This window comes from Phoxinus phoxinus (assembly GCF_949152265.1).
Source record: "Phoxinus phoxinus genome assembly, chromosome: 23".
NCBI lineage: Eukaryota > Metazoa > Chordata > Actinopteri > Cypriniformes > Leuciscidae > Phoxinus > Phoxinus phoxinus.
This window is the reverse complement of record NC_136898.1, coordinates 5,864,596-5,984,843: the sequence shown is the minus strand read 5'-3', so window position 1 is coordinate 5,984,843 and position 120,248 is coordinate 5,864,596. Positions and strand designations below refer to the sequence as shown.

The following is a 120,248-nucleotide window of genomic DNA, read 5'->3' as shown; positions in this document are numbered from 1 at the left end:
TTTTATAAATCAAATAGTTTGCCTGCTGAGGTAAGTTTGTATTTTTCACAGAATGATAAAAATCAATGAAAACAATCATTCAAGTTTGGTGAACACACGTTTATGACTCCACAAGCTCCACTTATAGCTAGTGAATGTGAAGCCTATGCAGTGAACTGAAACTTTATCTTTCTACTGTAAGGTATTATTTGAAATCCTGCGAAGTGCCCTTTGTGTATGACTGGGGAAATTCTCCCAAGGAAAAGGCTTTGAGTGATCAAGTTCAGTAAGAAGCGAGGGGAAATACATACATGATGATACTGACCACAGATATCCAGGATAACTCATGTCAAACTACAATTTGTTTCTATGCAGAAATAATTTGCAGTGCACAATCGTAGGCTACTTGACAAATTACAGTGAATAGAATCACATTTAAGGCCCGTTTCCAAGGACGATAATAAATATAACCTTTTAATAATCGCTTTAAAAGTATGAGAATATAGGGAATTCCACACCACAGCTAACTGTTATAACCAGTGTTGGGGGAACAAGTGTAGTCTAGAACTACAATAACCAACACACAGCGCGCACAAAATGCCTCTCGATTTCTCTCAACGAGGACAGGAGTGCTTTCAGTCAATAAATTGGAATTGTGTTATTTGCAAAAAATAACTCATATTTTGTTGTAAATTTAAAAGTAATGTGTTACGTTACTTGAAAAAAGTAATTGAATATGTAACTCACGTTACTTGTAATGTGTTACTCCCAACACTGGCTATAACCATGGCAACAGGGAAACTATATTATTGGGATCACTTTTAGAGCGATTTTTTCTAGCTGATAAACAACAAAAAGATTGACAGCCAATCAGAATCCATCAAAATGTAAATCGCTTGGGCAGTTGTTTTTGCCACAGTATTATGTGTCATGAATAGTCCAAGACCAGAACTTTTAATGCTGCCGTTCTGCTATAAGCAAAATGCTAAATATTTAAAAATTAAAAGGAGTAAAAGAATATTTAAAACATTAAAAATGGCAAGAGAGGACACTCCATTGGAGAGGAGCTTGGCGTCTTTGGAAGCGTACACGGACCGTCCGTAGGTTGGGTGGATGTGTCTGTAGTTGTCATGCAGGAGAACCTGGTCAACAGCTTCTTCCGCCGTGGAATATATCCCGTTTACAAACTGCTCAAACTGACAAAAGAAAGAAAATGTTAGAAATATCTTGAACTTTGTATGCAATTGCGTATTGGGTAATGCAAGGTTTCCCAAACAGGGTTCACAAGTTGATGAAAAGTGATTCATTAAATCATTAAAATAAATTGCAACATTGATGTATTATTCATTTAGCTTAGCTATGAACATCTTGACAGTGTAACGTAAGTTTAACTTTTAAGGGATAGTTCACCCAAAAATGAACATTCTGTCAGTAATTACTCGCCCTCATGTCGTTCCAAACCCGTAAGACCTTCGTTCATCTTCAGGACACAAAGGTAGATATTTTTGATGGAATCACTGAGCTTTCTGACCCCACATACTGCAACGTTATTACCACTTTCAAGGCCCAGAGAGATAGTAAAGACATTCTTAAAATAGTCCACGTGACAACAGTGGTTCAACCTTAAAGGAACACTCCACTTTTTTTGGAAATCGGCTAATTTTCCAACTCCCCTACAGTTAAATTCAGATTCAATGATCTATGCTAAGCTATGCTAAAAGTGCTACCGCCAGACCCAGAGATCGACTGAATGGATTAAAAAAACGGTAAAACTCTGTTTAACTCTAGGGGAGTTGGAAAATGAGGCTATTTCCTAAAAAAGTGGAGTGTTCCTTTAATGTTATGAAGCGATGAGAATACTTTTTGTGTGCAAAACCCCCCAAAAACAACTTTATTCAACAATTTATTCTCTTCTCTGACGCTATTCACGTGAGCACCATGACACATGCGTGTGACGCTGACGCAGGAGTCGGACAATACTGAGCCAGCGTTCTGACAGAACCAAGAAGCACTGCACTGTGTTTACAACGTGAACAGCATCAGAGACGTAACCGAAAATTTGGACTAAACCGCTCAATTCATATGGATTAGTTTTACAATCTCTTTATGACATTTTTTAAAGCGTCAAAGTGTCAGTTGCTCTGAAGATGAACGAAAGTCTTACGGGTTTGGTACGACATGAGGGTGAGTAATTAATGACAGAATTTTCATTTTTGGGTGAACAATCACTTTAACTTAAAATTCAGTTTTCTGTTCTGCGTTGTGGCAAGACTGAAAATGCAAGCGTTGCATTATGAAGTGTAAAAAACAGAAGCATTTTTGTTTACATATTTGCGTAGATTATATTTCAGACTTTAGTAATGTCTTACCTGAGCCCATGAGATATAGACAGGCACTTCATACACGGTCCACAACACCACCTGTGAACAGGGCGGCGTTGTGAGACTGCCATGATAACGGTAATACTGCGTTAGGTTGTTCTGAGGTAACAGATTTACCAAAGGAAATGGTCTTATCGATTTTGTTTGCCCTAGAAAGAAAATTAAAATATTTAGTTTGAACTTCTGCAAATAGCCTACACAAAGTTTTTTTTTTTTTTTTACTTTGAAAAAGTTTATAGTCTCAACTAACCTTTGTAGGCAACAAAAGGAAGTGCACTTGAGATGGACTGGAAGTTTTCATTGTGCAAATATGTCACCTGTCGTAGTATTAGACAAAACACAGACCAGTGGTGATAATGTTTATTATGCATTGGTGAAATGTTACTTCAGATAAAACTACATCTTACATCAACAAAGATGCCAAGCACGGCAAGTCCAGTTGGGTCTTCAAGTGCAGAAGTCAAGTTCGGATGTGAGGATTTGATGTTGACTATGTGCATCTGCGCAGAAACCATACAGTCAAACGTTACAAAAAAAACGTAAATTGAACATAATTGCTTAGTTTTCAAGTAAAGACAACAAAAGGCCCAAACCTCCATAGGAAACCTCAGGTGGTCCAGAGTGTGTTCTGATCCATTTGAAGAGACACTTCCCCAATGGAAATGCAGCTGAATTGTGCGGTAAGTCCCAGGAAGCCCTCCGCCACTCACCTGCATGCCGTCACCCACCTCCAGCACAACTACACACAAAGACTACAACTTTCATTCACAGGGAAACCTCCAAAAAATACGTAGCTACACCTTGAAGATTCCTGGGATAAACGCATCCAAACTATCTTTCTAAAGGTCAATAGACTGCAACTTTCAGTTTCCAGAGGTAAAAACTGCTTTAAATTTCTCCATAGAAACTATTTTGAACTTAACTTACAGGTCTAATCCTTTAAAGTCTTTACTGTGAGTTACCGAGGTTGTTAATCAATGGTATATGCGTTTGTTTAAGCCATTTAGCCATTATTAAAATAATCATGATTAGCATCTGAATTTGTGAAAACTACATTACCCATAATGCTCTACAAAAAGTAGATTAATCAGCGAGTTGTTGAGAGCCAATTGCGGCAAAAGAAATTGCAGGGAACACCCAAAGCACAGCATGACCTAATCGAGTTGGTTCTGCTATGTTGTCAATTAGGGCTGTAATGATTAATCGCGATTAATCGAAATCCAAAATAAAAGTTTGTGTTTACATAATAAATGTGTGTGTATTGTGTACAATTATTTTGTATATATAAATACACACACATGCATGTATATATATAATCAAAATGTGTTATTTATATATAAAATAGTTCTATTTATATATAATATAAATCATATAAAAATATATATGCAGTATATAAATGCAAATATTTCTCAAATATATACATGCATGTGTATGTATTTATATATACAAAATAATTATACACAATACACACACATATATTATGTAAACACAAACTTTTATTTTGAATTTTGATTAATCGCGATTAATCGTTACAGCCCTAATGTCAATACAGTTTGACAAGGTTTGGCAGGTGGCAACTGTTCTTCTAACCCTAAATGATGGAGTGAGTATTTCTTAAACAAACATGTAGGAAGAAACATCATACCCATATTCCAGGATGACAATGTCAAGATTCATCAGGCAGATTGTGAAAGAATGGCACCTCTGAGTCCAGAGCTTAAATTCATTGAAAGTCTTTGGGATGTGCTGGAGGAGACTTTACAGAGTGCTGGACTCTTGCATTGTCAATACAATATCTTGACCAAAAATTGATGCACGTCTTGATGGAAGTAAATGTTATGATGTTATTTCAAGAGGTGCATACATTTTTGGCCAAGAATACTTCCCAAAACCAGCTGAAAGAGAGGACGGGCACTGTATAGAATCACTTACCAGAGTGACCCTGGTTTGTCAGCCACCATTGGCCTTTATGAGTCAAATTAAAACCCTCCAGATGCAGCGAGTCCAAAGAATCGTTCTTCATCAGCTGATGGTCCAGGTTGATCGGAGAGTGATGGCTCTCCAGAAGAGGATGGCAAGAGGGGTAGTTGTCTCCCCATGCGTATGGATCTACCAAGAACAATTCAATCTTGTTTCATGTCATGACAATATTAGTATTGACAAAATGAGTACTTTTTGTCCTTCTTAAAACACATACTGCTAAAAAAAAACTCACCACAGTGCTCTTCGTCATAACAGAAGTCTGAGGGAAAAACAGTTCAAATCTGTATCAAAGTTTAGCAAATCACTTTTATTTCAGTCAAAGGCATTCAACTAAATCCCTTAAAAGTAAAATGGCAATAAAGCAACGTAGGAAAAGTTTTGCCAACAACAGCACCAGAAAGGAAATGTATCATTGAATCTCCTGTCACTCACCGTCATCACTGTGTGCCAATAAAACCACAGACAACATCAGCATCAGAAGTAACATCATGCGCTTAAAATGAATAAATATGCTCCCACCGGTCTTGCACCCCAAAAAATAATAGAAAAGGCACAGAAAACGGGGGTTTAAATAGTGATCTTCTTGGATGGAGGTAGGATGTCAGGGTTTTTTTCTGAGCGTGTTCATTTGAGCGTGTCGCTGCCACTGCGCTCGTCCACAGTCTCAAACAAATAACACTTGTTGAACGAGGAACCAGACAAGTGAACACTGACCGTATGCATTGAACAAAGCAGTGAAGTTTGAAATAACGCAAATATAAAGTTTTACCAAGGTTTTACTGTGGCCCCAAAAACTATTTGAACATTTTAAGTCACACACTTTTTTTTTTTTTAAAGAAACTGATACTTTTATTCAGCATGGACACATTAATTTGATCAAAAGTGACAGTAAAGACATGTAATGTTACCAAAAGAATCTGTTTAAAATAAATGCTGTTTCCAAGAATCCTGGAAAAAACATGTTGGTTTCCACAAAAATATTAAGCAGCACAACTGTTTGAAACATCACAATGGCAATTGATACTGAAGACCGGAGTAATGGCTGCTAAAAAAAAAAATCAGCTTCACAGGTATAATATTTCACTTAACTTAAAATATAATATATTATAATATAATATACAAGACATTTTAATATATATTCTAAGTTGTATTCAGTTACAACTTAAAATGTATTAGAATTACTTAATTTAGCAATTTGATATTATTTATCGAATGTAATGACATTTAGACATCTTGAGTCTAAATACTTTTGGGGGCCACTGTATATACAACAATATAGTTCTTATGTGACATCACAGTAAATCCTTTATTTGGGAATGTCACAAGTATGTCACTGATGTCTAATCTCTGGAGGAGGAGAATTCCCAGGAAGCTTGTGGACCAGCTTTTACATCAGGGAACTGAGTATTTCCTTACATTTGGGATCCCCCCGTTGGCTCACGTGACATTTAAGAGCGATCGATTTCCAGGACGGACAGGGAGATCTCAGAGAAGGCTTTAAAGTGTTCAGGGGACTCATTCTGGATTAAAGTAATCACACAAAAGAATCAAATAACACACGTTATGAGATCTTAAAGGGGTTATTATATAGAATTCAGAAATTGTGCTTACACAACATGATTCAAGGACCCCATCCCCGATACTCACGTCGAAGTGGTTTTCCGTTCTTAGCTCAGAAGTAAAAAGGAGCTGAAAATACAGTTGCAGTGATAAACTGTTAATGAACATCCCGACGCCAGCAATGTTACGATGAATGTGTCAATATGTTGCGCACTTTCCTCTTAATTACAAAATAAACAGAATAATGACAGCGGTGAGAGAAAACAGAAGCTAAGAAAGATAATTTCAATTTCCCTTTTCTCTGCATGACACATTGACATTACAATACAGAATAGTTCTTTCCGCATTATCCTGAACATTGTATAAGTATTTATTTCACGCGTCATTGAGCGGAAGAGAGGCTCTAGGGAGCGTGCATCAAGGTCACATCCTTTTGATTTTCCCGGCAAAAACGTCCCGATTCCTTCACATAAAAATCAGTCTACAGGGTTTCAGAGACAACCTAAATTGGGGAAGGTCTCGTTTTTTAAAGTTTCGTTACAAGCCGTTCACACATTGGCAATAAAAAATGATTAAAGGTATGGTAGGCAATTGTGGAGAGGCTAGCAATAGCGAGCTAGCTTTGAAAGCATGAGATCCCACCCTCCGTTCAGAGCGTATCCAAAGACACGACTCCTTCAAAAACACATGAGCGCGTACAGCAGTCTTCAAACCCGCCACGAAACGAGACAGCGTTAAACTACCTCATGTCTCAAAGCACATAACATTAAAATACTAATGAACGTAATCAACTTCCAGAGCTCTAGTTGTACCACCTGACAGCTGCAGGTTCATTTCAGCATTGATGGTATTGAAGTAGAAATGCATAATCCTGTCTGAGGACCGAATTTAATGATTGGACGTACATTTTTTGGTCCTGCCCTCCACAGAAGATGTACATGTTTTAATATTTAGATCACTTCTATTATAGACTGCTATCAGGATGTGAAGAGAGCTTCAACCAGTATAACCTAAAGGGTTTATAAAACAAATAGCCTAACCTACTTTTAATAATTGAAAGTTTGTACATAAAGCCTCTTTAAACTCCCAATTATGCAGAAAGAAAATTGTCGTTATTTAACAAAAGGAACCCAAACACAGCTGTCCTTTCATGGTACAATTTATTTGGCATTTGATTAGATGTACATCTACTTCAGAGAAAAAAAGCCCTCTGACAAAAGAAAAAGAAAAAAGAGAAGCAGTACATGACATAAAAAAGAAAAAAACTAATTCAAGAATCGACAAATTTACCAACTGTTGCATTCTACATAAAATATTTCATGATACTTTTTTCCCTTGTTGCACCACAAAGTCTATCTAAAAGAAATTCTCTACTTTTTTTTATTTAAAAAAAGTTTGCAAATGGTATGTGGGAAAATAGTAATGTGTCTCGAACCTCAGTTTGCAGACGAGCGTCTGTAAGCATAGCAGAAATGAAGAGTACAACAGCAGAAGAGACGTCCTCTCTGCATGCGCAAAAGAGTAAAACATGCAACCGTAGGTCTGTAAAACATTCATGCCAACTTTTACATTACACACGACCAATCCACACGCTTATACATACATTTAACAAGCACACACAAAATAAAAAGCAAACTAATGTTCACAGGATTGTCTGTGCCGATGAAACCCTGAAATTAAAAGCAAAACAAAGACCATACAGTGAAAGAACATTTACCTGGATGATAGAAACGTCTTCATGATGTCACATACTCCGTTATTTTGGTGCTGGTGATGGATCTTGAAGAAAAAGGGATCTGTGTGCCACATTAATTTGTCTTTGTATTTCATTCCGCCCAACACAGTAGGGCCGTGTGCTTCTGATGTGCAAAAACATCTTTGTATGAAATGCCTGATTATCATTTAGTTTGGGCTTTTTGTTGCATTTCAAGTCCGAAAAAAAGTATGTTCCCATTTACAAAATCCAGGAATCAGAATAAAAACTTTGTGAAAGCAGTGTTCATTTCAGTCAGCAACAATGCAGACCAAATCTAAATCTATCCTTCACGGTCATAACTTACGCACTTCATTAAATACATATTTCATTCACTGGAAATGTCCAACTGGCAATTAAGTAGTCCGTTATTGTTAAATGACCAAAAGTTTTGCTGTTACATACATGTACATTAATGCGCTCATGTGTGCAAATATACGCTCACATTTACTTTGTGTCAAGTAGCAAACGGTTTACTTGTTTGTGATTTACATCGAAACAACATTGAGATGAGAGCACTTAGCTTACAGATGCTGAAAATGAAAAATACAGCCATACACACACACACACACGCACACAAACAAACAGACCGACCATGAAAACAAAACTCAAATTCATAGTAGGCAAGTCTAAACGTGTAAATCCAAACTCAGGATCTCAATAAGAAATATCTATTTCAAAAACCATGATTTGTTTCAGCACACTTTAAGATCAGCTTGAGAGGCAAAAATGAGTGAGAATATTTATTACTTGGGTAAATGGTCAGCTTTTTTTTTTTTAAATGTTACATTCTAAATTCAAAATGTAAATGAGCACCAAACTTTTTGGATCTAAAGTTGTTTAAAAAAAAAAATCCCCCAAATATATTACCACAATGAAAATAATAATACAAATTCTTTACTATTGAAATGCAAAAAAAATAAAAATCTAATTTAGCTAAAATAAAAATTACCACAAATACCACCATGACCTACATATATAGTACTACATATATAATTTCCAGCATTACAGTAATGGAAATAAGATTTCTTAAAAAATTGTGGCCCACTGAAAAATAAATGGTTCAATAGGTTTCTATGCAAAATATATTTTCTTATTTTCTTATCGGTTTTGGGTAAAAACTGGTCATTTTTAACAGCTTTTGTGAGATTCAGATCATAAAAAAAGTTGCATTTTGCAAAAAAAAAAAAACCCATCACAGCAGGATCCTTAAAAGTGGCTGAAACAAACTCGTACCGTGATCTAAAAGAATCAAACTTTTTTTTCTTCATTTTGAGTTTGTGCTACTGATCCGACAAACAGAAACGTAAAAAAAACAGACATCACAGAAATCCAGATAAGAACATGGTATTGCTCACATCCAAACGGATCCTTCCCGTGGACAAGCACAGGTGTCAGGAACGCCGACGGCTGACCACACAAGAAAGCTTTCTTCAGGGTCAGTTTGGACAGAGCAGTAATGAATCAAGAAAAAAAAATAGCTTCTTTGTGCCAGGAAAGAGTCAGTGTGCAGGACATGATTCCAGTGAGAGAACGTCAGGTTGACTGAATTACACCGCTAAGGCCTAAAGTGTCTTTTCATCAACCGGTTGATTCACTCAAAGTGTGGTGATCGACACATGCCAGTGTAAACCTCAGAGAGAGGTGTTCTATCGGCCCTCCCCAACATCAAGCCACTCAACCGATGGCCGACGGAAGTATTTACATGTGACTCGAGCTGAAAAAACGCAGAATAAAAACCCGAAACAGGCGTCTTTTCTGTCCCGTCTGAAGTCTCTGCTCTGAACAGTCCTACAGCCTCCTTGATTTAGTAGAGCGATCAGTCTGGACACGTACCCTATGACCTACACCATGGTGCTCAGCGAGGGGCCGCTGCTGCAGTCTGCGCTGGAGCTCTGCGTGATGCTGGCCTCTGATTCGCTGGGGGTGTCTGGAGACACCAGTAAGGTGCTGCTGTCGATGGAGTCCTCGCGCTCCTCCAGGGGCGGCGGCGGGGCGGGGAGCGCCGGCTCAGGGAAGTCCCTCTGGAGAGGGTTGGCTGCGCCGCTCATATGCCCAGTCGCTAGCGGGACCACGGTCCGCCCTGTGGAGAGAACAGGGAGTGAACGAAAGCTCACCCTAGGGAGCTACACTGCTGTCTAGTGTTGCTATTGTTAACTACGGGTGTGTTCACACTTGGCATGTTTGGTTCGATTAAAGCGAATCCTGGTGCGATTGCTCTGTTAGTGCGGTTCATTTGAATAAGTGTGAACGCTACCGTCCGAAAAGATGGGTCTCGATCCGCTTCCAAACGAACTCTGGGGTGATTTGAATTAGATATGAACGCAACACGGATCAAAGTCAATTGAAACAGGACATGATGTCACAAGATGTGACCCTAAAAAGGACAGAATGCTCAAGCATACCTGTTTTTTCTCGTCATTGTCGTGATGTTGCTCATCACAGTTGTCCGAACCGCTTCTCGCAACAGCAGATCTTCGTTTGTGTGTGACGGAGGGATTCCTGCCGCTGTTTTAACTCCTTTACACATTTTATAAGCTCTTCACGAGTTCACGAGTGGATGTTCGATAAGTTGCGTCGCGAAAAAAGCCGACCAATCAGGTTGTGAACATATCCCTATGCCTTTAGGTTTGGAATCTGGTTTGGAATTAGGTTCGGTGTTAAAAATGCCAATGTGAATGCTAAGCGGACCAGGACTAAACTACTAGAATTTGGACAAAATTAGGTATCTTACAATATACAATAATAATAATAATAATGCATATGACACCTAAAAAAAAGATAGCTAAGAAACTCACTAGGTTTTGGATGAGAGCTCACAGTGTGATTCATAAAGACTTTAAATAAATGATAAATGAATAATACTATATAAAGAATGAAAAATGCAGTGTCACTGATGTAAAGACATACCGAGGTCCACGTAGAGGATGCTGTCTGGGTTGATGGAGGCCTCATATGGAGGAGGAGGGTCATCGGGGTGGTGGATATCTGGGTATTTGTAGGCAGCATAAGGGGGCGGGGGCTCCTGGAAGTGGAACGCTCCACCGTCACCATCATCGGAGAGGTGCAAAGGCGTCAGGCCCGTTCCGAAGACATCCGGCCCGTAGTCAAAGCCAGGGACTCTCCGACCCAGATTAAAATGATGCACTGTGAAAAAAAGAAGAAGATGATGATTCAGAAAAACAGCGCTTTAAGATGTGCGTACACTCAGCTGATCAAACAGGGCCTTACGGTTTCCTCCAATGAGGGTTTCGATGCGTTCTCGCCGCCGCTGCCTCAGTCTGTGCACCATGAAGAGCAACAGAGAGAGGATGAGGAAGGACGAGATGCAGCTCACAATGAGCCGCATGCCACTGGCCATAGAGTCGAACAGACTGCTGCCGTCTACAAACACACAAACAACACAACTGAGATTCACTTCTACAAGGACACAACCTGAGACTATCTCTGAGAGATATGTGTGAAACACACTACTAGTATACTGCATACTGACAGTATATACTGCCTAGAATTCATTTTAAAAGCAAAACGCTGAAGATATAAAGATAAAGATAGATATAAATCTGCTGATATTTGATGAAATTGTCAATAGATAATGAACTATATATATATATATATATATATGTGTCCACTTGTGTCAGCAAGTGCCATTGCAGAAATAATCGAAGAAATCTAAGAAACACATTATGTCCTAAAGGTTTTGTAAAAATTTCCTAATTTTAGCTGTCTAATGAAATAATGGTAGTTTGCCATTCCAAACACACCATGCGTGTGTATATATAATAAGAAGGCAGAGTAGCTCCACCTAGTGGTCAGACTAGGGAACTTCACGTCACAAAAATGGCTGACAATTTACACATGGAGCACATTTACAGATCTATCTTCATCTTAATACATGTCTGCCCAATAATCTTTAAATTAAAGCACATACAACTGACATACAGTTCACAATGGGATTGGATGAGACCAGAGGTGGACAGTAACAAAGTACATTTACTTCAGTACACTTTTTGAGTATCTGTACTTTACTTGAGTATTATTTTTTCTGGAAACTTTTACTTTAACTTCACTACATTTGAAAGACAAATATCGTACTTTTTACTCCACTACATTTCTGTCAAGGTCCTTGAGTAGAAAGTAACGTCAGGGATGATTTTGGTTGCATTTTGGTTGGAAATGAAAGTCTGGTTGACGTCAGAACTCGACTGATGTTGGTTTCTGACATCAACCAATTTTCAACCACAATACAACGTCTGTCCAACGTTGGAGATTAACGTCAATCTGACATTGGATTCTGACATCAACATGATTTTCATTTTCAACGTTGGGTTTGGTCTTCTAAATGCGAATTTTGCCATTGTTTTGGAGCACACTAGCTTATAGATAACACGGCTAACATATTCATACTAAAAGCCAAAAAACTGGGAACAGCCATTTGGGCGTCCGAAACCATTGTGGACGTTATTGAGTGACTTATTCAATCCCACGACTGGAACTGTGTTCTAGAAAAATGTGATATTGATATGAGGGTAGGCAGGCAGAGATTCAGAGGCATAAGGTAGTGTAAATGGGCTATTACATGCAACATTAATAAAAAAATGCATTGACATTTACTTTCATACTTAAGTACTTTTAAAAATGAGAACTTCTGTACTTTTGCTTAAGTAAAAATCGGTCTTTATAACTTTTACTTGTAACGGAGTAATATTTGACCAGTAGTATATGTACTTTTACTCAAGTAAGGAAGTTGTGTACTTTGTCCACCTCTGGATGAGACTGTGAAAGTACCGGGATCCAAGCAGGTGAACTTGCAACACTCTTTCGGGTCCTTGCGGAAATGCTGGCAGCCCTGCGGGCGCTCACACAGGGCGGCCACACACATCTCCGGCTCGCCGTCGTGACACGTGCAGCTCAGACACGGGTCGTCCCCTTTAGGCGTGAAGTAATAGCCCTCATTCACCACATTGTCTTTGATATCCACACAAGTTTGTCCTGTTGAAGAAACTGGTGTATTATATATTAGTACTAGCATGAGGGAAAAAGCACCAGAATGCCTTCATTTAAGTTCATCATCAAACAGGGCTCATCGGTCTATACGGCGCTGGACGTACTTCTCTTGCAGAGGAAGGGGAATTTTTTGTAGCAGTTCTCCGCGTGCCAGCTGTGCAAGCCCCGCTCGTTCATGCTCTTGATCTGAAAGCGCTGCAGCTGGGCGCAAAACACGTTATCCTGCGTAGGGTTCGCCTCGCCGAAGTTAGCCAGACCCTCCGGAGGCAGAAACACCTGCATGGACCCTGTGAGGAACAGACACACACTCAGTTCAATTCAAATTTAGCGCTTTTCACAATACATATCGTTTCAAAGCAGTCCACATTACAAATTAAAGAGGTCTGTTATCAGAGGTAACTGTCTAAGTTATGCATTTCCGAAATGTACAAATACTAATCCCAGTTAGCTAAAAATGTATTACACAATTCAATCATTTAGGCAAAAAATGCATTTAAACAATGTAATAAATTAAGGCAGTAACAATGAGCTCATTGAAGTAATAAATACTTGTTTGTTAACAAATTATTATGACAGAAAATTGTAGCATTGGTGCATATTTAAAAAATCTGTCATTATTTACTCACCCTCACGTCATTCAAAACCAGTGTTGTTATTGTTAACTTAAATTAGGCCGAAAACTATTAAAAAATGTAAAATAATAACATTTATATCAAATATAAATACTTGATAAAAAACTTAAAATGACAAAACGTGATCAGACATTGGAAATGTTGCCTTGCAACTAACTGCCGTAAAATAAAAGATTACTGAAACTAAAATAAATAAAGCAAAATATACATAAAAAAAAAAAATACAAATGAAAAAAGAACATAAAATGAAAAAGTAAACTGCAAAAATAAAAATAAAAGCCAATTCAAGTGGTCAATAAATAATATAATAAATTATATTATTATAATAAAAAAATAATACTAAAATAACCAGAAATTAAGTAATTATTCGCTGAAATCACGAGTTTTGATCATTTGAGTCAGATCTTTTCAATGAATCAATTGATTCAGTTCACAAAACCAGTCTGAATGATTCATTCAACAAATCAAACTGAAGTTCAATTCAGTCACACAATCAACAGTGACCGTTTTCAGTGAATAACAACAAACATTTCAGTCTGTTCTTCTCACAAAGTTATCATAAAACTTCAGAAGAGTGCACTAGTGATTATGGTGTTTTTTGTTAATTCTGTAGCTTGACAGCTTCGGTCCTCATTCACTTTCATGGCCAAGATATTCATAAAAAAATAGTTTTGTGCTCCACAGAGGAAAGAGGTTTTCTTCTTTTCTGGTGGATTATTCTTCAATAAATGAGATAAAAAACCAACCTTTATATGCCACTTCCCACCGGCCCTCCAGCGAATGATTCTGGTTAGTAATCACATACTGATATCCCACCCAGAACCTGCGACGACAAAACACATCCACAGCGTTGTGTACTCAGACCTGCTCAACGCCTCACCTCTTCCTCAGAAAACAGCTTCTTCACACTCACTTGCACTGGTCCTTTCGCTCGCACACCTTCTCGTCGAAGTCCACCTCTATCTTGAGGATGAACTGCAGCTCTTCGTTGGTGCTGAACGTTGCGAGGGAGCCGTTGACTTTCTGACACGTTTCCACCGCCTGCCAGTAGTTCTCACTCCTCAGGTAGACTTTATAACAGCTAGCTGTTTTTTCGTAATGGTGCCAGCCACTCGGACACTTCTCTGTGTTTAGAGGAAGAATTATATTAAGATCATCATAATATGAACATCTCTTTGAATTCTTCCTCTCAGAGATATGACTTGATAGATTCTGAAAGGGATTTTTTTCCACATAAGCCTATTGTTGTGTTCTATTATATTTGTATGCACTGCCCGGCCAATCCAATTTTTGGATTTAAATAGGCAAATGCACTTAATATTGATGCACCTCTTGATGGAATTAATGTTGTGATGTGATGATATTTCCATCAAGAGGTGCATACATTTTTGGTCAAGATCTTGTATTGACAATGCAAGAGTCCAGCACTGTGTAAAGTCTCCTCCAGCACATCCCATAGACTCTCAATGAATTTAAGGACTGGACTCAGAGGAGACGATTTATGTGTGAAAATGATTCTTCATGATCCTCTGAGCCTGATGAATCTTGACATTGTCATCCTGGAATATGACCTAGATGGTTGTTTAAAGGGATAGTTCACTTTGAAATTAAGTTTTGGCATGTTTTAGCTTAACTCAAGGGCATCCAAGATGTAGGTGTCTTTTTTTTCGCAGTAGTTTCAATTTTGATATTTTTAAGTCAAACCGTTTTTGTCTGACAGTCATATCATGCAGGTCCACGGTCACTGTCTCAAAGAGCATGCACAGAGTCCAAATTAAAACAATTCCCCATCGTCCAAATTCAACAATCCCCCATCGTAAGTACACATTGATGGCCTAAGACAGGAAACGAGCGGTTTGTGTGAGAAAACTAACGGTATTTATATCGTTTTTACCTCTTGTAACACAGCCACGACCAAGTGATCTGAGGGCGCGAGCGCTTCCTTCTGTGTGACGTGTGCGCAGACTGGTGCATAGATGTATACACTAGATGTCGCCTTGGCTACGGCAGTTCATTGGAACGAATGTCTTTAATGCGACATCTATATATATCTATGCACCAGTCTGCGTACACGTCACACAGAAGGAAGCGCCCGCGCCCTCAGATCACTTGGTCGTGGCTGTGTTACAAGAGGTAAAAACGATATAAATACCGTTAGTTTTCTCACACAAACCGCTCGTTTCGTGTCTTAGGCCATCAATGTGTACTTACGATGGGGAATTGTTGAATTTGGACGATGGGGAATAGTTTTAATTTGGACTCTGTGCATGCTCTTTGAGACAGTGACCGTGGACCTGCATGATATGACTGTCAGACAAAAACGGTTTGACCTAAAAATATCAAAATTGAAACTACTGCGGAAAAAAAGACACCTACATCTTGGATGCTCTTGAGGTAAGCTAAAACATACCAAAATTTAATTTCAAAGTGAACTATCCCTTTAAGAAATTAAAAGCTACAAACCCCATCAATTAGGGTTAGAGGAACTGTTGCTACACATACAACATGCTAGAAACATAATAATCACTGCAATAATAATCCAGTCATAGACTCTTAAGCATTTGCATATTTAAATAGGTGTATGTACCCACACTACTGTTACAATTTTTTGGGGTTGCTAAGATTATTTCGAGAGAAATGTGCATTTATTTGATCAAAAATACATAAGTAAAATTGTTAAAGGCACACTATGCAAGATATGTACCTATAACAGCTTCAAAGTCATTTCGATGGTAAACGAAGAGGGTAGACGAAGAGGAGATCAAGAGGAGAGTGGTATTTACGACAGTAACGTCAAATACAAGTACTCCACAGCGACTCTAGGGGTCGCTGTTTGACAAAAACGGAAACTGCATAGTATGCCTTTAAATATTATTACAATTTAAAATAACTTTTCTATTTGAATACATTTTAAAATGCAATTTATTCCTGATCAAAGCTGAATTTTAAGCATCATTACTTCAGTCTTCCTGTCGATTTTAATGTTATAGTGTTTTATGTGATTGAATGGAAATGTTTGACTTAGTACTGCCTTCCCAGCATATAATGAGCGTTTCAAAAGTGAATTGACGAGTGTTTTAAAGTGACCAGGAAGGATCTTACTGTTGAAGCGCACTGGCTGAGCGACACCCATGACGTCCTCCACCGGCTCAAAACCGTTGCTGTAACGATACCGTTCCTCCTTTATTGCTGTAAGAGTGACAAGGAATATCATCAGAATGCTTTATGATGAACTTATATATGGCCTAAATATAAGGCTGAAGCATAAATCATCTGTGAAAATGATCGTTTATAAATTTACATCTGGAACAATAACGTTCAACAAGATGCTACAGGGTAGGTCATTGGATCTTATTCTTTTCAATGAATCAATCAATCCAGTTGTTAAGAGGGTGTAGGTTTATTTATTATTGAGGTCTATTATGTATTTTTGTTGCTTCCTTCACTTGAACCGTAAAGGGGAGGAGCAGAGATATAAGCTGAAGTGAATTTGTGGCGAGTTGTGGGATGAATTCTTCCTCCTGTTTCCCAGACTCATAAGTTGATTTATATTATCGAGTTGTTTCTGCGTAAGTGAACTCAGGATCTTGTTCCTTGAAGTGTTTCTTAACAGAAAGAGAACTAAACTTGTGTAATATGTTTACAAAATCGGTCTTATCATCGCCCTTATTCTCAAATACTACGAACAAAACTATGAATGCTAAATGAGAGGCTCTTGGGTAAATCAAATGTTTTTTATGAGTTTACAAAATGGGAAAAAAATCCTCCATGTCATTTGTTTGAGCCTATGAAGTTCATATTATATCAATAAAAAAATGTGATAAAAAAAATAAAAAACGTTATAAAAATGTAAACTAATTGTATACTTATATTATAATTAAGTTTTGGTAGTTTATCTGTACTTAACATTGTGCTTTCAAGGAAATCATGACGTTGAATCCCTAATCCACAGCAAACGGAAGGGAACGGAGTGGCAGCAGGTCTGCTAAACTAAAAACAGTTACTTCCTGCTTGCTTTCAAAGAAAAAAAAGAAGCAGAACAAATCCGACAACCGAACAGGAATTAAAGTAAGGTTGTAGATCAGTCAGGCCTTGAGCCAACATCCTGCCAACATCGGCTTGCGTACAGCAATGTCAGAAAAGGGTCGAGTAATTACAAGCAGATGAACCTGCAGTGTTTTCTGTCCACTAATGATCACAACGTCAGTGTATAAGCCAGGGACAAGAGTTCACCAAACACTTCTAGGTCAAAATCTTTATGGCTTAAAGGTGATATTTTTTTCAATCAGAGGAACGTTCATCTTCACTGTTGAAAAGTTGCTCCATAACAAAAATAAATATACAGTAAAAAAACAACAACCTTGTTTTAAATAATAATGGGATCAATTTAAGGTATAATAATATAAATACATATGTTTATATACAATTATATGTATTTTAATAGTTAAATATAATAATGAAATTACTATAAATTGTTTTTTAATGTTTGTAAATATATATATCGACTCAAAATAAGGTAAAAATCAGAGACACCAATGAAACGTCTCAATGCATGACATTGCTTAATGACCAAATAAAAGCAATACAATAATTGCTATGTTTAATTTTATATTACGAGCAAAATCCCCGTGGACAAATATTCAACACATCACTCAGCCCAACTGATCACCATGATGTGAAATGGTGCCTAGCCAAAAAGGAGCAAGTAATCTTATCTCTTCACTGAAAAGTGTCACTGAGAAGTTTACGAGACTTCAAAGCACATAATAAATCAAGGAAGAGATATGAAGAAAACTAATCAATCCGACAAGATTCAATCAATAAACAATCATGTCACCACCTCAAAATACCCCAAAATATCCCAGTCTAAGATTTACTACAAAGCAACTCATCTTCAGTTTTGAAGGGTTATGTTTAGGGCTGTGAAACGATTAATCGCATCCAAAATAAAAGTTTGTGTTTACATAATAATTGTTTGTGTACTGTGTATAATTATATTGTATATATAAATACACATGCATGCATGCATGCATATATACAAGAAAAGTGTTATTTAAACATAAAATATTTATTTTATATATAACAAATTATATATACACATATATATACATGCATATGTGTGTATTTATATATACAAAATAACTATAGCTTTTATTTAGGATGCGATGAATGTTCTTTTGTATTCATGGTGTGATTCTGATCAGCAGCGCTTGAAGGAGCGACGAGACGCAGATCACATGCTCAGTAAATCCGCTCTGTAATTCCGGTTATCCCGTCCAGGAATCAGACCCTGAGCACCGCGTCTCACTCCGGGATTAAGACACAGAAATGACAGCACAACTTCCGCAGGCAAAACAAACAAAAAAATCTGGGTTGCCAAGAGCTGGCAAAGTGACAGAATAAGTCGGAAGCGAATCCGTTCCTCTTGTGTGCATAAGCACGAGCGTGTTTTTAAAATGGATTGCACAAGAATGTGAGTGTGTGTACTTACTGGGGCAATCTATCTCATCGCTTTTGTCCTCGCAGGCCGTCCAACCATCGCACTGCCAGGACAGGGGGATGCACTGCAGTTTTCCACTCTGGCAGGCAAACTGGCCAGCACTGCAGCGCAGCTCTGAAACACAGCGGGTCAGACAATACACTCAAACAAACTCCTTTAGAAAGACCAAACCTGCATTATGTGTGATTACAAATGAACATGCTTTATTACACCACGCTAAAAGTCTCTCGAGTGCGGTTTGCAAAGCCACATTTAGATGACGAGACCATCAAAGATAGTGTCGATATCAGGCTGAGCCACAGGAGACTGAAACAGGGTCAAAGTGTCAAAGAAAAACAGTAGAAAAGCGTCGAGACAGATTGCAGCTTACCTGACAGCAGTCTGGCCCGAGCGATCCGTGGACCTGCAGGGGGGAGAGGGAGATTTACTGGTTTAAAGGGGCTGATTTCAGCAATATAACATCTCCTAATCTCTTAAAGGCTCCAGAGACAGTCTGTCTCTGGGTTATCAGGGTATAAATAACATTAGATAGTAGGGGCTAAACGGATCGTTGTTGATCCGTATGGACCAGCCCCCACCCCCCCCAGGGGAAGCTAGAAGAGGCAAAAGAGAATTGAATTCGGTATTCACACACAGTATTCAACACAGTCGGTTATGTCTCAGGAGAAAGAGAACAAGAGAAGGATGTATCATTATTGGACCAGTGTATTCGCTCTTAAAGTGACAGCAGTCTATAAATACCTGCTGTTGTCTAGATGTCATTCATGTTAATCAAACTACAAAATACAGCTTAAACAAAGATTAGCCTAACCTGTATTAAATTTGTGTTATTATACATTTAATTATTACATTTCTGTGTAGTGTGCAAAAGTCGGTTATCTGGAAGTTAAAATCCTATTCATTTTCTCCATAGGGGAGTTGATTTTTATCAATAACACTTTATTATACAATAAGTCTTTTACGGTGAGCCGCAAGGTTGATAATCAATGGAATATGCTTTTGTTATATTCATGCCTGCAATATTTTTCGCATTTAAGAGATATTTCAACCCAAAATTAAAATTGTCATCATTTACTCACCCTCAAGTTGTTTCAAACCTGTATGAATTTATTTCATCTGTTGAACACAAAAGATGATATTTTGAAGGATTTTGGTAACCAGACAGTTGACGGTAGCTCTTGACTTTCATAGGCTATATGTTTTCCTACTCAACTGTCTGGTTACCAACACTCTTCAAAATATCTTTGTTTCTGTTCGAAACTCATACAGGTTTGGGACAACTTCAGGGTGAGTAAATGATGACAAAAATGTCATTTTCTGGGTGAACTGTCCCTTTAAAACATAGGCATGTTTTAATAGTGGAACCATCTAAGTGATGGCGTGTCTGGTCGGATGTTCCTCAGTTAGATGAAAGGTTTATTAATCCTATTGATATAATGTGAAGCATGGAAACCCAGTGGATCTAATAAATAGGACAGTATTTAGGTTAATGGCCTGTTATGTGCTTTTCTGCAGTTAATTTCCACAGGGAAGCCTTGGTTATGTGTTCAGTCTGCACTTGTTTCGAGGCAGGTCTTCGTGCTGAATCGCATAGAATAAACCCACAGCTGTTGTTTGATCGCAGTGTGCACTCTTCTTAAAATCCTAAATATTACATTTGATCACCATGATGTTAACATTAAAGGAGTCAGAAGTTAACGCTTGCATGTCACGGAAGACTTTTTATTGCAAAACAAACTCAAATTGGTGATTTTCAGTTTTCAGTTGCATCACATGTTCAAAATCCTCAAAGTAGGACAGTGAACCATGTATATTACCTTGAACAAGTACATATATTTGATGCTAAAATCTTGATACTGAAAACTTCTTCAACTTATTGACTTGGTAGCTTTTACCTGTCGAACAGCTGTTCAACTGTTCCCAATGTTCTTACTGTCTACAGCAGTTAATGTGCTGGTAATCCATAGGAAAGAGCACAGTGGTCTTCTGAAGGCATCTCAATGTCAGTGTGTTTGTTTAGGGATAACTTTAGACTCAAGGGTTGGACAGGTGATTGATTGAACGTCTGAATGTCTGGACCTCCCAAGAAGCTCTTTGTAAATATTATATAATTAGTTTGTCTATAGTCTCTGAAGAGATCATTTTAGCAGACTCCAGGATCAGGTTAATTCAGTGTTAGCTAACATCAGATAACAGAAATTATTTTATTAAATTACCTCAAATGAGACAGTTATACACATTTTTTGGGGGGGGGGGGGGTGGGGGGTGGTTCTTTGCAAGCTCACAACAATAAATGGGTAAGAGATTTTTGGTCACTTACATTGGCTTTTGTTTGCAAGTACAGATGTTTCTGTACTATCTATTAGCGGTTCAACGGATCACAAAACTCACGGTTTGGATCATTTTACGTTTTTTTGAGTCAAAAATATTTTGTCGGTGCGGGTAACTTTGCTTTCCATTTATTTCTTAAAGCACACTTTATATAGGCCTACACAAATACACCACTGCAAAACCTACCAGCCTAATTAATAAAGTTCAAACATTATTAAAGGCAAGTGATCAGTCAGTAAACAATAAGAACAAATACACAAATTACAAGCATATATAAAGGCAATATATAGCCTAACAATGTTACAAATACAGTAAGGTCTAACTGTAGTATTCAGGAGGAATAGACTAGTAAAGAGCACTAGTAAAACTGGAATAGGTACCAACAATAAACACACTAGTAAGAAGTGTGGCTTACATTTAGCCATTTAATTACCAGTAACAATGGAATAGTTACATGTCACTGTTGTGATAGTGAATAGATGCAAGAGAATATGTAAATAATTAATGAATAAACTAAAGAAGGCACTCTGACAATTATACTAGCCTTTTCATTACAATAGTGTGTAAATCTAATAATGAACCAAATAAACAGTCATTAAGTGAAACTAAAACGATCACAGTACGTTAGTTACTAATGGATTGGGTAGTAACAAACAGATACTATGCAGTATTAAGGAATACATGACAAAACAGCTTGCCACATGGTGTGTAATAAATAGGCTTAAAGCTAGTAACATAAATAGATGCTATGTAGTTTTAAGGAATGCTGTTAAAACAGTTATGTCATAAAAAGGCGTATAGCCTAAAAATATAACTCATAGGAATAAATTATAACATAGTAACGTAACGTTATTAGTTAAAGGCCCTGACGGCCTGCGCGAGACTGGCGAATATTAGCAGAGCTGCGAGTCTTTACCAGTCCAGACTGCAGCAAACACCTTTTCAGCAAATGCATTGAATAAAGAAACACCTTTACCTGTCCGTGGCGGATCTGTTATTGTCAGAATGAAGAGGAGAAGCACAAAACCACCGCTGTCAGCCTTCGGCAACATTTATCCTCCATTCATAGTATCTTACACCAGAGAAAATGTGCGAGAGAAAATGCACTTAAAGCACCAGTCCCGATGTTGACAAATAAATGATCGAACAACTGATTCTGCTCGCTGCGTATAATCCGTCGATAAGAAATGAGTTTCGATCCTCGAATGTGTTTATTTCAGTTGGCTATGGTCGGGATATAGTATCATATTTCATGGCGTTTTCCTCTGGCTCGGTAAACGGGCTTAGGACGGATATAAAACAAGATGGCTCCGCCACCGTCCCATCAAAACAATCCCAACCATGTTCTCCAGCCCACAGCCGGGAGGAGGAGGCGCATAGTCAACTCCTCAGTTTAACACATGCACGACCTTTCCTTTAGGTTTCACACCGATTGTTCATGGAATGTTTTATTTTATTTTATGTATATACCGTTCAGACGTTTTGGAGTCAGTAAAAAAAATAATTAACTTTTATTCACGAATGCATTCAATTGATTAGAAGTTATAGTAAAGATAGTTATGTTACAAAATATTTATATTTCATATAAATGTTATTTTGAACTTTCCACTCATCAGAGAATCCTGAAAAAATGTATTATGGTTTATTTCCACTCAAATATTAAACATTGATAATAATGATAATATGTTTCTTGAGCAGCAGGATCATAATATGACACCGGAGGCTGGGATTAAAACTGCTAAAAATGTAGCTTTGCATCACAGGAAAAAATGACATTATATTCAAATAGAAAACAGTTCATTAAAATTGTAATGCTATTTCACAATATTACTTTTTTTTTGCTGTATTTTTTATTAAATAAATGCAGTCTTGGTGAGCATAAGAGACTTTCACTCAGTTAGTTGGTTTGGGACCAATTTTATTAACTTAGCTTGAGATGTCAGAATGCAATGTATAAATTACTGATCACATAATATCACATTACCTGCTTCAAATGCTTTATTGATCTTTTTTGCTTCAATGTCTATTTGGATGACACAGAGAAGCTGAGTTTGGTGAGGATTTTGTGGAGCCTTCGAGTCTTTCTTCACACCGTTCCTCTTAGATGGAAGTTCTCCACAGACACTATTAACTCCCTGTTCTTCATCCTCTTGTTACCTGTTAACGGATATCTTCAAAAAGACATGGTTCTCTCTTCTGTCAAACACTGAGGTGTAATGCTGTCAAAAGCTGTGAGAGAATAAGGAGAGTCTGTCTCACCATCATATAACAGGAGAGTCCAGCCTTAATGAGGCTCATTTGCAGTCTGTCATGTAATATATGAAGCGTGTCCTCCCGGCTTTAAACGTGTCAGTCTGATCTACACAACACTGGCAGTTCCCAGACAAATCAGAAGCTTCAGCTAATAAAATGGTGCTTTGCGTGCTGTGAAAGCATATGTACAAAAACACATGATTTCCTTTCTTCTGTCAAAACACTGCAGTCACAGAGAGTAACTTCATTAAGGGAGTGTGTCTCGATATAAAGTGTACGAGTCCAGCCTCCAACCCAAAGACAGGTTCAACAAATGGATCATGTAAAATAAGGACGGTGAAATAATATAAAAGGCACATTAAACTGTAGAACTCCTCTTTATTGTGCCGTGCAAGTCTTCAATATCGTTAAAGATGCACAAAATTCAGGAGCACTGAAAACAAATCAAGAGTAGTAAAGTTCTGGAGCTCTTGTGGATCAAATGAAAGTCTGATTCACGCAAGAATCACTTGATGTGGATGATGCTGAAAAACAACATATGCTAGCTAAATTAAAAATATAAAGCGAAAAAAAAAAAAAAAGTACAAATTGTACATGTTTTAAGTTGCAGACAGTCTAAAAAAATAAGATATCTGAAACACCCATGATTCATTCAGATTCACAGTTTAAAAAAAGAAAGTAATTAAAAAAAAATTTATAAATATGAAACCCTGCCCATGTCTTTGTGAAGTGTTTAGTTTCAGAAGTAATCTGCGGCTTTCCTCCGTTTGGGCAGCTGTAGGAGGTTGTCTGTGATGGAGGCCGGGTCCTGGGCGGCCGGTGTTATGGCTTTTCCGGGCGTTGGTGTGATGGAGGAACTGGTCAGGCCTCCGAGAGGAGTCTTCGAGCCGGCACCTCTGTGCGCAGGTGATGGGGTGTAGCTGGCCCTCAGGGCTTTATCTGTGTATTTACTGGACGATTTGTTCACTAGACGCTGGAGGGCAGGAGACAGCGCTGCGGGGCTCAGTCCCTTCGGAGTGAGGCTGGAAAAGAGTAATACGTATAAATGATCAGGAAAAAAAAAGGTCTTTCTTCAAAAAAAACCCACAATGCAATTCTAGGGAATTAAAATCCATTTAAAAAATAAAAATAAAACAAGAAAATGAAAGTTTGATATGCTGAGTGCTGTTGTCATTAAAGCAAAATTCTTGTTCCATTTTTCAATTCAACTTTTCACTCAAATTGTTATACTGATCATTCGTAAAAAAAAAAAAAAAACCTGATTAAACTAGAAACAAAGGTAAAATATTAGCATTTTTTACAGTCTCAGATTGTATGCCTCAATGCTTTTTCTTTACCTGGCAAGGTTTTCAGTGACTTTGCGCAGCGCCTCCTGTTTCTTAGCTCTGTTTTTTGCTGCAGCCTCATTGGCCATTTTCAGTCCCAAACGCTCTCTTCTCCCAGGCTCTGGAATCTAGAAAGCATCCATGCAAATAAGCATTCAGCATTTTTACTGAAATGTTGGACAGTCAATTTTATGTTTTTATTGTTTTGTTTTTTTAAATTGAGGATCAATAAAACTGAAATATTGTGTTTTTATACACAAGTGCATGAAAACAGTCATTTCTATTTGCTAGCTAGAGATGAACTGAACCTTGAACGATGGGCCGTGACTTCTCTCCACAAGGGGCGTTTCTGAGCCGTCCAGACGAAACGGGGTGCTTTCGATCTCACCCCACGTCATCAGCGGAGACTCTGCAACACCTTAAGACCAAACAACAGGTTTCCATTCAGAAAAACATGACACGTGTACTTGTATATGAGTGTTTGACAACTCTAGTGATAAGCTATGATATCAATCAATCAACTAATAAATAAAAACAGTGTCCTCTCTCTTAACTCACCAGGAGCAGGGGAGGCTTCTCCCTCAAATCCGTAACCATTTACTTTGGGGGATTCATGAGCCAGGAGATCTTTGCCGTCCGGACCAACCTTGCCTTGTTTAAACTAGACAGAAGGCAAAGAAGAGAAATACGCAATTAGTTTAGTTATTTTTCATTAAAGCGTTTTATGATCTGAAGCTGACCAATGAGATGCAGGAATCAGTGTCACCTGTGCATTGAGCGCAGCAGCTTGCTGGATTTGGGATTTGTTCAGAGCTTTAGAGAAGGGGTCGATATCAAACCGTGTGTTCTGGTACAGGACCTCCCGTGGCTTCTTGAACAGCGTGTCGTCTCTTTCACCTTTTGGGGAACAAAAGAAACAGGCATTTTACTGTAAGGCTCCTTGCCTATTAGCTTAATTTACAAATGTAATATATATAAAAATAGTTAAGTACATATGTTTAAGTAATATATATTTTGTGAAATCAATACTTTTATTCAACAAGGACACGGCACATTAAATTGATCAGGAGTCTCAGTAAAGGGATTTATAATGTTATAAAATATTTCTATTTCAAATAAAATGATGTTCTTTTAAACTTCAAAAAGCAATTTGAGTGCAGAGAAAAGCGCTACATAAATGTAATGAATTATTATTATCAAAGAATCCTGTAAAAAAATCTATCACAGTTGATTTTCCACGCAAATGCTAAGCATCACAACTGTTTTTAACATTGATATAATATTTTTTTTTTTAAATGTCTTATTCAAAACACTACCCAGGCCTACTCATCATCATGGTATTAATAGTTCAGAAAATGTAATGATAAACTTATGGGGCTCCTCAATGGCAAACTTTACCGTCAGGATAGTACATGAGTGCATTTTTGGCCTTGTACTGCCACGTTTCCAGTCCTGCCTTGGTGCACTCCAGCGCCTGCTGCTCTGAGGATGGTAGAGCAAGGTTCTGCTCATGCCTCTTCAAACGACAGGACAACAAGCATCATCAGAACTCAAAACACTCAACGCCACAAAACTCAATGATATGCATTATGCAGTAGCTATTACTGTGTTGTACCTCTTTGAATTCATTCTCCGCCTCATAGAGCCACGAATGCCTCAGCTTGTTCTTGTCCTCCGCAAGCTCCATTATCTGCTCAAAGGATGCGTTGTCCTCACTCGTGTTTTTAGCAAGAAAATGGTCCAGGGATGGAAGGACCTTTTCACCATCTTTTCCAGAAAAATAACACAGAGCACCAGTAGCATAAATCATATAGCTTTAAAATGATCAAAAATAATCAGTGTTCAGCAGAATTTGCAGTCACTTACCATCCTCTTTTGCTGATCTGTGTTTGCTATGTGTAGACGAGGGAGATGCACTTCGGCCATCTGGGGTCTCAAATATTGAAGGTGTCACGTCTAAATAGGAATAAAATGATGAGTCAGCAGGTAATTGATGATGTGCAAAACACAGTAGTGATTGTCAACCATGCACAGTAAGAAGTGTCACTCACGGGGCACATAGGTGCGCGGGGTGTATTTAGCCATCGCTGCCCCATATTTGATGGCTATTTCTCTCATCCGCTCCAGATCTCCGTTCTCCTCCGCCTCCAGATAATCCTTCTGCGCTTGAAGTTTGGAGACATCTGGGAAAAAGTCTCTCTGGATGATCTTCTCCAAACTCTTCAGAAGACATTGTGACAGATATATGTCATTAGCAAACCCAGACAGAATAATCTATGCAGATATAAGTGTGTTTAAAGGTGACACATGGAACTCAAGCTGCTGTTGCTGGGGCTTTGGTATTTTGTGTAAACTTAACTATGTGTATGGTGTTGATGGTCACCGCCTTTTTAATAATTAAAAACTGTTCAAATAACACATTTCAAAACCAAACCAGACTGACATTAAAACGGTATAATTCAATGAATTATTAAATGATTAAGTATAATACTATGAATTATTGCAGGGCATACGTTGTATATAATAACACAGTATATTGTCTTAACTTAACTTTACCTCTATATATTGATCTTCATCGAGAATCTTTCTCTTCGGCCTCTCTGTCTCTTCAACAGGATTCCTGACAGCGACTGTAGTAATACCAGACATCAGACTCAAAGCTTTCTCTTTGGACTCATCCATATTTCTATTTTAATAGATTAAACTCTTATTTTACAGTGAGCTAAAGCACAGTTACGCAAGACGTTGTTTACGTTAGCCTCTACGCTAAGTATTCGTTTTTTCTCTCTAATTGAATACCATTGGGATATCTTTGCCTATTATATCACAAGCTCGAGGTAAATGTTGGTGTTTACAATCACTTAATCAAGAATAATAACGAAAATCCATTTAATAACAAATGAACGTCGTCACATCGCACGCAGGAACAGTCTCTTCTTCGTCTTCGCATTATTTCCACGGAACAAAGAACCACAGAGACTCTCTATCGCCACCTATTTGACTAGCGATCGCATTTGCATATACTTTGATATAAGGGATAGTTCACCCAAAAATTAATATTCGGTCATCATTTACTCACCCTCAAGTTGTTCCAAACCTGTATGAGTTTCTTTCTTCCGTTGAATTCAAAAGAAGATATTTTTGGTAACCAGACAGTTGATGGTAGCCAATTCCTAAGTATTTATTTTCCTACTGTGGAAGTCATTTACTACCGTCAACTGTTTTATTACCAACATTATTTTAAATATATTCTTTTGAATTCAACAGAAGAAAGAAACTCATACAGGTTTGGAGCAGCTTGAGGGTGAGTAAATGATGACAACGTTTTTATTTTTTGGTGAACTATCCCTTTAAGTAGCTTAGCATTTCTAGTACACGTAAACAGTACACCCCCACAGTGAACGTTGTTAAGCAATAAACATATTATTTATTTTCAGTCTATAAGTGAAATAAAAAGAATGCTAGTTTTCAAAGCCTTTAATACAACTTAAGGCAAAAAACACCACAGGTGATGTGAAAGGGTAAATATTTGTACTAATAGACATCACCACAGTGAATTAATCACAGTACATGAAAACAACTGTTTTGTATTTCTGAAATGTTATGTTTAAATATGAAAATGAGCCATTATATAATTAAATATGCACAGATTTGCATACATTTCTAGAACAGAAATCTGAACGTTGGATAAAGTCATGTTCAAAATTCTTGTTTCATTTTGTTGACATACTGAGGCCTGGTTTCACAGACAGGGCTTACAATAAGCCAGGATTAGGCCTTAGTTCAATTAGGACATTTAAGTAGTTTTTATTAAATGTGTCTTAGAAAAAAAATAAAAAAAATTACTGGTGTGCATCTTGACACAAAACAATGGCACTTACATATTTTAAGATATATCAGTGCAAGTTGCTTTTATTTAAACCAGCCCAAACATGCATTTTAGTCTCAGACTAGCTTAAGCTTTGTCTGTGAAACCAGGCGCAAGTGTAATAAAATAAACTCCTAAATGTGTATTTTAAATGCAATCTTTTCCAGGTCTGAAAGAAGCAAAATAGCCCAAAATCTCAAAACTGACCAATTCTACTGACAATGGTTTTCCTCTTGCCTTAATAGATAATATTTCACATGAAGATACGTTTGCATTTAACTAATAAAAGATGCAAAGCTTCAGAACCCTCAAATGAACCACACGACTACAGAAAATGACATACAGTACAAAATAAAAATTAAAGTCCAACAACAATATGTTATGGAAATCAACAGAGAAATGTCTGGCTGAAAGAACATGAAAATGAATATGTTTTTGCTCCCTATTTACATCTGCCATCGTGTTAAAGGGATAGTTCACTCAAAAATGAAAACTCACCCTCAAGTTCTTTGTTCTGCTGAACACAAAGGAAGATATTCTGAAGAATTTTTGTAACCAAATGGACCCCATTGACTTCCATACAATTTTTTTCCCATACTATGGAAGTTAATGGCTACCGTCATCTGTTTGGTTACAAACATTACAAAATATATTCCTTTGTGTTCGACAGGAGAAAGAAACTCACACAGGTTTGGAACAACATGAGGGTGAGTAAATGATGACAGAATTTTCATATTTGTATCTTAACAGTCTAAATGATTCATTGCCATGTGTTAAGTTAAATACAGAAGCCAGTCTGTCTGAAACTGGTTGCAATGGCATGTGACCAACATACATGTCTGAATCATTTCCAGTATGAACAGAGGCAGAACTAAAACAACTGCATATTTAAATCAAATATAACAGTAGTACACTATTAAGTGGACGGTGAGAAAAAAAAATTGGTATTTTATCTGGTTTTCCTTTACAAATATACAGTAATTCATAAATCAAGATACTTTTATTTAAGAACGAAAATTACTTAAGATATTATGTCTTGTTTTCTGAAACCTTTATCAAAATGAAGCGAGTTTATGCTTAAAACAAGAATATCGGTCAAAGGGACCAAGATGCTCTTTTGTTACACAAGTGAATGTTTCTAGATTTAAGAATATTTAGATATTTGTACTGGAAAGCTTTTTGTTGTGAAGTGAAAACTAAACCTTGTTTTTAGGTGAAGTGTGTAATTTTTACAACATCAAACAGAATGAACCTTTTTTAAATAAACGGAAGCCCACAGAAGCCATGCGTTTCTATTTTTCTGTTATGCTTTCGTGAGATCTTATCCTTATTTACGCAAACACGCTTGATGCTGCTGGTTTTAAAAATTACGCACCTCAACTTTAAGCTTTTATTGGTCACATTTGGTCACATTTGGATATTATTTTTCGGAATTAAACCAATAAATACAGACTGCTGAGACACGATAATAGAGGCCAAGTGTAGCAATGATCGGCGCTGGACCTTTTTTGACCCATTAGAAGCTCCTTGGCAAGTTTATCGGTCACTGTGAGGTCAAGAGCAAAGGCACATGTTTCAAAGCAGCAGCAATGACATCACCGCAAATCCAGCATGGTCACACTTCCGTCTGTGATGATGACGTGTTGACTAGCCTGAACACAAAACAGACACAAAACTTTTGATATGGTGCAAATACAATATGGCGGCAGGACATAGATCATTCAAATTGAATTAAGTAGTGAAGTTCAGTGTTTAGAGGTTTCTTAAAATCAGGGGTTTTCAATCTCTCAGATAGATGGACCCTGTGTCGCACAAGGCTGCGTCCGAAATCGCGTACTCTCTTGAGTAGGTACTTATTTTGGTCATCTTTAGTAATAAGACCGATAAAAAACATGTTCTATAAAGTATCAGTGTGTGTGTAGTATGTAATCCGGACATACTACATCTGTCATGTTGTCACTGTCATGCGAGCTGCCAGCATCAGTTGCGTTGCTTCCCTGCCATTCACAAATCATCTCCCGTGGCCTCATGGGATAGTAAAGTGTCCATCGTTTGCACACTTCAGAATCTCGCCAGAAGAAGTAGGTCATCCGGGTACTTTTTGTCTACTCTTTAATGAGTACCGTGAATTCGGACATACTTGTTTGTTACATACTGTTTTTCGCCTACTATATAGTGTGCGATTTCAGACCCTGGTGGCTGGCTGCAATATAGGCCCGAGCCAAACTAAAAAAATCCCATTATCACACTGATGCATGTTTAGGTGTTCATCTTTCCAGTAAGTTTATTTTTAGTTGAAAAATGGCTTGTTACGTCATGACTGACAGCTGTGTTGAGATTGAGAATGGGCGGGAACCTGAGACAGCGGCTGCATCAGAAACTGCATACTAGTGTAGTGTTCTTTTACTTTTTTATTATGGCTGCTTTAATATTTTGAATTAGCTTTTATCTTTATATTTTTAGTTTTCTTGTTAATTGTAGTTGAATTTTTAGTAATTTCGTTTTCGTACATAAAATAGTATAAGAAAAAATATTTAGTTTGTATTGTTACATTATTACGTTTATTTTTACTATATTACTGCTGTACTGTATTGTTTATTTAGATATTTTATTTATTAAATTAAATGTATTTGTTTTAATCAATGTTTTCTTTTTGGTTATTTATTTTATTTATTTTTTACTTATTTTTTTATATTTATTTTTTCAGTTTTTCTTTATACTTTCCCACAGACCCCCTAGCACTCAGTTTGAAACCCCCTGGGTTAACTCACTAATAAGGCATTACTCACGGAGAACAGGGGCGGCTCCTTTGGATGTGGGTGGAATCCTCTTTGTTTGCAGGAAGAGATCTCATCCATCCCGTTGTCTGTCAGCCGAAAGTAGCCCGTCCTGGAGCACATGTTATCAGACTGTTATTGCTCCATTTTACCTGCTAACTATCACCCAAAATAACTAGCACAACGCATAGCTGAAAACATACTCGTTAAATTTAGGTGAGCACACAATGGCTATAGACTCTGGAAGCATCATCTGATAAGAGCAATGCGTGTGCATGTCCACACTGGATAAAAAGGCCGTCTGGGTCGGATGGGTCTTACAGAAAAGAAAAAGAGAGATTGATTATTGACAAAGCTACAAAATTGTCATATTATAAGTCATGCTTTCAGTATAGAAAACTCCATACATGAATCCAGCCCAGTGTAATGAGATCGTTCTGATCCTGGATCAGGAAAAGTTCCTCCTCGTTCTCTGTGTCACAGTAATCTGGTCCTCCACTCTGCTTGGGCACGATCACGTGTGTGACTGTGAAGGCGTTCTTCATCTGCGAACACAAGCACACTGTATTGTGCTTTCCTTATAATACAACAGATTTCTTCAGGGTCAGTTAGTAAGATTGCAGTTTGCCCAAATTAAATTATATTCAAGACTTTAAAAAAAATATTAAAAGTTTGCCGTCAGAATTTTTTTTTTTTTTTTTTTTGAAAGAAATTAATACTTTTATTCAGCAAGAATGCATTAGATTGATCAGAAGTGACGGTAAAGACACTGATAATGTTAAAAAAGATTTACATTTCAAATAAATGCTGAAAATTCTTTCAAACTTTCTATTCATCAAAGAATCCTGACAAAAAATGTATCACAGTTTCCAAAAAAATTAAGGAAAAAAAACTTAATATATAATTTTTTCTTATTTAAATTAAGTAATAAATTAAAGACAAATACTACCTTTGTATGAATACAATTTAATAATAATAATAATTAAAAATTTGTTACAATAAGAATGTGCTTAGATGTCTTATTATTACATATAGTATATTATTTAAATGGTAAATTATTAATACATCATGGCAGTATTATCTCTAAATTACGCTGTTAATTAAAAATTATGTCTACATTAGTTAATGCATGAACTAACAAACTAAAAAATAATTAATTTTTATTTTTACAGCATTTATTAACCTTTGTTAATGTTAGTTAATAAAATGTCCATGCTCATCGTACTTCACAGTGCATTAACTAATGTTAACAGGTACAACATTGAATCTTAAAAATGTAGAAGTAAATCTTGAGATTATCATTAACTAAGATTTTCATGAAAACTTATTGTAAAGTGTTACTATTAAAGAATATCCAGAATACAACGTAAACAATCCAGAGGGATTAAAACAACTAGAACTTGGGGTAAAATCTTCTTATTGTAATGTAAATATATATGTATAAAAAATATTTTTTTAAATATATATTTTTTCCCCTTAAATTTTGGGATGAAATATAATCCATACATGCTTTTGTGAGATTGACCTAACTAGAACTATATTACTTATGTCAGTTTGTTTGTGTCTGAAAAAGTTTGGTACATACCAGCTTGCCACAGAGAATCCCACAGGTCTCCACCGCCCGCGCTGTGTTGGCATCTGCTAGCTTTAAAAACCGTTGGCACAGCTCGGCGGGGACAAAGAGCTGCCGCAAGCCGTTTACCAACACACCTAAGGCAACACACACACCATATAATCTCAACCTAATGACAGGACAACAGAGTAACAGGACTGCCACATATGTCAAGCGATGAATAAGTGCAAAGCTCTCACTGTGTCCTGCACTGACTGGAACGCTAGGCTTCAACGCGCGGTCAAACGCTGGGAGGCCTGAGCTTGGAGAGACGTGGTTTGGGGTTCCTCCGGGGGGCGTCAGTGGTGAAAACGAGGCCTGTGGAGGTCCTGGTACGTCAGGCACCAGGAGGTCTCGGGGAGAGGTGGGTGACACCGGGACGCTGAACTCCTGCACTATGCGCTGGCGCTCCTTCTCAAGCTCCTGCCTGCGGATCATTTCCTCGAAGGCGCTGAGCTGCTGCCTCTCGCGCTGACGCTCCTGCAGCTCGGCCAGTCTCTGGCGCTCGGCCTCCAGCTCCTGCTGCCTGGACACTTCTCGAGCCTGGGCCTCATCCTCTGCTCTCTGACAGGGTTCACACACTCACTCGTCAATAAAAACACATTTCAATTAGTTCGTAGGTGTAATTTAAGCCCCTAAATGTTACTGTGACTGCAATGAACCCACCTTTTGGACAAGATATTCGGCATGTTCTTTATCGTACTGCTTGAGAAGCAACTTTTTCAGTTCCTCGGCTTTCGGGAAGGCGATTTCCTTTAATTTCTGGGGAAGGAAAAAAAGGGATGTTAGTTAGCTAGGGAAATTCTCTCACATGAAGCTTTAGAAAATGTCCCCAGAAAGAGGAAAATCACATCTTACCCTCATTGTTTCTTTCTTCTCAGGAATGTTGGCTGTTTTATAATCCCGATGTCTAGGAAGTTTTTCAATAAACAACCTAAAAGGAAGTAAAATGCATGAACATTATTTAATTATTTCAAAATATAGTTTATTTTTAATATTTAAAAAAACATGATTTATTCTTTTATAGATATTTATTATTTATATATAATATTTATTGTTTTTGTTAATATTATTTTTAATCTATTTAATTTTTTTGTTTATCAATTTATTTCTAGTATATGAAGAAATATATTTCTAGTAAATAACATATCACTCAAATCAGGGGTTTAAACTGTATTTAGACATCCTAAATTTAGTTTCTCTCTTCTCAAGAATGTTGATTTTTTTTTATTCCTGATGTCTTGCAGGTTTTTCAATAAACATCCTAAGGAGAAGTAAAACGCATGAAAATTATTTTATATTTTCAAAATATTTTTCAAATAATATATATATATGTATAAAATAAAATATATGTATAAAAATATTTATCAATGTTATTTTTAATCCATTTAATTGTGATGTTTATTGAATGTTTATTTGTAGTATATGAAGAAATGTATGTCTAGTAAATAACAAATCCACTTAAGTCAGGGTTTAAAACTGTATTAAGACATTCTAGATTTTAGTCAAATGTCTGCAAAAAACTGCAATCTCAAAATATAAAAATAAATGGAAATAAATTTAGTTTGACCTCCTGAGGTTAACGATCAATATTTTATCATGATGATTGAGCATTTAATAGGAACTTGACAGAGAGTTTTAGACCTGCTACTGGAAATCACCTTTTTTTTACATCAGGAGAACAGTATAATGAATCTGATATGTGGAATCAATAACCAAACTGCCAGGCAATTGACACTTTCCGCCTGTTCTGGCTGTACTTACGTGATGTACTTATTGTAAAGAATAAATGCATGCTCGACATTCCCCTCGTCTGCATAGATGCAGGCCATCCGGATGATCTCCATCCCTGAGCGGAAGTATCTGCGGGGCGGCACATCCTCGCTGACGTCCACAGAGCTGCCCAGTTTGGTGAGAGCCCGGACCCTCTCCTCAGACGTCAGACTGGAGTCACTGTTCTCAGACATGCTGTCTCCTGCCTGCAGATCAATAAGACACTCAGTCTCACTGCACTGAGTCTGACTGATGATAAAGCTCCTTACTATGGGTGGAGTTATTTCTATTGTAAGGTTAATGATTCATAAAACAGTAGTTTATACTGCAAGCCAGGGATTTCAAAAATTATTTGGACACTTTAAATGTCTGAAGGCCATTGCATTAGATATGAAATCAAGTGTTACTGTAAAATGCTAATAAATGCTTCAGGGTCTTTTCTCAGAACTGGTAAAGGTGTTGCTGTTTTTATTTTATTTTTTAATTCATTGATATACATTTTAAATGTTGGTAAATTGTCTAAATTATTTTTAAGGGCCTTTATATGTAATTATATATAAACAATTGTACATTAACACGCATTATATGTAAATAAGCTGCGAGACTTCATGAAATACGACTTTAAACTTTAACTTTGACTTAAATGAGTCTGGTGGCACCATTATTGACAGGCCAACCAGCTAAAAACAATGACAGTAAGATTAGTCTTGCACGAATGTAAAATAGCTTTCCTACCTGATTTCACCACAGTCCTTTACGCTTTCAACGACGCTTTGGTGTAATTCTCTTACATATATTCGTCATATTTAGACATCGTGGAATACAAAGCTTGATGTGTAATATCATAACACTTCCTGCATCGTATGGAAAGACCCCGCCCACTTCAGTCAGCTGATGGTGACGCAATGCCTCAGACTGACCAATCGCGATAGACTTCCACCATATTTTTAGATCTCCTGGCTTTTATCATAGACAGTATGGCTTTTATCACTATGATGCTTGTACTTTTTCTATAATAATGAGCTAAAAAAGCTCTTATGTACCGTTATTACCGTATAATATATTAATTTATATATTTCTACACTAATAGGCATTTCTTTATTTTCGAAATCAAACAATGCATTAAATTTCCTATTATTAGTCCCTTTATTGTGTGAGCTTAATTGTGTATATTCATAAGCAAAAACGCTTCAGACCTTTAAATTATAATAAATAAAGGTACTGTTTCAAATTACACTATCAACTTGTATACCAATTATTTAGAACTTTTTAATGTCAATAAATCGTTTTATGAATCAGTTTTAAATTGGGTTATGGTTGTTACCATAAAAACAAGTTATTGTATTGAATATATACTACATATATATATATATTCTAATTATAACATTATATTAATTTTCCCTTTCAGTGGTGATGATGACCATATATCTGCTACTTAATAATAGCTCGTTTTCAAAAACCGATAAAAAAATGTAAAACCCATAAAAAAAAATGTCATAATTACAAGTGATTGAGCAAATAAGTATTTTATTAATTTGACCTCAAACAGGGTTCTCACAGATCAATGAGATCATCTGACCGGTAGAATGGTAGCCTAAATAATGGACCGTACATCAGCTAGAATATTTTAACAGATAAAAAAATGTACTTTATAAAATATGTAAAATATAAGGAGATTATAAAACAAGTGTAAATGCACTTGCAATGATGTTTAATATTTCATTTCACTCAACTCTTAAGAAATGGTGCTGATGTCTAATTGTAGCCAACTGAGTCAAAGTCCAAACACACACACTGTCAGGTCACAAAATGAAAACACAATTAAAAAATAATAAAACAGCCCATTTAACACTAAAAACAAAGGTTGAGAATATAAATACAAGTGACAACGGGGGTTTGTTTAAATGCATTAAAGATATGCAGCATTGATTGTGAGCATGATTCAGATTTGCAAAATAAAATGACCTACTAACAGATAAATTAATCTAAAAACATAGTATTGTTAGCTAGCGGAGTCCAATAAAAAAAAAAGTCAAGCTCATTGAGAGACCACATCCATTTACTCTTTAAAGAACAAGCACAGTTCCTTCACAGAGAGAATGATTTAACATTGACAGCACAGTCCAGCAGATTGGGTTGACCAGATGAAGTCTACTCAATTTCAGCGAGGAGTCCTATCTCTGTGTCGAGGTTTCCGGTGAGGCCCTGGAGGTCTTGTTGATCTGTCTGGAGGGGCATGTGGGTTGTGGCGGTGCTCATGATGTGGAATCTGATATGGGGCTGAAGGACTGAAGTAGAATCCTCTGACACTCTGGTTGGGAAAACCGGGTCTCGTCGGTATCACACCCGGGGGTGGATGAGGAAACAGAGGCGGACGGAAGGACTGTGGCTCAGGAGCTCTGAACGGCGTCATGTTGTTCCTTGGTTGAAATGGGCTGAGGAGAAATTATGAGAATGATTAAGGAACAGCGTTCATCCAACCTGCTGACTCATGCACAATAAGACAATAGCCGAGTTTCCACTGTCGGGCCAGTGTGTGTGAGCCAGGGCTTTAAACGGGCCGTGCTGGACTAATAGCCTCGGACCTGTGGCACCGAGCCCAAAACCAAGCCAGAAGCTCTGCAGCGCTTCACTAAAACCCGCTCGTAACACGCCTCTCTGGAACAACGTCACACAAACCATCATTTCACCTTACTTAAAGATCCCAAGCATTACCACTGGTTTACTATAAAAAGTGATACATTGATCATAATGAATTAACTTCTGTCAAGATTGCACATTAGTCACACAGAAATAAAGTGGTTTACCGTTATTTCACAAAAGAAAGAGGACACGCGTACTAGTCGCATCTGTTTCTGTTTATTTGTAGTCACAGGACAGTATGTTTACATCACATTTAGAAAGAATGATCATTTCTACAAATATGCCACCAAAAATACGACCTGAGGGACTTTAGCACTCTCTCCCAATACAGTTATATTTTCGGTCAGAGAAACAGAGGAAGCTCTTGAAAACACGCAGTTGCTTTATTTTATGCGGAGCTAAATATGGATATCAGACAGTCCAGTATAAAGAGACATGACGTACTGACAGATAAAATAATGTAGCCTATATGATTTGTCTGATTTCTTCAAGCGGTCATATTTAGCTACCATGTTTACTATGGGTATGGTTAGCGCGCGTAGTCTTTTGAATCGCGTATAAATATTTCTGCCTTATACAGTGATTAGTTCACACCCGATCACAAACAGAAGGTATTCAAACATTAAAGTGAGTTTTGAGCTAAAATGAATTTAAAAGTCCTTAAGTCCAGTTAGCTGGTATATGGAATCATCTCCTGACTCAAGTCGAGTCAAGCTGTTCAGACTGTCCGATATCCGATCATTTTATGTATCCGATTGGAATCTGATCTAAATGATTGACTGTCCACACTGTGTATCGCAACACTTTCAATCTAATTGGTGTGTCTCATGGCGAAATACCTGCGTTGGTTTCAATGTTTTCTATGGAAATGAGTGAACAACATGACAGGGTTTGCAATTTGATAATGTGTTGCTGCGGGACTACAGAGGCGTCTGGCCCATTTTGAGCCGAATGGATTTGAATGCAGCTTCCAAAAGAAAAAAAGATATATATTTAAATAATTGATAATTAACCCATTGAAGGCTAGCCTACTATCACACCAGTATTAGAACGTTCAGTGCGTCACGTGATCAACTGCTAAATTCAAATCTGCGTTTGCTCTTTGTCTAACGCTAACTGTTCAGTGTTTTCAACCATTTAATGTTTATGTTTCTGACATTTAAATACAGATAAGTACTAGCAAACCCCACCCCCACCCCTTCCCTAAGTGGCGCCCCCTCAAAAATACCAAGTGGACGACGCCTCTGCTGGACCACTACGTGTAGTCAAAACTGATTTTTAAAAATAAGATTTTTTTGCCGTTCACACCCAGATTCCAATGGGATATGCACAACTGACAGTCTGAACAAGGCTTTATATTTTCACACAATTACAATCCTTCTTTAAAAGTCTTTAAAAAAAGCACAGGAGAAGCTTACAAAACTTGATGCTGGGGATTCCTGTGCCCTTGGTGAAATTCTCGTCCATTGTAAGGAGGATCATGGTTATGCTGTTCCCTTCGATGATGAGGAGCTTCATGTCGTGTCTCGTTTGCTAGTCCCCGGAAGGGTTCTTGGTTTGGTTCCTCCACTTCCCCATTACTGCATGCGAGATAAAAAAATAATTAAACAGTAAACTTCACAGAACAAGAGATCTAATGGCGTCAAATCAAGTCAAATTTATTTGTATAGTTCTTTTTATAATATATGTTGTTATAAAGCAGCCCTTACTTAAAATCATGATGTTTATTCTGCCTTTACTAGTGTGTGTGAACTAGCTTTACAGATAGCTGACAGTCTCCAATAAAGAACCAGGAAGCGTCTTGCTCTTTTAGGGAGTTTTACTGGAAAGACTGTAAAACTGTAACATACATAAAGATAATGCATATTACAATCTCAAAAGGGTGAATGTACAATGCAAATATAAAATAAGTAGCTTAGAATGAACTAAAACCCTCAAAAAACGATCGCATTAGCACAATGCTAATATTAATGGAAAATGCCATAGGAATGCTAACAGTACTAGCGCCACATAATTCCTTACAAATTACGAATAGAAAACATGCTAAAATGACTAAATTCGGAATCTAAAGGAAGCTAAGAACACTATCAAACAAATACTTACAGACAGATATCTTTCAGGGACCAAAATAGTAGATTACAAACTTTAACACTCTGGAGATCGACTTGCTGAGAGACTGTTAGGAGAATAACTGAACTACGGTAGCTCTGCGTGGACAAAATACAAGAAACTCAAGAAACAAATAGCTATTCCACAAGGGGGCAGTACACTCCCCGCCTGATATACTGCTATATCACTATTATCCTTTAACTAATAACACAATTTCTGAAATAGGCCTTGAGTACACCTTAGCAGTACCTTCTTTAATTATTCGTACATCTACTTTACGTACTCTTTTATCTCGACCAGGATAAGTGTCCACAATAAGTCCAGTAGGCCATTCGTTTCTTTTGACCTGAGTGTCCTTTAGGAGAACAACGTCACCAATGGCTAAGTTTGGTTGATCTGCTTGCCATTTTCTTCTTGGTTGAAGGGTTGCAAGATACTCTTCTCGCCATCGTTTCCAGAATGAGTTGGCAAGACTTTGCACCTGTTTCCATTGCTTCCGGTACAAGTCCTTTGGATCAAAGTCTCCAGGTGGAATAGAGACAGGACAGATTTTCTGAGTGAGAAGGGCACTTGGTGTCAGCAAGTCGGATTGTTGGGGATCGGATGACACAGGTACTAATGGACGACCATTCATTATGGCTGTTACCTCTGCCATGAGTGTCACAAGTACTTCATGGGTCAGATTTGGAGAGTGAACTTTCAGCAGCATAGCGTCCAAAATACGTCGGGCCACTCCGATCATTCTTTCCCACACTCCTCCCATGTGAGAGGAGTGAGGTGGGTTGAACTTCCAAGTGCAAGCCTCATTTTTGAGGTAGGATTGAAGCTCTGGATCTTCTGAACTTATCTGAAGCTCTTTGCACGCTCCAACGAAGTTCGTTCCACAATCTGATCGAAAGAGCTTGGTGGGGCCTCTTATGGCCAGGAACCTTCTGAGAGCATTTATGAAACTTGAAGTGGAGAGAGACTCCACTACCTCGATGTGAACTGCTCGTGTGACTAAACAGGTAAACATTACTGCCCAGCGTTTGTTCTCTAACACTCCACCTCTTGTCCGACGGACACTGATGTTCCATGGTCCAAACACGTCCACTCCGACATGTGTGAAAGGAGGAGTTTGCATGAGACGGTCCGCTGGAATGTCTGCCATCTTTTGTTGTTGTACATTTCCTCTTAATCTACGGCAGGTTGTGCATTTGTTGAGAAGATTTGTCACCAACCTTTTTCCTCCAAGGATCCACAGTCCAGCAGACCTGATGGCTCCTTCCGTGATGTGTCTACCTTGGTGCACAGCCTGTTCATGGTAGAACTGAACCAGCAAAGCAGCAATGTGATGCTTCTTTGGAATAATGATGGGCTGGCTTTGTTCTTGAGTTATTTCAGCAGAGGTCACACGTCCTCCTACTCGCACCAATCCTTCTTTGTCCAAAAACACATTAAGATTCTTCAGTGGACTGTGTTTTAGTATGTCCTCTCCTTTGTTCAAAGTTTGTATTTCCTTTTCAAATGTCTCGCCTTGAACAGTTCGTACAATAACTAATTTTGCTTGTGTTAGAGCGTCCATCTTTGATTCATTTGATTCAGGAGCTTTTGAGATAGATCTGACCTTTTCAATGAGTTTGGCGATAGCTTGTGTGAGACGTTTCCAACTGGAGAAGCGTTCAAACCTGTGTGAGCCGAGCGATTTTGTCACAGTTGTAGTTGCAAATGTTGAGACTTGTGGGCGGACTTCAGTGTCCGTGGCAGGTTCAACAAGTTGAAAGCTGTTTGGTTGCACAGGACGCTCTCCATCACTTTTCCTCAAGAAGTCGGGACCAGTAAACCAATTGGTAGAACTCAGTAGAGAAGCTGGCACATGCCGTGTTCCATGATCGGCAGGATTGATTTCCGTGCTCACAAAGTGCCACTGACTGGGTTCAGATGACTTTCTGATGCGAGCAACACGGTTGGCGACGTAGACATAGAACCTCCGGCTGGTGTTGTTGATGTAGCCTAAGACTACTCGGCTGTCAGTGTAGTATTTCACTTTGTGAATTTCGATGTCAAGTTCACTCAGTAGCATGTCTGCTAGCTCCACCGCCAGAACTGAAGCGCATAGCTCCAAGCGAGGTACAGTGTGGACTTGTCTAGGAGCTAATTTGGACTTGCCCATGCAGAAGCCTACGTGGACGTGACCTTCAGTGTCTATGGCTCGAAGGTACGCAACTGCTGATATGGCTGATGTAGAAGCGTCTGCAAAGACACACAGCTCTCTTTGAAAGGTAGATTGCAGTGACGTGTTCACATACTGTCTAGGAATTTGTAGTTTCTCAAGGTCAACAAGCGAATCTTTCCAAGATTTCCATTGTGCCTCTTTTTCAGCTGGCAGTGGAGTGTCCCATTCACAATTCTCTGAGCACAATTCTCTGATGAGAGCCTTGCCATGCATGATGATGGGGGCTGCAAACCCAAGGGGATCATACAAACTGTTAACAGCAGAAAGAATGCCCCTTCTTGTGAATGGCTTGTCTTCTCTTGACACGAGGAAGGTGAAACAGTCGTTTTGCAAATCCCAGTTAAGCCCTAAACTTCTCTGTAAGGGCAGGGGCTCTGCACCGAGGTCAAGGTTTTTCAGTTCCTTTGCACGTTCTTCAGACGGAAATGCTTCCATTACATCTGGGCTGTTGGAGGCTATTTTGTGCAAGCGAATGTTAGAGTCTGCGAGCATTTCTTTGGTGGTTTTCAGAGTTTGAATGGCGCTGGCGTCTGAAGGAAAGGAAGCCAGTCCGTCGTCAACGTAAAAGTTTTTAAGAACAAACTGTTTTGCCTCGTCACTGTACTCTTCTTGTGCAGCCAGTGCCGCCCTCCGGAGGCCATATATTGCTATGGCGGGAGACGGGCTATTTCCAAACACGTGTACAGTCATCCTGTACTCTCTGATGACCTTTGTGGGATCGTTACCTTCGTACCACAGGAAACGCACAAAGTCGCGGTGGTCCTCACGAATGACAAAACAATAGAACATTTGCTCTATGTCCACAGTGATTGCCACAGGTTCTTTGCGGAAACGCAAGAGGACCCCAATGAGTGTGTTGTTCATGTCTGGGCCGGTCAACAAAACATTGTTCAGAGACGTGTCTTCGTGAGTGGCACTAGAGTCAAACACTACACGTATCTGGTTAGGTTTGCGTGGATGGTAGACACCAAAAAACGGTAGGTACCAACACTCTTGGTCTTTGTCGAGTGGCAGAACGGGTTCTGCGTGTCCTGACTCGAACATTTTCTGCATAAAGCTCAAGAAATGTTCTTTCATGTGGGGCTTTTTGTCAAGCACGCGACGCAATGAATTGAGACGTTTGACCGCTTGGTCTCGGTTGTTGGGTAGTCTGTGCCTGTTTGTTTTGAAGGGTAGTGGCGCCACCCAGCTGTTGGACTCGTCCATAAACATTTGCTCATCCATGATCTCCAGGAAGAGTTCATCATCCACTGACATGGCGGGTTTATCATCATGAGGGGTTCTCATGAACAATTTGTTGGTGAGACAGTCATTTTCATCTATGTCAATCAAGCCGGTTGTGTTCAAAGGGTTAAATGAAGAGTCAGTGCTTAGGACCTTTTCTTTGACATGGAATGAGTTGGGGCAGGAGTCCAAAAGAGATGTACGTCCGTTGTTCAACACTGATGTGCGGTAAACGCTGACTTTGCTTGGCACGTGAGCACCCCCAAGGCAGACCTCACCTATTATGACCCAGCCAAGGTCGAGGCGCTGGGCGTACGGAGCATCGTGGGGGCCGTTGTAGTGTTCTCTGACCTTGTGCACTCTTGGTATGTCCCGACCGAGGAGGACCAGTATTGATGCATTAGGGTCCAAATCTGGAATCTTGGCTGCCAAATGCTTGAGGTGAGTGTGGTGTGTCGCGACCTCCGGTGTCGGGATCTCAGATCGATCATCTGGGAGCATGTTGCACTCGATTAATGTGGGAAGCCGGACGCTAGTGTTGCCGTCGAGAGACTCTACTATGAAACCGTCAGCTTGGCGCGCCCTTGTCTCTCCTACACCTGAGCAGGTTTTCAAAGTGTAAACTTTGGTGCCTGTGTTAACGTTAAAGATCTCAAAGAATTCTGTCTTTGCTAAAGACCTATTGCTTTGCTCGTCTAACACAGCATAGGCTTTCACTGCCTTTTCCTTTTGTCCAGCAGGATAAATGTTTACTAGACAGATTTTGGAGCATGAGCGTGAGCTGTTACCTTTGCCACAGATCTCTGTACATTTGGACACAATTGCTTGGATAGAACTTTCTGGTTGCTCCCCGCCATGCACATCTGGGGCTGCAGAGCCTGGAGATTCCGTTTTCCAGGGTGCTGGTCCAGGGTGCAACGCGGTGGTGTGGTAGTCGCTTTTACACTCAATGCAATGTACTCTTGTGTCGCAATCTTTTGCCATGTGGTTGACGGAGGAACAGCATTTGTAACAAATGTTCTTTTCTTTCAGAATGGCTTTTCTCTCATCCAATGTCTTTGCTCTGAACCCACGACACTTGCGGAGGGAGTGTGGTTTGTTGTGGAGCGGGCACAGTTTATCTGGGTCAACCACCTTTTGGTCAGAGGAGTCTCGATAGCCTTTTTGAGCAGTTATTTCAGTTTTTCGAACAGATACTGCAGTTTTGAAGTTGGGATTGCTCGGTTTTTCAGGTCTATAAGAAAGCAAGGGGGCAAAGCTTGGGTCATTGAGAGTTTTAGCTTTGTCGCACACAAACTTCACGAAAACAGGGAATGGTGGGTATGAAGCATGGTATTGTTCTTTGTAGAAGGATGCTGAAGTAATCCATTTCTCTTGGAGGTGGAATGGGAGTTTTTGAACAATAGGAGTGATGCCCCGGGACGTATCTAAGTAACTCAAGCCAGGTAGGAGACCATCTACACGGGCAGCGTCAAGCTCAGAGATGAGATCACCTAGCTCCCTCAACTTGTGATTTTCTCTGTTTGCGATTTTGGGAAAATCTTCCAACTTTTTCAGGAGAGCATTCTCTATCGCTTCAGGGGACCCATAGCTGTCCTCCAGTCTTTGCCACACCATTTTAACACCAGCTGTGGCATCATAGGTGTGTACAGCCCTTAATCGTTTTGCTTGCTCTGATGATTTGGGGCCTAACCACTTGCAGAGGAGATCCAACTCCTCTCTTGGGGATAAATAGAGTCCTACTATAGCGTTCAAGAAAGATGCCTTCCAAGCCCAGTAATTTTCAGGCTTATCATCAAACATCAGGAGCCCTGAGCTAACCAACTCTCTGCGAACCAAATATTTTGCTAAGTCTGATGTGGCTGGGGAATTGGACTCGTTTGCACTGACAACAGGGCGTGGAGAAGATAGCCTGGGCTGAAAAAAGGCAGACTGATTCATAGAGCGTGGCTGGTATCTGTGGTCAGTATTGACTGGAGTTGGATACTGCGAGTGAGATGTGGAAAAGGCATTTTTGAACGTGCTTTGGGCATGAGAACGATCTGCTTCACTGGCGATGCCATACTGTAAGGAGTGCGCCTCTGGTAGCGCTTGAAACTCATATTCACTAATCTCACTATTTTGTATGCTGTGCTCTTTGACTTTATTTTGAACCAAATCACCACTGTAGTTTACTCGCTGAGCTGCTGGAAGCACTTGTGTGGTAGCTTGTGCGGAGTCAAAGCGGTTATTAGCCGGCGGAGGTGGAACTGGTATGGGCTCGACGACGTTGTCGCTGTTTTTTGAAAGCCAGGTATCTCCACCTTCATCCCCGGCTGCTGCCTCTAGGACCTCTGCTTCGGCGTTGGCGGCTGCAGCTGCACTCTGCAGACGCAGTTTGAGGAGGTCAGCGCTGAGCTCAGCTTTCTTTTTTGTAGCTTCAGCTTCGATGTGAGCTTTTTCTTTTAACACCTCTGCTTCTCTTTCAGCGTATGATGCCTGTGCTTGAGCGGCTGCTGCTTTAGCACGTGCTTTTGCTGCCAAAGCGCTTGCATTGGACCATTGACTGGCACGTGACCGCTGACTGGCCCGTGAGATGTTGGAACAGTTCGATCTTGTTTCCCACAGATCACCAATGTTGCTGACTGTACTTTGTGGATCCGTGACAGCAGTGTTGTCTTCTGTATCGACTTTTGGCTTACCTTCCATATGTCTTTTTACTATTCTGCCTTTACTAGTGTGTGTGAACTAGCTTTACAGATAGCTGACAGTCTCCAATAAAGAACCAGGAAGCGTCTTGCTCTTTTAGGGAGTTTTACTGGAAAGACTGTAAAACTGTAACATACATAAAGATAATGCATATTACAATCTCAAAAGGGTGAATGTACAATGCAAATATAAAATAAGTAGCTTAGAATGAACTAAAACCCTCAAAAAACGATCGCATTAGCACAATGCTAATATTAATGGAAAATGCCATAGGAATGCTAACAGTACTAGCGCCACATAATTCCTTACAAATTACGAATAGAAAACATGCTAAAATGACTAAATTCGGAATCTAAAGGAAGCTAAGAACACTATCAAACAAATACTTACAGACAGATATCTTTCAGGGACCAAAATAGTAGATTACAAACTTTAACACTCTGGAGATCGACTTGCTGAGAGACTGTTAGGAGAATAACTGAACTACGGTAGCTCTGCGTGGACAAAATACAAGAAACTCAAGAAACAAATAGCTATTCCACAAGGGGGCAGTAAAGCAGCCCTTACTTAAAATCATGATGTTAATGTTCATAATATTGTAATATCTTAATGTTTTATAGTCGCATTTAGAAGATTAAAGATGTGCGATAATTTAGTTTTACATTTTGCAATGAATTAAGCAATTGAGCTATGATGTATAGTATATATAGTTTTACGTGAGTGTTCTGTATGTAAGCGGATAAAGTTTTGAGCTGTGCGATAATACAGTTTACATTTTGCAATGATATAAACAAACAATAATGAATTTGGAGAATATTACAGTCATTCTGGGTGATACAGAGGAGGGAGGAAACAGATTTCGGTGAACTTTTAAATGGCCTTATCAGATTTGGTGGCCCTGCTGTATATCTGTTGCCATTCATGTCAGCCCAAAATTATTTCTACTGTATGAAACAGGAGATCAGAGATCACCAGAGTGAATTTGGAGAATTTTTGTCCACATTTGGAATCCAATGGGATATGCACAACTGACAGTCTAAACAAGGCTTTAGATGTTCACACAAATCTTCTTCAAAGTCTTAAAAAAAGCACAGGAGAAGCTTACAAAAATTGATGCTGGGGATTCCTGTGCCCTTGGTGAGATCCTCGTCCATTGTAAGAAGGATCACCATGATGCTGTTCCCTCCGATGATGAGGAGCCTCACGTTGTGTCTCGTTTGCTAGTCCCTGGGAAGGTTCTTGGTCTGGTTTCTCCATTCCCACGTTACTGCATGAGATAAAAGTAAAGGTAAAGTTAAACGCAACAGTAAACTTTTTAATATATAAAGTTATACGTGTACTGTACGTACAACTGTGTAGAAGAGCTCACCTTCTCTTGGGCCCATTCCTCAGGTCATCTAGATAGTTCGGCCTCTCAATTGAGTGTCCTCTTGATGCATTGAACACTGGAAGTAATCACACCATTTAGATAATACCAAAAAAGCATGCAAATACACAAGTGAGTATACTTACAATTAATTGCTTTTTGGGGCTTCATCCCATCAACATCAATTAGGTATCTATGACATAATATTTAACAGTGACAGTGTATGGATGCAATAGCTCATCTACAGACAAAGTTGACTGATCACCAATACGGCCGGCATGTTTGCAAACATTCATAAAAAATATGCTACTTACCGACAAATAAGATAGCCAGTGCGATTCAAACCATGTGTGCAATGAACACCAATCAGCTTATCTGTAAAAAAATATATACTATTAATCATTCTCCAGTGACGGTAAAGACATATATGATGTTGTTACAAATGATTTCGGTTTCAAATAAATGCTGGGTTTTTTTTACTATTCATCAAAGAATTCTTTAAAAAAAAAAAGGTTTCATGGTTTCGATAAAAATATTAAGCAGCACAACTGTTTTCATTATTGATAATATTAATAATAATAATAAATGTTTCTTGAGCAGCAAATCAGCATATTTGAATGATTCCTGAAGGAGTAATGATGATGCTAAAAAATTCAGCTTTGCACCACAGGAATACATTTTTAACGTTTGATCGGTAGTGAATAAAAAAAAGTCATATTGATTTAATTAAAGTCAATAATTTTACCAAATCACCAAAATTACATATTTGATGTTTTTTCATTGAAAAATAAATTGTTCATGCCTTAAAATAGCTTGAATGTAACTCTACACCCTTGCCTCATTTAGTATACAGATACGTGGTTCTATAAATATGCAAATTAGATATCCACAGAGATCCACACCATCAGAAACACCAGCGATTTCAACCGTCTTTGGTTCACAGCAGAAAATACTCAGCAATGGTGTTGACTTATGAATTTGCACATGTTTTGTCTTTAAGCATATTCAAAACACCACATAGACGTATAAACAACATTAAAAACTTGTATTTTAGCGCAGTTACTTTAACTGTAACATACTGTTGTTTTCATTGTCATGGATAAAATGTCTGACGGCCTTCTTGAAGCTGAGAATCGTGGCATTGTTTGGCACTTCATGCCCTGCTGTGAAGATCTTCAGGTAGCACAGCGTGTTTGGCAAATCCTGAAACAATTGCACATTTACAGACAATTAGTACAACAACCGCCATGAAAAAAAACGAATCTTATTTTTGCTCCAATCACGTCATGCTAAATTCTTTAGCAGGGAGATGTTTACATTCATGTGGAAAAATATGATTAGCTATTTATTTATCATCAGAAACACTGACTTTAATTCCTACCTCTACTGTGTAGTAGCGTGTTGTGAAGGTCAGATCGATGATGAGACCCAGTTCTTGTCCTTCCTTCTCCAACATTCGGACAAGATCAAATGGTTCAAATGCTTCTGATTGTGCTAAACGACATCTAAAAGACTACAACAACAAAAAGAATAGGCAGCACTGGAATTAAATCCAAGTTCACATGATCATTTCAAGGTAAAGGATTTGTTTGTGTCTTCAGACCTGTTTTAAAGGTACTTTGAAGGCGATGAAGCGTGTGCCAGGGATCCGTTTACCCAGTGCAGTATAGTCGGTCCATCTAAAGAGAATATAGCTTTAGTATATAAAAAAAATCTTAAAGGTTTACTTTAGTTAAAGGAGTTAGTTCATCCAAAAATGAAAATTCTGTCATTAATTACTCATCCTCATGTCGTTTCAAACCCGTAAGACTTTCGTTCATCTTCGGAACACAAATGAAGATATTTTTTAATGAAATCTGAGAGCTTTCTGTCTCTCCATTTGATCAAAACTCTTCAGAAAATTTGGACTAAACCACTGGATTCATATGGATTACTATTTGTTTTACGATATCTTTGAAAACTTTTCGAAGATTCAAAGTGGTAGCTGTCAATGCAGTGACAGAAAAAAGCTCTCAGATTTAATTAAAAAGATATTCATTTGTGTTCTGAAGATAAGTCTTACGGGTTTGAAACGACATAAGGGTTAGTAATTAATGACAGAAGTTTCATTTTTGGGTGAACTATCACTTTAAGCAACCTCATGAAATAAGTCAAATTATAAAAACTCACCTGTCAGGAATGCCATTTTTCATCTTTGAATGCATGTCTTCACAGAAGCTGCTTTACAATGCCATACACTTTTGAAAACAGATATGTTTGATTATATACGTGAATTTTATTACAGCAAGCAGAACTTCTTTACTAAACACTAAATCCTGAACTTAGACCAAAGCCTGGTTTCACTGACAGGGCTTAGATTAAGCTAGGCTAGGCCTTAGTTCAATTAGAGCCTAAGTAGCTTTTATAAACATGCCTTGACAATGGCACTGGCACATTTTAAATTATGTTAGTGCAAGTTGCTTTCAGTAAAAACAGCTCAAATATGCACTTTAGTCTGGGACTAGCTTAAGCCTTGTCTGTGAAACCGGGGGTAAGTGCGTCACATATGCGAGTTAAAATGATCAAAATCAGACCTGGTTTCACTTTTAGCTATTACTAAAAAACAAACTTAATTTAATATTATTCAGGCCTTAACTGTCTTTTTTAAACTACAAAGTAAGTGTTGTGTTCGAGCTCTGTAAAGCGTCATGACAGCTTTAATACTTAAATACAATAAATAATCAAATGTTTACTAAAAAGTAGCCCGTTTACCTCTGTGATATATTCTTCCACGTTACAGACTCGCGTGGCCGACTCCTCTGACGTAACTCCTCTGCTCGTGACTGCAGGCGCTGCTGCCGCTCTCAGGCCGGGAGGTGAAACTGCAACTCAGCCACAGCTGAATGCGAGCCGACAACTAAAACCTTCAGTCAAATATTTGTGTACAACAACCCTTAACTATATAAAACTACCGTTGTCTTAGGAAATCGTTTATAAAAGTGGTAAGAGTGTTCACACCGAGGATGTTAACTATTGAGTTTTAATAACGGATAATAATACTCACTAATAATAGAGTTATGGTAATACTAGAGGCATAGGCTAGGCTATATCGTTCCTGGTGTGGCTTATACGTAAAAAACAAATGTTTAAAATGATGTATATTCTCATATGAGATTCAGTTATCAGTTATTCAACTGCTCACTTTATCTCGGTGTACCACACAATTAGCCTGCTGGATACTTTCATTTGTGGAATAAATTAATAGCCTAATTAATTGTATAGAAGTTTACACATTTAATCTCTATTTTTTGTCATAATGTACTTTCACATGTTTTAGAGAGCTAACTTGGGTGTAGCTTCTACTTAGGTATAGACAGACAGATAGGCTACACAGTGACTTTTAGGGAAGTTTTCCAGACGAGGAAAAGCTGCAATTAAAAACGTAATCAAAAGGAATGTTTCTAGTCTAGACTGCATTACACCCTGTACGAATGCGTGACTATCAGCAGAGTCACAATGTGCCTGCAGAATAGAAACTTTTATTTATTTATTTCTCATCTAAGTTATAGGTCTATTCTATATGCATATTTATAGTGGAGACTGGGGATAGTTGTAACACAAGGAAGGGCTATGAGGTTTTGAATCCAAAGTCCAATTTGACTTTGGTTTCAATTTGAACAATTCACTTTATTCATTATAACATATGTTAGCAAAAAACAATGCTTTATTATTTTGAATGTTAACTTTTACAATTGGTGAATACAAAAAAAATGTTCTGATCTTTATTTTGAGTAACTTTGAATGCTGAAGAAATCAGGAAAGATTTGGGTAGACAGACAGATATGAGAATTACCTTTGAAGGAATGTGAGACGAGGGCAATCCGTGTGAAAACAGAATGTTCCTCTGGAGACAGAAATGTCCTTGTGCAACACGTCTACGGTTGTGAACTCCAGATGATGTCTTTCAATTAAACTGAATTTAATATTTAAAAATAGCTTACAACATATTGGAATTATATTCATATCCATTCAAATTCCTTGGATAAAAAAACTTTATCGCAAAATTTTTAGTCAGAATTGATTTTGACACAAATGCATGTTTTCACATGTTGAATGTTGGTTGCTTTAAAATGTGAACATCATCATATTTATGCATCATAATAGCAACACATTAAATTAAAACATGCAAATTTGAAGTAGAAACACTGAAATAGCATTTTTCTTCAGTATTCTGTTTTATTTAACTTTCTTTTTTTTCTTTTTTTCTGTGTATGTGCCTATAAACAGAGATTAACCCATGAATAAGTGTAAATGCATAAAAAGCAACTACAAGTTGTATTCCCTTTAAAGTTTGCAGACAGCAAGTTATGAAGTTGTGTAATCAGAAGTGACGACACAAAGGTATTGCTGAAAAAGGGGCAGGCTCATACTATCAAACAAAGGCAGATCATCTGAGAACAACTTACTCTGAAACTATTTGATTGCATTGAAATTCATCGTTTGACAGAAGAGAGAACCATGTCTTTTTTTAGATATCCTTTCACAGCCAGCAAGACTGTGAAGAACAGGGCGCTAATAGTGTCTGTGGAGAACTTTTATCCAGATGTAGATCTGAGCAGGAGGAGCGGCGTGAAGAAAGACACTCAAAGGCTTCACAAAATCCTCACCAAACTCGGCTTCTCTGTGCAAATCAAAATAGACATTGAAGCAGAAGAGATCTATGAAGCATTTAAAGCAGGTAATGTGAGCCAGCATTATGTATTGATCTTTACTTTACTAATTACATTACTATCAGCAAACACAGATGCACTTTTTTTTATAGTATGACTTCTTACACCACATTTTGATTCTTCCATTTATATAAAGAAGTGAAATTGTTCCATATATATTGTGTGGATGAGTCAATGGGTTTGTGCCATTACGTTTTTGACTACAGATAACCAGACTTTTAATAGTAAAACTAAAACTATCTATTCCATACCCTCACTAACTCTGTCCTCCATCCTCAGAGAGCGAGAAGACGGTCAAAGACTGTTTTATGGGCATCATATCCACTCATGGTGAGGAGGGTGTTGTGTTTGGTGCTGACGGACATGCCGTGAAACTGTCTGAGATCTACGGCTACTTCAGAAGCCCGACAATGGCGGACAAGAGCAAACTCTTCCTGATCCAGGTACAATTCCTGAAAAACGTCCTCACTGGCAAACTCTTGTGTGTTATAAGAGGGACGTGTTGATATTGCATTCCATTTTATAAATCCTTTAACCATCTAGCATTTAAAACAGAAAAATACTTTTTTACCTCATCTGAGTTGTACTAAACTTGTGAAAACACACACACAGATGCAAAAACATGGACATGATTCAAAAAGGTTGAATGGTCTTTTAAAAAATCACACTTTTGACTGTTCACGGTCAACAATGACCACTATAGGAAATGAATGGGAAATACGAAAATATAGAGCAATTTTGAGGGGTTTTCTCCCACAGCTGTTGAAATCTTATTTGCTTATGGCATGGCTACTCCAGATAAAAAAGTTGAGTTGTATATTCTCTGAAAGCTTGTGACTTGTTATAGATTTGAACTGAATGTTTGCGATTCTCGTGTGTTTCTGCTGCAGGCTTGTCGAGGTCATGGGTTGGATGTAGGAGTGGAGGTGGAGACAGACTCTTCATCCTCAAAGGAAGAGGACGGCATGTCTGAGCTTTTTTCCATTCCTATTGACACTGCAGTTATGTACGCCACACCACCAGGTCCGGTTTATTAACTCCAAAAACATTGTTTGCATAGATCATAAAGTCCCAAACGCTTGACTTCCTCACTCACGTTCACGTGTCTCTTTTGTTTTGAAGGCTACGCTGCGTTCATGCATCCTACAGGCGCAGTGTTGATTCAGACTCTCTGTAATTTGCTGGAAATGGAAGGAGCTCCAGATCTGGAGATCACAAAACTTCTGACTCGACTAAACTACCAGGTGGCGTACAACTTCCAAGCGAGAGGGGAAAAGTTTGCCGGCAAAAAGCAGATGCCGTGCTTCGTGACGCGCTTTACCAGAGAAGTTTTCCCGTTCAGCAGGACGGCGGCAGCAGAAGATTTGAGCTCGACCTTTGCTGCCACAAAACTCATCGATGAACCCACAAGGTTACGGAAGAGCTCCATCAGCTGAAGATCATTTAACAGAGATGGACAGTAAAAAATATGTGGAGAAACGGCTTTGGATGAGATAACATAACTTTGCATAAAGTTGCATCGGCAGCAGGAAGTCAGCTGATGGGAAACGTGCAGGACGTGGTCTACAGTGTTCCTTTGAAGTCTTGAACTACTACTTTTATTTATTGGATTGTTTTATTAAAACAACCATGTGAATATTCTGTTATTTATTTTGTGTTGTTATATATCAATCTTGAAAGTGTTTATCTATTATATGTGATATGCAAATAAAACCTTCAATGATCTCAGGTGCAACAGCATTTGAATAAAATATTGATTCTGGGAAACATCACTGAACGTGTTTAAAACAAATGTTACGCCCAGTTAAATGTCATAGTCAATCTTTATCGCTGCTATTTTAACTGTACATTAAGGTGTGAACCGTTTATTGCACGCTCTGTTCTGTCAAGTGCTCATGTGAGGGGAGTTGACAGACAATCCAGAAACGCAGGATTTCAACACGGCCTGTTAGTCACAAACACTAATGCCAGGTTCCATTCAAACATATTGCTTGATGACTATTATTTCGTTGTCATGTTTTACATTAAATGAACACATGGAATGCGAAAAACAACGTGTCTGGTGATTCTATACCGACTGGTTCCAGGTGACAGCTATTTATCTAGAGCATCTGAGACTGACACAAGTGCATCATCATGTGTAGTACTTCTCGACTTGAAGGATCAGAACACACTGTTCCAAAGTACTTTATCAAGAGAAACAGACAACAATGATAAGCAATCCGTCCACAGAAGCGTACTTACAGTTGTACAGCCGTAAAGGAAAAGCAGGTATAGACACCTGCAGGCTCACACAGATCAGCAGACATTAAAAACAAGTTTCATTGTGTCATAACATAACCACTTATTGCTGATAGTTTAAAAAAACAGCTATAAATTAGGTCTATACATAATTATTTATTATTATAATTATTTCGAAATAAAAATGTAATGAATTCCTTCAAATCTTCATAAAGTAACAACTTTTATGGATATTGAAGCATGGCTGTGTCCGAAATCGCATACTCTCTTGAGTATGTACAGTTTCTGACTAAGTACTTTGCGAGTTCTAAAAATGTATGTTCTAGTATGAATGTAATCCGGACGTACTACATTCGTCCATGTTGTCATTGTCTTGTGACTTACCAGCTTCAGCCCCGCAACGCCACACACGTTTCAGGACACACAAGCCAGGCCACACGTCCCAGTGAAGGGGCGGAGAATGATCTCTGGTGTGAACATCGCGTGTGTGTGTCTCTGGTGTAAACATCGCGTGTGTGTGTCTCTGGTGTGAACATGGCGGAGAGCACTGCGTTTCTTTCATTACGTGCTTAACAATTTATTTATATATTAAGATAAGTGTTTATTTTTCTAAATACAGATTATGTGCATGTATTTCATATTTTATTCAACAAATGTATTGCTCATGGTTATTTCATGTTATAATGTTAACAAATTAAACCTTATTGTAAAGGGTTACCCCCATTTTAACTAGGCATTTACATTTTCCCTGAGTTTTGTTGTTTTTCAGTATGCTCTACACATTGTGTTAGATTTAGTTTTTTGTGAGTTTGAATTTTTCAGTTTGAGCCCCTTTTGATTTTAAAATATGTAAATAATTACCAGCTCAAGTAATTGCATGGATTTCATGCTGTTGTTGCAGTTGATATTTAAAGTTTTCTCTATATTTCTGTCTTAAAGCAAGACTTTCCAAATATAGGAGATGGTGGCCACTAATTCTCTGACTTAGGAGTTTTCTCTGTGAAAGATATCTCTTAATTTTCCTCCAGCTAACACACCCTATCCCAATACTAAAACAACCAAAAAATGACAAAAAAAACTCCAAAACACACTACCAACAAGCTTTAACAAAGGAGACGTGAAGAACAAGCCACATCCAGCAGGAGCGAGGTTTTCATCATAGAAGTTATATTAATTAAATATATATTAATATTATATAAACTATACAAAAAATAATTATTCTTTGCAATTTTCCAAAGAAGGAATTCCCAATAATCAGATACACGAAATTGGCTGTGAAATGGATACATTCCATCCAAATGGAGTTGGAATTCCAACAGTTTTGTTTCCAATTAGGGAAGTCTTTTTTAAGAATTAAATAATGGGACTGAAAAGTGTTAAGAGTGTTAAGTTGATACATTTCATTTTTATTTTTATATGTTACAATTATACTTCTGTTTAAGTTTTAAATTGTAATTTTAAATTGTAATTTGTTGTTGAAATGTCTTGGTTACTAAATTTGTTCAAATTTGTTAACGCATTAACTAACATTAACTAACATGAACTAGATTAATAAATGCTGTACTGTTCGTTCATGTTAAAGGGAGAATTCCCTCGAAAATTATGTCACAATTTTCTCACCCTCAAGGTCTGACTAAACCTGTATGAGTGTCTTTTTTCTGTTGGTTACAAAAGATGATTTTTTTTGAAGAATGTTGGTTATCAACCCGTTTCTGGTGCCCACTGACTTCCATAGTATTTTTTTTCCCCGACTTCATACCATATATGGTTGTGTGTCCTGAAACGTATGTGGAGCTGCAGTTATATCTCACTACGTGACAACGCCGTATATGTGCTACTTCTGCAGCAGTCTTAAACAACATCTTACATTTAAGCCTTTGGATGGGAGCACACCTTTATTTGTGCTGAGAACGGGTGGATATGAACACAGTAGAAAGGCAGCATCATTACTATTGATGAACTTTCCACAGGAGTTTTGAATTTCAGCAGGTATGAGCATGAACATAGCTAATAAAAATATAAGAAAGGGTAACGGACGCAATGAAAATTAGCAGAAAGCAGGGGGATATGCTTTTCAGTTTACTTTGTTTGTTTACTTTGTATTATTGCTTTTCTAGTTTTAGTATTCTTATGGTTCAACTTAATGTGTAAAGCAAGTAAAAACATTTTATGTAATTATATACTACGTACATTAGGAATATTATTTCATTTTGAGTATTCTACAAACCATTTCTGGTAAATTGGGAGATAAATACAAGCACCTATAAAGGTAGTAAATCATCTTTTTTATGAGCTAAAGCTTCTGATGTGTCTGGAACTGCCAGTGTTGCGTAGATCAGACTCATGACACTGTAAAAGCCGGGAGGAAACGCTCCATATATGGCCTGACAGACTGCAAATGGCAGGACTCTCCTGTTTTATGATGTCGAGACAGACTCACCTTATTCTCACACAGTTTTTGACAGCATTACACATCAGCGTTTGACAGAAGAGAGAACCATGTCTTTTTGTAGATATCCTTTAACAACAAACAAGAGGATGAAGAACAGGGCGCTAATAGTGTCTGTGGAGAACTTCTATCCAGATGCAGATCTGAGCAGGAGGAGCGGCGTGAAGAAAGACAATCAAAGGCTTCACAAAATCCTCACCAAACTCGGCTTCTCTGTGGAAATCAAAATAGACATTGAAGCAGAAGAGATCTATGAAGCATTTAAAGCAGGTAATTATATTGTTTGGTCTAATCATTTATAAAAGTATTTTTTGCCTCCAAGCAGAATTCATGTTTCATATCTGCTGTGCTTGCCCCTCTAAACACACATTACATAAGGTAATTTATTGGTGCCAAAGTCCATGTTTGTTAATAACAGGCTGGCCTCAATTATCAGCAAGCACAGATTGGCACAAACTCGGTTTAAACTTGTATATGTTTGTTGAAATACAATTTGATTTTAATAGAAAAAGAAATTACAATTTTTCTCGGGTTTTAGGGGGTTGAATGAGAATTCAAGATGTTGCTATCGTTTAAAAATGAATGAATGAATGATTCATATGAGCAATAAAACTTCTAGTAAATGACTAAAAGTCACGCAGACTGGAATCTGAACATATATAATATGCGATATGAATGAGATTGAGTCATCGTAAATCAGTCCTTAGCCTCGTAAACAATGACAGCATATGAGTTTTGGCTGAAGATAACTGATAATTATTCAATAGGAACAAATAAGTAAAAAAAAAGAACACATGCAGAATATGTTCGTTTTATTTGGTTACATCACTGTTTTTTTAACTCTGTCCTCCATCCTCAGAGAGCGAGAAGACGGTCAAAGACTGTTTTATGGGCATCATATCCACTCATGGTGAGGAGGGTGTTGTGTTTGGTGCTGACGGACTTGCCGTGAAACTGTCCGAGATCTACGGCTACTTCAAAAGCCCGACAATGGCGGACAAGAGCAAACTCTTCCTGATCCAGGTACAATTCCTGAAAAACGTCCTCACTGGCAAACTCTTGTGACCTTTCATGTGCGTGCATAAGAGCCTGTGTTATAAGTATCGATGGCTGTTGACATTACATTGCAGTTTTGAATTCTTTCGCTTTAATTCTTTTGAAATCTATACTTTTTGTTTTTAGCTTTTTTTTTTAATGAATTTTTTCATCTTAATTTGAATTATAGAGAGCCCTACACGTGACATACGATATATAATAATAATAATAATAATACGTTTTATTTGTATTGCACTTTACACGTGAAAGTCACATCTCAAAGTGCTACAAGTACACAAAACATAAAAACCGACAAGAAAGAAAAAAAACAGAAAGAAACAAAATTATATTAAGAAAATGCAGTAAAAAATAAATAGGTTTTTAATTAGTTATGAATTAATTAGTTATGAATAGTTCACCCAAAAACTAAATTGAGCCCATAATTTACTCACCCTCAACCCATCCTATGTGTATATGTCATTGAATAGTGACTGAAAAAGCATGTTCCAAGCATAGAATTATAATATTCTCATAATTTTATGTAGCCTATATAAGACAGACTTGCGCGGCATGTTGCACTTGACTGTATTTTCCTTTTTGAATGGATTCCAATCATATTTCAAGCAGTTCAAAACCATCATGGCGAACAATGTGCATCTGAAGTGTCTCTGCTGAAGGGAATAATCCATTATTTATCGGCTTTAATATATCGGCCAAATTTTCTTATAGGGCCGATAACTACAACTTTAAAAAGGAACATATATCGGCTGATTCTGATATGGTTAATAAATGCTTTCTGAAGCGAAGAAATGGGTTTTTGTTCGAAAAATATACATTTTAAAAACTTTATAATCTATAATCAGAGCCGGAAGCCAGTGATTATAGTTTATAAAACTTTAAATATGGATATTTTTCTTACAAAAACCCACCGCTTTGCTTCAGAAGGCATTTATTAACCCACTTGTGTCGTATGGATTAATTTTATGACGGATGGATGTGCTTTTTGGAGCTTCAAAAACTCTGACAATATTTAATGCCATTACAAAGCTGAAGAGCCAGGATATTATTTAATATAACTCAAATCGTGTTCAGCTTAAAAAAGAAAATCCTAGAATAGCTTAAATGTGAGTACATTATAGGATAATTTTTATTTTCAGGTGAATTATTCCTATATTCCGAATCATGATTCGGAAAGGCTAAAAAGTATTTTAAAAAGTCCGACTTCTACTGTTCATGCCCAAATGGACCATAGGAAATGAATGGGAAGTACGGAAATATAGAGACATTTTTGGATGTTTTCTCCCACAGCTGTTGAAATCTTACGGATATTTGCACACATATATATTTTTTTGTCATAAAATATTTGAACTGAATGTTTGCGATTCTCGTGTGTTTCTGCTGCAGGCTTGTCGAGGTCATGGGTTGGATGTAGGAGTGGAGGTGGAGACAGACTCTTCATCCTCAAAGGAAGAGGACGGCATGTCTGAGCTTTTTTCCATTCCTATTGACACTGCAGTTATGTACGCCACACCACCAGGTCCGGTTTATTAACTCCAAAAACATTGTTTGCATAGATCATAAAGTCCCAAACGCTTGACTTCCTCACTCACGTTCACGTGTCTCTTTTGTTTTGAAGGCTACGCTGCGTTCATGCATCCTACAGGCGCAGTGTTGATTCAGACTCTCTGTAATTTGCTGGAAATGGAAGGAGCTCCAGATCTGGAGATCACAAAACTTCTGACTCGACTAAACTACCAGGTGGCGTACAACTTCCAAGCGAGAGGGGAAAAGTTTGGCGGCAAAAAGCAGATGCCGTGCATAGTGACGCGCTTTACCAGAGAAGTTTTCCCGTTCAGCAGGACGGCGGCAGCAGAAGATTTGAGCTCGACCTTTGCTGCCACAAAACTCATCGATGAACCCACAAGGTTACGGAAGAGCTCCATCAGCTGAAGATCATTTAACAGAGATGGACAGTAAAAAATGTGATGGAAAAACTACTTTATCTCAGATAATCCTTTCTATAACATCTCTCCGAAGTCTGATAATGAAGCCAGCGACGTCATGTCACATAAAGTTTCATCTCCAGAAGCAAGGAAGTGAGCGGGTTGGGAAAGTTCCCAGATGTGACCTGCTTTCTTATTGCTCCATTTGGGTCATGAGTTTATGCTACCTCCATATATATCTTCTATTTAATATACATGGGTATTTCCCAGAATTCTGGCCTATTTCTTTCCACAGGGTGTAATTCTATTAAAAACGAATTAAATCTAATACATTTTAGCACCACTAATTAATATAAACAAAAACAAGTCTAGACTTTTTTTGTGGCTGCTCTTACTAATGATTTTCACACATGTACAATATCTGTGTTTTGGTGTTGTCCGCCACCAGAGTTTTCACATGTCGTGCCATATCTCAAACATTATTTATCACAAATTAAAATGAAAAAAATGCATATGAATTAAATGTTACCTGAACTAATAAACTACATGCACAGATTAAGCATATATATGCATTTTGTACTTTATTTTGCTTCATTTCTACCTGTCCCTCGGTTTAGCCGTCATTACCAACACGCTCTCCATAAAGGTACTTTCCTACTGTTTTTTCATCAAAAGTTTATTTGGTAGGTAACCTAATAACATAGTGGAGCACATGGATTGCCTTGATGTGCAGAAAAGGAAGTAAATCTACTCTTTATTCTTTGTGTTGGGCATATACACACTTATTATGCGTCATTACCATATGTGTTGTATTTCTGTATTTTTAAACATTTTTGGATTATTTTTATCACTTTAATAGTTAAAAATGGTGTACATCACATGTAGAAAGCTAGCTACACTTGCTTAGTCATCATCTTTGCTAGTAAGACTAGTTTTTTTGGCAAAAATGTCATTACCAGCACAGTCATTACCAGCACATTACAGCTTGTGCTGGTAATGACATTGTGGTGGTGATGACGGCAGATACATTAAACATACTGTTCTTTAAAGAATTTATGTTGAATACGTAAACAGATTACTAGCTGGTGTTTCTTTTTTTGTTGGTCTGAAGTCACTTAGGCTCTTACATTACAATAGATTATGATCAGTAATTTGTCATCACCGTCATTACCAGAACTGCAACGTCATCACCATCACCAAACCATATATATTTTTGCCAATAAATTATGTATAAAGTACAAAAAAATCCTACAATTATAAAATCCTACAGTTCTGACAATGTTGGACAGTCTAAATGATCACTATATTAAAAAGTTTTGATATATGGCATTCACTTAAAATAAGCTTATATTCCAAGGTAGATTGATGAATCAGACATTTAGATACTTAAATTACTATAATTCATCTTGCAAGTAAAAATCAACAATCCCATTAAGTTCAAGATAAAATAGATTCCATGTGAAACCACAAAATGTTTTAAAAGCACTGATTTATCATTTAAGTTTTATTTTTTACATATATTCGATGATGTGATGGTAATGACACATTTACTTGACATAGTTAAGAAAATGGGGAAAAAAATCATAAATTCCCTTAAAATCATATGGTCTCAACCAAGCTCATAACGTCGCTCCTGACTTAAGGACTGATAATTTGATGTGTACCAATTAGTCAAATTTGGAAATTTTATTTTCAAAATTACAACAACCCAATATCTGAGAAATGCCCATGTACACTAGGCCTACCATTTGAAAGTTTGGGTTCGGTAATTTGATTTTAAAAAATACAGTAGCTAATATTGAATACAATCAATATTTATACAATCTAAAATAACTTTAAAAAAAAAAATGTTTTCAAATATAATTGATTCCGGTGATGCGTAGCTGAATTTTTATCATGGTCTTCAGTGTCACGTGATCTTTCAGAAATCATTTTAATGCTGATTTGCTGCTCAACAAATATTTCTTATTATTATTAATGTGTCCTGCTTAATATTTTTGAGAAAACGGTGATGCTTTTGAAACAGAAATCTTTTGTAGCATTATGTATAAACAGAGCCGGACAGTAACGGAGTACATTTACTTAAGTACAATTTTGAGGGATCTGTACTTTACTCGAGTATCATTTTTGGGGAGTACTCATGACTTTACTCAAGTACATTTGAGAGGCAAATATTGTACTCTTTACTCCACTACATTTCTATCCATAAACGTGAGTACTGAGTACCCGTTACTTCTTCTAAAAAGGAAAAAAGAAAAATCTCGGAAACCCTCAATTTGTTGTTTCCCTCTCAAACGTGACTGGATTGTGCGGGCGCCACTGATTGGGACAGCCTATCAGCAATCACCTTTCATAGGTGTGGTTCAGAGGTGTGTCAGAACATTGCTATATTGCCTTCTTTGCTGGTTTAGGTTTATTGATTTGATTGATAAAAAAACAGAGAAACTCACATGTACACACAATTGTTAGTTGAATTTTCTTGTCTGATTTTACACATTAATGTAAGCTGAGCATTTTCTTTGATGTTCTTGAGTATGCGGTGTGTTTAACACAGTCAGGTTTAAATGTGGGTGCAAAAAATCCATTAAAACTCTAGCAGACGTTTGTCAGAGCGTTGCCATTGTGCTATTGCCTTGTATTGCCTTTATTTAATGTTAAAGGGATAGTTCACTCAAAAATGAAAATTCTGTCATCATTTACTCACCCTCAAGTTGTTTCAAACCTGTATGAGTTTCTTTCTTCTGTTGAACACAAAGGAAGATATTTTGAAGGACTTTGGGGACCAGACAGTTGATGGACCCCATTGACTTCCATAGTAGGAAAAAAAGATACTATGGAAGTGTAATGGAAATTTTACATTTAGATGTGTTCTTTTACTTTTAGATGGGTACAACTTTTATTAACGTTGAAGATGTATTGTTTACTCATAAGAATTTAAAGGAATATAATCATATAAGCAAAAAGCACATTATTAAAGATATAAAACCAAGCTTTTAGAAATGTATAAGTTAGGACAAACTTACAGGAACGAAATGTTCTCTGGGTCATGTGAAATGTGACAATATGTGTGTGCGTAGTTTCGATCAGCAGTTAAGATCTGCAGCTAAAAGCAGGAAACTTTTTGCTGACATGACATTGTTCTGTCTGGATAGAATTTGTTTTAGACATGAGATCATGAGCTAAGACGTCTCCCTTTAAGGTAACAAAGGATTTTTTTATACAGGATGTGAAAACGGACTAGCCTTTGCCTTCTCATGTCAGATGCTCTCTGCGTGAGAAGGCCCCAGACGCTGTCTGTGTGGGAACGTCTTATTTCATGCATGAAATAAAATACTTTGTTTAATCTCTTGAGAATCGACTTTGTCTCCTTCATCCAGGTTTTAATATTGATAATTTCCACAACAGAAGTCAATGGGGTCCATCAACTGTCTGGTCACAAACATTCTTCAAAATATCTTCCTTTGTGTTCAACAGAAGAAAGAAACTCATACAGGTTTGAAACAACTTGAGGGTGAGTAAATGATGACAGAATTTTCATTTTTGGGTGAACTATCCCTTTAAATAAAGCAACATGGTAAAAAGATGAAAATGACTTGATTTTACTTTCAATTCCTTTGAATACATTACATACAATACATTCTACAAGGTATTAACATTTTTCATAACTCCATGTATGACGTTTCTGTACATATAAGCACTGTGGCAGTAGTAATGCAATATTTAGAAAATGTACTCTTGTACTCTTGATACTCAAGTACTTTTAAAAACAAGTACTTCAGTACTTTTACTTAAGTAGACATTTGACTGTAGTACTTTTACTTGTACTTGAGTAAAATTTAGCAAGAGGTATCTGTACTTTTACTAAAAATGAAGCTGTGTACTCTGTCCGCCTCTGTACTGACCAAGCAAAGAGTAATTAAAGTGTAACTTAAGTTTATTATTGACAAAGTTTTGCTAGTGTTAAACATGTATAAAAAAAACCTGAATGATAATAAAATTAATCTATTTGTTAAATATGGCAAAATATGTAAGTGCAAATTACTAGACATAATAGACCTAAATATTGATTTATTTTTAAATATACATAAAGTCTGATGCAACAGCCATTTTATACAATTGCTGAAAACGAATGTGAATGTGATCATTTTGATCACATGCTGTCTGTGGTCAAAATAAAACTGAAACCAATGTTCAGCTGTCTGTGACTCAGATTAAGTAATCATGGTCACACGTACTTTGCCCCTGCTATATTTGCTGTATGAAGGTGTGTACAGGATATTGCACATGAATAACGTTAAATATAAAGAGACAGCAGATCCAGGCATGCAGGATTTCATCAGTGCACACGCCACAGATCAAGAATGCTGATGTCAGGATCCATCTGAAGATAGTTCACTCAAGAGCTGCAGCATTGAGGGTTTTTAATGCTCATTTGAATGAACACAGGTTTTATGCTTCAGGAGATCACTTTTTTTTTAAGTTATGATTATTGCAACAAAAGTCAATATATATTCTGGCTTAATTTTTTATTTGAAATGTATTCAATATAAACCTGAACTGGCTGCTGTAGGCGCCCATTGTGACAATTTAACTCGTTACAACACGCTGTCACAAAAAGTCCTAATCGTAACCGTATCTTTTTTTTGGGGGGGGGACAACAAGCCAACAACGATGGAAATGTTCAACAGCTTCCATACTGGTTTCCATATTACAGAAACCGAAATTCACAAAACAAACTTACCGTGACCAGGGCCGGTGTTGTGTAATTTTCAGTTCCTGTGAAAACCGTTGCATTGGGTGGAGTACACATGAATATTCATGAAATTCCCATGCTGTGGGCGTGGCCTTGAAACAACGCGCTAAACGAATGGAACTGAGAATATTTGTGCAATATCTGACTCTCCTCAAATCGCTTAATGGATTATTTCGAAAAGATAACTAAGTTTCAACGTAAAGCATTAACTGAAACACTTCATTTATTCAAAACAATGAATAGTTGGTGTCATAAGATAAATCGTGAGCTGTTTTGCCTGATTGATTATTCAGATATAAGGATACAGCAGAGCAAACAATGAGCGAATAACATATGCTCGTCTAGGCTAATACGGTTTATTATTAATAATTTGTGCCCTAATAAAATGTTTATAAGCTAGCCTGTTGTGAGTCATCTTTAATTTCTTGATATCCTTCTGTTTACTATACATAATATCTACTAAGGAAAGTGTTTTATTAATCTTGTAATAAACATTGTTATGAACCTATAAAGCATTGTTCTGATGGCCCAGTCTTCTTGGACATATAGGCCAGCAGTTACTATATTTTTAAATTAAGATAGGATGTATAGTTAAGATTATACGCATGTCATAACCACTATAATGTCATAAAATGGCTTCATTTCACTTTTGTGGTGAATATATTGATCATCATGTAAAGTGACTGTCTGTTTCAGACTGGATGTAAGAGCTGAAGTCACTGGTAGCTCTGGCAGTGTGTGATCTGGACACACGTGGAGGCTTTTCTCATTGAGTGCCAAGTGAATGCCTGGTGTCTGAGATAGTTTTTAAAACGGGGCGTTTTAATAATTTATCTCAGACACCAGGCATTCACTTAATTTTGCATTGTTGATGAGAAGCATTAAACTGTAAAAAAAACACAAATAATCCAAATAAAATGCCAAAAAATATATATGTTTTATTTGTTTACATGCATGTCATGTCACTATTAACCAACATCAGAGAACTGTGAACATGAAAGTGTGAGTGAAATATTTATTAATATAATAATTAGTATTATTAGTTCTTTATCTTAGATTCTCTAAACTGTATTTGACTGTTACCTAAATACAATAGAGAGAAATTGTATGTACTCTTTTGAGGGTCAATTTTAAAGGGATAGCTCGTTAAAAAATAAAAATTCTGATGCCCTCATTTTATTTCAAAGTTGTATGACTCAATCTTTTGTGGGACATGAAAAATGTGTTCCCAGTGTTCTTCAGAATATTTTCTTTACAGAATAGAAGTCATACTGGTTTTGAAAAGGTGAGTAAATTATGACAGAATTTTCATTAATTGGATGGACTATACCTTTAATCTATTATAATCTATTAGTATTTGGAGACTAGTGATTCCTGGAAATACTTTGAGGTTGCTTTGTTTAAGCTTTAAAATAAAATGTGACAGAAGTAAATGTGCATTTAATTGTGTTACTTTAATTATAATTTTACATAATATCCTGTATAATATGAGAAAACAGGAAAACTAGTATTTTGCTGTTGATAAAGGGAACTTGAGCCTTACTGTGGAGGCTGGTAAACACTGGCTATATAGCTATAGCCTACAAAATAAATTAAGAAATTAAGAATGACACAAATAGCCTACACACACCAGTATAGCTTATATAGCTATATTTTATTAGGGCACAGATACATTTGTAGAGGTTTATTTCAGGCATTGTTGAATACACTGCTGTAGGCCAGTCACCGCCTGCCAGTGGCAACAAACAGTTGTTTTGAAAATGTGAACTGTTTCAGTTAATGCTTAACAATGAAACTTCTTTAACTTTTCGAAAACAAAAACAAAACAAATCCGATTAAACGAGTTGCAATTTGAGAAGAGTGCACTAAAATGTTCAGTTCCATTCGTTTTGCGCGTTTTCTCAAGGCCACGTCCACAATGATTCACAATGTGTAGGCTAGTCATGTAAACTGGTGGTGGTCATGGTGGTGGTCGAGGAGAGCGTAAAGCGCTTGGGTGTACACTACAGTAGTAGGCCTACATATGAAAGCGCTATATAAATGCTCCATTCATTCATTCATTCATTCATTCATTCATTCATTCATTCATTCATTCATGCATGTGTAGCCTAGTCCACCCACTGAAACAGTTTTTCACAGGAACTAATATTACACAACACCTGTTTTACCTCATAAAATCCGGACGCGCGAGCAAGGGCACGTGCTTAGAATGCATATGCAAAAATATGGCCCTGGCCGTGAATAGTAATACCAGGGCCCGTATCCCTAAAGATTCTGAGAATCCTCTCAGAGAGCTCCTAACTTAACCTAAAAATTCCTTGCCAGGAGTTTTAGCTTAGAAGTGATTCCAGAACATTTTCAGTGAACTCTGAGCAAGGAATGGATGGAAAATCCTATCTTAGTGAGGAGGTGTGGTTGACCCCGTTGCTAGGTATGAGTCATCATTTCAAAAGCCGTGATTGGTTGATCCTACAAGTTTGATGAAAATGAACTTTTGGTGATAATGAGCAAAGGATGTACCCTCAAATCAATAAACATAATTATACACTCTAATCTTATGCAGACTGTAATTGTAAATAATATTTCACATTCAAGAAAATATCTGGAAAATGAATAGTAAGCTGTAGGGGTTATAGCCTATAACATTAGAATCTAAAATATGTGAAAACTTAAGCTCATTACACCCTGTTCAAATAATGATTTGTGTCTTATTTGCTCATATTAATATCCTAGCTGGCATATTTTGTACTTTCACTCCCATATGGACCCCATTGAAAACAAGATGGCCTATCTCAAGGGGCTGTCCTTAATGAAGTAGAAATTGCAACGTTACAACTCAGTGTGGTCTTAACGAGGGTCCACGGCTCAGCTTTTATCAATGTATGTGATTGTCCAGTGTTTGCAGGACATCTCTCCTGCCTCTGTTGGCCATTTTGTGCAGCTGCTTAGGGGAACTCCTAAGCCACTAAAAGTCCTCTTCCCTGCTCTAAGCAGATCTCGCCTTAGGAGCCCTTTTAAGCACTAGGAATCTTGAGGAATAGCTTTTATATTAACTGGGATTTTCGTGTCACTTTTAGGGGAAATTCTAAGAAAACGTCATGACTCTGAGAATTTTCTTAGAATTTGGCCGCTAGGAGCCACTTTTTGCACAAAAATTCTTTAGGGATATGGGCCCAGGAGTTTGTGACAACTAGCCCCGGTTTTCTTAAGACATTATCGCCACCTGGTGGCGGAACGCGTGAACTCTATTGACGGACACCAATAATCTGCAACTAGAGGGCGGTGTCGTAGCACACAAATATTAATTTGTCATGTTACAAGACCACTTTGTTAAAAATGTAACTGGTTTTAGGAATGAATAAATACATATTTTTTTATTGATTTATTTTCTACTAGACGAGGTGTCAACACCAATATGCTATTGTGTGCCTCATGTCATGTTACAAAACAACATTGTTCAAATTTAACTAGATAGAACTTTCTTGTTGGATCCCAAAAAGATTGATTGATTGATTGATTTGTTATCAGTTAAATCAATGAAAATGAATGACAATGAAAAATATTAAATTTTCTCATATGACACATTACGTGACAGCCTAATGGTTGCAGATTCTACTAAAAATAATAATAATAATAATAAAAAGAAATAATAATAATTTTTTTTTTTTTTTTTTTTTACAAATATCAACAAGTAGCCTATGGTACTGCCATTGGAAGTAAACATACACATCATACCAGGCTATATATCAAAATGCCATGTTTTTACCATAAATGACTGTAAAAAAAAGTTTTTATAGATTTCTCACATAAATATACCCACAAAACAAAATCAAGGAGACAATTTAATACCATAAAACACTTCACAAAAGTGACCACTTCAAGCCATTCTTAGCACCTTAAGTGTTTCCTGGTCGACTGTCCCTTTAGTCTGGAATGTGTCATTTTTACTCACCACAGCACCACAACTGTCCTGGTCATCTCGTGATTATGGGTGCGACCTTTTTTTGACAGTCTGTGTGTTGCTTTAGCAGTTTCCTTGAGAGCAAATCAAAAAGAGCAATGCAAATGGATCTTTTGGAGTTAAGGTACTATAGCCTACCTGGTCAAAATTAGATGTTCTACAGCAGAAAAGCCAGACTAAATTATGCCTTTTTTGACCTCAGATCCCGATAAAAGTAGTAAACTAGCTGTGTAAAGGCATTCATGCCACCTCTGAGTAGCATTAAACACACTTACTGGCACTTTAGAAGCGCACGTGCCACATTTGAAGTGTAAATTATTTGGCACTCGAGACATCAAGGTCATATCAATACAGGACGCCAAAAGATTTGTTAAGCGAGGATGATTACACCAAAGAACTCAAGTGCTAACTTGCAAGCCACATTTTAATACCTAAAATTTCACTAAAGAATGCTTCACTACATTGAGAATATTCTCAATCTATCTCACGTGTTCACTTGCTGGCCACATGCACTTTAAGATAGATCGAGGAATTGAGGAGATCTTGCAAACTGTCAGATATCAGGATGGTGGAAAGTGACGTTAGCATCTGCACGGCCAACACACACTGATCTCTGTCTCTTCACATTCGCTGTCTCTGGAACATTATATGTGTGTGTGAAGTTGGGTCACTCCGTCTCCTCCGTGAAACCTAATTGCTCCTTCCTGGCAGCCATCGGCATCCCAGGGGCCACAGAATCCCGTAACCTACCTTCCTTGCCGTTTGCTAATTGAAATAGCTAATGAAATCTCAGAGGACCAACTTTCCAAGCCTCTTCGTTAAAAAACAGTGGCAGGATGTCAAAACATGCATAATAGTGCTGTAAACGTGTGGAAATATTTCAATTCTGGACACAGCTTTTAGCTTACCATTTTTGTGACCGAGTTTGCCATCTTAAAGGAGAACTCCGGTCAATTTTAACATTGAGCTCAATTTTTAGTAAATTTGGAGTGCTGTCAATACAGAGAACAATGACAAAAATCGGTGTTGCCTACACCGTGTTATCCTCTTTTTAAAATTTGCACCCTGTTGACTTGAATGGGGCAAGTTTTAAACCTGCTTTTATTTCTCTTATCATCCTTGATGTGTCATACAAGTGCCCAGCCATGTTGAGTGATTCCTTCAGAGTGAACACGAGTGAATCTGACTGCATTAGATGTGAAAGATATTAATAAAAATGATGTTATTTCAGCCAGCGCACAGACCTGTATTTAGTTCCTGTTTTCGGTGGAAGTCCAAAGTAGTCGATTGTCGAGTACACGCGCATAGGTTTAGTTACATATGATCACGCGCGTGAACTCGACAATCGACTACATTGGACTTCCACCGAAAACAGGAACTAAATACAGGTATGTGCGCTGGCTGATATAACATCATTTTTAATCATATCTTTCACATCTACTGCAGTCAGATTCACTCGTGTTCACTCTGAAGGAATCACTCAACATGGCTGGGCACTTGTATGACACATCAAGGATGATAAGAGAAATAAAAGCAGGTTTAAAACTTGCCCCATTCAAGTCAACAGGGTGCAAATTTAAAAAAAAGGATAACACGGTGTAGGCAACACCGATTTTTGTCATTGTTCTCTGTATTGACAGCACTCCAAATTTACTAAAAATTGAGCTCAATGTTAAAATTGACCGGAGTTCTCCTTTAATTATTTACAGCCGCCTGAAAACAATATGTTCCCGCGTCCTCATCATCACACTAAGCTCGCTTTATGGCTTTGGTTACTTTTCTACCTCGCAAGTCTGTCAATAAAGCAACCCACAATGAAATCAAATAATGTTTGTTCAGATAAACACAGTAGAATACATTTCAGAAAGAAAAGTTTCTAAGCCACATACAAACTATTCTGAGATTTACGTGAGAACAGTCATAATCACAATATCCCACAGGTAGCCTATGACTAGCATACTTACTGCATACTGCACAATAATCTCCCAATAGCACCGTGATTTTGCCTAAGATGTTCCTGGATCAACATTATTTTGTTGATCCTGGAACAACATTCCTGTCTGAAAATTGAGTCATAACCCATACCCATAACGAATCCTTAAAATCAGAGGGAAAAGATAGGTGAATAGCACTGGTGTAGAAGCACTTAACCCTGGGTTTAAGCCGAAACTTGTCCCTCAAATCTGATTGGTTGAATGGAATGTTGTTGATCCAGGAACATGTTGTACTTGGTGAAATCAGGTTCACCTCTCTGGTCAACAAGTCTTAGAAAAATGATCTTCAAATACTTAGTTTGTTCAATTGAAGTTGAACAATTGAACAAATTGTTTAAATTGAACAATTGAACAAATATTGGTTCAATGATCAAATCTCTGTAGTTTTTATTGAGGGGGGCAAAACATATCATGCAAAGCAATAAAGTGATGATCAAGAGATGGGACAAATAAACATTCCTCAAAAGCCTGATGTACCATATATGATAGTCATATTTTACCATGTTTTGATCTCAAGTAAACCCAAGTTGCTCCAGTCCAGTACATAAACCTAAACGACAAGTTACTCTTACATTTTCTTTCGGTAAATACTGCACAGCAAAAAGCATTTTTGCATATTTACAATCATACTAAAAATGCAGACTGTGTGCAAGTCTTTTGCAGTTTTGATTATGATTTAGAGGCCTTAGAAATTTGCATATCAAATATGATATAGTAGGCTTTATAGGGTTAAGAAAGTAAAAAAGACCTCAAATTGACCTCAATGTGTATTTTTTTTAAAACAATTCTCCCAGAGAGCTTTTACCAAGATAATGTCATAGTGTTTAACAAAAGTCTACGTTTGTCTTTAAGAGGCTGACTTTTACGCAACAATGAATTATATAATTTAGTTTGCGCGCATCATGAGTGCCAGCATTTCACACACACCACTTCACGAGCTCTAATTAGATAAATGAACACTGTCAGCGTGTGTGATACTGGCTCTATTCAGAAGATCTCCGTCGCATTATCCAGCCAGTCATCACATGCAGCGTCCTCACCCACCAAAAAACACAATGCAGCCTTTAGAAATAACTTGAGGTTTATTAGCTATGGAGTCTTAGGAGAGTCACACAAACAGGGTTAGGAACAGGGTGAGGTGGTACCAAAAGAAAGAAGTCGAAAAATAAAAAAACAAGAGAGAAGAAAAGAAAGCAGTAATGGAGAAAAAAAAAAAGAAGAAAAAAAAAAATCAAACTCCTAACTACCATTAGATTGAATTGAACTAAAACTACAAATTGTATTTTGTCAAGTACGGCTTTAAAAAAAAGAGCAACCTTTATACATTTGTCTTTTATACAAGTAGCAACATTGGAGAATCACACTGAAAAAAGGCAATTTACAAAAAAATACATTTTTGTTTAAAAGAGAAAAGCAAAATAGAGGGGTGGTCAAATATTGACCAATAATCATTCCTTTTCATTCTATCTTAAAAACTTGGTCTAATATCTATAAAAATGTAAAAACAAAGCAATATACAGGTGTAAAAAGTTTTTTTTTTATCATCATTTTTTCACTCCACTGATTTGGTGACCAGGGAGAGAGGTTGTGTCTGCAGCAAGGCATGATGGGAATGTAGGGCTGCCTGGTGGTAGGGTGAGGATGGGGAGAGTAGGGAGGGAGGCAGGCTGGTGAACGGGATGGGACGGGAAAGGAGGCTCGCCGATTGGCTGTGGAGAGAGATGTTCGGATGGGAGGAGGTGGACGAGGAGGAGGAAGTGGAGCCCGAGGCCTTCCCTGGCAGGGGGAAGTGTGAATGGTGGGATCTCCCCTCCGGTTTGGTGGTGAGGGACAGGGGCTGCGCCTGCTCTGAGTGAGTGGCTGCGGGGGCCGCTGGCGATGCCAGGGCGGCCGATGGCGTGGCGGGCGAGTCCAGCATGCTACCATGCGAGGAGGTAGGGCTGTCACACATCTTCTCGGACGGCAGGTACGGCATACACTGCTTCTTGGGCTGGGGTGAGAAGTTACCTGCAGATGAGGGGGGAAAGGTTAAAAATACATCCAAATTGTGTTAACCAAAATGTGATTTGTATGCAAATTTGTTTTTTTTAAAAATAAAATGTTAAAACTTCCATTTTCGTTGATTGAAATAAAAAATGTATTTAAATATTACATGAAAAACTTATTTTATTTCAGTTTAAAATAGTAATAAAATGACTAAAACTAAAACAAATATAAATTACACGGTAAATATAGATATATATAAAAAAAACTAATAAAAATGACAATAGCAATTAGAAAAATTACTAAAACTTAAACAAATATGGAACAGGACAGAAAATATAAAAATTAAACCTAGCTCAAAATACTAATACATTCTACTTAAATTAATATATAAAATGTTTGAATATTTAATTGAATTCATTTATTTTGCATACAATATTTTTTAATTGACTTCATTTAGATGCCGTTTATTCAAAAAATGACAAAAATGAATGATTATGATGTAGAAATAGTGACTAAATTTAAAGGATATTTTCATAAAAAAATAAAATAAAAATAAAAACAGACTCCCAATTGCTCATAAATGACCACCCACAAACAAAAGATCTTAAAGTGTTTAAAACAATGCGAGCATGAATAAATTAATTTTTACTTAAAAAAAAAAAAATCCAATATTCAAAGAAAAACAAAACCCCAACCCGTTCATCATCTAGTCAAAACTGAACTGAACATGATCTATGAGCTGAGTGATCGGACCAACAGAGATGCTGGGGGGGGGGGGAATCTGCTCTAGTTCAGCGAAAGACAACACATACAGAAAGTGAGAAAGAAATACAGATGGCCAGTGACACTTACACTCTGATGGGGAATCAGGTTTATTGTCTCTCTTCCGTTTCTTCCTCTTTCCCTGTGGATAGACATGATTTGGAGCAAATTAGATGCGTTTGATTAAGCAAAACTCCCCTGGCTGCCAGAATCAATGGAGGAACCCCACATGATTTGCGTTAAACTCTGCATTCTGCGCTTACTTACATAGTTGTCTCGCGCAGACCAGCCCGGATAAAGCTGAGAGTGCAGCTGCCGTTCTTTCCTGGCGAGTTCGTAATATTTGGCCTGTTCCTCACGTGAAAGAGAGTGCCACTGCGGAATAAAAGAACATATGGTCAAATTCCCCTCCTTTTTTCATTTCTTAAAAGGACAGTTTACCAAGATATTTACAATTTCACTCATGTCATTCCAAACCCATGAGTTTATTTCTTGTGCACTAAAGAAGACATTTTAGAAGCACACAAGTCACGTGAACCACTTTTATGATGTATTTGTGTCTTTTTTTGTCGTTGAAAGCTTTAATGCACATTCGTTGTAATTGCACGGAATAGAGCGACCAGCACAATCTTCAGAATATCTCCTTTTGTGCTTCATACAGGTTTGGAATGACATGAGTGTGAGTAAATGACACCAATTTTCATTTTTGGATGATCCGTTCCTTTAAGACAAGATGAAGAGAAACACACTAATGCATCTCAGCTCCTCTCATAATGGGAGTTGCAAGCACTCACCCTCCTGCCCAGGATCTGGTTGATGGCTGCGCTCTCTTTCAGGGTGCATTCGGCCACTACTTTGGCCCTCATTTCCTTCATGTAGAGCATGAAGGCATTTAGGGGCTTCTTGATGTGAGGCTTCTTCTCTTCCTCCTTCTTTGCATGCATCGAGGACTTTCTGTACGGACACAGACGAATGTAAAGATGATGTCAGTCGAGGAATGAGCAGAGGAATGTCTGGGAGAGAGTAATGGAGGAGAGAGACTCACCCGTGCGTCGAGTGGCTGGCGTTGTCGCCGCTGGGCTCCTGTTTGATGGCAGGCGACACAATGGCGGGGTGAGGGATGCCCGTCTGGTGCAGGCCGTGAGAAGGATGAGGCACCATATGAGGAGAGAAACGACTGGATACCAGACTAGAGAGAAAGAGAGAGAGAGAGATTCACAGTCAGCGACTGCAGACAGAACAATAAGATGGAAAAGATAGATGAATAGATGGATGACAACAGACAGACAGACAGACAGACAGACAGATAGACAAAATGACAGATTGCCAGAAAGACAGACAGAAAGATAGATGGATGGAAAAAATAACAGATAAATAGATACGATAGACAGATGGATGGATGAATAAATGGATAGATAAAATGACAGACAGACAGATGACAAAAAAAAGAAGAATTTCAGGCAGACAGAACAATAGATGGATGGAACAAATGACAGACAGATAGAAGGACGGACAGACGGAGGGAAGGATTAAAGAGCAGACAATGATAAGATAAAAAAGATGGATGGATAGACAAAATGATCAACAGACAAATCGATAGATTGATAGATGTCTGTCAGAAAGAGAACGATAGATGGATAGATAGATGGACAAAAAAACCAGACAAAGTCAGACAACGATAGATGGATGGATAGACAAAATGACAGAGACAGAGAGAAAGACAGATGTATGTCTGTCAGAAAGACAGAACGATAGATGGATGGAAAAAATGACAGATGGCCAGACGAACGGATGAATAGAGGGATGGACAAAATGACAGACAGACAAATAGACAGATTGACAGATGTCTCTCTGTCAGCAAGACAGAACGATAGATAGATAGAACGATAGATAGATAGAACGATAGATAGATAGAACGATAGATAGATAGATAGATAGATAGATAGATAGAACGATAGATAGATAGAACGATAGATAGATAGAACGATAGATAGATAGACCGATAGATAGATAGATAGATAGATAGATAGATAGATAGATAGATAGATAGATAGATAGATAGATAGATAGATAGATAGATAGATAGATGGATAGATGGGGGAGCACCTATCCTTGCAGCTGCATCTGGAAAACTGTGCACTCTCGGTTTCCAAATTCATAACAGCTAATACAATAGCAGCATTGTCATTTTCACAATTGAGAAGAAAAAACTGTTCAAATCTGTGATTTGCACACTCTTGTTAAACGCATATTTCCATTGGACTTCAGCACCGTGCCACAAAATGAACGCGAGCAGAAAAAGATCTCTCTCTTGCTACAGAGCAACAAAAGGTGCACAGTCATAAGACAACCATGAAAGCAATAGTGGGAGATTAAAAGCTACGGAGATTTCAGGCTGACGTGCGACAACTGAACTCATCCAGCAATCTTATTTAATTTTAAGCATTATCTGAATGGAAAGAATATGATAAAATCATGCATTAGAGAAGTTTCTATTCAGCATGAGTTTTAGGATGTGCTACTTTTTATACAATGGGTAGCATATCTACAGTAAAATGGTAGAAAGAGGGGGAGGGGGGTTCTGCAACAATAACTCTAGATAAATACAGGGTTTTATCTAACTGAAATAAGTTTGGTAAGATTTCCTTGGTTGGAAGTTTTTCCATGTTACATTTGCATAATATTACAATTATTCTTCAGCAGATCTAAAAAGTTCCATGTTTATCAGATAAGCACCATGGTAATAGCATGGTATTTGTAAAATTACCCTATAAAATAACTTAGCACCATGGTATATTTTAAAATGCCATGCTAAAACCATTTCAGCAGTTTCCTGTACTAACTCTTCTCTGAGCCTTCAGGGAGGAATCGTGCTGTCTGCTTCTCATGTCTAACAATAGATGCGAGTTTAACTTTGTCAACATGTTGGCGCAGAAGGAGGGTTCTGCCCTCTGTTACATACCTAGACATGGAGGCGTTCATGGCGAGTGCAGGGTAGGGGTGTCTGAAGCCCCCAGGAGGGATGGAATACATATGCTGGCCTTGCCTGAAGAGAGAAGAGCAGCACTCAAACAACTTGCTACAGCAAAATCAAGGACAAACAGATGCTCTTTTCCAAGGAGAACTTACAAAAAAAATAGCTACAAACTTGATTATGCCATCTGCATGGTTAAAATAAGGTTGATGTTATGTATTTTAAGGCCACAGAATTCAGACTTACTGAGGAACCAACCATCCTAGAGGGTGAGGGATCTGTCCAACTGCCCCAGGAGAGAGAGGGTAATATGGGGACAGCTCTGAAGGGTGAGGAGTCCTTGGTATGCCTGAAGAAATAATTGTTGATTACGAAAACTGAAGACGACAAGTCAATTTAAGGGTGAAGTGTGTAACTTATGTGCCGCTATTGGCACCTAAATTAATTGTAAATGTAGTGACTGTCTTTAGAGACGGAAAAAAACTAAATAATTTTTACTCCATTGGTTTAGTTGCAATTCCGTTAAGTGCCACTAGCGGCACCAAAATGACACGCTTGCCATTAAAAACAACAAAGTACTCTACATTTTTAGATTGTAATCAAAGCTTTGACGAATACATCTCCGATTGCTGAACCAGTTAGTGGCGCTTACCTGTCTTTGGGTCCAGAATCTCCGGTGAGAGGTGAGAGGGAGGCGTCCCCGGGGAAAAGTGTTCATTGCTATAGGTGATCAGCGGTGTGAGGGGATGAACGTGATGGGGGTGTTGTACCACTGGCACTTTATTGGACTGAAAAACAAAATGAGAACACAAAAGAAGTGAGGGAGGGGGGAATGAGATGAGTGTGCATGTTTAAACAACCAAAAAGGCAAGCAAAAAGAAGAAAATAGACATTAGACCTCATTACTCCTGAGCGGCGCCAGAGTTTTTTAAAGAACAATGGCTCTCGGCAGCAGGGTTTACTTTTCCCTACTTCTCCCAAAGGAAAATAAACACCAGTTGGGCATTTGACCGGCTGTATGGAGGGTGGGAGAAATCGCACCTTACACCCCTAGCAGGCAGCGTTTCTCTCGTTTAGCACACTAGCGACAAGAGAGATGATTCCAGCTGCCACTCGCCATAATTGACGCTAGGACAGGCCTGGCATTTGAAGGGAAGTGGCAGTCACTACAATCTTAGGGATCAAGAGGCACCTGTTGTAACAAATCCTTCAATGCTTCTCTTGGCAAGGTGGCAAATCAGGACTACATTTGAAAGTGTTAAAAAGGCTGCTAGGCCAGAGGTAGCAAACCCTAATCAAATACACCATAACTAGCTAATCAGGGTCTTCAGGATTACTTGAAAATAAGCTATGTTGGAGCAAGACTGCAAGTGAAGTCTGCAGGAAGGTAGCCCTCCAGGAGTCAGGTTGGCTAACCCTGTGCCAGGCTAATGTGATTGCTAAATAGATATGTAACCTTTGAGTTAAAACCTAATGACTTTGAGGAGTGTTGCCTAAAAAGTTCCCTATATTCTAGCCCAAACTAATCATAACAACTATTTCAGCTTTTAATTACACATACCCATGTTAAGCCCTGGAAAATATACTCTATGTAAGTACATGACCACAAATGCTAAGCAAGATCAATTTCATGTTTCACATTCTAAGAATTCCAGCAAAGGGTGCGTTATGCTAATGCTCGCTGTATTAGCATAAACTGTCTAGTCAGTTTTCTCTTTCAGGTAAATTACTGTCATGGCATACCTACAGTTTGAAGAGAATCCTACTGAACAAAAGTAGTTAAAGTCTGACTTCAACTCACCAATTTTAAGTACACAGTCAATTAAAGGTATTACCCACCCCCTCCACAATACTTAGGAACTTATATTAGCATATAATTTACTAGCAACAACCCAACTACATAAATATAGCAGTAGCACTATAATAATATCAGAAGCAGCACTGCTGTGATGTGTACATAGGCCAATGCAAGGTGGTGAGCTGTAGGCTGAATGGGGTACTTGTTGGCTCAGGACGTCACAAGGGAGCGAGAGTGGAGAATGCCGTCTTGTTTCCTCCATGCTAACCTTCCCCCCACCTCTATGTAGGCAGTGGGTTTGACCTCTGCTCCAACCAGCACTCTGTGAACATGAACAAGGCTTGCATTGAGACAAGACTAGCTCTCATTTCCCACAGTCCAAACACATCCAGATCTCTGGGTTGCCTCTCTATTCCTCGCCTTTCTCGTTCCATCTATCTGTCTGACTGTCTGTCTCTGTGTTTGTACATAATTTAGCATTGCATTTGCAGAGACAAGCTGAGCCTGACTTCTGGAAACCCTGCAAGGTCCATCAAAGGATTGTTTTAAAGATCTGTCTGTAGGTTGACTGAGAAAGAAAGGAATAGGACAACTTCCACTTATCCTTTAAGATGGTGTTTGTCCACTGCACTATGATATTAGCTGTTGAGGCTAATGGTCTCTCTTTCTCACTATCCTTCTGCCAAGAATCCCTGCTGTGTCAACACGCCAGCCGTTTTGCCTCCAACACCACCATCCCAAGCATAGAATGCCGCCAGACTGGGCCCCTCGCCTCCCTTAAATATGGACTGGATGGGACTGGCCGACTCCAAGCATCCCAAGGATCCATATCAACACCTGGTCAGAGTACTCCTATTTGTTGTTTAAGTGGGTGCTTTCCAGCTAGCGGAATCGAAGTATCCACCAGATTAACCCAATTTAAGTCTTAAATGAGGAACTGGGGGGAAACACAGTGTGACCACAGTATGGTGATCATTGAAAACATATGCAAGCTGAGTCACTGTGTTTGGTAACATAAGGACAATGATACAGCAACAATAGCGCTTTCTCAGCAAACAATTCTGGTTGCAATATGCCAGAAACAACCTTTAGATGGCAGAATTGGGTTCTTCTTCAAATCTGGTCTGTCAACAGGTACCTGGCTTTTTTACCTTTTGTTCAAACAAGTCCTGCAGTTCATCAAGGGCAAAGCCTGATAAATCTTCCTAAATCCACTTTAGTAAGTTGGTCTGTAGGAGGAGAAGATGCCTGACCAGCAAAACAGTGAAAAACAGCTGACAAAACACCTCTCAAAACAGAAAAAGTGCGTCATTGTGTAAACATTGTTCCACCTTTTGTATCACACAGTTAAATTACATTGACTCTAGAGTTCTCAAGCACATATTTACCAATTGTGCTAGGTCAGTCTTTCATTTAACGGACATTATTTTAAGAGACGTTTTTATGAGAACTAAAGTTAAAACAATGTTAGCGTCACAGTTGAAAGATGTACAATGTTATCTTAAGAGTTATTTGGAGTGACTCTCCCCAAGGTGTTGCAGCCATTTGAAAATGTCAAAAGTCGCAACAGTGCAGGGTCAGCGCTCTACACCTGCTGATTAATCTGTTGCTTTTCTCCGCCTGCTACCGAAGGAACCCGCCCAAAGACGACTTCTGGTGCCACCACATGGAGCTGTTAAAACTGGAGCTCTGCTAAAACAAGCACATTGTGGCATAAGAAGCAAATGTGGCCTGGTTTTTTTTCTTCTTTTGGCTTCACCTCCTCCATCTCTGACTTGAGTTACTGAGCAAACAGGCGTTTGAGCAAGAGGGATCAAGACACAATGAACCGCTTTAGCGCTGGAAGAATGAGAGGCTAAACGCAGATTCAAATGAAGGATAATAAAATAGTGCAGAGGAGAGGACAAGCCAAAACTAGCAGTATAAGCCAAACAGTATGATCCCTAACAATGGGGCACAATTTACAATAATCACCATCTAGCGTCTAAGGGGTACAACATGGCTTTGAATTACATTTTAGTATCTCCGTTAAGAACTATTTTCTGTATTTTAGCGATCTGCATCGTGTTTCACATAATCATACTTAACCAGACATTGTAAATGTAGGCCACAACAGCTTTAATATAGAAACTAAAATATGATCATATGACGCCTCCATCTGGTTTTTGCATGAACGCGTAACACTTCACATCAGCAAAAACATCATGCGTTCACTAAGACATCAATTGTCAATGTCATTAGCGGGCAATTTGAATGGAATTTCCATTTGTAATCCGATTTTTGAAAACGATTTGAAAATGGCTGGTGGACTCATGACTAATAAACTTTATTCGTTTATAATAAAGTATTTAAACAACAATTTCTTGAATAGGCCAAATGCCTTTGAGACAGACAACGGCTAAGGTGGGGGCCAGACAAGTGTGATTGCTGTGTCGACTGTTACTAATGTAATTGTTTGCTAAACAGAGTGACTGAACCTGGGTTTTAAGAACCAGGGGCCAGATTCACAAAACATTCTTAAGAACAAAATTACTCTGAAGTGAAACAGATCGATCATGAAAACAGTGATCACCAGAATAATTTATCTTAGCAAGTTGGCACAGCACATTTAAAAACAACACATTACAGCAATAACTCCCATCAAGCCAGTCGCGACTGAAATAGTCTGCGCCCTTATGATAACTACGGTAATCTTGCAGGCAAAAAGACAGGCTTTGAGTGTTTTCAGTCAGCGAGTCTTCAGCAATACCCACCTCTCAATCAAACAACACCAACGCCTGTCCTTTTTTTCTTAAGATAATATTTGAGAACTCCTAAAGAATTTAAGAATTGCACAATTTTAATATACTTTTTAGAATTTTCTTCTTTCTTAAGAAAATTTTCATGAATCCGGAAAAGATCAGATGAAACTGAGCTTACAACATATTATGTTTTTACTGTGTCTAAGTATGAGTAACCAGAAATGCTAAAACTAATTTAGTTAAACTACTTAAAAAGACACTTTAGGAGGTTTTCTAAAGAAAAGTACCATTGTATTACTATAACAGACACTGTGTGAAAACATCATGCTAATACCATGGTTTTTGGACTTTAGAATACTAGTATGGTATATATGAATATGCTAATCAAATTGTACCATGGTATACCTCAAACTACTATTGTATTACTATTTTATACATGAACTATGGTAATGCCACATGATTTTTTGTATGAATTTGACCAACAACAACAACAAAAAATCTCACACAAAGCTTACAGAGGAGTTGACAAAGCTGAAGTTCCCACAATGCCTCACACATCACCTGTCCCTCTGTTCTGGTTTGATGTATTATTCATGTAGCCTGGGTCCAGATGCATTGTATGGCCGGCAATGTGAAGAGGTGGGCTTGGTGCTGCAATATCAAACTCACACACGCTCAGAGGGATGCCAATGGAATGCTAAACAAACCCGGTTCCTGAATAATTGAGCCTTTCGGACAACTCTGGCTCACCCTATTAGCATGTGTGCCTTCTGGACCCAATCTGTGCAGCCACAGTTTCCACAGGTCACTCACACACTCTCAGCAGCCTGGTGTGAATTCGGCAGCCCCCGTCATTCATTAGAAACACAATAAACCCTCCTGCATGTCACCTAATTATTTACTGACTCTAATTAATCCTCCAATCACAAGAGATTCCCCAAGATCTACATGCCAGAAATTAATCCCAAATGCCAACATCTAATGAGGAAGCAAAGTCTGTTTTCCTGGCGGGAGAACAGTAGCATTCAGTGTTTCTTCGTTCTGTTAGGACAACACAATACTGAGTGTTAGCGCAAAGTCAGCATCAACAGGCTTCAATGGTCAACTCATCTCCGTATAATTGGATTGAAATTCCCCCGCTGCATATTTGCAGTCTGTCTGGAGTCCCAAAGCATGATAATAGGTGCTTTATGAAACACATGCTAAGTAAATAAAGACAAGACGGCAGACACAACAGGCCCAGTGTACCGGTCCTATTATCAGGTCATCATAATCTTTGGCCTGAGAACTTTAAATTGGATTCTCATTTAGACAGAACTGACCCAAAGGTCTGTTTGGGAATCTCTTGGGCAAACGCTCTAATCTTCCAGTTAGGACCACAGTCAGTGATCACTTTGTCACCGTGGCAAAACCTCATTCGTTCTGAGCTGACTACATCCATGTTTGGAGGGTGAAAAAAAAAAAACGTGTCTCCGGAATGGATTAGCTGCCATTTGGAGCGAGCATTCCTGAGGTTCTCCGCCGTGGTGTCTGGAAAGGGCAAAGCAGGTCAAAAGTTGGGTCGCATGAGTGGCCGGAGGGGGTGGAATGGCAGGAAAATCAGTCTTTTGCTTGTTGACACTTAGTACGACAAGCTTAAGCCCTTGGCCTTAGCCAGGCTTCAGCTAAAAGCTAGTCGTGCTTGTGTGGGCAAACAAATTTCCGGTTGTTCACTGTGAAAGAAGTTACCAGTGAACCTTTGCTCTGAAACCTAGTTAAACCAACCTAGTGAATTATTAAATATCAGTATATTACAATATTTTACTATTCTTTTAATGGTTTTAGATCAAAATGTTGCCTTTCAAAGCATTTGTTTCCTAAGTGCGCACATCACGCAAGAGCACAAGATAAGAATGGACTGTTTTCAAAAAGGTTAGTCTATACCCAACTTATCTCAAGACCATTTTTCATTGCATTGTGAACTATACAGAATATGAAGTTGCTGGTGGACTTACTAAGTGCCCTGGTGTGGGTGATCTGGAGTCTTTGAGGGCTGCAGCCCCAGGAATGTCAAGAAGAGGCCATTTCATTTGTAGATACTGCAGAGAACAAAAGAGAAAATCACAAACAATCATTAACACATTTGACAGGTGGTCGTCTACATGTCATTGCATAACCAAAAATACTCCTATTACTTCAAATGGATATTGTGAACGCCTGTCTTGATTTAAAAAAGTCGCTAAAACCAGTTTTCGGAGTTTCCACCTTAAACGGGTGGGTTGAAAAAGTCAAGATTTGTACTGCATTAAAGGAATAAACCAGGGTATATATTTGTCACAGGAAATAGTTAAATCTGACACCTTCAATTTATGCACTTGGATGTGGATGAAAAGTCCATGAAGGTACAATTGACTATTACGTGTAGCATATAGACTCAAATTTCTATACACAAACACAGATCTGTTTTTAACCTGGAATATTCCTTTAAAATGGAATTAGTCTGGTAAGGAGATTACATGAAAGAAATCAATTGAATGGACCACTGAGTCATCAACGGGTTCTAGCAATCCAGCTGTTCTTTGTCTTAACTCATTTGAAAGCTGTAGAGATGAACTTCGAGCGCTGTTTAGCACCTGGGAGCATTAGCTGGAACAGTTTGCAGGGCCGAGACAAGAGCAGTCCGGCCCAGGGGAGGGGAAAGTTAAACATGATTTGGACTGCAGGTCCCAGCATAGTAAATGCCCAGCTGGATGGATAATATGGGTGTATGTTAGTATGAGCAACAGCTGGGAGGAAGTCCCATAACGCACTGGGAGAATAGGAAGGGGCCTTACAGAATGCATAGGCTAGAGCAGAAATGGAGATCTGCATCTGCCTTTCTCCAATTTTACCCCTCTATAAATCAATGAGAGCGTATGAAGAACGCAAAGGCGATGCTGCTGGGGTGAGTGAGGTATGGAATGAGAGAAGGAGCAGGGAGGAGCCACACAGTGATGAATGACTGGACTTCCTATACAGAGGGAGACATTTATTGTGAAAGCCCTCGTTGCTCAGTGCGTGTGTCAAAGTTTGATGCCTTTCAGCTTTTCTGGGGCCCCTCGCATACAGCGCTTATGATTTTCAGGAGCAATTTATAAAATCGAGTTTTTCAACCCTTCACGGAGCTTCCCCGCCTGGCTCGGTCATCTGGTTTGTGTAGAAGTCAAACCATATCAGATGTTCCTGTGGAGTCATCATTCCTGTATCTAAGCTCTTGAGTCTAGGGGCTGAAAGCATCTGGGGTTATACTGAACATATATACCTCAAAAACTCTTTCCAATTTATCGTTCTACTTAAGGGACACCATAAATGTAGACAAATCCTTATACATCGACATCCAAGCATATATACTAGGGGTGGGCTATATGATCAAAATCTCATATCCCATGCAGTAATACTAACATTTGAATAATCCAGTAAATTTGGATTTTTTTAACTTATATGAATGGCAAACCATAAGTTGATTAATCATAAAATAAAATAAAAAACCCGCTTGACAGCAACTGCTTCACAAAAGTTTCAAGTCAATGTAAAATAGTCAATGATATGCGCAGTCAACCATAGTCAACACTAAATGGCAATCCCAGTGTAATCTCTACGCATAAATAGGATTTTATCCAACATTGCAACACCAAAACTCCTGCAGATTTCATCGTTAAAACAATAAGATAATAAGATCTCTTAGTAAACAACCCAAACATGTTCTACAACCAACCATCGTGGTACATCAGGGGTTAATAAGGCTTTGTTTCTCCCTTTATACTTCATTCATCACAAGTGGAATTGTTGTGAGGAAGTTTGGTTAAGACTGTGGGCTAAAAATGGAAAAGACATTATGGTCCGGTGGACGGAGTTGCAGGGTTAGTTAGTTGATGCGGAAAACAAAAATAGTTCATGAGCAGGGACTGGTAGTTTCCTTTCAGCTGGCAGGATGAATCGAGACCTTGTGCCTTGTTTATTAAAGATGTTGGGTTCACTTTCACCTTCCATTGTCTGTAGTACAGTTGATAAACGACAGCCGTAAGTTCAACTTCTAATTTGGCCAGACAGTTGAAATTAATGTCCTTAAAGGGACAGTTGACCCAAAAATGAACTCACCCTCATGTTTTGTTCCAAACCTGTATGACTTGCTTTCTTCTGTGGAGCATAAAATATGATATTTTGAAGAATTTTGGGATCCAAGCAACATATCTTTTTCATGTTCCACAGAAAAAAAGTAAAGCAGTTTTGAAATGAGGATGACAGAATTTACATTTTAAGGTGAGCTATCCCTTTAAGTCTGTGGCCTGCTTTCAGCGGGCATCTGTGAACGGTTCTTGAGAGGAACCACTCTGAGAAACATCTAGTTCTCGTCGGAGGCCTTACCAAGTTTCTGGTATTTGCAGCTGCAGTTAAAGTGGACGGATGACTGAAAAAATACAATCCACCTTCCCCATCATAACCGCCATCACTTGACTGAAAACTTAACATACTATCTTGAAATACAATCTCAGTTTTGCCTTCCCACACAAACACACAGACTACCGGGCTGCAGGGACCTGTGCCCTGCTTTACTGGAGACACAAAGGGAGATCGGCCAAAGTAAACAATCATGGGGTCTGGGGATTTGTATTTGAAAGCCATAATTCCAGGAGCAGATGCTTAGCAATATGCAACATTGACTTCTTGTTGAGAAGAGAAAAGAAATGGTGCGCAGACATGAACCCCTAAAAAAATGCATGTCAAATGCAGTGACAACCTGCTAAGCAACATAATCCATCAAATTCTTACTAAGAAAAACAACACAAGCAAATAGTATGCAAGTAAACATGATCACTGTATGAAAAGCAATGTGTTCTTTTGTAAAATACATTCTATACCTGCAAACTGTGGTCAAAAATATGTGGTCAACCAATAAAGGTTTCAAAACAGGCTGATACCACCATTGCCAGAACAAGGTGGCTGACATGCATGATACAATTTAATTTACAGCAAATTAGATTTTTTTTTTTTTTTTACTCTTATCTATATTTAAATTTATTTTATATTTATAAATGCATAAAAAACTGTTGATCTCAAAATGGCCAAATATCCACAGAATAATCTGTCTGGCTGATATATAAAATAATAATAATCTTGAGCATGCATACTGAATATTAAAAATATACTTTATGAAAAAAGATACTGAATTATAAAAAAATAAAAACAATCAATGTCACTCAATGCCGTAGGCAGGCTAAGTCCGAAGACATACTTCTAACCAGGTTCATGCGGTTTAATTTCATAAATACACCTGGAGTGGGTGTGTAGCTGTCTACTTGATGTCAAGAGGTCACAGAGAAAGATTGAAATGCTGCTTAAATACTTTCTGCACCGCTGAGCGAAGATGATGTGGATCTTTAACAGACAACTTAAAACTTCACAAATATACTCTTGACGGTCATATGCTGGATGAAATGAAGCCTTCTGTCAAAACCGAGAAGAAGACACCTCTTTAAGGGGATATCTGGAAGTCTCAACATGTGTTGCTGCAACCACAGGCTTAGTTTTGGATACCGGGGATTTTAAACGCTGTACCTCAAACCGCAACAGCGTCCACAGAACAGCACAACGTTCTTGAAAGAGGGGGGGAGGGGACAAATCCTGAGTGGGGCGGAGCCAAGTAGGTCATGTCAATCATTCAAAGCATGGCCTACATTTCTCCCCGATGTTTTCACCCATTCCACACACACCCTCCACTAGAATGGAGCAGGACGCTGGTGGAGCACAAAGGAATCCATTACATCTCAGCATCAGAACAGTTAAGCCAGACAAAAGGCTCTGGATTACATGCATGTATGCCTATAGGGCAGTGCCCTGATGCGGCCAGAGGGGTCTGGCATCACCTGACTCATTTATTTATGCGAGCGACACCTCTTGCTGCTCTTTTCACTGCTGCCAGAGGGAAAGACAATAGAGGCGGCGGTTTCCAGCCCTCCCTCACCGCAGGTTGGCATTCAGGCCTATTGTTTGTTTAAGAGCTGCAAGAGTTTCCGATAATTAAGTAAACAATTCATAGGCAAACGACACCCGTATCTGTGCTAATTGGAAATTAATTTGCAGGGAAAGGAGAGGAATTCTTGACTGCCTCCAAATATGAATTAGAGATCTGAGTCTTTATAATGATGGGAAGGAGAAAAAACACAATTTGAACAACGTTAATAAGCAAAAAATTATGTAATTATGAAGTCTGAGTTCAGAGATTAAACTCAGAGGAGGAGAAGCTCATTAAAGCGGACTTATCTTATTACAGAAACATTAATCGGATGGACTGCAGTAATTTAACCAACAAATCACCTATTCATCCACCGATCACATTAGGAAGTAATTCAACAAGGTTCTGGGAACTTTCATGTACAAGGGATCAGCAGATGCTAATTTTGTTTCAGGAATTGGAACCAAACCTGTGTGGATATAAATGGCCACAGCATAAAATTAATTTTGCCCAAATAATACAATTTCTTTAAAAAAAAAAAAAAAAAAAGTAAATTGTGATTTTTAAAAAATAAATAAAACTGTCAATACAATATACATCTATAATATTAGTCACTATATCAATTATAGGCCATATTTTTAATAAATATAGTATACTATTTTTCTACACCATTAACAATATCAGTCAAAACACAAAATAATCTGCTATTGGAAATTCAGTGCATCCCTAAAAAAAAAAAAATATTCACTTACAAATCCCCAAAAACAATCAAAGCGCAAATCATCCTAATGCAACAGAGCACATGTTTGTGGTTTGTTCCAGTAGTTCAGTGGCGCTGACTGACCTGCCTACATTAGATGCGTTAAAGTGCTTCTTTTCATCAAGCCAGTGGCGTCCACACAGAACTGGGCTTCAGCCTCAACAGGAAAGACTCATGACTGACAGTTGCTCTCCGAGTTCCCATGGATACTATTGTGACCTCACTGATAACACTACTCCCTCCATTCACTGCCTACTTAAAGAACTGGTTCAGAGGTCAGCCATTCGGAGACCAGGGGTTTCCATGGCAATGTGGCCCATTTAAGGACGGCAACAGAGACCAAGTTTGCATTCATCAACCGTCCGGTTGCAGAAGAAAAAAAAAGGAACTACCTTTGGGAGACACCTTCAGTTTCTGATCACAAAAACACACTTTAGGCTGTGTCTGCATTAATCCGGATCATTTTGAAAACGCTGTTTTCGTTTCAAAACACTCTCCGTCCACACTGAAACATCGGAAAGCGCTAAAATCACCTTGCTGCGCATGCGTAAAACCTCACAAAAGCTCATGAGATGATACAGACGGAACAGATATAATAAAGTTGTCATGCTATTATTCTGGCAGAATCATTTTATTTAGCAAGATATCTCAGCATTCACTGATGTGTCCAGGTCACACTCACTCACTCACTCCACACCATTATATGTTTGGTCTAAAACGAAACCGCTCTCATGTTTTGCCGCAAGACAGTAAATGCCAGTAAATTTTCTGTCATCTTTGCAGGACTGCGATATGAAGAGTGTACAAAGTAACATCTTTAGCAACAGAGTGAAAGTGAATAGCACATAACACAGTAGGGCAGGGAGATATGGCAAAAAAAATAACATCTCGATTTTTTTTTAGAACAATTGACTGATTCAAGATAAAAAAAAAAAAATGTTGTTTAACTAGTCAACTTAAAAACGTAACTACAATATGATTCAAGTAACATACTCTTTATTACCCATCTGGTTAAAAAAAAGTGATATTCCAAGTGCACCACATGAAGTGATCAACATGGTGTGTAAATGTAAAACAAAATATGCATGGAATATTGTACAAACTTAAACATATCTATATACTCAGAAATAATATGAAATAAAATGCAAAATATTTCTTAGCCAAAAAGTAATAGCAATAAATAACACCAGTAATAGGCTATTATTAAAAGCCTTAACTACAAATCCTTTCATCCTGTCATGCAAACATGAAATATCAAACACACAGTACCTAGTTATTTTACAGGTTTTTGGATTCCATTGCGCTATTTCTCCTATTGTTTTTATGTTTAGCGCTCGTGTTTGGCTGTTGCACTCGTGTCTCGAGTGTTTTGCAGGCTCTGAAACGGCATTGTAAAAACGTGGCGTTCAAGTAAAAAAAAAAAAAAAAAAGTTAAAATCACGTCTAATAACTTTGCTGCCCAGCCCACGTCTCGTTTTTTTTTCAACGCAATAACGCATTTCTGAGTGAACAGCCGCTTAAGATTAGCGATGTGTTATACGTTCATAGAGGGCGTCACACAAGAGCGGTTAATCCGGCACTCCGTCATGTGGTTGGATAATTTTCTTGTCTTAACGGTTATCATTGCTGAATTGTCAACATGTCTAATTGTTACGTTTGCTAACAATTTATTCAAAACCGTGATTTCTCGATTTAAAAATAATAAAATCGTGGCAAAACATTCAATTCGAATTAATCATAAAAATCGCCTAGCCCTACATAACAGGCACAATAGCGCTATAAGCATACATTTGTATCAGTTTAGTATGCGTCACATGACAAAACATGCATCATCGTTTTCAAATACCTCCGTTTTGTTTCACAGTCCACACTAAACTGCGTAGTCAAATTTATCCACTAGGAAAGCATTTTCCAAAAAGCTTAGTTTTCGCTAGATCAAAAACGCCATCTTTGTGGATGGAAGACCAAAACGGAGAGGAAAAGATGCGTTTTCAAACTGTGATTTAATTTTTCATAATTAAAATGTGAAATACACTTGTATGGACATGTACTATTTCACCAGAAGCACAAACGAACCTTGACAGCATAAGGAATAAGAGCGTTATTGTGGCGCAAGACAAAACAGTAGGTCAAATAAAACCCAACACATAATTACGACCACGAGAAAGTAATAAGCTGTCTGTTGAGAGTTCTGTTTCTGCAAAGGCAAAATGCAGCCACCCTTCTTAAAGTCAATTACAAGACAGTTATGCGGTTTCCAGTATTTCGGTATCTGGTTACAACACTGCAGTCCAAACGACTATACCCAGGTTTACGATGAACAGCCTGGGCTTGTTAACCCACAAGCAGCCAAGAGGGATAACAAAGACATTTTATAACCCAAAAGTGCTCGCTATAGTAATCTACAACTTTGTAGGCATCCAACTTATCATAACAACTATATTTTGCAATAATAATATCATTTGACTGAAACAATGCAGACTGTAAGTATTTAAAAAAGACTAAATTACACATTTCTACTAAAATCGAGATGCACATGCATTAAAGACAGTTGAAGATAAAGTAAAATAGAGAAACCTTCTTGTCTTTCTCAAATGCTAAGTGCATAATGAAGACAAAGGGCTTATTGTGTCCTCTTGGTAGACTACCTCCCCCCAGCACACACACATACACACACGCACGCACACACACACCAACTCAAACTTCACCCCAATATACCCCTCCTGCTAAAACACAACCAGTCCAACCAGCCTCAAAAGAGTAAAAAATGATAATAATCATGTCACCCGATTGCAACAGAACTGGAAGATTTTCACACAGCAGCCACTGCAGTTTTGCTCGTTTAAAGCGGATTTGTTGATAAGCTTTCCTCCATATGGAGACCTAACTCGAGGCACAACAAATAAACAGGGATATTTTTTATAACCTGTTGGCTGCGAAGGATAAAACTCGAATCTACCACGGAGAGGCCCGAGGGAGCGAATTTCACATTCAGGAGAAGAAAAAAAAAATCCCTCTGCAATTAAATGCAGGAGAGGAAATCATGCAGATTTTTGCGAAATTGCACTAAATGACTGAAGCGTTATCTTTAGACCATTTACAACTGCTATTGTGCAATAATAGTCCAAGGGGGGCGATATAGAGGCATGACACAACATACCTGCGACGTACAGCCCTGACTCACAATGGTGACCGCCTTGCCTAATTTCAAAAACTTTCTGGCTTGTCAAACCAGTTCCCTCCTGCAAACAATTAGTGCCGGACCACGTACCTCCTGTGTGTGCGTCTGGAAGGGCAGGAGGCGAAGAAGTGAAAGATGGAGAGGGAAAGAAGGGGGGAGAGAAAGAGTGAGGAGAGTGGAAGGGGGCTTGGAGTGCAATTATAGTGGAAATTTATGGCCTGAGAAACAATTTATAAATCACAGTGCATGGGCTAACACAATCCAGATTTCACTGCTCGCAGCTGTAACTGGCTCTAAAGTACACACAGCGTGTTTGTGTGGTTTTTCACGAGGTTGGGTCTAGGAGCCGGGCAGCTAGGAGAACACACCATAGACATTGGCCATGACAAACTGTGGGAGTGTTTCAGAGAGGGCGAGATGCGATGCTAGGAATTGTTTACAATCGCAGGCAAACAGTATAAAACCTAAACAACGTGCTAACTGGCGCCTGGGTCGCACAATAAAAAAAACATGAATATTGATCTGGAATGTCATGCTTCAACTTAATGACACCAACTGGAGGAAGAGTTGTGGTTGATGACAATGTCAACAGAGCTACGTCCCCCAGCTTCTCCAACATTTTACATCAAACAAAACTCTTTATCCATGATTCTGTTTTAAGGGACGTATTATGACGAGGCAATGTCTTAGGCAAGGACTTGGTTGAAATCACGGGCACATGCCAGGTAGGCCATTGCGTTAATCCATCCCTGTCAGTTTCTTTAAAAATGGTTGATCTTGGTAACCATCCCAACTGCCACGTCACTAATTTCACATAAACTAAGGTAGAGGACATAACTGTTAGAAAAGTTACCACTTTCAACAAATCTATAAGAAACCTAAAATGGTGTACAAGTTTTGATTGGTTGCCGCATTAACAAAGTTAGGAGACATAACTGCTGGAAAAGTGAAGGGTTGGAAACATTTTCTTCAGTTTCATCCTATAAACTTTCAAGCAGTTACATCCCCTAACTTTGGTGACATTGTAGTCAACAAAAACACATTCTTCATTTTGGGTTTCTTATAAACTTGTCAAAAGTGATTAACGTTCCAACAGTTACGTCTCCTAATGAGTTTTGGTCGACAACGTAGTCAACAAAGTTAGAAAACGTACTAACTGCTGGGAACAGTTACATCCCCTAAATTTTCCAACATTTTACCCGAGCCAAACAGGGAGCACCTGGTAACCATTACAATTGCTGCGTCACCAAATTCAACAAGTTTATAAGTGAAGTATTGGTTGACTACGACGTCAACAAAGGTAGAGGACGTAACTGATGGACAGATAACTACTTTCCACAAGTCTATAAGAACTCAAAATGAAGTACAAGTCTTTTGGTTGACTACAGAATTTAAAGTTAAGGGATGTAACTATTGGAAAAGTTAAATGTGTCGGATTTTTTTTTTTTGAAAACCTACAGTTACACCCCCTAAACTAGGTTACATCCCTTAACTTTTTTGACAATGTTGTCAAACTAAACTCGTTAGAACATGTAACTACTGAAATGGTTATCACCTTCTTTAAGTTTATAAGAAAAACTAAAATCAAGAACTAATGTCAGCAAAAGGATCGTTCACCCAAAAATTCTAATTCTGTCATTAATTATTCTCCCTCATGTCATCCAAACCCGCAAGACTTTCATTCATCTTCGGAACACAAATTAAGATCTTTTTGATGAAATAAAATCAGCTTTCTATCCCTCCATAGACAGCTGCGCAACTGACACTTTGGCGCTTCAAAAAAGTTCATAGAGAGATTGTAAAACTAATCCATATGAATTGAGTGGTGCAGTCCAACTTTTCTGAAGAGACTCGATCACTTTATATGATGAACAGATTGAATTTAGTCTCAGTTGAGTAGTTGTCTATTGAAGGATAAAAAGCTCTCAGATTTCATCAAAAAGATCTTCATTTGTGTTCCGAAGATGAACAAAAGTCTTATGGGTTTGGAACGACATGAGGGAGAATAATTAATGACAGCATTTTCATTTTTGAGTGAACTATCCTTTTAAGGGATGTTTGGAAAGGTGACCATTTGAGCAAGTTTATAAGAAACCTAAAATGGTGCAAGAGTTTTGATTGATTACAACAACGGTAAAGGATGTAACAGTTAGACAAGTAACACAAAAGTAAAAAGTTCAGAACATTAAAAAAAAATCAGTGCACTCCTGTTCAGTCGATTACAATGAGGTACTCATCTGGAGAAATGAGGAAGGCTCAGGGGGTTTTCACAAGCCCTCAACTGCGCCTCTGGGCCCAAACTGCAGCTGTGCGCGGGGAGGGGCGGCCCATGCCCTGACCGACAAGGCCCAGCTGGATAAGACATACACTCTCACGTACGAACAAAAAAAAAAACACACACACACACAAAAGCTTGTGGTCCAGTGTGAACATGTCATGTGACAATGGAGCTGCTCTCAACCTTGTGGTCAGGGTGAGAGCAGTAGAAGCGCTGCGTCTGTGTCGGACCCCCCAACGGTACACAATGCGCATTCTCCTCCAATCACACGGCTGCTCTTTTGTGCCAGCGGTTATGTCACTTCCACTCCACCAATCTGAATGATCCAGACTGTGGCGGGCCAATGAATGTCTGGAGCCAAAAGAACTGAAGCAAAGGTTTTGTTTTGTTCTTCTTTTCTAATTAATCATCACGCCACGGACCATCGTTTTTGAGAGGAAGTGAGCGGCAGGGTGTGTGTGAGGCCTCCGCTGTTTTTTACGCTACACGTTGTCTGACAGCTCCGAGCAAATCCGAATGGAGTTTAGAAGGGAAAGAGGCGGGAGAAAGCTCCCAGCCCTGGAGCGCAGCGACGACCCCCCTGCTGGAATCTGGGAACTTTGGTGCCCACTCAACTGTGAGTCACGTCAACAGGCTGTGAACCTTGACCTCTCACCCCTAACTGAAACAATGTGAAGATGCATCTCACTGTCAAACGCATGGAAAAACAACCCAATTCAATCTAGTGTACAGCTTCCCAAACAACTTCCCGCAAAATATCAGCAGCCTTAGTGTTTGAATAAGATTCCCAGACCTTCAACAAATCCAGCATTTTGACAACCATAAGCCTAGTCAATTGAACGCCAATTATGGTGTTAAACTTCGCGAAGATTTGTCAGCCGTCCACTTTGTTTACGTGACATTTCTTGAATGCATGCATTTGGAATGGCTGATGTCTTAGGGATTACGACTACGCCGCTGCAAAGTGAAGTGTTTTGTGGATCTACCGTGTAGCTCTCAGTCGCCACCCTCTAGGCTTTTGTTCAGCCTTTCAGAGCCATACTGAACGACTGAAAGGCCCCTATTCATAAAAGCTCCCATACACTCCCTGCGCCTCGGCCAAGAGTCACTATAGAACATCCCTCATTTCACACGAGAATCAGGGCTCCCTGCCCACCCCCAAGCCCCTGCCCACAAAGAGCTTCTCCACCGATGACTCCTTAAGACAAGGAAAGGCGCTCAATATGGGCGAAGCTTGCGGCTGACACCATTACAATAATACTTACACTCATTGCTAATGCTAGCAACTCCCTTTAATGTTTGGACAATTATGTGTGGGCTTAAAGGGTTAATTCATCCAAAAATTAAAATTCTGTCATTAATTACTCACCCTCATGTCGTTCCAAACACGTTCACCTTCGGAACAAAAATGAAGATCTTTTTGATTAAATCTGAGAGCTTTATGTCCCTCCATTGACAGCTGCGCAACTGACACTTTGATGCTTCAAAAAGTTCATAAAGAAATCGCAAAACTAATCCATATGAATTGAGCGGCTTATTCCAAATATTCGGATGAGACTCGATCACTTTATATACTGAACAGATTTAATCTAGATGGCCAATATTAAAATCATATTTTTCGTATAAATAAATTAAATTGATTGTTTGTATGTTTATTGGCTTTTAATGCCATGTCAGCAATAAGGTAAATGATACAATATTTACAACTTACAAAACTAGGCTATATAAGACATCTCATCATTATACAAAACAGAAATGTTTCTGGTGTTACTAAAACTAAAATCACTACTTAAATTCTATCGAGTTTAGAATTCATGGTACAATGGATATTAATTATTATGTAAAATGTATATATGTTTTTGTACTAAAGGTAACATTAGGGGGGAGGGGAAGACAGCAGTAATTAAAAGCACAGCACAATAACCATATCACAAGCAACTGATCACACAAGGAATTAGCTTACAATCTAGCTTAGTACACCTCACCCTTCGAGAAAATCCTGAGGCTGCTGATATCAGATCTCCCCTAGGCCTTTTCAGCCTGGCATGAAGCAGCGGGCACAACAAGGCCATGTGAGACCGAAGAGGGCTGCGATGAGATAAGTTATCGCAGCGTTCACGTGCTTCAACCAAGCCAACAGGACGGACGCACACACATACACATACAAGCTTCCTGGCTGCATGCCCAATTTCTCACCCACCTGGCACCCTCATCCCCACAGCTTGCTTCGTTTTTTTTCCCATAATGCTTTACCCCTAACTACCCCCCTGCACCCCGCTCCCTCCCTCCCCCTCCCGAGGCCCCAGGAAGCTCTGACTGCGAGGTAATAACTGAAAACAGCTGTTAAAAATACCAGACTGATGAAGCCTGAAGCCCCCCCACCCCCTTAAACTTTATCCCCGGCACAATCAAGTTTTATTAGCATGGAGTGATGCATGAAGTCAGTACGCAGCTCTGAGTGAGAGCTCGCTGTTTTTTGCGACTGAAAGGGAGGTGGGGGGGGGGTGTGTGTGAAATTCACTGCAGGACATGCAACCGAACATGAAGTGGGTTTTGATGAGCGCTGACCACTGCCAGCGCAATCTTATCAATGGAGAATGACGTCAGCAGCTCACACACACTTACTAAACCAACAGAGAAACTCCAATCCATTCTGCCTCGGAAAAAAAAATGCTGTTATATTTCTCCCAATGGAGGTCGTCCCTAAAAGATCATACTAACTGCATTAATTTTAGATTCCTGATATGTCTTCGTTTGGACACTGGTAATCATTTTGATTCACGGCCCACAGTTTCCTGAATAGTTAAAGTCCCACAAGGACAAATCAATGTGATGGCAGACAAATGAAAAGATTACTTTACAATGAAGAAGAAGGTAAACACACACCTGAATATCAAGGGGAAAGTTACAAACAAATTCTATTAAAAAAAAAGACTGTATAATGCCAAATATTCAGAATAATAGGCTTATTTATTTAACAAATCAGTCTTTCAAAGTATGAATAAATAAAGCCTACTATTATACACTAATACTAATGCTATGCTAGTTATACAATACTTTCTTTTTTTGAGACAGATAAAAAGAAATATCAGTTTCTAAAAGGTCATTTCTGTAGCAAATAAATGACTGTACCCCCATTCTGCCATTGGTCATTCAAACAAATAGCCCCGCCCCAAACTCACACCATTGGCTGAAACAATGTTGCTATGCCGGGTAGGTAGAAATGTTTAACAAATAGTCAATGTTTCGACAGCACCACAGTGTTTACACTTTTCACTAACTTACAAATGGCGTACGTACAGTTTTCTCGGCAGTCGGCATAAAAAGAAATAAAGAAAAATGGGTATAAACAGTTTAAATTATTCAACAATTAACTATATTTTTATTTTTAAAAACACAAATATATACACAATATATTATAAAAAGTATATAATTTATTCAGAAAATGTGCTTTTTCCAGGACTGTATGTGTAACAGGCAAATTATTGGCAAAGAGTTAAAATAATAATAAAATAAATCGCAGATGCTTTAGACGGAGCTACAGTTCTGCTTCATTACAACAAAAACACAAACAGATTGAAACTGCAGTGTAATGACGGTGCTTTTGCTATCTACACTATATTGTAAACACTGGGCCATACGAAGATAATTGGCCAAAGAGATAAAGCAATCACAAAAATACAGCAAATTCTGAATGAGTCCATTCGACCAGCGCAGGACGTGATATGATCAACAGGAAAGAGATCTGCGTTACGACTCTGGCCTTGGGAACAGCTCCCTGCATTCCTTTATCTACTTCCTGTTGCATTTCTTCAGCCCCTGTGGTTTGCCCTCACATACAGATCCATAAACCACTCTCCTTTAAGGAGGAACGTTTGTAAATTAGGTCTTTATTTTGCCTGGTTCTGAAAAAAAAAAAAATCAGACGTCTAGAGCGACGCCAAGCTTGTGTGGAAAACCAGAGGAGGAAAATAACGTTTGGCTTGACATTTCTTTCTTTAAGGAACTGTCTGGTTTTAATCTCGGTCAATAATCAAGTTACCAGAGAGGGTCTTCGGTGGAACGCGTCCAACGGCAGGAACGTTTTTAAAACGGTCGCCTCTTGAAGAAGCAGTAACATTAAAAGGGGGGGAAAAGCAGAATTGGTTTACGTCTCAAGTAATTCCTGGCCTCCTAACAAGACACAGCATTCATAGTGCACACTTCTTCTAAACAGCAAAAGAGAGACTGAAATATTTCTAAATTAATTTGGATTTGTTTAGTTTATCCTTACAGGAGAAAAAAAAAAAACATCCTACCCAATAACACATTAACTCGGGATAAAATTGTAAATCTTTGTTTATTCGGTCATTTGTGCAAATATTCGTACACCGGTTTTCAGCTTTCCTGAACCGTCTTGCACGACAGGAATGCTGTCTTAACTTAAAGGCCTGGACAATGTCCCCTCTGTAGCTGAAGACGAGGAGGTGGGATGGGCTGGAGGGGGGGGTGCCTGGTTTCTCTCTCGCCATCTACCCCCACCCCGTCTCTGAGTGCTGAGTGTGTGGAAAAGGCTTGGGCTGTTGACAGGGCCGCTCTCCTGAGCACTGTTTGTTTATGTAAAATGAGGCCCTCTTGTACGCAGGACAATTCCTCTGTTTACTTTATATTGTCTTCTAGGTCTTAAAATACCATTGTAGAGTAGAGAGTTTAAAGAGTGGAAGAAAGATGGACGGGAAGAGAACGCCAGTCATAAAGGGCTGACGTGCTCTGACAGCGCAGTTATGCGATCAAGGGCTTGCCACTTACTCACTAGTACTACTTTGTGCAATAAGTGCACTTTAGTTTAATTAATATTGTGGGATAGTGTGGCTCGACACTCTACAGAAGTGGATACACAAGTGGGAAGTGCTTCCAAAACAATGCTTTTGCTTTAAAATTGTTCATTTGGTTGCTATATCCTTAGATAGGGCACTATTTGAGGGGACAGCCATTAGTAGTGGTGTCTGAAACCAATCAAGTGCACTCATCCAATCCCATAATGCAATGCAATAACAAGTATGTACACTCGAATGCACTCAATGGCTAGAGAATACCCATAATGCACTGTGACAGTCGCGCCGAATTAATTCTCGCCAGAAGATGGCGCCGGCAGCTGAATCATCCATCCATTGCTTTTTGATTGATTATTAAATTGTTGAATTAAGGTTTATATTCCACGACAGAGTTCAAGATAATCCTTTTCATTACCATTAGAGCTGCAAGTTTGCTAGGTTTCAAATTATTAAACCGCAAGCACAAACTAGGCAAAAATGGCAGCCCTTCCAGTGCGCAGTGTTCGAATTCAATCACTTGTTTTCATTTACTCCTTCAAGTGAACTATATTAGTGGAATAATGCAGGGGATAGTGAATGGGGATATAGTGGGCGATTTCACACAGCCTAGGAGTATTTAAGATAGCATAAAATGTGTTAGCTGCTAACAAACTTTAGCACACCAAATTAATAAACAAAACACTACAGTCACTCACAACAGAAGCAAATGAGTAAATCAAACAAGATTAGCTTCACAGCGCTAACAACAATTTACTGACTAATCTGCACACAAAAGCATTGGACTTTTACCCTGCCGTTTACACTCTAGAATATAATTAAATCAATTAAGAAACATTATTAAATAAGGAAGTGATAATTAGCAAACAAAGAGCAATGCTGTTAAACTGATGGGGATGTTGAAAAACTACAAAAGTGCTGAATTAGCATTTATGAAAAGAGGACATTGTGGAAGATAAATCCTTAAGAAACTTCAACCTGGGGTCAAAGCAAACCTTGTTAAAGCCTACCAACTCAGTTAAGAAAAAGTATATGAAGGTCCTTTATAACTGGAAGAGGGAAGCTAACTCCTCTACAAGAAACCCTTTACTGTTTTTTCCACTGACAAGCTAAAACAAAACAAAACTGCTGAGAGAAAATAAAGTTCCTCGAAAAATCTTCGCATAGCAGGTTGTGTTTACGTTCGAAACCCAGTGCCAACAGTTACTGTAAACAATTTTCAGCTTTGGTTCAGTAACATTACATGTTTTTTTTTCCCTCATAGACTGAGTGGCGCTTCACTAACTTTTGTACTCCAAAACTATACACAACCTTGCTATTGTACACTGAGGAAGACATGGTTGACTCAGTTGCCTTCAGGCTCACACACACACAAATACACACGAGCAGGCCAGAAGTCAGATGTTATTATCCATCTTATCTACTAGAATCACAGTCGCTCTTTGTTACAGCTGTTAAAGGTAACCTGTTTTCCTTAGTCAAACCACTCATGCGACAGCAACCATTCTCAGGCTATAATGCTATTTGACGAGTTGAAAAAACCATTGTGCTGCAAACAAGCAAACCTAATGCAACATCTAATATCCGAGTGCATGACCAACAGATTCAAGCATTCTCACGAGTAAGCAGCACAATGAACAAATGTTTATCGCCACAGGCTCGCTGAAATTTTTCCACAATGACATGTTAGCCTACGTTCGCATGCCTCATCACTTATACATTGACATGGCTGCTTTTGTGAGCAACAGGCAAACACTGCGCAAAAAAACACTCCAGATATCCTTCAATGAAGCTAAATGGAGGAAGGCAAACATATGCAGCAATTTGCCTGCGATTCAAACACCTCAGTGGGGGCTTGCTGCTCAGGTAGCCAAACCACCCCCCTAGGTGAAGATGTCATTAAGATAATGGGCATCCAGTAGAGACCTCCGACAGGGCCGTCAAGCGGTAACTAATGATAACAATAGTTGCCTAACTGCCCTATAATTGAAAGACAGTTTCACTGATGGGGAAGAACTTATATGGCAGTTATCTAGAAAATCTTGATATGGCTCAAATGAAGTCAAAGGTCTTTATGACATAAGCCACAAAAGCACGCAATCAAAATCTATGCGCCCAGTCATAAATGTAACTCTCTAACCCAGCAACATCCTATCACACAACAACAAAGGGAGTAAAGACACATTCCTGACACCAAAAGCTGGATGAATCCTATCTGCCTGGGCTTGCCTCCAGTTTGTCCCCTGTTATGATAATACAAAATTAACTGTGCAGACATTTCACTGCGAAAAGTCCATTTTCGTGCCATTGGAGGCGGCAAATAAAGACTTCTTTTGTGCACGGGTGAGCCCAAGTAAATGACTTATTGTGCAATGCACCAGAATGGCCTCCCTAATACATGCATGCTCCAGACTCAACAAGTGGTAACAGGGGGGAAACTACAGGAAACTTTTGAAACATGAAGCTCGCTTGGGTATTTACTAGTTGCGAAGTATTAAAAGGGATTCTAGACGCAAACAAAGGAAATGCTGGGGTTTCTTAAAGCGAGTATGGCGCACTGAAAGGCGACTTTTGAACAACAGAAAAAAATATACAGAGTGCAGCGTGACGTCATGAGGGTACTAGTTGCGTTTAAAGTGAAATGGCACGTACCGTTCGTGTGCTGGGAGATAGCGATCCGTTGGAGAGGTATGGATTCGTAATATCTGGGATCATAAGAAATGGATAACCATAATGGGGTCCCTTGAAAAATCCTCCATCTTGTTGTCGTCTCAAAGCTTTAGGGGGCGAAAGTAAACGAATAAATGGTCATTACGGTGCATAAACCACTCAAACAAAACACATGGAAACGTCTCGAAATGTTTTTACCTTCCGCAAAGTGTTCTCTCTGTTTCTCATAACTTTCTAGTTCTGGTCTGGGTCGAGGACGCCTGTCTGTTTGCTTGCATTTGGGAAATAAAGCATCGGTTTAGTTTTAGCACTGCCAGTTAACACTTAAACGCATGCATTAGATGTCGAGTGCACTGAAATGATAGTACAGAACTGTTTTGCTTACTTCGGAGTCTGATGAGCTGCTGTTGTTCTCGGACTCGTTCACTAGAGAAGATTTCACATCGTCCAGATCTCTCTCCGACGACACATTCTCGGATATTTTCTCCTCTTGCTCACCCTCATCTTTGAAGGAAATAAGTTCATCATTTGCTCCCAGGTCATCACCTCCTCCTCCGTTTAGTTGAGGCATGTTGGCACTTAAAAACCCAAAAGTCTGATTAAAACGAAATTTTCTTCTCGTAGCAAGACCTGTAATCCGAACTAACCCCAAATCTTAGAAGCGCGAATGTGCCGAGGCTAGAAAAAACAAGACATTCCCAGTTTTCCCATGATCAGATCAAAAGCCTGTGGGTTGGCGATTGGGGTTTTCTTCCTACTAAACCACACTGAAATAAACCCCCAAAACAGTCCATCATTTAATATCCATTCGCGTGGCTGCTGGAATCTTCCGATACTCCTGCACAGGACGAAAAGTAATGCACGCAAAAAAAAAGTTTCGCGAAACAAAGGTGTGGATTCAAAGTTTCAGCCAGTCCAGTTGCTTCTGAGTTTCTCTTCCAAATCTCTCCGTGTGTCAGTGTGTCAATCCCATGGTTTGATTGAAGGCGCACGAACTCCCCGACTGTGTGTTTAATATTTATAATTCAGCTCCGATGACAGACTCGAATGTGGATCAAGAAACATTTGTATCCCTGGATGATAGAAGTGGAGCGGGGCAGAAGGAAGAAACACCCTCACGGACTGAAGGAGGAGGAGTCTGAGGTGTAAACCGACACTCTATTCACACGACGATCCCCTTAAAGAGACAGTCAACACTTCTGAAAGAAAGACCTCCTGGATTGAAACAAATAATACGATTCATTACAACTACAGCAACCACATATTACTACTACTACTACTATTAATAATAATAATTCCATGTAATAATGATCATAAATAATAATATAAAATATAGGCTATTAATTGAAACAAATAAGCTTCATTATCTATCTATCTATCTATCTATCTATCTATCTATCTATCTATCTATCTATCTATCTATCTATCTATCTTTCTATCTATCTATCTATCTATCTATCCATCCATCCATCCATCCATCCATCCATCCATCCATCCATCCTTCTATCTATCCATCCATCCATCCATCCATCCATCCATCCATCCATCCATCCATCCATCCATCCATCCATCCATCCATCCATCCATCCATCCATCCATCCACCATCTATCTATCTATCTATCTATCTATCTATCTATCTATCTATCTATCTATCTATCTATCTATCTATCTATCTATCTATCTATCTATCTATCTATCTATCTGTCCACCCACCCATCCATCCATCATTCTATCTATCTATCTATCTATCTATCTATCTATCTATCTATCTATCTATCTATCTATCTATCTATCTATCTATCTATCTATCTATCTATCTATCTATCTATCTATCCTTCCCTCCACCCGTCTATCTGTCTGTAATATTCAATATATATCAATTGAAAGACGCATTAATCATAATCATATTTCAACTGTTTAAATGTATATTATTTTATAACATTTCAGGAGATGATCTTAGATGCAGTCTGTTCAGATGTTGCAGGAACTCCTCAGCCCACGTCTTGTTTTGTGCGGGTTTAGGCTACAATACGGGACATTTTCCATGTTGGCAGATAAATAGGGGAAGAGGTGGTTGATGAAAATACACAACAAAACTTTATATAGAAACAAACAGTTTTACAATGCTTGGTCTGATTTGCAACTGGTCAAGCAACTTTGTTTACCTGCACACTTCAGTGGCTGTCACACTTATAAAGCAGTTGGTTTACAGAAGTTCATACTCTGTCCTTATTTAACATTCTCTTTTAATCGTATCCAGTTTTGAACAGAGTGCAAGTTGTTAATATATGAGGAAGCGCCCCCACCCTCACCCTCACCCTCACCCTCACCCTTACCCTTCGGGCGGTCCGTTCTTCGATCACCTTGCGGGGGTTTTGTCTCCCACAGGTGGCTTAAGACTATATTGTGAGCTAAACCTTGCTTTATCTGTCCATGCAAGCATGCAATCCACAATCTTTTCATGTTTGTCCCTGATTTAGCTCTATTTAGCCTTGTATGAAATTTTGATTCTCCTGTGTGGTTTTCTATATCCTCCTGCACAGTGTTCATTGGCTCCCAGGCTCCTCTTCAGGGGCCGCCGGAGAGAGCCGCTCAAATACTCCAGACTGTGTCCATGTTTGTTTTTTCCATCAACACGGATGGCCTTTTACATGTAGTGCATGGCCAAGTCAGCCGCCCATAAATCATTCAGCGGCAATCCGATTGAAATGAATATGAAAGTACTGAGAGACTCGGATGTAGATTGTCAGGTAGAGAGAGAGAGATAATAAATAATTCAAATGCTGATATATTAAATCATATGAGCAATGAATTATTGACATGTTGACTTTGCGGTTATCGGTGGCATGGGAATTTTCACGCTCAGATTTCCTCTCTGTTGACCAAGGATAAATAACACATCTTCAGCGCCATCTCTGCATCTAGCCCAAAAAATTTGAATAGATTTGAAACCAAATAAATAAAATGAAAGGGGTTAATAAAAACGAGCACAGTGAACAGGTGCGTGTTAAACAGTTGAATGACTGGCAGAACTCCTGAATTTAATATACCAGCAACTGAATAACCTCAAGCAACCTGAAAAAACTAGACATGAATAATTATTTTGGCAACACTACCATAAGGTCTCATTTGTTAACATTAGTTAATGCATTAGTTATAACATGAACTATAACTATGAGCAATTTCGGGCACGTTTACATGACAACGATGTACTAAACCAGAAAAAATTGTCCTTTGCATTTTTGGCATGCAGACGTCAACGTTGTCAAAACGAAGTGAAATTAATAAAAAATGCTGTATTCTGCTGCCAGGCCAGTAGTTGGCGATGTCTCTTTGTAAAGAAACACTATGCGTCTATAGACTGAACACGTAATACGTGCATGACGTCACCGTTTTCACAAATTTGCGTTTTCGTTGTTTACATGGAAACAATAATGTATCGTTTTCAAAAACGTACACTTCGAAACCAGTTTTCAGTCCCGCAAAACACCATTGTCGTGTAAATGAAAGGCCAAAATGTGTAAAAAGTTTTTAGTTTTTAGTTGAAAACAGTGTTGGGGCTGATTACACACTCTTTTCAACTAAAAATGGAAAAAACGTTCTGGTTTTGACCGTTCATTTACACAACAACAGCGTTTTGGGGGCCTGAAAATGCAAACTTTTGAAAACTTTTTTCAAATTTGTGAAAAGTTGACGTCATGCGCATGTGTATTACGTGTTCAGACTACAGGTGCGTAGTATTTCTTTACAAAGTGACATCGCCAACTACTGGCCTGGCAGCAGAATACAGCGTTTTTTATCGTTTTCGCAGATCCATGCGAACGGGAACGTTTTGACAACGTTGTCGTCTGTACGCGGACCTTTCCAATAATGCAATTCATTTTCAATTCATTGTTGTCGTGTTAACGTATTCTTGGTTAATACAAATACAACTGTTCATTGTTTGTTCGTGTTAGTTCAATGCATTAACTAACAACTACATTAACAGATACAACTATTAAAGATACAACTTTTAGTAAATGAAGAAGTTAATTAATAAATCCTGCAAGTATTGTTCATTCTATATGTTAATTAATGTTAACAAATAAAACCGTTTTTTTTATGTACACACACTGAATTTTTTTTATGTAGAATTTATTTTGAAACTATTTTCACTCCGAAAAGGCTAGTAATAATAATTAGCTACAATGAAATGGCAAATAACACATTTAAACATGTGAAATTTGAAGTAGAAAGTCTGAAATAATGTTTTCTTTTAAAACATACTCCAATAATCTTTATTTTATTCAATACATAGAATAAAATAAAATAAATCCACATTGCATTTGCATTCATCCCAATTTGGTCTATTTCATATATTGAATACTGAGCTCATCTGAAAATGGCCTACAAAATGTGCATCCTTCCGCCAATGACACCAATATTCTCCGGACAATATGCTTGGTTGTCGTTCAATAAGCTTTAAAGGCAATGTGGTAATATCAATTACTTTTGATGATCAAAGATGAGTGCATTAGTGCAAAGCAAGGAAGCACTTCATTTCAAGATCAAATATGTTCCTCATTTCAATCAGGGTCACATCTCCTTTTTCAAGAGAAGCTGGACACCCCCTGATACAGCGCCACCACTTTCATCATCTCAGGTTTGAAAGAGAAGGACACAGCGGCTGCACACTCAGGGTTAACCGTGGACGTCTTTTCACAACATCAAAGAGCAGGGAAAGGAGAAGTGCATCTCCTTGATTAAGCCACATCTTCTCTCTTCTCTCAAAGTAAAAAAAAAAGAAAAAAAAGAACAACTTGCCATTAATGCATCCATCCTCTTCCCCGAGAACTAAGACGACGGGCTGGGCTCAGATTCTCCTCCTCTAATCATGAGAACTAAAGGGAAATCTGCCTCGCGCGCATGAATATTGCATTACCTGCCATTTCTTCTCTCTCTCATCCTACCCTACTTTTTGTGCCACAAAATTCGTGTGCTTTCATGTTTTAACGCCTTCTGCCTGAATGTGTATTTCTTCCCTTTTGTTGTGTAATCAAAGCCAAATGAGAAGTGATGAGCCAAATCAGAGCTGTATGAAAATGACCAAAGACGTGAGATGATTCTCGGTTTCTTACGGCCGACAAAATTCGCTTCCCACCAGCAAATTGTTGACTGTTATATTTTGAATAATCCAAGAGAAAAACGAGGAACTAGTTCTTATTTTCAGACAATCTGAAACAAAGCTTTCCCTCATTCTGCAAATGTGAGAGGTCAATCCTGGGTTCACCACTGGCTTCTTCTGCTTTCATCTGTGACCCGGCCTTATGACAATACATAATCAACTTTTACAGTTTCATCTGAACTGTCACATGATATACAGTTGTATAATTATGCTAAGATATGCAATTGCTCATACTAAGAGTTAATGCTTTGAACAAACCTCTATTCCAAGTATTACAAAAATCATGTAATCCTTCACATCATGTAAAACATATTTTCATTTATTAAAATAACCCAAAAATACATTGCTAATACCGATTTTAAAACATATTGACATACATATTTTTTTTGTTATATTTATTCATGTATACATATGCTATATATATATATATATATAATTGTATGTTGTCCAAAACATATTTCTAAAAATACTTAGCAGCACAGCATAAATATTTAGAATATATTTGAAATATGTTTTGGCAAATTACTTTTAATATTTTATATATAAAAAATATATACATTTTAAAAACTATATTATATTAAAATATATAATTAACTTCACCCATTTATATACTTATTTTCCATATATATTGTTTAATTCAGTTTTTGTATTACTTTTAATATTATATATAATACAAATATTACAAATAATAAATAATTAAATTTTAACAATATATTTAAATATATAATTAAATGTATATATGTATATAATTATTTAATTACAATCTATAATATTAGCAAAAATAATAAATTAATTCAATTAAAATATAGGCTATATTTAGATAGTAGCTATAAATATTGTATAAAAAATAATAAATCATTATTATAAATACTGATAATTTTTTTTTTAATGTAAATTATATTCAAAATATTTTAACATATAATAAAGGAGTGTTTGAGGGGTTTTGCAATTCTAGTCTTGCATGGGCAAATAACATCCACATTTTCTACAGAAAATGTAAAAAATATGTTTTCATGAACATAATGATAAAAAAAAAATTAATAAGTGCATTAAACCTTGAAATGTGACCCTAAAGCATAATATAATTAATCAAGATTAAGATATAGAAGGCAAAAACTGATCCCGTGACATTCCTGCAATCAGAAATTCTACCTTTATTTATATGGCACTTTTAGTCTTTTTGTATCAAGTAAGTCTGAAAAGCTCTCAGATTCATTGTTTGATTAATATGAATCGGTGTCTGTAGATCACAGAAGCCACACGTTTGGGTTTGTATTCTGCTAGCTTTTCTGCTGTTAATGGCCATTGATCCCTATACTATTGAAAGTACAGATCTAATAGTTCAAATGGAGACAGTGTGTACACATGAAGCAGCCATCAATACCACCAATGAGAACTGTTCATCTCAAGACATGTTTCGTCATGCACAATCCGTGCAACTGTAAAACAGCGGAAAAAAGATGCAAATGCTCTAAAGCGTTAGCACACGTGTTGAACCTCCTTTTTGACATAATTACCTTCACTTTCTAAGCAGGCCTCCAGACTCGGGCCAATGTATAATTAACATAATAAAACTTTCAACAGCACGTGGGAACAGGCACATTTTTATACGAGCCATAAATAATAGAGTGCAGTTTCACCTGGACAGGATGTAAAAAAAGCCAAAGCTGTAAAAAAAACACAAAACAGCTCGAATGCAAAAGGGAGTAATATTCATACCATCTGTGGATGCTGCAGTATAATATATTACAGTTAGGTTAGGACACTTTCCCCGTTCGTAAAGGAAGATGTGTTTGCATAATCATAGAGTACGAGTCTTTAGGTAACATTATTTTGAGACGTTTAGAGGCAGTGAATGACTTTACAGGCCTGACAACATCAGTTGCAAAAGTATATGGATGTGGCGTTTTTCGAAGTATTACAGCAAATAAATTGTAGATGAGTTAAAAGCAACATTACTTGTTTACTTCGCCAAATTTACAAATAAAACAGAATGTTTAATACGAAGAATGTAGGAGATAAGACTTTATTTTATCCACTGCAAATTGATGGGTTCATATAAAGTGTGTATTATATAAGAGAACAAGAAATAATTCTAGTTAAACAGCAAAAATTACTTGAGTTGTTAATGACTCTCTTGTTTTTCAGTAAAAACAATACAAAAAAATATCTTTTAGTGTTGCTTCTCAAGTAAATTCATCTTGTTGTCAGGATTTTTATCTGATATTTAGCTGAGCTAAAACAAAGACAAAACATAAAAGTGATCAGTTGATTTAACTTAAAATGATTAAGTAAATAAACGGCAGGCGTAATAGAAAAAATTAAGTTAGGTTGGAATTATCAAGTTCACATAACTTAACTTTTTCAAATACGCATTAAGTTTATTACTTCATAATTTTAAGGCAACTGATTTCCTCACTTAAGTTTAAGTTAAAGTTAAGTCGACTCATCACAGTGTGTTAACATCATACATCATAACGTCATTGCAGAGCAAGAACACAATAAAAGATTTTGATTAAAGGTTACGAAGATTGTGCACGGATGAATCATTCACACTGAGACCAGGAATGTGCATTGAGGAAGTAAACAGGGTCAGGTTTGATTGTTGAATTTCACACTCACTTCTGACCCATAGGACACACTTTACAGGAAAACATCGAAAAGAATGAACAGACATTTTCTGAATCCGTGGATTAAAGTTCAAAGGCGCAGACGTATTTTACAGTGGACCAGTTCTCATGTGGTCTACTTTGAATTGGATTAAAATCTTTAAGGAATTCTAAGCCTTATTAAAAAAATTAGTCATGATATCAGATTATTTTACACTTCAGCGCTCTTTACTAATCTCATGTACCATGTGGTGTCTTTCTAACTGCCCGTCACTGTTACTGACTTTAGATATTCACAAAGAACTCATTTCCATGCTAGTCTAGGCTGGTTTGTGCTGGTCTACATGCGGCGAATCAGCACGTAACCAACATTTACAGTACTCCACCAGAATGGTTTTTATGGTGAAGCTGGTTGGCCAGAGACAGTACTGTCACACTACAAGTATGCCAGGTATGTTAGTCAGCAGTTAAAGTGCACTGCAATGGCTTCACTTTAATCTGCTAGTACAGGGTAAAGTCCAAACTGATTGCTAAAAGAAGATTAAAACCTTTTCAGAGGAACCAAAAAAGCATAACCCCTCATACACTCCCCAGTTAATTATATACTGAAATATTTTAAATGTAATTAAAATTGAAATTGTATAATACATTTATTTATTATTTTTAGTATATATATTGTAAATAAGTATAAAAGTATATAAATATGTAAATGTAATTATATATTTAAACGTAATTTAAATTAGTATATATGTAAGGGATAATGTAGCAAGTCGGTTGTTATAGTGAATACAACCCCGATAGGCTGATCGGGACCCCGATATTGATATTGATATTGATATTGATATCCTATCGGGATATATATCCTATCAATATCGGGATTGATATCCCGATATTGATATCCTTTTTAAATATCGATTTAAAAAGGAGTTTATTGATTTAAAAACGATTGTATTGCTTCCATTAAAGAACACCGTGTCCATGGCAACGCTCAGTTTTTCATGGCAACGGTGTGTTATACTTATCAGCGGTCGGTTATCAAGAAATAACAGACTGCATTCTACATTAGAATTGAACCAAGTCATGTAATAAATATATATAATTTATACAGGTGAAACTCAAAACATTAGAATATCGTGCAAAAGTTCATTATTTCAGTAATTCAACTTAAAAGGTGAAACTAATATATTATATAGACTCATTACATGCAAAGTGAGATATTTCAAGCCTTTATTTGTTATAAGTTTGATGCTTATGAAAACCCCAAATTCAAAATTAGAATATTGTGAAAAGGTTTTCATAAGCTGTAAGTCATCAAAATTATAACAAATAAAGGCTTGAAATATCTCACTTTGCATGTAATGAGTCTATATAATATATTAGTTTCACATTTTAATTTGAATTACTGCTATAAATGAACTTTTGGACGATATTAAATTTTTTCGAGTTTCACCTGTATACACACACGTTGGAATTAATGTAGGCCTATATTTTGTCATTGCTTCACACACACACACACACACACACACACACACACACACACACACACACACACACACACACACACACACACACACACACACACACACACACACACAAGCACACGCACGCGCACACACACACTCTTCCACCACTGTCATTTTCATTTTCAAGCATTTCTCCATACTTATGACATTGTAGCCATTATTTTTTTTTAAACATAAAATAACATTGCGTAATCCTTTTTGGTTCACACACTCACTCTCAATTCCACCCAGTTCTGTGCACAGTAGAAGTATGCCTGACCAGCTGGTGGAAACTCGAGCCCACACTCAGTTATCTCCACTGGCATCTGCACTACTTCCTCTAGCCGCGCTCGGCCGGGGAAGAATTCACCCTTTGTCCTCAGTGATGTGGGCCTCACATGAATCCAGCGTCTCCAGCGGTAGACATCCTCATTAAATATCCTGAGATGGATGTCATGTTGTGGCTTGGAGACTCTCCTCATCTGGGCCGTAGACAGAAACATTTCCCAGCGCTGTAGGTACCCTGATTCAACAGATGTGTTTGCCTTAAACTTCCATTTCCATGACCAGCTGATATGGCCGCTTTCAAACGATGGAGGTCTGTTTAGCATAACTGTGAACAAATAATGAGATTAAAATCATTCGCATAATAATCATCAGGACAAAATAGATTAGATTGCATTAAAAAGGTATATCATAATCCAGGTATTTTTGGCGAATCTGCTGTTATTATCATGTGCTAGCTCATAGAAAGCACAGAAATAAAATTGCAATTCAATGGCATTAAACCTCCATGAAAAGCCCCTCCTGCGCACACCGCAGCGTTTCTGGGCACGCAGGAGACGTGGACATTATTTCTGCACGGGCACTAGTAAAAACTCTAATGAGACGGAGGAGAAACAGTCAGCACAACATGACTTCAGACTCGATCGTTCGCTTTTATTTTTAGCTGTTAAAACATAAGGGTGTTGCACATATAAAAATGCTACATAAATTTGAAATGTTCTTCTCTGGTTGAAACAAAATGACAGCTGGTTGAGTGCAAGAAACATTATGCATTTTACAATCTCAATCGTTTTTTCAGGGTAGCATTTCTTTTCAGATTTGATATATATACAGTACTGCACTCTAAAAAATGCTGGGTTGTTTTAACCCAATTTTGGGTCAAATATGGACAAACCCAGCCATTGGGTTAAATTTTTAAATAGCATTTTTGATCCAACATTTGGGTTTGTCCATATTTGACCCAGAATTTGGTTAAAACAACCCAGCATTTTTTAGAGTGTGTACATATATACATATATATACATATACATATATATATGAATAATAATCAGTCAGTAAATACACTGATTAGTGTGTGCTTAATTCAATAAAAAGTTTCATATTTGGTAATTGGACACTGGTTTTGCTGGAGGTTGAAGGTTAAAAAGAAATGATTCAAGAAATGATTCATCAGAGTCATTGGTCTGGGAATTGAACTACACTGAAAAAGACTCATGAGTTATATATATAAAAAAACTCTGAGCAATAAAACGTTCCTGTGGGATTTATTTGGTGCTTGATTTATTATCTTTAAGTACTTAGGAATTTGTAACATGTTTCTTGATATAAATTGTCCTAAAGCTCTCAAATGCTTGACAGATTAGAACATATAACATTTCGCAATCGGAACGGCGCATTAATGTATGCACTACAGTATTCAACAGACCAGATCTGATTGGTTATCATAGAACGCGCCCCACTGGGAAAATTATGTTCTCTGGTAAGAGACACACACATCTCTAGACAGATTGGCACCATGCAACCGACACTTGACATTCAAATAAAGCTCTTCAGTCATATTCATGTTGCCACAACATTACACAAATATTGCAAAAGCACCACATGTGGAGTCCTTATGTCTGACAAATATACAGCATTGATCTTAATAATAGGCAAGATCACCCTGCTCAGGCCTGGGCCGAGTATCATAACTGCACCTGAGAAACACAGACACGCTTTTCCTGTTCACGAGACTGATGATGGCATCCGATTGCTTATCACACACTTAGTCGAGAAACATCAAATCAAAAGTATGGATCAGTGTTTTTAGGAGGCATGCGAACGGTCTGTTTCATATCATCGAGGATATTTCTGTTCGTGCACAGCGAATGCAGCTGCAGTTCGGCTCTTTAACACAAACCCACAGCTGCTTAGAAACATTGTGAGAAGAGAATGTTAATCCTTTAGGGTATTTTTTCCACACAATCTCTCTGCACCCTACGAGGAGATGGAACAACATGTGGCGATTAATTCGTACAGCATCATAATGTCCATTTTCTTGGTTTGGCCAGGAGATTTTCATATTCTTGTTTTCCAGCACCTGTGAGACAGGAATAGCATGGATGATACGCTTTGCGACATTGGGCTACCTTGGGCACTTATTGTGGAAAATCAGCAAAAATGTGTGGAATGGATTTAAAGCCACGATAAAACGGAAGTAGCCACTGATCCTTTCTTGTGTATTGCGACATGCATGGAAGTGTAACGTTTATCCCATTTTTTAATCATTTTGGGGGTCAAAAAAATGAAAAATATGCACAGATTAATCGTTCACAATAAGATTTATAATATGCATTTAAAAACTAACAGAGGGAATTTCGTCGAAATTGGGCGTATTTCCCACTGAAACAGGAAGTATCAAAGGGATCCCTTTTTAAAAATAAATTTGTCAAAATATTAGACATGCCAAAATATTGGACATGCCCAAATTTAATCAAGTAAATGTGTATAATCTGTTCGTTTTGTCAACTTTTGCGACCACACTAGCATTGTGAAAAATAGGTAGAAAGTGATAAAGCTAACAAACAGACCTACGGACTAAAAGCAACAAAATTCAAATTTGAACATGGTAAAAATGTGTTAAATAGGGCTGAGAGTACTACGCATATCACTAGCTAAAAGCATAGCAAATTAAGTCGGCACGAAATGAAAATGAACCCTTTTCTAAATGCATGTTATTGACCTTTATATGCCTTCACATTTGGGTGCCACGCCCACATCTCAACATCCAATCAACAACCAATGCATTAAGCAAATTTCTGAAGACTGAAATTTTTATTCTTTTCAATAATACCGGACAGCAACATAGTGTCGGCCCAGATCCGGCCCACATGTGGTACGTGTGGAATCCATGTGTGCTAGATGTGGGCCGGATCTGGGCCAATGCCAAGTTGCTGTCTCCATGTCACAATACGGAATAAAAGATCTGTTGCTACCACGGTTTCATCGCGCAACGGAGTGGAAAATACATAGAACTTTGTGAACGTTGTCAGTTTGAAATTCTGTGGAAATCTTTCTGCAGATCTCCATATATATTGTGCCCAGACAAGTACGGTTGAGTTTCAACGGCTGCGATGAGCAATTGAGCGATTGTCAGACAATCTCATCTCCCCTCAGTGACGACACAGAATCCCACAATTTGTATTTTTGCTGTTCAATTCTCTTACAGGCATCATGTCGTTTTGGCAGCAATGATTAATTGTTTTCTGCAGCGTCTGTTATGCTAATTTCTCAGTGGTCGTACATCTTGAGAGCCAAGGTGTCAAATCTGAGTGAGTTTTATGCACTGAAAGCATACAGGCACATGGAAATTTGAACAAAACTCACATCTGGAATGTAACATTGAGTAATTCGCTCACTGTCACAAAAAGTGCATCCAAATAGGGAGGATAACCGCATACCAAAACAGGCAGTGACATTAACCTAGACTCGAAGCCAAATGCTAAAGACAAAGATTGATGGAACATTTTGAAGCTATTAAATCGTTGCGGTTTCACTTGTTGATGACTAAAAGCAGAAGGAAGAGCCCACTTTAGCAAAAAAAAAAAAGGTTCCTAAAAACAAATGTAAGACAAAGCCTTCATCATAGTCTTGTACAATACTCACGATCCATGAAAAGGGAAGGTGCTAATTATGACAAAGGCAGCGATAGCACAGATAGATCTCTAAATCTAGTAAGGAAGGGTGTAGAGCAAAGACAGACTTATTTGTTAACATGACATGGCTGCAATTAGGTCGAAAAATTAGCTTGACACTGCCCAGTTTTCAATAGATTTAATATATGCGACCATTACGTCCCATTAAACTAAAATTAGCCATTTTATGCAGCCTGTACAGCAGCTGATCTTGACTAATGACTGTTCATTGACTAATAAAATCAGAATGCTCTTATTTTAAGATCAGCCTACGCAGTGACATCATTACAACTGGCTATAATCATAGCAGAATTTACTTTGCAGATTCTATACTTCAATAGTTGCTCTCAGGAAATGAAAAGGAGACATAATTGTATAAAGCCATTGCATTTTGCTAGTGTATACTTGATCATACAGTCACACATGGTACAGTCACAGCTATAGAGTATGTCAGTTTATGTTTAGCATAATTGTGTTACAATCTGCTGTATTGCATCTTTAAAATTGATAATGCACAACTAAAATGTGTTGCAAGGTAATAAAAAATGCCTAAGTGTACACACTTAAAAACAAATCTGAAAGGCATCGTTCACCCAAAAATGACAATTCTGTCATTAATTACTCACCCTCATGTCGTTCCAAACCCGTAAGACTTTCGTTCATCTTCAGAACACAAATTAAGATATTTTTGATGAAATCTGAGAGCTTTCTATCCCTCCATTGACAGCTACAACTGGCACTTTGACAGAATGAATTATTTTATTCACATATAAACAATCATCAAATCATACATCAGTAGTGGTAAACAGAAGCTCAAGCATGTTCATTTGACATGAAATAACCAATGAGGTTCATTCTCGTGTTACGCAGCACGTTTGAGCTTCTGCAAGAACCAATGAGATTCATTCTCGTGTTACGCAGCACGTTTGAGCTTCTGCAAGAACCAATGAGATTCATTCTCGTGTTACGCAGCACGTTTGAGCTTCTGCAAGAACCAATGAGATTCATTCTCGTGTTACGCAGCACGTTTGAGCTTCTGCAAGAACCAATGAGATTCATTCTCGTGTTACGCAGCACGTTTGAGCTTCAGCAAGAACCAATGAGATTCATTCTCGTGTTACGCAGCACGTTTGAGCTTCTGCAAGAACCAATGAGATTCATTCTCGTGTTACGCAGCACGTTTGAGCTTCTGCAAGAACCAATGAGGTTCATTCTCGTGTTACGCAGCACGTTTGAGCTTCTGCAAGAACCAATGAGGTTCATTCTCGTGTTACGCAGCACGTTTGAGCTTCTGCAAGAGGTTTGTTCTTGTGTGTCAAGTAGGATCAGTTGAGCTTCTGTTTATGTTCGCTGATTAATGATTATATGTTAATAAAAGCCTAAATTCAATCTGTTCATCATATAAAGCGATCGAGTCTCTTTGGACTAAACTTCTCAATTCATATGAATTAGTTTTACGATCTCTTTATAAACTTTTTCCAAGTGTCAAAGTGTCAGTTGCGTAGGGACAGAAAGCTCTCAGATTTCATCAAAAATATCTTCATTTGTGTTCTGAAGATGAACGAAAGTCTTACGGGTTTGGATGACATGAGGATGAGTAATTAATGACAGAATTTTACTGACAACTAACACTTTAAGGCACAGGTTATACCTTTCTAAAGTTCCAGTCTGATATTAGTGAAACTTTGGACCTGTTTGTCTTCATCTCCCTATTGTGACCTCTCACCCATGCTCTATGCATGTAACTCCAAGAGGCTATTAACCTTTAACCCCACACAGTGGTGAAAGCTCTCAGTCCCAGCGTGCAACGGCTGGTGAGTGCCCATTGTATATAAATACAAACCCTCTGTTTCCCCGTTCATCCCAGCGGAGGCCATAGTCATATCCCTTCCTCTCCATTTGCTGACCTCACATTCCAGCGAGCTAAACTTGTGCCACTAGCAGAAAGATGACTCAAACAAACTTCACTGCAATGTTTTGCTTATAATGATGTCTGTGCATTTCGATACAAACAGTAAACCGGATCGGAAAAACGGCAATATACGTTTCCCATCTGCCACAAGTGTAAACACATTATTTACTGCAATTAATCTGAAACTTGTTACAAACTTGTTAAAAGTGATTGCTCATTGCTGGGTATTCCTGTAGTTAAAAATGATTGACCGTGGCTTTTGCAACATCAATATTGTAGGTTTGGATTAAAAATAATAATAATAATCTGACAAATACTGTACATAAATGTGAATGGTTGCACTTTACAGTAAGTTGCACTTGTGTGTACTTACAGTGTACTTACTGAAGAAAGTACTGAGTAATATACGATAACTACGTAAATTTAGGTGTAGGTTCAGGGTTGGGCCTGAGTTACTCAGTTATTGTAATTACTATAATAAGTACATAATCTGTAAATGGACAAAGAGGACGGTAAAATAAAGTGCTATCATGTAAATGATGAAACTGATGAAAAATCCAATGAGCACTGCAGTAGAGCAACTATCATAGCAACTATGCAGAATATAAAAGCAACACACTAAAACCACTCAAAATGGCAGCATCAGCACAGCAATGCACTAAAACCACCCATATCTAAATATTGATTTAAAATCTGCCACAAATATAAACATGTGATGGAATCTATTCCAGTTGATCTGAATCTAGGCACTAACTTACACCTAGATCGGCTCCAACCAACCCGGTCACGCTAAATGTGCCTCTATAGCACGCAGTGTTACGCGGTTCGCGTACATATCATATAAACATATATCATATAAACATATCGTGCAATTTATATGCGAAAATTTGTTTTTACGCGCATGCGCATGGGTAGGTTATGGTAGGTTTAGTAGTGGTGTGGGGTGCGTGTGTATTGTTTGGTTAGAATTAGTGGTGTGGGGTGCGTGTATATTACACGCAATGAAGTGCGTATCAATTGCACGAGAGAAATGCGTATCATATGCATGTAAAAACTAATTTTCGCGTATAAATTGCCCGATAAACACAACGCGTGCTATGGAGACACATTTTCATGAGATCAGGCTGCTCCAACAGACCATTTTTATTCTATTAGCATCACTGCAGTTGACATAGCCGATTACAGGCACAAGAATGGCTCACAGCCAGGAGTTCCCTGGTCAATATTTATGAGCCTGTTAGCGTAAAAGTCAGTGTCTGCCACCCATCCCTCACACACCCTACAGGAAGTGGAAACCGGACTGGAATTATGTGGACTGTAGCAGTTGGTCTTGGCGCTGGGGGAGGACGGGGCCACGGGGCCCCACAAGCTCCCCTCTCGGGCTCTTTGTGTCCGTATTCAGCTCTTCCAATGGGCCTTCAGACCTGCAGTGAACAAGGAAAAACTAAACCAGTCACAAAGCTTTTTGGTATACGAGACTGAACCACTGCAATTAGATTACGGATTGAATGATCGCAGAGATAGATCGAAGGGGATAAAAACGGAAGTAAATTGTCTCGTGTTGTCTGTCAGTGGTCAGTGGGCTAATCTGATGAGACAAGCATATAACGCAAAGACATTCTATCTCCCGTTATGACTCCCGCCGTTTCACTCCTACTCATCCAGCCACGCCATATATCAGTCCAAAAGGAAATCCCTCTTTTGTTCCTCAAGGAAACCGAGAGAAGGGGTGAGGCGGAAGGATGTGTCACAGTATTTCAAACAGCTGGAGAGTGCCTGCCGAAGCTGCTGTGTGATAAACCTGTTTGGATAGCGCTGGCCACTTGTCGTGTCAGATCTCCTGAAGAAAGCCACAGATCAAGTGGGTTCCTCACGATGTCGTAAAGGAACAAATGCTCTCCAGAAAGTGGATTTAGGCCCACTAAACACAACCAGATAGCCTTGTCTAATGGAAGTGTGTAGGATCTGACTTTGATTTCTGTTTGAACCAGAGGCTAATGATTAAGAGGACGGGGGAGTCCTGGTGTGCTGCATGCTGTTTGGACTGACTAATGGATGGGAGGGGAAGGGTTCAGACTAATTGCCACCATGTTGAGCTCCCTGGGGAATCAATGGGTCAGTCGAACAATGGACAAGAGGTCTGACCACCAGCACACTTCATGCTTGATTTGATTTTGCCCTCTGAGACCAGGAAAAAAAGTCCCTGTGGACACTAATCATTGGAATCATATTACACCAATTAAGAGTCATATAAAATATGATTGCATTATTACATTTAAAGAACCTGAAGTAAGTATTAATGCTATTTGTGGAATAATCCTGAATTTGATATCATTCTCAGGCATCAATATCAATACAATTTAAAAAGTGTCAATAATAAAATCAATCATACATAATAAGATAAATATTATTATTGTAAAAAAAATCGAGTGAGTATTTAAAAAAAATATGTGGTTACCAAAAAACATATTTGTACTATTAAGTAAACATTAAGTAAATATCAGACAAATTTTGACAGGGACAATGACTGTTACTTAAAATATACTGAAAAACTACAACTGAATATAATATGGTACTGTGTGTTAACCGACTTACTATAGTATTTTTACATTTTCTCCTCATTAAAATGACATTTATCAAAGCCATTTTACAGCATAACTCAAGATTAAGCCTCTATAGGACATGTGGACATCAGAGGTGTTATCTGAGGTGTTTGGCTTTACCGTGCCATCAGTTTGCTTCTGTTTTGGTCAGTCTATAGTGTGGAAAGGAAATTAGGTACTATTAGGACTCTCACCGTAAAAAAAACCCCCAGCCAGTCTCTCAAAAAAAGCCTCTTCTCAGCACACCAAATAGACCATTAAACGCTGTGGCGACTGCACTAACCACAGTCAAAGCAAACAATGTTGTTTAGGCCACCGCAACCCACAGATTGTAAAAGTCCCCTGTGAAATGTGTCAGACCGAACCGAGGTGAAGTTTACGCCCCAGGAGTGCACATCAAGACTGTGTGATACGGTCACAGCTAATGTCCTCCTGAGTGACCTCACACTGTCTGTCTGACTACAAATCACAAAGAGCCACTGCAAGATCACTGTAAAATAAGACATTAACAAAGGTTTTGCTCAAAATAAATCTGCCAAACATATTAGTGTTATATTCACAACGCATTCTCTGAAAACAAGTCTTAAAGGTTCAGTTGCGCTTTGCACTGAGACAGCATTGAGAATCATTCTTTTCGGGACCAATGCAATACAATTTAAATAATGTAAAAAAATATGTAATAATGAGAAAGATATTTTTGTATTGCAATAATGAGATATTATGGTAAATGTGCTTAATTGTCATGAAAATAATGTCATGTGTCAAAGCTACGTCTTCAGTCTCTTTATGCTAAATATCATTTTAGAGTAAAAAATAACTTAATCATGTTTTTTTTTTTGAAAGATTTATACATTATATTTTACAAAAAAGAGGATTTTATCCTCAATATATGATTTAACAAGAACATGTATTCATTGTTAAATGCTATATACATTTTCCCCATAAATTACATTTATGTTTTCCGGCATTTTACTGTAAAAATAATATATTTTTTTACTGTATAGGGTAAATTAACCAACTCATTAAAATAAATACAAAATCCAAATCAATTAAAGACAGTACAACAAATATTATCATATTATATAAATACTTTCCAATTTAAATTATCTAACTTTTTTTTTCTTTTTACATTTTAATGATAATGAGATTTTTTTTTTGCATTACAATAATGAGAAATGGGGGTAAATGTGTTTGATTGTCATGAAAATAATGTCACATTGTGTCAAAACAATGCCAACATCTTAATAGTCCTAAAATAGGATTTAGCCTCTTCATGTCAAAAATACGACTTAACAAGTACGTGCATCTCCTGTTAAAAACAATTTAGAATTTCACCATAAAGTAAAAAAAAATTTATTGCATTTTTTGTTGCATTTTACAGCACTTGTTAAAGACAAAATCATTGTTTTACTGTATATAGTAAATTAACCAAATTAAAATCAACATAAATGAAAGGCAGCGCAACACATACTATCATAATATTTTGAAATAATGTTATTTTTGCATTACAATAATGAGAAATGGGGGTAAATGGGCCTAATTGTTTTGAAAATAGTCAACATTTTAGTCCTAAAAATAGATTCAGTCTCTTTATGCTGAATATGATTTAACAAATGGATGTATTTCCACCATAAATTCAAAAGATATATTTTAGCCTTTTACATTTCCGTCTTGTTAAAGATAACGTTTTTTTATTTTATTCAATTCAATTCACATTTATTTGTATAGCGCTTTTCACAATACACATCATTTCAAAGCAGCTTTACAGAAAATGCATGAGTCCACATTACAATTTAGAGTGATCTGTTATCAGAGGTAAAAAATGTATTAATTTAAACAATGTAATAATGTACGGCAGAAACAATGAGCTCATTGAAATAATGAATACTTGTTTGTTAACAAATTAGAAAAATGTAGCATTGGTGCATGTTGATTCAGAGTTTTATCTCAATAAAGCATTTCTCTCCAGTCATTTCCATTAAAATGACCAACAACTGTATTATTTGTGTGTTTGAAATGGCCACATAACTGTGCATGATCAATTATAATGAAACCTAAACGGTCCGTGCAAACGCACTTGACTCCAAATGAATTTATGTGCAGGAAGCGGCATGAATTCCAGAAGATGTGCTCCACGCCACATTATCAATAACTCACTCTGAACCCCGTCTCACTGTTTCCTACTGAATGGTTTACATTTTTCTCAGATGACCGGGGCTGAAAGCTCACGGCTGAGGTAATTAGAGCGGACCAGCTGTATTGTGCTGAGAAGTGCTATAGCAGCTGTCCCAGAGCAATGGACACTTCATCATCTGTCAGAATTCAATATTACAACAGGCTTTATTGGCATGACAAACAAAGGTTTACATGGCCAAAGCATTAATAAACATTACATGCCCACAATGTACACAATAAAGCGCCTCTCTCTCTCTCTCTCTCTCTCTTGCTCTGCACGTGCAGGCGGGCCGGGGGTCTGGCACCATTCGGCTCAGGGCCAGCAGG

At 38.1% G+C, this 120,248-nt stretch overlaps 9 protein-coding genes and 1 long non-coding RNA gene across 19 annotated transcripts; 2 read left to right on the top strand and 8 right to left on the bottom strand.

Annotated features, from left to right (window-relative positions):
- Positions 1–511: 511 nt before the first annotated feature.
- Positions 512–6,932, bottom strand: car15 (carbonic anhydrase 15). 3 transcript variants are annotated; one of them, XM_079600280.1, is made up of 9 exons: positions 5,991–6,932; positions 5,760–5,863; positions 4,576–4,602; positions 4,293–4,469; positions 2,954–3,099; positions 2,768–2,860; positions 2,611–2,677; positions 2,349–2,509; positions 512–1,175 (listed from the first exon to the last, which is right to left on the bottom strand). In XM_079600280.1, exons 2-9 carry the CDS (start codon positions 5,860–5,862, stop codon positions 951–953), a joined length of 999 nt encoding a protein of 332 aa, XP_079456406.1. In that variant the 5' UTR covers position 5,863; positions 5,991–6,932; the 3' UTR covers positions 512–950. The 3 variants fall into 3 exon arrangements, with proteins under 3 accessions (XP_079456406.1, XP_079456408.1, XP_079456407.1); XM_079600282.1 differs by lacking the exon at positions 5,760–5,863; XM_079600281.1 differs by lacking the exons at positions 5,760–5,863; positions 5,991–6,932 and adding an exon at positions 4,776–5,131.
- Positions 6,933–7,045: 113 nt separating this feature from the next.
- Positions 7,046–22,548, bottom strand: dgcr2 (DiGeorge syndrome critical region gene 2). Of its 3 annotated transcripts, none has more exons than XM_079598870.1 (11): positions 22,103–22,548; positions 19,166–19,198; positions 18,787–18,909; positions 16,398–16,484; positions 14,209–14,419; positions 14,042–14,118; positions 12,768–12,950; positions 12,445–12,648; positions 10,888–11,040; positions 10,567–10,803; positions 7,046–9,739 (listed from the first exon to the last, which is right to left on the bottom strand). In XM_079598870.1, exons 1-11 carry the CDS (start codon positions 22,176–22,178, stop codon positions 9,501–9,503), a joined length of 1,623 nt encoding a protein of 540 aa, XP_079454996.1. In that variant the 5' UTR covers positions 22,179–22,548; the 3' UTR covers positions 7,046–9,500. The 3 variants fall into 3 exon arrangements, with proteins under 3 accessions (XP_079454996.1, XP_079454995.1, XP_079454997.1); XM_079598869.1 differs by having other exon boundaries at positions 12,445–12,660; positions 22,103–22,532; XM_079598871.1 differs by lacking the exon at positions 16,398–16,484 and having other exon boundaries at positions 12,445–12,660; positions 22,103–22,317.
- A 462-nt stretch (positions 22,549–23,010) lies between these two features.
- ess2 (ess-2 splicing factor homolog) lies at positions 23,011–27,707 on the bottom strand. Its single transcript, XM_079598719.1, has 10 exons — positions 27,261–27,707; positions 26,756–26,924; positions 26,571–26,660; positions 26,320–26,471; positions 26,103–26,220; positions 25,471–25,601; positions 25,263–25,365; positions 25,013–25,122; positions 24,717–24,832; positions 23,011–24,401 (listed from the first exon to the last, which is right to left on the bottom strand). Exons 1-10 carry the CDS (start codon positions 27,384–27,386, stop codon positions 24,119–24,121), a joined length of 1,398 nt encoding a protein of 465 aa, XP_079454845.1. The 5' UTR covers positions 27,387–27,707; the 3' UTR covers positions 23,011–24,118.
- Positions 27,708–28,113: 406 nt separating this feature from the next.
- Positions 28,114–35,675, bottom strand: stambpa (STAM binding protein a). Of its 2 annotated transcripts, none has more exons than XM_079598643.1 (10): positions 35,470–35,675; positions 34,726–34,940; positions 33,820–33,895; positions 33,628–33,723; positions 33,162–33,525; positions 32,935–33,059; positions 31,757–31,894; positions 31,553–31,665; positions 31,362–31,461; positions 28,114–30,224 (listed from the first exon to the last, which is right to left on the bottom strand). In XM_079598643.1, the coding sequence occupies exons 2-10, from the start codon at positions 34,926–34,928 to the stop codon at positions 30,168–30,170; spliced, it is 1,272 nt and encodes a 423-aa protein (XP_079454769.1). In that variant the 5' UTR covers positions 34,929–34,940; positions 35,470–35,675; the 3' UTR covers positions 28,114–30,167. The 2 variants fall into 2 exon arrangements, with proteins under 2 accessions (XP_079454769.1, XP_079454770.1); XM_079598644.1 differs by having other exon boundaries at positions 34,726–34,936; positions 35,470–35,619.
- Positions 35,676–36,220: 545 nt separating this feature from the next.
- On the bottom strand, positions 36,221–50,442 carry dusp11 (dual specificity phosphatase 11 (RNA/RNP complex 1-interacting)). Its single transcript, XM_079600740.1, has 11 exons — positions 49,731–50,442; positions 49,149–49,216; positions 48,583–48,658; positions 48,361–48,492; positions 48,059–48,182; positions 47,294–47,354; positions 47,126–47,172; positions 46,983–47,058; positions 46,719–46,880; positions 38,796–38,957; positions 36,221–37,169 (listed from the first exon to the last, which is right to left on the bottom strand). The coding sequence occupies exons 2-11, from the start codon at positions 49,181–49,183 to the stop codon at positions 36,896–36,898; spliced, it is 1,149 nt and encodes a 382-aa protein (XP_079456866.1). The 5' UTR covers positions 49,184–49,216; positions 49,731–50,442; the 3' UTR covers positions 36,221–36,895.
- Positions 38,991–46,684, bottom strand: LOC306992162 (uncharacterized protein). Of its 3 annotated transcripts, none has more exons than XM_079600739.1 (3): positions 46,004–46,684; positions 39,770–45,739; positions 38,991–39,216 (listed from the first exon to the last, which is right to left on the bottom strand). In XM_079600739.1, the coding sequence occupies exons 2-3, from the start codon at positions 45,611–45,613 to the stop codon at positions 39,187–39,189; spliced, it is 5,874 nt and encodes a 1,957-aa protein (XP_079456865.1). In that variant the 5' UTR covers positions 45,614–45,739; positions 46,004–46,684; the 3' UTR covers positions 38,991–39,186. The 3 variants fall into 3 exon arrangements, 2 of the variants coding, with proteins under 2 accessions (XP_079456865.1, XP_079456864.1); XR_013796227.1 differs by having other exon boundaries at positions 38,992–39,216; positions 39,481–45,739; XM_079600738.1 differs by lacking the exon at positions 38,991–39,216 and having other exon boundaries at positions 39,235–45,739.
- Positions 50,443–51,261: 819 nt separating the features above from the next.
- On the top strand, positions 51,262–55,240 carry LOC306992164 (caspase-7-like). The gene is made up of 4 exons (XM_079600741.1): positions 51,262–51,696; positions 51,968–52,131; positions 52,579–52,711; positions 52,811–55,240. Exons 1-4 carry the CDS (start codon positions 51,477–51,479, stop codon positions 53,122–53,124), a joined length of 831 nt encoding a protein of 276 aa, XP_079456867.1. The 5' UTR covers positions 51,262–51,476; the 3' UTR covers positions 53,125–55,240.
- Positions 51,502–64,142, bottom strand: LOC306992166. Of its 2 annotated transcripts, XR_013796228.1 has the most exons (4): positions 64,098–64,142; positions 56,578–56,591; positions 56,370–56,447; positions 51,502–51,639 (listed from the first exon to the last, which is right to left on the bottom strand). It is a non-coding gene; the product is annotated as an uncharacterized lncRNA (long non-coding RNA). The 2 variants fall into 2 exon arrangements; XR_013796229.1 differs by lacking the exon at positions 56,578–56,591.
- Positions 55,439–59,972, top strand: LOC306992165 (caspase-7-like). 2 transcript variants are annotated; one of them, XM_079600743.1, is made up of 5 exons: positions 55,439–55,918; positions 56,443–56,648; positions 57,238–57,401; positions 58,818–58,950; positions 59,050–59,972. In XM_079600743.1, the coding sequence occupies exons 2-5, from the start codon at positions 56,468–56,470 to the stop codon at positions 59,361–59,363; spliced, it is 792 nt and encodes a 263-aa protein (XP_079456869.1). In that variant the 5' UTR covers positions 55,439–55,918; positions 56,443–56,467; the 3' UTR covers positions 59,364–59,972. The 2 variants fall into 2 exon arrangements, with proteins under 2 accessions (XP_079456869.1, XP_079456868.1); XM_079600742.1 differs by lacking the exon at positions 55,439–55,918 and having other exon boundaries at positions 56,371–56,648.
- Positions 64,143–71,127: 6,985 nt separating the features above from the next.
- Positions 71,128–101,197, bottom strand: tcf7l1a (transcription factor 7 like 1a). The gene is made up of 12 exons (XM_079599390.1): positions 100,382–101,197; positions 100,195–100,267; positions 99,979–100,103; positions 82,320–82,403; positions 76,439–76,574; positions 76,033–76,135; positions 75,775–75,858; positions 73,858–74,001; positions 73,607–73,766; positions 73,080–73,187; positions 72,903–72,954; positions 71,128–72,071 (listed from the first exon to the last, which is right to left on the bottom strand). The coding sequence occupies exons 1-12, from the start codon at positions 100,565–100,567 to the stop codon at positions 71,617–71,619; spliced, it is 1,710 nt and encodes a 569-aa protein (XP_079455516.1). The 5' UTR covers positions 100,568–101,197; the 3' UTR covers positions 71,128–71,616.
- Positions 101,198–120,248: the final 19,051 nt, after the last annotated feature.

What these genes read in the sequence shown, in the direction of transcription:
- car15 (XM_079600280.1), bottom strand. Translation starts at nt 5,862, where the DNA reads ATGAGTCCCCTGAACACTTTAAAGCCTTCTCTGAGATCTCCCTGTCCG. An exon ending in TGCTTGGCATCTTTGTTGAT is followed by an intron (nt 2,678 to 2,767) that starts GTAAGATGTAGT and finishes ATACTACGACAG; the next exon opens with GTGACATATTTGCACAATGA. An exon ending in TCCTTTTGTTGCCTACAAAG is followed by an intron (nt 2,510 to 2,610) that starts GTTAGTTGAGAC and finishes TTTTCTTTCTAG; the next exon opens with GGCAAACAAAATCGATAAGA.
- dgcr2 (XM_079598869.1), bottom strand. Translation starts at nt 22,178, where the DNA reads ATGTTGCCGAAGGCTGACAGCGGTGGTTTTGTGCTTCTCCTCTTCATT. An exon ending in TCGGGCCAGACTGCTGTCAG is followed by an intron (nt 18,910 to 19,165) that starts GTAAGCTGCAAT and finishes GCTGTGTTTCAG; the next exon opens with AGCTGCGCTGCAGTGCTGGC. An exon ending in CATCCTCTACGTGGACCTCG is followed by an intron (nt 9,740 to 10,566) that starts GTATGTCTTTAC and finishes TTCTCTCCACAG; the next exon opens with GGCGGACCGTGGTCCCGCTA.
- ess2 (XM_079598719.1), bottom strand. Translation starts at nt 27,386, where the DNA reads ATGGATGAGTCCAAAGAGAAAGCTTTGAGTCTGATGTCTGGTATTACT. An exon ending in CAGATCAGCAAAAGAGGATG is followed by an intron (nt 26,472 to 26,570) that starts GTAAGTGACTGC and finishes TTTCTGGAAAAG; the next exon opens with ATGGTGAAAAGGTCCTTCCA. An exon ending in GTCACGGCCCATCGTTCAAG is followed by an intron (nt 24,833 to 25,012) that starts GTTCAGTTCATC and finishes GATGCTTTCTAG; the next exon opens with ATTCCAGAGCCTGGGAGAAG.
- stambpa (XM_079598643.1), bottom strand. Translation starts at nt 34,928, where the DNA reads ATGTCTGAGAACAGTGACTCCAGTCTGACGTCTGAGGAGAGGGTCCGG. An exon ending in AGAAGAAAGAAACAATGAGG is followed by an intron (nt 33,724 to 33,819) that starts GTAAGATGTGAT and finishes TTCCTTCCCCAG; the next exon opens with AAATTAAAGGAAATCGCCTT. An exon ending in TTACACTGGGCTGGATTCAT is followed by an intron (nt 31,666 to 31,756) that starts GTATGGAGTTTT and finishes CTTTTCTGTAAG; the next exon opens with ACCCATCCGACCCAGACGGC.
- LOC306992162 (XM_079600738.1), bottom strand. Translation starts at nt 45,613, where the DNA reads ATGGAAGGTAAGCCAAAAGTCGATACAGAAGACAACACTGCTGTCACG.
- dusp11 (XM_079600740.1), bottom strand. Translation starts at nt 49,183, where the DNA reads ATGCATTCAAAGATGAAAAATGGCATTCCTGACAG. An exon ending in CCATGACAATGAAAACAACA is followed by an intron (nt 47,355 to 48,058) that starts GTATGTTACAGT and finishes ATTTTTTTACAG; the next exon opens with ATAAGCTGATTGGTGTTCAT. An exon ending in GCCCCAAAAAGCAATTAATT is followed by an intron (nt 47,059 to 47,125) that starts GTAAGTATACTC and finishes GATTACTTCCAG; the next exon opens with TGTTCAATGCATCAAGAGGA.
- LOC306992164 (XM_079600741.1), top strand. Translation starts at nt 51,477, where the DNA reads ATGTCTTTTTTTAGATATCCTTTCACAGCCAGCAAGACTGTGAAGAAC. An exon ending in CTATGAAGCATTTAAAGCAG is followed by an intron (nt 51,697 to 51,967) that starts GTAATGTGAGCC and finishes CTCCATCCTCAG; the next exon opens with AGAGCGAGAAGACGGTCAAA. An exon ending in TATGTACGCCACACCACCAG is followed by an intron (nt 52,712 to 52,810) that starts GTCCGGTTTATT and finishes TTTGTTTTGAAG; the next exon opens with GCTACGCTGCGTTCATGCAT.
- LOC306992165 (XM_079600742.1), top strand. Translation starts at nt 56,429, where the DNA reads ATGTCTTTTTGTAGATATCCTTTAACAACAAACAAGAGGATGAAGAAC. An exon ending in CTATGAAGCATTTAAAGCAG is followed by an intron (nt 56,649 to 57,237) that starts GTAATTATATTG and finishes CTCCATCCTCAG; the next exon opens with AGAGCGAGAAGACGGTCAAA. An exon ending in GCAAACTCTTCCTGATCCAG is followed by an intron (nt 57,402 to 58,817) that starts GTACAATTCCTG and finishes TTTCTGCTGCAG; the next exon opens with GCTTGTCGAGGTCATGGGTT.
- tcf7l1a (XM_079599390.1), bottom strand. Translation starts at nt 100,567, where the DNA reads ATGCCTCAACTAAACGGAGGAGGAGGTGATGACCTGGGAGCAAATGAT. An exon ending in GAGAGAACACTTTGCGGAAG is followed by an intron (nt 100,104 to 100,194) that starts GTAAAAACATTT and finishes CGCCCCCTAAAG; the next exon opens with CTTTGAGACGACAACAAGAT. An exon ending in ACCAGATCCTGGGCAGGAGG is followed by an intron (nt 73,188 to 73,606) that starts GTGAGTGCTTGC and finishes TTTATTCCGCAG; the next exon opens with TGGCACTCTCTTTCACGTGA.